We start from the raw sequence: 119,198 nt of genomic DNA, 5'->3' as shown, positions 1-119,198 counted from the left end.
TGAATAAATGAATGAACGATGCAGGCTTATGTCAATTTTATGCTGAAAGCTCTCCATCTTCCAGATTCTCCAGTGCTCTTTTCCCATGAGATCCAGGGCAGACACGTTGAGTAAGTATTTATTTGGGGTAAGTAGGAACATCCCAGATACAAGAACCCAGTAGTGTCACATCCTAGGTCATTGAAAGGATTCTGAAATGGGTTATTCCAGCACAGAATATTGGGAGCTTAGGAATGAGATGGCTGCAGGTGGTACTTGGTGGCCTGCCACCCTTCTAGTGGTGTGAGTGCCCACAGTGGCAGGGCACAGACATGCATTAGTGCTATACTCCAGGAATCCTACGGCTCTCCTCAGGACTGGGAATACCACCTAAGCGAGTCCCAGGTTCAGACCTCCCATATTACCAATACCAAGAATCTCAAGTTAGTTTTTAGGGGTCCTGAAAAGCCAGATGCTCAGCAGGCTTTCAAGAGAAGTATATAGATTGGTATAAATTGATCCTTTAGGGAAGTCTAATGGGTCCATGGAACGTAACTGAGGCCACAGAGTTTCTAGGCATCCACACTTGTCTTTGGGTATCTGGAGACTGTTTGCCTGATTTGAATGGCAAGAAGGTCCTTCACCATCCTCAACAGTATCTATCCATTATTTAGTAGCTAAATGCCTAAAGTCCTGTCACTAATATGTCACTCTTTGGAGTAAACACCACTCTACCTGGCTGCCCCTTTAAAAAAAAAAAAAAAGAATCCCTCCGCCACCAACTGTGCCATATTTGCATTCACTAACATCTTATTCTGAATGAGTTCGCCCATTTCCTCCAGGTGGGCTTGACCCTGCTTGGGTCAGAATGCAGGGAAGAGGGCAGAGGCATCTACAGGAGAAACAGGTCTTGAATATAAACCATGCCAACTTCATAGGTTTTCCGGGCTCGGGCCCATTGACCACAGGCCCCCCAGAAGCTTGGCCACACCATGAGTCATGCATTTTGGGATTTTTACTATTCTGTGGCAGAGAGGAAAGGGAAAACCAAATTGTGGCAGTTCTCTGGCTATGGAAGATAAGGAGAAGTAATAAAGGGCATTTCCTTTACCTTTGTTCCCTTTTCCCCATGGACCCATAAATGGTTAATGGGCCTACCCCTGTAGGAGAAACTTTCTGCCTCCTGTGAAGTTTGGTTCCTGGAGGCAGATCTTTTTTAAATGCAGCAAGTGTCAGATAATTGGAAGGGTGGAGTCACTGTAAACCCCGACACACCTTTGTCAGGACTTGTTAGGGAGCAAAGAATTGAAAGGAACAAGGGGTAGAGCAGGAGAAGTGAACATTTTTGAAAGATCACTCAGCTCTAACACACCTGAGCTGGGTCTGGATAAAAAAAGTGGGGCCTGCAAACATCTTGGAGAAAACACCAGGAGGAGAAAGAGAGAGAGGGGTTGATTCAAAGTTGTTTCCAGTTCCTTCCAAATCTCAAAGGAGGTAAGTAACAGGAGGCATCTGCCCTTTCTCCCTTCTTCTGGGACTTTGGTTTGACATTGGCTATTTAGAACTCAAGTATTTGTTGGGAGAAAATAAGAGTGAGTTGTTAAGGTTCAAGTGTTGTGCTTGAAGTGATTAATTGATCACAAATGGTTACTTTGGTTTCTGCGTTCTGCTCTGCTCGGGGCAGGTCTTTCAAAGGAACGAGAAGAAAGATTCATCAGCGGGAAGGAGAGAAAGGCCAATTTAGATAATTTGGACTCTAGTGGCCAGTTTGTTTTTCTTTTTTTGGTATTTTCAGTATTGCAAATGGCTTGTGTTGAGTTGTTTCATTTAGATTATGACACAGTTGGTAGTTCCTTCAATCTCAGCCTCTCACTCTCCTGCTACCTCTGTTTCCTTCTCTTCCCTCAACAGCAGACAACAGCTCAGAGGGGGAAGTTAAAGAGTCGGTAAGTGGGAGCTTCTCGAAGCAGCCCCTCAGCTCTGAGAGGTGAGGGGCTGCCAGGGGACCTCTGTGCTGGCAGGTTCCGATTAAACTCGAGAGTATGGATGGACATTGTTGTTTACCACACTTTCAAAATACTACTGCCGCTAATCTAAAGTAAAGTGTAATATCTGAAATGATATGATTAATCCAGGAATTTCCTGGTGTCAAACTTAGAACAAGAAAAAAAAGAGAGAGAGAAAATTTTGTCTGTGCACACACTTTTACTGGTTAATTTGTCCCCACCCCTAAATCATTTTGGTGTGAGAATTTACCAACTTCAGTATCTCACTGGACTGCACTAACTTCTCAAAGACAAATTGCCACTTTGCTTTCTGAAGGATAGGCAAAGCCTCTGGCACATCACTTTGTTTGAGTAGCAAATAGTTGAATTTGCTAATATCCATAAAATATAGTGCGATTTTTAAAAGATAGCCATTTGAAAAGCAAAATTGTTTATTCTCACCCCTATCTGCTCTCTCTTGGAGTTAAGTCACAGATCTAAGTCAGAACTAGACTAGAGAGGACATCCGGCCCCTGATGTATGCCCCTCAGAGAATCAGAGTGTCCAGCTGTACTCTGAGCCCCTTCAAACACCCACACAAATCCGATCAGAGTTTACATGGGGGGCAGTTAAAGAGTCTTGCTTCAATCTTGGATGGAAACTCCGATTCATGAAACTGATCCCACCTAAGAACTAACCCCATTCTTAGATTAGGTCTGGCCAAAAGGAGTCTATGTCTACGTGGTTTGGGGCTTTTCTGCTATCGTTAACGGCCTCCGGACTTAACGAAATGTGGCTGTAACCAAGAGGCATGATCACAAAGCTGGTGCCCCAAATCCCCCAACCTCAAGTGATAAAAATCAAGGATGCCAAATGTAGCAAAGGTGGCACACCCATTGCCAAGATGTTGCAGAGATAAAAACCTCTGAGACCATCAACCCTAGGACATTGGTTTTCCTGGCCGTCACGCTGCTCGCTCCTTCCGTGCTAACAGATCATAGCTAGTGGATGGTTTTCTCACATTTGGACCATTTTGTTGCTTTGTTTTAAAATTTGAAGTGTACAGAGAATGGAGTAATAGAAGCTGTAAAAATTACTTGCGATTCCTTAGCAGACTATAGAAAGATTAATTCCTAAAATAAGAACACTTAGCTTCTCCATTCCCTTCCTTACTAAAGACCAAGGGTCTCATGGGTCATTAGAATAAGGTCAGTGTGATAGTTTACTACCCCTGATAGCAGTTTGTCCTTGTGTGTGCGGGTCTTTCTCCACGTCATCCTGGGAATAGTTTTAGGTGAATTTGACATTTAAATGAAGTGGAAAGAAAAGAAAATTCAAAGAAGTAGAAAAAAGAAACATCTTCAAAAGATCATTAACTATGAAATAATCACAAAGCAGCCCCTTAGAACTATGGATGGAAATTAGCATAGTTTTGGAATTGAGAACCTAGTGATCTGCCCTTCCGTGATTCTAGTGAAATGGCCCAAACATCAAAGAAGTTAAAATTAAGGAGTTAAAAATTATGTGACTTGACAGTGCTTCCATTAAGTAGTGTTTTGGAGAAAAGCACAGTGGGTGAGCACGCCCAGAAGAGACAGCCTCCGCACATGCCCGGGCCTGCCAGTCTCCTTTCCCCAGTGTTGCACCTCTTAAAACTATCTGCACTGAAAATGTTTGAAAAGGAAGTCCTTTGGGAATGCTGTAGATCCCATGGGACCATCCCAGTCAAGGTTTGTGCCTCGACCCATTGCTTTCCATTTGATAAATCACTTAAAAAAATTTCATCTTAAGTTTTTGGTCTAAAGGAATCTGTCTCCTAGCACATCCCTGCCACTTGAGACTATCAGTCTGGGAGCCAGCTCAAAGTCTGTCTCAGATTTTGAGACAGTCATCAGAACTCCATCCTCTGTATTCCAGGCCTAAGAAATCATTCTGTATGGCCATGGGACACAGCCATCTGAGGGGCTTCAGGCCAAGAAGCAGGGGTCCATCCACCTGCACCCACCTTGGGCACATTCTTTCCCAGAGTACCTTCTAGTAAGGATCCCCCAGGCCCTGGAGGAGGGTATCTGATTTCTTAGCAGGTGATGTCCTTGTGCCTTTCGGGAGCTGAGGAACCCTTTACATTTTGCAGCACATCTCAAGGCTCCATGTTTGGAACTTAAGAACAAGATGAGTGTGCCTAGGAAAGTGGGTTATTTTCCTGGTTACAGAAAGAACAACAAAACACTCCTTGGGTTTGCTGCCTGGACACCGAGACCCTGATCACTTGGAGCTATCATCAGTCTGCCTTGATGGCTGCAAGTAAAATAAACCCAGCCAAACCCATATGTATAGCTGCTGACAGCAGCTTGCTTTAACAGATTAAAATAAGCAATAACTTGCAGGAAGTAAAAGCTTCCCTGGATTGTTATAAACACTTCCTTTCAGGATAACACTTCATACCAATTCAGGTGTCCCCCTCAGTGGCTCTCTACTGGCAGCCAGGTCCATTTGAATGTTTAATCTCCATAATGTCTCCTGGTCCACAGGTAATGACCAATCAAAAAAAGAAAAAAAAGGTGGAGCAGGCTTCAGAGGTACCAAAGGCAATTACTGCTTAAACAAAAGATTTCAAAGACAATGTATGGTTACATGTATGTTTGCATGACAATAGTCATATAAGTTATAGCCAGAAGGCAGACACAGACATAGGCCAGGTTTGGCCTTCTAATGACGCTGGTCTCCCTTGTGAAATTATTTATGGAGCCCCTCCTTTTTGGCTCTAGGAAACATACCTGCAAAGACTTTCTGTGGCTTCTCAGATCCAGCCAGGAATTTTTCCATGATGCCTCATTCTTTGCCTAGAGCTCTGTTTAAGAAACTCCAGTGAGCAAGAAGTTGGCACATTCACCCAGGCCCTGAGGCTACCTGTGCTGATCTTGGTTCATTCCACAGGATAGCTGAGCAGCTAGCTTGTCTCCTTCCTGTGGTCTTGGTTTTCAGTGGGGAAGTCACCCAGGCCTGCATGATGATGTTCATGGGTCCTAGATGCTTGTTCTTTGGTGGACCCCTTCATCCATTAAAAACAAAACAAAACAAAACATCTTAAAAGTTATATTTTATAACTGCATTGAAAGAATATGAACCAGGTTGGATTGTGTTCATTTCTCTTCTGATTTTTAAAAAGAAATTGAAACACTTTTGTAGGCGCCTAAAAGTATGATAGGATTGGGCACCGTGCCTTCTATGCCTAATGGATAAGTTGACCCTAGAATCACTGGGCAGGTAAAAAAGACTGAAAGGAGAAATCTTCAAGCAAGGGGAATCCTGGGCAGAGTGGCTTGCCCAGAATTCTAGAATCCAATTTGAACTGCATCCAAAAGAGGAAGGGAAGGTTAGGGGGAGGAGAGAGAACCACAGGAAAAGCCAGACTTCACGTCCTCCCAGAACATGGGACTGAGAAGCACAGCAACGAGAACCCAGGTGGGTGGGGAACCCTGTTGTGTCTCCTGTGTGTTTAAACCTGAACCCCCACCCAGCTTCTTGCTGTCAAGTGGCCTCAGCCCATCTATGTTTCAGGACACAGTGGACAAGATCTCAATGATTTTCCCTTCCAGAAGCAGTGAGTGAAGGGGCAACATAGATAACACACAGATATGTCTTTTCCTATGTACTTCTGTAGATTTTACACATTTTCTTCATATATTTTTCCTACTCATGTCTGCAAATAAGCATCATGGGCTAGCTTGTTACAAAGGGAAAATTTCATACTGTGAAAAGTACTAAGTTCCATACAAGTACCAACGACACAATGATTTTCCCCCTAATTTAAATCCTTCCAACATCATTCTCCCATCTAAACTGTGAATAATGAAGCATGAATGTCTTATAGTCATAGAATTCCAATAGAACACTGAAAATTATGGGATACATCAAAATGAGTTTGTTAAAAGCAGCAAGTGCCCTGACAGATATCCTTCAGCTGTTTGTTACTTTGGCAAAAAATGGAGGTTTTATAGTCAAAGGTCAGGACACCACATCTTCCATGTAATCCCTATAATGCTCATCAGGGGGCAGCCTGGTCAATGAGATCCTGAAAAATAAGCTTTCCACACAAAAGAATAGAATCCAAAGTGGAACTATTAAATTATTCCTTCTTAGAACTGAATCAAGAAGTGGAAATGACTTGTAAACAATATGTACATGAAAGAATTATGCCTTGAATTCTAGTGATCAAGTGTTTTTGGTTCTCAGCTTGCATAGTAGGGACCTATCCTTCCTAAGAGTGATGGTCAGAGTCATGGCTGATCGTGGTTTCTGGCTTTTCTGCAGGTGGCTATGGTATGGATGTAACCAAGAAAAACAAGCGCGATGGCACCGAAGTCACTGAAAGAAGTAAGAGAACAATATATTATCCTTATGAAAGTAATAAAAAAATTGGAAAGAGTAAATAATTCATTCCTAATTCCATCACAACTTCTATATCACTTCTAAATTATTTATTTTTAGTTTTCTTTGGGGTTTTTTTTGCTTTTTTTTTCAATGTATCATTTAAAATGTTTCCTAAGTAGACTTTATTCCTTCCCATAAGATGGCTTTTGTTGATTTTTATTTTAACCTACTTATAATCAAACCGTGTTCTGCTTTTTCTTCAAAAATGAAAATTACCATTTTGATGTACAGTTTTCATAATTAGCATTTTCCGTAGCTGTATAATATTCTGTTGAATGAATTTGTCATAAGTTGTTTAACCATTTCTTTATTTAGAATACAGGGCAGCAGGAATCCAAAAGAATAACATCCCAGTTACTGCAGGGACAGAGTAAGAGTAACACCAGTGTCACAGCTGCAGTCGACAGTGAAATTGAAAACAGACACATTTCTTTTGTGAAACTGCCCAAATGATAAATTCAGAGACATTTAAACTGTCCCCTAAACAGTTCTAACTCTTTCATTTATCCTGTGACTTTCATATATCTCTAATGAAAATATTCTGGCTTCACAGACTTGGAACTTTAGGTTAAGAAATAATTTATTTTTATGTGTCCAATAATCCCAAAGGTCCACACACTGAGAGGTCTAGTGAAAGCTCAAGGACTATTATTCAAATCAAGCTGCCATTTTAGTCTAAAAAACCATTTCCTGTTATGCATGGAATGTGGTTCCTGCTAGGACAAGAAATCAGTTAGGAAAATACAGTGTGAAGAAGGAAGGGGGTTGGGGCAGCAAAACTGGTGTGGGATGGAGCAGTAGCCAGCAGGAGAGCCTAAAGTGGCACAAAGGAAATTCCACCTTTTCCCCTTTCACCACCTCTTCCAACATGCACACACACATGTACACCATGCACACACACATATACCCGGGCATGTGCGCACACGTCACACACACACATGCACCCCAGAAGTGTGCTGTTAAAGACCCGTGATCTCAGCTATATCGGTACTCCTTTATATCCCACACAGAGGGAGGAGGCAGTGATGGTCACTGTCAGAGAACAACATTGGCCCCACTTTGGTTCTAGGAATCCACCCACCTCCCCATGTTGCTGCAGGGGAGAGAGAGATTCAGAAAGGCAACAGGTCTTCTAACTGGTGTTTAAGACATACTGGAAGGTGGGGCGCCTGGGTGGCTTGAGCATCTGACTCCTGGTTTCTGATGGGGTCATGGTCTCCTGAGTTCGGTGCTAGCTAGCTCTGTGCTGACACCATGGAGCCTGCTTGGGACTTTCTGTCTGCCTCTCTCCCTGCTCACTCTCTATCTCTTCTCTCAAAAAACAAAAAACAAACAAAAAGCATACTGGAAGCTTTTGTTACCTCCATAGACTCACCATGACTTGGAGTCTAGAGAAACTCAATTTGGGGAGGCAAAGGGACTGGTTCTTCAAGTCTGACTTTGATGTTCATCTATCCCCAATTTCACCCAGCACCAAGTGTGACTTACTGACCCCCGCCTTCCTACATACACCTCCTTACTCTCAGGAATGGCCCTGATGATTTGGGAATGAATTATGTCCTCGGGACACCCCCAGTTGATAAAGAAGTATAAAATAATTATCCACTTCACAGTGAAATCAGCCAGGATAATGTGTTGGCCCCAGCCGGATGGGGTGACCATATGGAAAAGGTAGTGCAGACAGAGTGTGACTTGGCACACTTCAGAGTGATTTGAGGCCCTGGTCCTCCTTCAAAGGTGAATCCAGGCCTGGACTGGATCTAATTGTTAAATGAGAGCCATAGACGTCAAGGTAAGTACGTCATCCCTCAAACCAGCAGGTAACTACTTTTGGTTCCAAAAGGATTTAACTTATTTTCCAGGTAAATTAAACCCCATTGTTATTGCACATATTTTCAAGGACAGTGGGTCAGATCACATACCTTAAAGCACAAGTATACAAAAATCTATGTTGAACCTAATTTAAGATGCTGAGCCTATGAGAGATGTTAGACCTCATACAGGGAATTCAGTGTGTTATATAAGATCTTATCTTTTTATTGTCTTTTTCTAGTTATTACGGAAACAGTAACTACAAGACTTACATCCTTACCACCAAGTAAGTGACTACCAAGAGCTTCCTTCTCAGTAAGGCATGTATGAAGGACTCCACATGTAACCTTTTCTCTATGTACTCTTCAGCTGAGCAAATCCAAAAGATCTGAAATCTCTTTTTTAACAGCTATATTGACATTAATTTACGAATCACCAAACACACCAGTTTGAAGTATATAATTCAATGGTTGTTAGTACTGTTAATGTTAAAAATAAAACTGCCAGTCATTTTACCAGCAAAGCAGGTTTATTTGGGAAATTGCAAACTGGAACAAACTAAGGCAGAACCACAAGCAAGTCCAACAAACAAAGGAAAGGAAGACTATTTTATGGAGAAGGAAGAAGCTGGGAGGTGTTGTTTTAAAGTAGTTGGAGAAAAGCAAGAGTTCAGGGTGATGGATGGCTTCTTATTGGCTGAGTTGCAGGCGTAGATTTCCTGCAGGCATGCAACCTATATCTTTTCCTGTTGGGGCCTGTAATTGAGGATACTTTCTCTCTGAGGATTCTTCAGCTGAATCTGCAATTGACAGGTGCTTCCTGAAATTGACATTAAGTGGCATGGCTTCCCCTTCAGCCTCCCCTTAGCATCAATTCACTTTAGTGACCTTTCCTTTTATTAATGTTCTCAGTATGTTTACAGAGTTGTGCGGGCATTGCAACAATCTAATTTTAAAAGATTCCATCACCCCAAAAGGAAACTTCATGACCATAAGCAGTCACTCCCCATTCTCCTGCCCCTCTCCCCTCTCCCCTGAGAACTACAAGTCTACTCTCCCTATAGATTGACCTGATCTGGACACTCCTGGCAGAAACCTTATCCAGCCTGAGCACAGGGTGGGAGGAGGGAACCACCAGTCAGGCCTCTGAATCCACTTTTTTTCCTGAGGAGGTCTTCAGGTTTAGTGGATTCTATAATGGAGACGCAGCCCTAAAGCTACCCCTGCTCCCCAGGGAGCCTCGCTCACAGAGGGTGGGAACAAGAGGTCAGAGCACCATGGGCTGCCACATGGAACACCAGCAACACAGAGCTGTCACTCACCCTTTCAGCAAGTCTAGTGGCTGGCATTTCTGTGGCACTGACCAGGCAATTTCAAAAACGCCAGCCCAACCCATGCCCTGGCCTCGCAGAACTTTTCCTCACTCAACTGCCTTTTCTAATATTTAAATTTTCCTAATGAGCAACTTGCTATGCTCTGCCCAGAAGACTTTGCTTTTAAATTGGGTGGAATATTTGTTCTCAATATTTCTATCAAAAATGAGAGTATGGCAACTTGCACTTGCAAAGGGACCAGAGGGTCATGGGCAATAAGCCAGGGGTGATCTCTGCAAGCAGAGGAGGAGGGGATCCCCTGGCCTGACTCCACCCATAAATTGTCACCTGCTTCTTGTTTCTGCAGAAGGGGGAACCAGCAATGGCTATGCTAAAACAGGCTCTCTTAGTGGAGGGAGCCGTCTGGAGAAACACAGCCTGACACATGGCAGCAGTGGCTACATAAACTCAAGTAAGTGCCTGGGGGTGAATGGGGTTGGGGGAGAACAGATGGACAGGGAGAGAGGGAGTCCTACAAGGAGAGGGAGGGTCACAACTGCTTGTCATCCATTCCAAATGCCCAAAATTACTATGTAACTGACACATGTCCCAGCCACTGTGACACTTTCAAATCGGCCACATTTGAAGCCTACTTACAGTGGGATCCATTTTCATTAAGTTCCCAGTATAAATAACGGTAATCGAGAATGCTTCATAGGGAGGTAGCTCTTTCCCCACTGAATCACTCTCTTTAAGCCATTTCTTTTAGGGAAGGGTGTGCACGCATGAGGGTTTATAATTTCAATTAACAACAACAACAAAAGAAATTTAGGACTGGATTACTCTGTTAGGGAATCTAGTGACATACAATCCCACACGGAGTTTCCACTGGGCAAGCATCCAACACAGGCCTATTGTTCCCAGTGAAAGACTCTTTCAGGGTAGCTTTCAAACTGAAACAAAACAAAGCAAGGCAAAACAAAACAAAGCAAGGCAAAACCAAACCAAATAAAACACAAGCACACATTAACCCCTGAAGCCATTTAAAAAGTCTTGGACTGACACTGAAAAAGAAGACCCAAAACACACAAAACACTGGGTTGACCAAGAGGAGTGGTCGCTGTTTGCTTTCAAGGAACACTCCCATGTCCAGTTATACTCTGGTCCATCCAGTAGTGAGCTACAATGAAGTGCCACGTCTCAAGAAAAATCCTGCCAAAGCCTCTCAGCTGCCATGTGTAACCACATCCACAGAGGGGCCCCCTGCCTTCCTGCCATGGTCAGCTGGGGAAGGGCAGCAGCCATGATTCCATCTCCCATTTCTGAGTGGCCATTGGAATGCCAAGGTGAACCCTTCCAGCGATGTTCTCCAGAAGTCCTCTTGGCCTTCCACGGGGCCCTTTTTTATTTTGAGTAGCCTGAGTGTACTTAGTGTGACCACATGCCGGTCTACTGGAGCCCTGGGAGACTTTACACTTTTCCCCACTTGCAGGTGGAAGCACACGGGGCAATGCCTCCACCTCCAGTTACAGGAGGGCTCACTCCCCCGCCTCCACTCTGCCCAACTCACCAGGCTCCACGTTTGAGAGGAAGACTCACATCACCCGCCACGGAACATATGAAGGTATTGGTCCCACAGATTTTACAAGAGCGCTGCTCTCTTCCCCAGATAACTTCGCTCATCTTTTTTTTTTTTTTTTAATTTTTTTTTTTAACGTTTATTTATTTTTGGGACAGAGAGAGACAGAGCATGAACGGGGGAGGGGCAGAGAGAGAGGGAGACACAGAATCGGAAGCAGGCTCCAGGCTCTGAGCCATCAGCCCAGAGCCCGACGCGGGGCTCGAACTCACGGACCGCAAGATCGTGACCTGAGCCGAAGTCGGACGCTTAACCGACTGAGCCACCCAGGCGCCCCATACTTCGCTCATCTTTTGATGATGAAATTATTGGCCACCCTTATTTACCTGTTTCTGCTGTGTCTTCACTCTTCTTTCGTTTCTTTCACAGACTCATGCTACTTAGAGATTTCATTGATTTACCCACCCCCTTAATTCATTCCTTCATTTAGCATTTTATCATGCATCTACCATGTATTTAACACCCTTTGGAATGTTTTAGTGGACGCTCTAGGGGCCAAGGGCAGGCTGCCCCCAAATGGGTCACTTTGGCATGAAAGGTATTTTGAGTTAAGAGCAATCAAAACCCAGCAGGTTCAGGAAAAGCTCTTTACCTCCCCCTCAGTTGCTTGCTCGTACCAAGAAGAGAGCTATTAATAGAAACTCCTCTACTTAGGAAACTTACTTACATAATAAGGCAACCTTTGTTTTCCAACCATCTCCTCTCACCTTCCTGCTAAGGGTCTTTCTCTCCTTTGTATTCTCAAGCCCCTACCCCTCTCCTCAGCTTATATGAGCATCATGTTGCCAGTCTCTGGAATTCCCATGTCTGTGTGGATTCAGAAGCTAAATTTGATTTTTCTCCTGTTAATCTGTCTCATGTCAATTTGCTTCTTGGTCCAGCTAGAAGGATCTTGAAAGGTAGAGGAAATTCTTCCTCCCTAATGATACTGAAATGAATTAGATGTGGATCTTGCTTCAAGTTGCCTGTAGTCTACTGGATAAGCTAAGATGATAAGTTAAAAACTATGATATAAAGTAGAAGGGGATTATTGTTTCCAGCTGAGTCTTCAGGGAAGACTCTTTGTGGAGGTAGCATTTGAGATGGGCCTTCATGTGTGATGTGTGACGCCCAGTGGAGAGGTGGGTCGCTCCAGCCTGCAGGGGCCACACACAGGCAGCAGTCAGGGCTCACTAGCAAGCAGGTGCTGACATGAAGAGAGCTGGAGGGGCTCAGATTCAGGGCTGGCCTATGATGTTTGGATTCTGTTCTGTCACAGTGAGAAGCCCCTGGGATTTTTGAATAAAAAGTCCATCATCTTTGAGGTCTAGGACTAGAACTCTGGAAGCCATATGCAGGAAGAATGGGGAGGAAAGAGGCAGAACGTGGTGACAAGTTAGAAGGTGCTCCATGGTCAAGGAAGGGAAAACTTGGCTGGGACTAGGGTGGCAGCATTTGGAGTGGAAAAGAGGAGCAGAGGTGAGATGTATTGCAGACAGAATTGATGTTTGACAACTGATTAAGTACTAAGGGAGAGCGGGGAGAAAGTCTGAGATTGAAGTGCAGGTGGTTGGGGCCATGGTGGTGCCCGTGATTGAAAGAGGGCAGCCAGGTGGAGGCCCCCATGCTGACGAGCTCGGGGATGTGCCCTGAAGCGGAGCTGCTGCACAGCTCCCGGTGGGGCTACCGAGCAGGGAGAGGGGTGCGCAGGACTTGAGCTCAGGGAGAAGTCGGGCAGGATACCCAGCTTGGCGGCATTTATGAAGAGATGTTAGTTAGTAGAAGATGGAAAACTCAGGAACTGGCCAAGGAAGGGAGCATGAGAGCAGAAAGGGGCAAAGAAAGAGAACATTGGGGATGAAAGGGAACGAAGAGTTAGAAGACAGAGGAGGAGGAAGAGTGTGAGCGGCTGGGGAGAGCAGGACCAGGCAGAGACATGGAAGTGAGGCAGGGAGGTGCTCAGGGTCAAGAAGCAGGAGGCGGGAGGAAGACGTTTGGGTCCTGCCCCTCAGGTCACTGCAGTGCCTGGTCATCTGCAGAAGCAGGTTTGGTGGGAAACAGACCAGCCAGGCAGCAAGTGGCTCTGATACTGAATGGAGACGGGTAGTGGTGGTGGAGAAGCAGGATTGAGGGTTTGAGTTCCCCAGTGAGTTAAGACCCAGAGCTGGCATATGGTGGGGGTGGGGAGCCAAAATCCAGGCCAGGCAGGGTGTCACCACAGCGCTTTCTGATGTTAGGCCTTCCTGGGGGCTGGCGCCTTCATTGTAACAGGGTCCACATTTGGGACTGGCTTCACAAGGTCAGTGACACTGCCGGTATTTGTATGACCAGGGACAGGTCACCTGCGCCAACACTGGCATAGGGCACACTCAAAATGAAAACGTCCTGTTTTCCTTTGTTCTAACCCTTCACCACGTGAAATAGATCAGTGGTCACAGCGAAATGCCCCGGCTGCGTCCTGGAGGTGTGTCCTATTTCCATAGCAAGCCTGCTGTAGAGCACTTGCCGTCCAGGGCGCTGGGCCGAGAGGTTCAGTAGGGGGTGCCCAGTGCACCTTCTCCCCTGGGCAGCTCTGGGAGGGCCGGCCATGTGCGTGCTGAGTGTTTTCTCTGGGAGGACTGGCTCTGTGTGCTGAGTGTTTTCTCCCTCTGCAGGGAGCTCCAGCGGCAACTCTTCTCCGGAGTACCCTCGGAAGGAATTTGGTATGTCCTTTCCTTACTTTCTGAAGAAATGGTCAAATGAGGCACTGGGGAAATGCCTGGAGTCAAATGGATTCTTCTAAAGGAGTTTGACCCCTCGCTTCCTTATCCTGAAGCATCTTAAGGCGACTGACCTCCACATTAACTTGCTGGCATTCACCATTGCTCCTGGTACTACTGAAGTGGCAAGTTATTCACACAGGGCTCAGGCTTGGACAGAGAAGCCCCTAAGGCCAAGCAACAATTACAGGATTTTTCCTTCCACAGGACACACAAAGACCTCCCAGCAAAGAGGAGCAGGGGGTTGAACGCACAAATGCCAAACATCTCATCACCTCCACCATGATTGGCTGCAAAGGGGCACACTTTATGCCAAGTGAAACCCAAGGATCTGTCTTCATTTGGCCTTAACCTTTTGGTCCATGTTCTTGGATTCTCACTGTGCGTCTGAATTGATATGATGATTGTACAGTGATTATAATTTTATTTACTTGTTTATGGCTGGAAGTCCAAGGCAGTCTCTAACAAAAAGCTAAAGAGATCTGGCTGTTTGTTTGTTTGTTTGTTTGTTTTAAATATATTTCATCTGTGTAGACAGCCAGCCCCAATGACCTTGCTTCCAAATGATTACCTTAGTTAACACTAAGTGTGAGCTAATCTAACATTCATTTAGCTAACACCCTAAATGCATTGGAGCCTTGCAAAACTTTCTCTGCCCTTTGGCTATGTGGCCATCATTTATTAAGCACCCACTGCAAACCCCAGGTGGTTGGGTTCACTGTGGGGCCAGTGATTGAAATAGGGGAGCCAGGTGGAGGCCTCCACATGGACTGATGTGTTCAGTCATTTCATCCTGAAGCAGAGCTGGTGGTTCAGCTTCCGGGTGGGGGCACCAAGTAGGAACTGGGATGCACAGGACTTGAGCTCAGGGAAGAAGGGCAGGACACTCAGTTTGCAAAGACTTTACAAAGACACATTAGTAGAAACAAAGAGAAAGGTGCCCATCTGGATATAAATGCACACTGAAAACCGTCTCTTCCCCACCCCCCACTCAAACAGACTTAGTTCCAGGTGAAAATTATTTAGCATGCCACCTCTTACATATGCCTAAGATTACTTGTCTTTGTTTCTCAGCATCTTCTTCAACCAGAGGAAGGAGCCAAACACGAGGTGAGCTCTGTTGCTGGGTTCATTTCAGTTCATTCACCAAGTTTTTTCTGAGCATCTAACACGGGTGCCCAGCCTTGAGCCAGAAAATATGAGAAGCAGAGAAGAATAAATAAGGCGTGGTTTCTGCATCCGAGGAGCTTACAGCTTCCTGGGAATCTTTTGCCGGCCCCATCAGGATGGGAGGGGTAGATTCTGGCGGTGACGTAGCATGCGAGTGGAAGCAAGGCTAAAATCACATGGTAGCCAGCTGGGGAGCAGCTTGTCCTGCTGCGGATTAGCTGATGATGCTGGCGCCACATCTGACTTCACTTGTAGTCTCCTGGCTGACTAACTAGAGCCGCTGTAATTACCGTGATGCATCGAGAAATGAACAAAAGCCCTTCTTTTTCAAATTATTCCAGGGCACAGAGGGCTGCGTGACAGTTTTGCACTGTCCACGTCTGCCTGTGGAGAAGGCTCTAGGAGGGAAATGTGGTCCTGGGGAAAGCGGCCCCAATGGATCTGGTGGGGGTGGGGAGGAACGGCGTGTCAGGGCCTTGCTGAAGGCAGGGCTCCTCATGGGCTAGGCTGCTGTAGCTCTCACTGATCAGTCTAGACTTCCCAGTGCCTTTTTGCATCAGTAACTTCAAAGTTAGGAACATACCAGCTACCAACTTTAGGCTAATAGTTGAAAGATGTCAATGGCCTACCTGAAGCTAACTAATAACGTGAAACCATCCATTTCCTGCCCAAAGGAGGCCCAAGTGGCTAAGTAAATGGTATGGGTTTTAGAAGGCTCTCTCTCTCATGACCCAGAGACCCAGGAGGCAAGACAGCAGCTTGGTTTGGGCAGTTGGGAGACAGGCACTGGGAAGGGGTTCGGTCAATGCTGATAGTGATGGAGCCTCCCGGCTCAGCCTGTGATTTCATCAGGGCATCCCCAGGCACTGGGATGTGTACAGTGGGCAGGTTGGGATGTGGGGAGAGGACCTCTCCTTTAAATAGCACTTGTTCTGGGCACTCTTAGGCCTCCTGTTCTTAGGACACAGCCCAGAATCTTTTCTGCTGCTCAGAGCTCAGTGTCAGGCACTGTGATCCAAGCTCTTTCATTCACACTTTCTCCATCTCTTCCCTGACAGAGAGCGAAATCCGAGTTCGACTACAGAGTGCATCCCCATCTACCCGATGTAAGTGGTCACTGTCTGTCTGAAAATAAAGGATCCAGGAGTCCAGGGTCACCAGTGTGTGTATGTGTGTGTGTGTATGTGTCTGTGTGTGTGGTCACTCAATCATAAAACGTCTTGCAGGGCCTTCTGTGAGAGGGACCCTTGGCGAGGTGCTGGGGATGAGGAGCTGAGTAAGTCACGTTCCTTGCTGCTAACAGGGAGATTGTAAACCAACCAACCATGACATCTCAGGGAGCTGAAGGAGCAGGGAGTCAAAGAACCCTTCTCGGGTCCATGTCCCTTGAAGGGGGACCGAAGGATGGGTCATTTAGGCTCTGTGGGATACGCTGGCATGACACATTTGAGGAACATATGCCCACACGTTGGAGGAATGTTCAGTGTGGCCAAAGGAAAAGGAGAAAGAGGGGACACGATAGAATACTTCAGATTGGAGAAGAGTCAGAAGCAAGTCGAGTGTGAGAATTTGAACTTTATTTCAAATGTTAGGGATTCCCTAGTCTGTCTGTTGACTTTGTTTCACTCCTATTGTTCTTGTTAGAAGTTATTTGACATTTTGAAAAGAGCCCAACCGATAGGGTGAGAAGCCAAGTATAAAGAGCAGGAGGAGAAAGAGGCCACTTGGCCCAGGAATCAGAGATTGGGGCTGGCGCAAAGAGCTCAGGGCCCTGCGCCATGGGGTCTGAGGCTATCTCACCAGAGTCCTTCCAGGCTTGGCAGGGCTGAGCCAAAGGATGGAGCTTTCAGGGAAGGGGGTGCCTGGGCAGTCTTCTAGGACACGTTGTCTGCAGACCTCTTATGTGCTACCTTCCTATGATGTCTCCTTCCTCTCCTCCTTGCCACGTTGGGAGGCACAGGGAGCTAACACCTCTAGGTGACCTAGCTACAAATAATAGTGGCCAAATGGACCCCAAACCCACATGAAAGCAGCATAATGTTTAGGAGTTATGAGCCACAAATTCCTTTTGACACTCCAGAGCATACAAGGTCAGGCACTTGACATTCAATGTGTCCTGGTGGGGGATGAGACCACTGTTGAATCATTTGTTTCAAGAGATCTGGTTCTTTCACTGCCCTGTGTGTAAATCTCCCAGCCCCCTGATCTAGGACAACCAGGTCTTCCAGCCATAGAATTATCCCTGTGCTGTCTGATGAGGTCTAATTAGGAAATACATACTGAGGACCTCCCTGTGGAGGCCCTGTATTTATGAGGCCATTAATATTACAAAGGGCCAGGTTGATAGATGCTATAAATTGACAAAATACAAAAATTACAAGGCTGACCAAAAATGTCCCAGCGTGTGAAGCAAATGTCATTCCCCCCACCCCCGCCTCATTCAGAATGCCATATATGTTTTTCCACTGCAGCTGGACTCAGGAAAGAATCCAGGGCCTATTGGAAAATTGGGGGTTTATTTTACAGGGACGGAATTAGATGATGTTAAGCGTTTGCTCAAGGGGAGTCGATCTGCAAGCGTGAGCCCCACCCGAAATTGCTCCAATACACTCCCCATCCCCAAGAAAGGCACGGTGGAGACCAAAATGGTGACGGCAAGCTCCCAGTCAGGTAAGCCCCGGGGCTCCAGCTTCCATGGAGGGAAGGGAATGAGGTGGCAGAGTTGTCCTGGCCCCGGAATTCAGCCGTGCCCTGACAGGCCTCCAAGGTTGTGTCAGAGACTTCACAGAGTACTTACCAAGAGTCTGCTCTTCATGCTGTGTGAGCATGTGGGCTGTACCCTGTCTGGTCCACCATCCCACGAGCGTGTAGTTGGGCTCTCAATCCTAGAGACTCTCTCCCAGGACATTCTTGACATCTTTTGGGAATGTGTTGACCAGGTTCCCCGAATGAAGAATAGTGGGGACAACTGTATTTTCATTCATTCATTCAGTGAATATTTATTATGTGCTTCCTCTGTGCCAAGTAGCAGGCACTGAGGAGAAGCAAGGAACAGGAGAGACATGGCCACTCATGGAGGTAAGGGCCTCTGGGGGCAGTCAAACAGATAACCAGGGGGTCATAGTCAAGTAGGATGGACATTGTTGAGCACTCCGGGATCACATGCCTACCAAGTGCAAGGTGGGTTCTGTGGGAGGCAGAAAGATGAATAAGCAGATCCTTGGACAGAAAGGAGGAGAGAAGCCAGTTCTGCTATGTTGTGAAGCTTTCTGTCCCTTACTCCTGAAAAAAACAAACAACAACAAAAAAAACAATAACAAAACACAACAACCCTTGAGATTGTGATATTTCTCTTATTTTTAAATATAAAACCAAACCTCAGGGCAGGTTTTATGACTTGTATGGCTAGTTCCCCCTTGTATAGTGAAGAGGCAGAATTGGCTTCAGATTTGAAGAAGCACCAAAGTCCCCTCTCTTGGGGGCGGGGCAGAGTGCCCCTTGGGTCTGGTTGGCACATAGGAAGGTTTAAGGAGCGTTTAACCAGAGAAGACTGCCCTCCGTGTGGGATGGTCTCGGACCAGGGGCTTTGCTATCTGCACCTGCCTCATGCCTGGAATTCTGTGTGGGATTTGTGGCCCCCTGGCACCAGTGGCGGAATCAGCAACGATGGATGTCCCAGTGGAGGGGACAGCACACCAGGAGGTGGGAAGGGGATCTTGGAGAAATGGGCAGACCCCAGAGCAAAACTGACCTACTTCAGATTTCACCAGGAGTCAGCAAGAATTTTTTTTTTCTCTTCAAATTTTTATTTAAATTTGAGTTAGTTAACATACAGTGCATATTGGTTTCAGGAGTAGATTTCAGTGATCCATAGCTTACATACAATACCCAGTGCTCATCACAAGTGCCCTCCTTAATTGCCATGCCTATCTAGCCCATCCGCCACCCACTTCCCTCCATGGACTCTTGGTTTGATCTCTATTGCTATGAATCTCTTATGGTTTGTTTCCCTTTCCCCCCAACCCCATATGTTCATCAATTTTGTTCCTTAAATTCCACATATGAGACGGTATTTGTCTTCCTCTGACTTATTTCACTTAGCAAAAATGTTGTTGCAAATGGCAAGATTTCATTCTTTTTTTATGGCTGAGTAATATTTTGTTGTATATATACACCACTTCTTTATCCAGTCATCAATTGATGGACACTTGGGCTGCTTCCATAATTTGGTTGTTGTAGATAATGGTGCTATAAACATCGAGGTGCAGGTATCCCTTTGAATTAGTATTTTTGTACTCCTTGGGTAAATACCTAGTAGTGCAATTGCTGGGTTGGAGGGCAGTTCTATTTTCAACTTTGTGAGGAATCTGCAAACTGTTTTCCAGGGTGGCTGCACCAGTTGGCATTCCCACCAACAGTGCAAGAGGGTTCCCTTTCTCCACATCCTTGCCGACACCTGTTGTTTCCTGTGTTGTTCATTTTAGCCATTCTGACAGGTGTGCGGTGTATCTCATCATAGTTTTGATTCGTATTTCCCTGATGATGAGTGATGTTGAGCATCTTTTCATGTGTCTGTTAGCCACAACAAGAATTTTTAATACAAGAGATCAAGTTTTCACCAGCTCCGAAGTTTCAGATGAAAGTGGACTGACCAACTTCCCTGGACTGAGGGAGGTCCCGGGACATGGGACCTTCAGGGCTAAACCCGAGAATGTGCCGGCACACCGATCTGACTGGGTGCTGCTTTTGTCTCTCACTGGGGTGTGGGTGTGCCTGTCTGTTTCCAGTGTCCGGCACCTATGATACAACCATCTTGGACGCCAACCTTCCCTCCCATATGTGGTCTTCCACCTTGCCGGCGGGGTCCTCCATGGGGACCTATCACAACAATGTGACCACCCAGAGCTCATCCCTCCTCAACACCAATGCCTATTCTGCAGGATCAGGTACGTGGTACAGTGCACTTCCCCTCCCACCCCTTAACCCTTTGCAATTTTACCTGGAGCTGAACGACCCCTCTGCTGTTTACCTTCCCCGGAGGCTTTCTCTAGGGGTCTTCTGTGGCCTAGCATCCCAAGATTTTCCCATTGATAACCCCAGCTCAATTCAGTCTCTAAGGTGTTTCTTTTGGTGGGTCCCCTATAAAAAGGACTATATAGCACAGTGTATCAGGAAAAAAAATGTAATGGGAAAGAACATGAAAATGTGTATAGGGAACCTAGTTTCATTCCACATGGATTAACTGTGACCTTGAGAAAGTTGGTTAACTTCTCTGGGCTTCAAATGCCTTTTCTGCAAAAGGGTGACCCAGGGTCCATGCGAGGCCTGACCACCTTATGACCATTCCTTGGCTATGACTCAAGGCACACCATGGACAATTTGGTCCTCGGCTGCAAGGCAAGAGCCCAAGATTTCCCTAAAACCAGAAATGTAACAAAATAGAAAAATTTAATCCTGGCACTTCTTCTGGTGCCTCTGTGGTTTCCCCTGCTCTGGGCTGGAGGTCCCGCTCACCAGCCTTCCTCCTCCTCCTCCTCCCCTGCAGTCTTTGGAGTCCCAAACAACATGGCGTCCTGCTCTCCCACACTGCATCCCGGGGTCAGCACCTGCTCCTCAGGTCAGTGCTTGCCAGCTTGCGTCGCCCTTTTTAGCACGTTTGCTTTACAAGTTAGTGATGCTCCCTACTGCTGAGGAAAACAGAGGGGTTTCCACAGAAGATGTTCTTTCTGCCCATGAGCGTGAAGACTTTCCTCATTGCACACGGGATGCAGAAACAGGGCCCAAGGGGTGCCTGCCCTCAGTCCTAGGTGGAGATCAGCCCCCAAGGACAAGGCCTGAGGGAGGGTGCTTGGGGTGTCCAGAACCTACTTGTTCTGTTCTGGTCTCTTTTCTGTGAGCGGTGGAGAAATGGAAGTAAAGGGGCAGAGTCGGCACTGTGGACGTTTTCAGGTGCAAAGTACTCTTATGTTAGAAGGATATTACTTTAGTTTTTTAATGTTTATTTTATTTTATCTTGAGAGAGAGGGAGAGAGAGCAAGGGAGGGGCAGAGAGAGAAAAGAGAAAGTATCCCTAGCAGGCTCCCCACTGTCAGCACAGAGCCCAACACGGGGCTCCATCCCACGACCCTCAGATCATGACCTGAGCTGAAATCAAGAGTTGGATGCCCAACAGACTGAGCCACCCAGGTGCTCCTGAAGGATCTTACTTTAGATCTTTTTATAAACACTGTAGTTCACTGGGGGCTCAGTGTCACTGCCTGGCTTTCAGTGCAAGCATATGACCATTTTCTTAATGTTTTATTTATTTTTGACAGGACGAACAGGGGAGGGGCAGAGAGAGAGAGAGAGAGGCAGAGAGAGAATCCCAAGTAGGCTCTGCCCTCTCAGCGCAGAGCCCAATGCTGAGCTAAAATCCGGAGTTGGATGCTTAACCAACCAGGCCACCCAGGCTCCCCACCCCTGGGATATTTTTAAATACAGTGGCATCTGTCAGACCCTGTGCAGATTACTGTTATTCAGCTATGTGATCCTAACTACCCAATATATGAAACTGCTGGTAGCTTTTGGCCAGTAGTGGGGGGTGGGGCCTGAAGAGCTCACCGTGTCACTGAGAATGTGAGAACTGAGAAATCTGGGGAATCTCTGGCCTGTGCCAAGATCTTTATCATGGAAGTGCTTTGGGGTGCTCCAGGGGCTGCCTCAAGCTAAGGGGCCCCCTCTCCACCTGCGCTCACCTGCCCTCCATTCCTCTCCCAGTGTTTGGCATGCAGAACAACCTGGCCCCCAGCTCGTCCACCCTGTCCCATGGTGCGGCCACCGCCTCCACAGGTCAGTAGCCAAGGTTTGGAGCTTAGGGTCTGGGAAGTAACGCCTTGTTGCAGCTGTAACTCACAATATCCCTTTCCAGTAACTGAATCAGAGGGACCAGATTTCCCTAAAAACCAACCTTTCCCAACAAAGAAACAGCCCCCCCACCTCCCAACCTAAAGATGTCAGCTTCGATCATTTGCTGGCTCGGATGTGAGGGAAACCACAGGGGAGCCCTTGCTGTGGAGTGTCATCTGTATACCCCTGTGTCTCACTGCCGTTCCTGATGGTCCCCCGTCACTGTACCTCGATCATCTAGCTGATTTTATGGTGTACCCCTGTGCAAACCCGGGGAGGTGGAACAGGAGAGGGGTGAACCTTAGCCTTTGCCCTCAGCTTGTTTATGGTTTACTTGGAGTAGAAAGTCTAATGCACGTGAAACAACCAGGTGTCCTATACGACAACATGAATCCTGTTGTGCAGAGCAGGTGTTAGGAGTTCTGAAGGGAGGGAGTCTTAGGAGAACTTCAGGGAGGAGGTGGAATTTTGGAACAATCCTAAAAGAATGAGGATTAGACCAAAGAAAGTGTCATCTAAACTCATTGCCGCCCCTGTGGCTGGAGACAGTTGCCTTTGTTGTTATAATTCATTTTATTTAGTCGCCACTAAGCTCTTCCTGTCACCTGGAGAGCCTGCCCCCTGCTGGGACTGCTCAGGCTATTCTAGGCTTTGTGGAGCCACTCTCCCACACTGGCCCTGCTGACTCAGTGGTTCCTTTCTTGTAGCATATGGTGTGAAGAAAAACCTGCCCCAGAGCCCTGCCACTGTGAGCGCAGGCGTGTCCACCTCTGCAGGTGAGTGCTACTGCCAGCTGCCGATGGCAACCACGTGTGGGGGACAAGTGCTCTGCAGTGACATGTGGCGTATGGGAGGGGGAGGTATAACCTATTGGTGGTCTGAGGTCTGCAAATACGACTCACCCCAAAGGACTCCTGGTTCCCATGACAGAGCAGAGATAAGTGTGCCCCTGGCCTTACCTTGGCCTTCAAGGGCCAAGGGCTGGGGCAGGGAGCTTAGGGTCAGGTATTCATACCCCAGTCCCCACTGTTGTCTGGAAGCCCCTGGCCTGCTCCTGTTATGTGTCACCCATTGCAAGAACCCAGGAGCCCCTCAGAAGCTGCCACCCCAACCACACACTCTTCCTTCCTTCCTTTCTTTCTTCCTTTGTCTTTCTTTCTTCCTTTGTCTTTCTTTCTTTCTTTCTTTCTTTCTTTCTTTCTTTCTTTCTTTCTTTCTTTCTTTCCTTCCTTCCTTCCTTCCTTTTCCTTTCTTTCTTGGCTCCATGCCCAGTGTGGGGCTCAAACTCATAACCCTGAGGTCAGTAGTCACATGCTCTGTCAGCTAAGCCAGCCAGGTGCCCCACACCATACACACTTTCAATAGGATCTTTATCAACTTGGGCTCTCCTCACCCAGTGGGTTATTTCTTCCATTGCTGTGATCCTGTTGTTCCCTTCCATTCAACAATTCTTTCATTCAGAAAAGATTTACTGAGGACCTGCTCTGTATGAGACAGATGCTGTTCTAAGTGCTCGGAGTATGAACGTGAACAGGACAGACTAGACTCCTGCCTTCACCAGGCTGACCATTGCAGCCGGAGAGGAGGCAGATGGACAAATAGACAAATGACAGGAAACGATGACAGAAAATCATACCTACTTAGAAGAAATAGATGAGGTAATAGAGATGGGGCAGGGGTTCATGTTAGACCAGCTGGTCAGGAAAAGTGCCTCCAGGATGGTAACACTTGAGACTGAGGGATAGCAATGAACCCACCACATCAGTTAAAAAAGGGCATGACTGACAAGGGGACTTTGACCCTTTGGCTAAAGATCCTGTAGTGTCCAGGTGAGGGGACAGTACCGTAGGCCAGCCACCTGGTGCTTCCCACATTGACCCACTCCTGGTGGCCAGGCTCAGCCAGGCAGGGGAGGGTGGCTTTGGTCCCCAGGATGCTTCTTAGTAAACACTGTCAGCGAGAGCAGGAGACCCTCAGATGCAGCTGCTGATCTCTCTCTTTCCCTCCTCCCCCCACCCCGCCTTTCTTCCTTTTTCTTGTTCTGGTCATTTCTTCCCTCTCCCTTGTCCTTCTCCTTGCCTGCTCCTTTCCTCCCCAGCCTCCACCACAAACGTCCAGAATGATGAACTCTTGCACAAGGACTGTAAATTCCTGATCCTGGAGAAAGACAACACACCAGCCAAGAAGGAGATGGAGCTGCTGATCATGACCAAGGACAGTGGGAAGGTCTTTACTGCCTCCCCGGCCACCATCGCCGCAAGTACGAGGGAGCCCACGCCATGCAGGTTTCAGGAGAGAGGCAGATGGTATAGGAGACAGAATGTCCTAGCAAGGTGGATTGAGACATTTTAATAAGAAAACCAGAGTTGCCCCATTCAAATGAAATTTACCTGCCTGAATAGGGTGCTCCAGGGTCTGCCTTGAATGTAGATAAACATTCAGGAACATTCTGGCAAAACACACCCAGAGAGGTCTTTGGGCAATGGCAAGTCTCCTAACCACAAGCACAGATCCGGGAGATTGACTCAGGGAAGCTGAGCTCTCTTCCTACTGGGGTATCCAAGCAGGAGAGTCTCTGGGGCAGAGAGGGGAGTGAGGATGGAGTATCCTGGGTGATCATAGGTTGTATGCACAGCTTCTTTTTCAGATGACACCCTGAAAAAAGAAAAGCAAGCTGCCTACACTGCTGACACCTGTCTGATATCAGACGCTAATGGTAAGAGGAAATCTGGTCACTGTTCCCTTGACTTTAGTCTATCTGCTTGTTATTTATTCATCTTCTGAGACCTGGCTACTCAAAGTTGGGTCTCTAGACCCGCAGTATCGGCCCCACCTGGGAGTGTGTTAGAAATGAAGGCTGCCAGGCCCTGGCCCAGACCTGCTGAGTCAGAGGCTGTGTTTTAACCAGCTCTGCAGCCGTCTCCTATGCATGTTAGTGCAGCAGAAGACTTCCCATGGCACGCCTGCTGTCTACAGTGGGTTTTTTTTCCCTCTGTTCCATAATTTCCAGAGGTACTAGAAAACGCTTTGCAAAGCACTTGCTACACTTATTTCTTTCCTTCCCAAATATTTGGATTCTCTCCCAGATAACTGCATTTCTTCACATGCTCAAGGTCCTGTGTACTCTTTCCAGATCACTGATTTCTCTTCCTTTACTGACCTCCCTGAAAAGTTGGGTCTTAGAACATCTTTTCAAAATGCAAATGAAATCCCTTATGATCTTCACCAGGCCCGACTCTGAGGAAGTACCTACTTTGAAGACTTACATTTTAGGGGTGGAGGTGGGGCTATGGAACCAAAAGACCCTTTACAAAATCTGATGAAAGGTGTAAACAGTTTTCTCAGAGAATTCCTTCTGTGCCCACAAACGCTCAGTGGTCAAATAGCATCAGGGACTGGTGAACTAGCCCTCTGCCCCTCCACCCCTGGTGAGGAACACAAAGTCCTTTAACCAAGAAATCGAGAGTCATTTCTCATAAACATATTTATTGTTGAGTGCAAATGTCACCCCTAACATGGAACTCCAAAAATGTCTTGGGCTTGAAAGGTTTAGGTCACAAGAGAGTTAAGATCCTGCTTTTTACCCACCATTAATTGCTGGCCCAGCCATGTCTTCATTGATATAACGGTTGCAAATATCACATTAGCGAGGACTGAGTCCATGAGCGTTCCCATACGGTGCTATTCCTCAAGGTGCTTGGATGGCACATGTACCTCAAGTTTTGCCCAAAGTCAACTCACAGGCTGTCCTGTGGTTCCGCAGCTTAAAAGCCCAGGTCAGGGGTGCCTGGGTGGCTTAGTTGGTTAAACGTCCGACTTCAGCTCAGGTCATGATCTCACGGTTCGTGAGTTCAAGCCCCGCATCAGGCTCTGTGCTGATAGCTCAGAGCCTGGAGCCTGCTTCGGATTCTGTGTCTCCTCCTCTCTCTACCCCTCCCCTGCTCGTGCTCTCTCTCTCTGTCTCTCAAAAAATGAGTAAATGTTAACAAAAATTTAAAAGCTCAGATCAAAACCTGTGTTCTTGGTGTTTGCCTTCCAGGGGACGTGAAGACTGTGTCCACAAAGGGCAAGGTCACCTCCGCAGGTAGGTAGCCACAGCAGATCCTGCAGTGACAGGAGCTGAGAGGGCTGGTTGTAATGAACAGAACAGATGACCACTCCCTCACCTGGAACCAGGGCACACATGAGCCCTGCACCTCTAAAGGGTTTCCCTGAAGGCCTGAGGAGGCAGGGTGGAGGGCAGTGGAGGGGGCTGGCAGGGGGCTGGGGCAGGGCTGCAGAAGGTTCCAGGGTCCAGGGTCTCCCAATACAGAGGAGCCACTGCTGCGTCTTCCAGAGCCCCCTGCCTGGACTTCAGGGTGCCTCTAAGACCACGCACATCTCTAGCCCTTTAGACTTTTTTCACTTGCTTACACAGTCTTGTGAGGGAAACAGACCAAGGGTTATCAGTCTGTTTTAGACACTAAAAATCCTTTTCACTAAAAAAAAGCAGCAGCAGCAGCTTCCCAGCCATCCCTTAAGTGCTGAGTATAATTTCGGGCACTGCAGGGATTACACAGGAGCTGAGGGCCCCAAGGGAATGCAGGTGTGGAGGGAGATGGGAACGCTTTGGGTTTGGCCATAACCAAATTCAGGAAGTTGTAGCAAAATCCATGCTCATCATCAAGATTTTTAAACTGAGTGCTTTGGGCTGCATCCTCTACTAATGCCCGTACCTGCCTTACCTCCTTTCATCAGCAAGCATTCTATGAAGTGGGGAATCTTTCAACTCCACTTTGTGAGAAAGGCAACAGGTGAAGGGACCTCCACTGGGTCATACGCCTCTAGCCCAGGCTTGTCCCATGTGTGCTCTTCCCCAGCTGTGGCCCTGTGTGTGTTCCAGGAGCCAGCCTTGCCCGCCTTGGAGCTGCCGGCCCCGACTAGCATTCACTCAGGCCCCCAGGAAGTCACCGAAAACCCCGGAATTTGGAGGGAAGAGGGCAGGAGCCTACTGCATTCCCCTTACCCCTCCTTTGTCTTCCACAGATGTTCACAGCTACAATCACCGCGGGGGCAGCGGTAGAGGCGGAGGTGGCGGCAAAGGTGGCGGCGGAGGGGGCCCATGGGGGGCGGCGCCAGCCTGGTGCCCCTGTGGCTCCTGCTGCAGCTGGTGGAAGTGGCTGCTGGGCCTGCTGCTCACCTGGCTGCTGCTCCTGGGGCTGCTGTTCGGCCTCATTGCTCTGGGTACGTGAGGACAGTGGCAGGACACCAGGCCTCGCTGCCCGTCTGGAGGGCAGGAGTCGGCAAGTGTCCCGCGTGTCAGAGATCCAGGGGCCAGAGGCAATTGGGGAGGACCCCTCATTACTGCAGGTGGGGAGCCAGGCTCCAGAGGTACTCGGTCCGGGTCCCATGGCCACTCAGTGGCAGGACTGGAGGCACTCGGTCCAGGTCCCACGGCCACTTGGTGGCAGAACTGGGGTTCTGGTGTGGCTCCCAGCCCAGGGCCCTCCGTCCCTGTCACAGCCTGCTACGCATTTGGCTGCCCGTAAGCATCAGGCCGTGCGTGCTCAGGGCCTTTTTGATTTTCACCTTTTCCAAGCACCCCTATGGGTCTCTGTCGGCTCTCGCAGCAGCCCCCAGGGAGGATGGGGGACTGCTCTGTGGCCTCCTCCTGTGAGAAGAGTCCCAGGCCCGGTTTCTTCAGGGCGTGGTTACCATTTTGAGCAGCTGCCCCCACTGGTGGTCACGACACGTGGTCTCTGTACAGATTCCGGCCAAAGGTCCCCAGAGCCCCACATCAGGCCCACCTCGGGGTGTGCTGCAGGCTGGGAGGGTGCCGCCGGCTGGGAGGCCCCGCCTAGCTGACCGGCCTCTGTCCGCCTGTCTCAGCGGAGGAGGTGAGGGCACTGAAGGCACGGGTGGCTGAGCTGGAGCAGAGCCGGAGCGGGGTGCTGCTCTACGACGAGAAGGTGGAGCGGAGCAACAAGGACCGGCTGCAGGGCGCTGCGCCCGGCGTCGGGGCCGACCTGGGGAAACTGGGGCTTGACGGCCACGGGCAGGAGGCGCTCTGGCTGTTCTTGAAGGGCAAGCTGATGGCGGAACAGGAGAGCGGTGAGTACGGCGCAGGGCAGGGCGAAGGCCTTCCGGGCTCCTGTGCTCCCTCCATCCTGTGCGGGATCCTGGGAGGGGGGACCAGCATTGTGATCCCATCTGACTGCTGGGAAAACTGAGTTCTGTGAAGGAGAATTGCCCAAGATCACACAACTACCACCCCTTGGAATCTGGTTCCTAGTCCCGGCTTCTGTGTCTTCCCCCAGACCGTGGTGCCCCCCCACCCCATCGTGTGTATGCACGTGTGTGTGTGTGTATGTGTGTGTGTGTGTGTGTGTGTGACACACACGTACAAGCTGTGCAGCTAACTCCATGTTACCTTCTCTCGTAGGAAATCTCCGAGGAAGCCCCGGCCCTAAAGGTACTGGGGTGGACTGAGCCCTCACGCTGCTCTCATTTCCTGCCTGTGGAACAGGTTTTCTGGGTGGAAATTTTCCAAATTGAAGGATGAGTTGTAGAAAGATCTTAAGGTGTCTGTTGGGAGGGTTGAGAATTGGCTTTACAGTCAGGATATCTTAGAACAAGAGGGGACCTTGGGCATCACTGAAGAGAGGCCCAGCCACGTGCCCCAGTGACATGGTCGGAGACTGAAGGGCACCAAGCTGCGTGCCTGCCCACACCGCAGTGACGTTTGTGGGTCCGAAAACACCAGGAGAGAGTGGCTCTTGGGTTCTCACCCCACCTCATAGTTTTCGTGTGTTTCTGATTTTAGGTGACATGGGAAGTCAAGGACCTAAAGGTAAATCAAATGTGGAGATTTTAACCTAAAGTATCAGTAAGGGCTGGTTTAAAATGAGCAGCCTGCATCTGATTCCCCCACACCCAGTCTTCCGGGCCAGCTCCCCTCCATGTAGGACTTGCAGACCCTTCGGCTTTTGAGGTCAGAGGGCTTAGTGACAGAGCAGGGCTCTATGTCTCTGGGGCAGCACTGTCCCTTGTCCCTTCTCAGGGTTCTAGGGACTTCCCGGATAAGGACAAGGGATCTGCATCAAGGATCTGCATCTCCCTCAGCAACAAAGGGCAGCCTGAGGACCTGCTACTATACACAATACTTGGGGGGATTTCTAGAAATACAGATTCCTGGGTCCTGCCAGGAATCAGATCCTCTGGGACTGGATCCTCCTCCCCCTAGGTTAATTCTGATGAGGCAGGTCAGGAACCACCATTGCAGCTGAGGAGCCTGCTCCCAGGGGTCTTAGGAGGGGGACTCCTGGGGGGCGGGGGGACTCCAGTTGAGGTAGTGCCACCTACCTGCAGGGGTGGGCAGTCTGGCAGGGAGACAGGACATATACACAGGAAAAAGTGCCCCACAGTGTTAGTTGAGGGACAACCGTGTGCTAACTTGTGTGACACTCATTGATATGCTCTAGGAAATTGATATCTTTCCTTAGAAAAGTGGTTTGACAGTCAGTGGGACAGGCCCACGGGTGGAAGAGGTTTCCAATCCCAATGACCACAGCAGCACCCCTTGTTCTAGCTGAGGGGGGTTCTCAAACTTCAGTGGGTAGGAGGGTTGCCAGAAGACTCTGGGCCCCACTCCCAGAGCCTCTGATTCGGCAGATGTGGGGCCTGGAGTCTAGGGTCTTGATCACCCCAGATGGTTCTGAGGCTGGTGGTGCAGAGTCCATGCTGAGAGCCACGGTTCAAGAGACAGAGTCGTCCCTCTATCCCCACCTTTACCTCCCTTCCCGAGAGATCTCAGTGCAGGAATTGGGGGTTCGTCTGCTTGATGGCCATCCACTTCTCTTGGGGATTCCCTGCCCCCCCACCCCAGCCTGGGTAACTACATCAGCCCCCTTCCCCAAGGCTCCAGCTTGCAGGCCACACACCCCTCCTGACCACGATGGTGAGGAGGACCATTGGTCCTGGAGTCCCTGACTATGTGGTTGCCATAAAATACAAGACGTTAAATTTGAATTGCAGATAAATAATTTTTCACTGTGTGTCCCAAATATCACATTAAGCATACTTACCTTAGAAATTTACTCAGTATTTATCTGCAATGCAAACTGAACTAAGCATCCCATATAATTACTAAATGTGGCAATCCTATGTTCTCCTGGTGGTTCCTTTAGGCAACAGGCACAAGTCCTCTGTCTGACTTCTTTTATCTCTGCCCCCACAGGAGATCGGGGGCTCCCGGGGACTCCAGGTGTGTAACCTCTGATGGCGTGCTGGTATTGCGGGCTGCTTGTCCCTGGCTCCCGGGTTCTAGGGGAAAACAGGGCTCAGGTGTTGTTGTGTGTCCACAGGCATCCCTGGGCTCTTGGGCCACCCAGGTCCAGAAGGACCAAAGGGACAAAAAGGCAGTGTGGGTAAGAGCCGCTTTTTCCATTCTCTTATTCCCTTATTCATTCAATAAACATTTCATTAAGTGCCTGCTCTGTGCCAGACCCTGTTTTAGGAGCCGGGGAGACATTGGTGAACAAAACAGAAATCGCTGCTTATCTTTGGGTTGGGGAGAAAGACATGATAAATTAGTGAAGTACAGAGCAGGGTAGGAGGTAGATCATCAAACGGGAAAGACAGAGCCACACACGGCACTGCGCACTGAGGGGGTAAATTTGAATAAGGCCTCACTGAGAAGGTGCCATTTGAACAGACTTGAAGATGGTGAGGGAGCCAGGCATGGGGAGATGTGGGGGGAATGCTCTAGGCAGAGGGAGCAGCCGTGGGCCCTGGAGCAAGGGTGTGCTGTGGCCGAGGAGCAGTGAGAAAGAGGCAGTGGGGGCCGGGCTAGAGCCCACTAGAAGCCCGAGTGTCCAGACGGAGGAGCAGAGGGCCTCTTGATCATGTGAGATGCTGCCAATGGAGCCCTTAGCCATGGGCACTGGCTCCTAACTCTGAGGTTCCTTTCTTCAGGAGAGCCTGGCATGGAGGGTCCCATGGGCCAGAGAGGACGAGAGGGCCCCATGGGACCTCGTGGTGAAGCAGGGCCTCCTGGGTTTGGAGAGAAAGGGGACAGAGGTAAGAGGCTCTTCCTTTACCAGGAGGGTTAGCTATATCCATGCTTCCTTCTCACATCTTTCTCCCTCCTTCTTTCAATGGCCTTTACTGAGCAGCTACCTCGAGCCAGGCTCTGTGCCAGGCCCTGTGAAGACCACACTCTAATGGGGGTGTGGGCTGGGCTGTGGGTTTGGGTCTGAATCTAAGAACCCTGCAGTGTTCGGAATCCACGAAGAAGGTGGTCACAAGGAGAAAGGGTCGTCCCACGTAGGCAGTGCAGAGTCAGGTCTGAGGTAAGAGGCTCAGGGCAGAGCCTGACCAAAGGTGGAGAAGGGTGGTAGGCCCTCAAACCTTCATGGCTGGAAATAGGCAGGGAAGGAGAAATAGAAAGACCTAGACACAGGCCCAGCCCTGGAGGAGGCTGGGAAGATTTTACAACTAGATTCTTAACCAGGAGTCAGCTTTCATCAGGTGAAACCAAGCACAGACGCCAGAAATTCTTACAATGCCAAAAGAGCACGAGCAAGAGCTTTATTTTTAGCTCCTCTTTGTCTTAAAAATATTGTTCAACCAGGCAACAAATATTTATTGAGTGGCTCCTGTGGGCCAGACCTCATGGGCTATAAAGGCTCTGGGGGTAGAAACTGAAGGTGTTTTGCAGCTTTGTGGCCTCAAGGAGGTATCTGATGGATCAGAGACCACCAGCAGTTGGGAAGTATTGCCCACAAATGACACTGCCAGGCTGGGTGGGCGAGCAAACTGAGCATCCTCTGCTTTCTCCCCAGGGGCTGCTGGTGAACCCGGTGTTCAGGGCCCACCTGGTGTCCCAGGTTCTGTGGGTCCCAAAGGTAAGTCAAGTGCCAGGATGGCACGGATCACAGAGGTCCAGGAAGTGGATCCTGACAGCCCTAACCTGCTGCAGGGACAATGGGCCCAGAGAGCCCCCCCCACAAAGGAGTGCCTGGGGGGTCAGGGCTGGAACTGACCCCAGGGCTGGAATTTTTGGGACCATGCTTCTGTCTCTCTTCAGTGGCCCTGTTATGTGGCCCCTAAGTGTGTGGATGGGTCAGGAAGTCCCCAAGTCAGATGAGTTCCTCACCCGACAGCTGCCCAATTGCACTCCTTCAAAAGCATTATGTCTGGACGGCTCAGGGAGAACGGGGCCTTCTCAGTTTGATGCCCATCTCCCCTCCCTGCTGCTGCCCGGGCCCACATGTTCTACTCTGACCGGGAAGGAGCAGGGGTCTCTCGATCCCACCAGCTGTAGTGTCCTCCCTCAGGAGAACTTTGCACTGGGGTCCCTCTCAGACCCACTGACTTGGGGTCTGGGCACGAACCCACACTGTGTGGGCAATGCTCACACACACACAGCCCTCACTTGGAAGTGAGCCCCTACCTGCCCCTCACTGTGGGGTCACGTGTCCCTGGCCTGTGGCTCGCCCCTGATGATTGTGGTCTTGTCTTTCTTCTCAGGTTCCAGTGGTTCTCCAGGCCCACGGGGTCCCCCAGGTCAGTGTGCTGCTTATAAAAATAGATGCTGTTTCTGGGGAAAAGAAAGGGATGCTAAAAAGAAACACTTTTTTTTTTTTAATTTTTTTTTTTTTAACGTTTATTTATTTTTGAGACAGAGACAGAGCATGAACGGGGGAGGGTCAGAGAGAGAGGGAGACACAGAATCTGAAGCTCAGGCTCCAGGCTCTGAGCAGTCAGCACAGAGCCTGACGCAGGGCTCGAACTCACGGACCGTGAGATCGTGACCTGAGCCGAAGTCGTACGCTTAACCGACTGAGCCACCCAGGCGCCCCAAGAAACACATTTTTAAAGCAAAAGAAGCAATTATATGGAGCCTTCCAGAGGTCCAAAACTCCCGTCCATACATGTGTCCCCTGAAGCTGAGGTCAGGTTCCCAGTGGTTTCGGGGAGATCCGTGCTGACCTGGCTCAGGGTGCATGGCCCTCCGGCAGCCTCAGCAGCAGGCACTTACTGTCCTGCTTGCACCTGAGCAAAGTCCCTGTGGCCACCTCCTCCCTGTGGGCCAGAGCCCTTCTGCTGTCTTGGGAATCTTGAGCTGTAGCCCACACTGTAATGCGGACCAGTGTTTCTGCCACGGCCCCATGAGGTGTCCTTACATCAGGGCCTGTGACACTAGGGCAAGGAACTGGGCTGGGATGATGTAGCAGGGTTGTGGGGAGGAGTCTGTGGAGAGCAGCCCTTGACTTTACCCCAGGCTGTGCGTGCACCTGTGTGTGTGTGTGCGTGTGCATGTCTGTGCCTGTGTCCATGTCCATCGGTCCATCAGGCCACTCACCTAGCTGCATGGTTGCCTTTGCTTGCAGGCTCTGTAGGTCCCCAAGGGCTCCGAGGTGAAGTTGGACTCCCTGGTGTCAAAGGTGAGCTTGGGGAAGGGGATGCCACCCTGTAGATGCCACTCACTCAAGAAGGAGGTCTGGGCGGTGGGGCAGCTATACGGGCTGGCAGGTACGTAAGCAGAGGGCAGGTCAGGATGGCAGAGAGCCTGTCTGCACACAGACACCGCCCTTTTTTGGTCATCCCCTCTGGGGCTCCTTACACAGAGTTGTCCCTTACCTTTTCAGGTGACAAAGGTCCCATGGGATCACCGGGACCCAAAGGTACGTTGCCACTGCTCAGACATCCCCATAGTCCGCCTGACTCCTGGGAGCCCCGATGGGAACCTGTCTCAGAGTCCAGGATTGGACCTGAGAGCTCATTCTAGCCCAGCCTCTCAGATAGGGAAACAAAGGCAGGAAGAGGGGAAACCGAGCACCTATGTCACAAGCACTGTGGTCGGGTGGCCCGCAGGGTGGTCAGGATGCGGTGTTGAGGCACGTCCTCTCTCCTCTGGCTCTCCTTGCACTCATGGCACTCACTGTGCAACAGCAGGGGCTGGGGTAGTTTGGGGGGGATGGTGCTGACCCTGGGGGAGAGGGAGCTCCTTGGCCTCAGCAGTGCCTGGGTCTCACTGACATTCTGCTGGCAGCAACTCAAGGGCACAGTGAGAACTGTTTGTAGCCAGGGTCCCTCTCACTGAGTGAGGGTGTTTTCCTTGCTCCGACTGCTGCTTCCTGCCACCCCACCCTGCCCCATGTCTGTTTCAGGTGACCAGGGGGAGAAAGGACCCCGAGGCCTCACAGGTCAGTCTTGCACAGGAATCTGATTTCATCCACTAAAGACTTCTTGTAAACCCAGCGGGCACTGGAGGTGGAAAGAAATACACAAATATGAGGCAGAAGCTCTGGCTAAAAACCTTCGGAAAACTTGTAATCTAGGGAAAAATCACAAGACAGGATAAAATAAAAAACAGTGAATGGAGTAGGAACCAGCATCAAAATGTACGTATAGTCCAGACGGTAAATGTTTGGAACAGGAAAGGGAGTTTATGATCGTCTTGGGTTATTTCGGGGGGATCCAGTTGGGGGAATTAGGCTCTTCCCAGAGCAGCAGAGAGTTGACACTACTTGCAAGCCTCTCATCTGCTTAACCTTCTGCCAGCTCGAATGCCTAAAAAAGAAATCCGTAGAAACGGTGCTTTGGCTACAGGGGCAGCTCTGTGCTGCCAGGGAAATGATTCATCTGCACATCCCTTCAGACCGGACGTGGCTCCGGACCTGCCTGTGTCTGCTGCCCGGGGACCCTGACCATAGAATCTAAGCAGGGGCTGTGTCCGCAGCCCCTGTTTGTTACCTCCAGCTCCTCTGGTTGGGGAGGTGGCAGTCTTGGGGGTGGGGAACACGCGTATCGTGGAAGTCCCAGTCAGCAAGCCTGTTTCCTTTGCAGGTGAGCCCGGCTTGAGAGGTTTGCCTGGCGCCGTGGGTGAGCCTGGAGCTAAAGGGGCAATGGGTGAGTGTCCCAAAGGAACGGATGCAGTGGGTTTGCCCCTTCCAGTCGAGGTCAGAGAGCCGAGAGCCTGCTTCTAGAGCTGCGTGTCCTGTTCTCCAGTTTGTCTGAGGGCCCGTGTGCAGGCTGTTTCTGTCTCTGGGTTTGTCACTGCTGGAGGTTGGTGGCCCATCCAGCCTGGTCCCTGCCTCGAGGCCACTTGGGCCCCTGGGGAGGACAGATAAGCATTGAGGTCCCTTAGAACCCACACTGTTCACGGCATAACCCTGGTACTCCAGAGCTGGTGTCACAGCCAGATCCAGGGTTTAACCATTTTGCTGACCCTTAGCAAGGTGCTTGTCAGCCAGGACTTGGAAGCTGACCAACAACCCTCAGAGGGCGGAGCGTTTAGCACCAAGTCCCAAAAGGGTTTAAGCTCCACCAGTGGGGATGTGGTATGTTCAGTTTCCCATTCATGTAACACAACGAGGAGGCTCTGACTGTAGGCAGGATGCCATGTGGGACAAGTAAAATGCTTTACCTCCCACAAGGGGAGATAAAGCTTGTAGAAGGGACAGGTGCCCTGAAAGGCACGGAGTGCTATGAGGGTATGGCAGAGAGAGATTCCTTCCTACTAGAAATGAAGGAGGAGGCATTTCACGTGGCCTTACAAAGCAAGGAAGATTTCGCCATGGTCATTTTGGAAAAGTCTCTGCAGAGACAACACAAGTGAGGAGAGACAAAGGGGTGGGAGAGAGCAAGATACGGTCCCAGAAGGACGCCACTTTGGACAAAGGTTAGCATAACACTCAGAGCAGAGGAGAGAACTTGGAGGACCTTGACTTCCAGGACCTTGAATAAACGAGGCAGACGTTTATTGAGTATCTGGTGCATGCTGAGTCTGCAGTAGGCCCTGGGGATGCAGTGGGGAGTTGCTGACCCGTTAGTTCTCTGCAGGAAAATACACAATCCCTGGTTTAGGGGAAGAGGCCAGGGAGAAAGTGGCATCCGTGGTCGGCAGCTGTGGGAAGGGCTGCACGGGCTCCCGCCTGGGAGACAACTGGCTAAAGCCTGTGGGGCCATCGAGGAAGGGAGGCCCAAAAGTAGCTCTTGGGGTAACTGGTGATATGTGGTTCTGCTTTCCTAGGACCCGCTGGCCCTGATGGACACCAAGGCCCAAGAGGTGGGTTGCAGATCTGCTCTCCTCGTGCTCACTGCCTGGCCCTGCCCTGCCCACATCCCAGCATGCAGTCCCCAGTCCCCTTAATCATACGGCAGCAGGACCCCCATGAGGCCCAGGTCTTACTCCCCTTCTCCTTTCCACCTGCCAGCAAATTAGTAAAACCCCAGAAACCATAGGCTCAGATGTGCTGGCCGGCTCAGCTTTCCTAAAAGGAAAACCCTTCTTTATCTCATGCTCTCTCTAGGTGAACAGGGTCTGACAGGGATGCCTGGAACCCGTGGCCCACCAGGGCCTTCTGGAGACCCAGGAAAGCCAGGTAACAGAGTGGCAAAGGGGAGCTACGGCCTGTGTGTGTGTGTACACGTGAATGTGTGTGCCTTAGCCCATTTTCCTCCAGCATTTCAGCAGGGAGCGGCCACACCAGCTGGCTGGTACTATGTTCAGTGACTGGGTTCTGACACCACTGGGTCACCAACTCTGGCAACTTGGAAGAGAGAGGTTCACAGTTAATTAGCAGAAATTAACAGAAAGCTGGGAGTTCTAGAAAGGAGCAAGGAATCTCTTAAAAATTGCAGTTTAAGGCCATTTCCATGCCTTGCTCCTCTGAGCCCGTCCCCTCCACCCACCTCCTCTCTGGCCATACCTGGACACTCACCAACACCAGTCTGAGTAGAGAGCCCACTGTTAGGGTTTCCACCTGAAGGCCCAGCAGGAGCCAGAGCCGCAGGGCTACGGGAGGGTCAGACCAAAGCAAGCCAGAGAGCTGTGAGGCAAGGCAGCATTCGACAAGGGGGCTGCTAGAACAGGGGTGCCTCCTGGCTCCTTTGGTGGGTACACAGATGGGGAGCACCAAGGGAGGGGATTTGGGGGGCAGCATTGGGGATCCATGACTGTATGAGCTTTCTGGGTTCATCGCTCTCAGATGCCAGAGAGTCTAGGACTCCAAGCAGGCTAAGAACCATTGCCTGATGGAGCAGTGGTCACTTCCTTGCAAAGCCCAAAGAACAGCTCTTTGTCCAGTGTGGGGAGCATCCTGAGTTTGTCCTCCTGCAGCCGAGGGTGTGGCTCCTCAGCCCTTCATATCTCTCTCTCAATCTCTCTCATGTGTTCTCTTTTCCGCAGGTCTCACAGGACCTCAGGGACCTCAGGGTGAGTCATCAGGCCCTTCCCACCTCCAGATGCCACCTGCCCAGCCTCCTGCTTCCAGCTTTCCGCAAATGCCTTTCCAGTCACCTTAGAGTTTCCTCTCCTCCCTGCACTCCCCTGGAAAAAACTAGTTCAGGTTCTTTCACTGTGAGTCATAAGAAACATATTAGGAAGGAAAAATACGCAGAGAACAATCTAGAAAGCCATTCTGGAGAAACCAGGCCAAATCATGTGCCGATTCTGTCTGCCCAGTCACTGGTGCAGGACCCCGGGAGAGGAGGCTTCAGGCACAGGAGCCCTGCTGGGCTCCCAGAGGCCTGGTCTCCGCAATGGTGGGGCAGGAGAGGGGAGCGCACCTCATGTGAGGCCCAGTATCTCTGGGACAGCTTCGGTGTCAGAGTCTGTCCTATGATTGCACTGGTGTTGACATTTGGGTTTGAGAGATTGTCACCATGCCCAGCCCCAACTCCTAAAAGAAATTAGGCAAAGATGTAAAATGACACCAAGCAACGGATCTCCCCACAAAAGCTGAGTGCACAGGGACCTCCTTCACGCGCTCCTGGTAGAGCTTGGCACACCACCAGCCGCAGAGGGAGGGGACCATGGCTGAGTGGCAGGCTATAAGGGGCTCATAATCCAGACTCCCTGGGATCCCCCAAAGCTGAGCCCATGTCCTCAAGCCCAGAGGTCACTCCATTTCCCAGAGAGGGGGAAGGGCTCAGAGCAAGGGGCTCCTCCGAGGGGCTCCCAGGCTAAAGCAGAAGGCAGAGCCATGTTTCAGCAGCGCTTAAGGCTGTGCCCAGTGACAGAGCGCAGTTACTACCAGAGGGGTCTGGAATCTCCTGGCCTTAATCACCTGGACTGACTTGTTTTTAATCACATCAGGACTTCCTGGAACCCCCGGCCGACCAGGAGCTAAAGGTAAGTGATTTTCCAAAGCAGATATTCTTTCTTTTCAAAACTAGCCATTTTTTTGCAGGAGGGGAGAGGCTGGCAGGAGGGAGCCCCTCTCTGGCCAGAGCCTGGATCAACAGTGGCATCTAGTGGCTTTAGCAGAAAGCCGAGAAGCTAGGGAACCAGGGATTTGTTTGGATCACTGGTCCTGAATCCTCACACCCTCCCTCCAACCTGCCCCCCCCTCCCACACCTCCTGACCCCAGAGTCCTGAGCCCTCCCTGGTACCAGATGTCTCCAGGCCATTGTTGGAGGAGGATCTGGAAGCATGCAGCCCCTCAAAGCCTTTCCATCTCCTCTAAAATGTCCGCATCTGTTCTCTGTTCTCCCTGGCTCAGGATTGGTCCCCCACCCCCACACCTAGCATGACCCTTCCCTGGAATAGGGACCACCTTCATCCTTTCCATTCACTGGGGCCTCAGTGTGGCTGGGGCCCCACGTCCTTTTCTCAGGAGGCTTTGATGCAGGCAGGGAGGAGTACCTCAGATGGCCCTTAGAGGGCAAAGCCTGAGTCCTAAGAGGGAAAGTCTTCTTCAGGGGAGGGGTCTGCCCAGGGCCAGCGTGCTAACCCTACATGCAGGGAGATGCTCTCCTCCTGTTCTCCTCTGCCATTGTCCAGTTCTGTAACCATTAGATACCAACCCTGAGCCAGTCCAGGGGTAAACAGTCTTTCTCCACCCGTCCCTGTGACTCCACATTCCCAAGTCCTGACATCCTGCGGAGCTGTGCTGTCTTGAGCAGTCACTATCATCTTGGGGAGACCCTAGGAATAAAATTACTACTTTCTAGAAACTATTTCCAGTGACTAACTGGGCCAGGGAGTTCTTCTGGGATAAATAAATGTAATTCCAAAATAATCACAACTGAGTTCCTACCTCCCTGGCAGACATACCTCTGGGTCCATAGATCTGCTCATGGATTGACTGCACCTTTAGTAAGAGACCACTAGGTTTGGGGAAACCAGACACCCTGAGGAAACCAGACACCCTGTCTTTCCCAAGGGCCTGTGCCTTCTTGTCCAAGAGGGATTGTAGACCCTCCCTGGGCAGTGTGCACAAGAGGTGGACATTTCACCCAACACTGGATTGTGGTGGAACACAGGCCAAACACCAGTGCTTTCTCCTCTTGGCCTCGACCCCAGGGACTGGCCCATAGCAAGCAGAGACCACCCTCTACTTCCTCCAAGGAGGTTCGTGCTCTCCCTCAGTGTGTGAGTGATGGAATTGCCCACAGACCATGGGAAATTATGGAAGAGGCCCCCGAGGAATCCCCGGGGGAGGGCTTTTCTGTCCTCCACTCTGCTCACTCAGTTCCCCAGAGTCTGTGCATTTACAGTCCCAAGAGATGCTTCATGGAGGCAGCATCCAGTGGTCTGTAAAGTTTGGGGAAGTGTGAGCCTGAAATCCCCTTGTTGGAAGTCCTCCACCCACGTTTGCATTTTCGACCCTCTCAGACTCAGGCAGAAGAGAAACCTGTCAAACTTTGTGTAACTCACACCCTCCCTCGACTCTGCACAACCCCCATTACAGTCCTGGAACTGGCATCCTGAGGGGCACTCTGGAGACCAGGCTCTACCCCTCAGACTTACTGCCTCTGTCCTTTGACCTCTTGGGAGTTTTCCATCTAAGGCAAATCCCAGCAAGAGCCCGAGAGGCCCAGTGTGGGAGCGTGGCTGACTGTAGGTCAGCCTCCTTCTGGCCTTGCGGAGAGGCAGATTCCCACATCCTGCAAGGACGGTCCTCTGCAGAGTCCTGGCTTTTCCTAAAGCTAATGTGGACCAGGAAGCCTGATGTGGCCTCAGGGTCTCTGGCAGAGAGACTGGTGCCTAATGCATCCTGTGTGCTCCCCTTCAGCTCATTAAAATGCCTTTAGCCCCAGGTTGGAGCCACAGGAGTGGCTCTCAAACTCCATCAGTAGCCTTGGAAGTGATTTATGGAGCCACCAGCTGAACCTGGGAATGACTGTTTTCCTTTTCCTCCCCTCCCAGGTGAACCTGGATCTCCAGGCAGAATTGTGACCTCAGGTAGGCAGGCCCAGGAGGGGTCTTCTTCCTGTGACTTTCTCCCATGTCCTGGACATCCTCCCTGGCTCTGCCTTAGCGCCCTCCAAGCAGCTCTCGTCTGGGCTTTGGAGGGCAGGCAGGGAAGGGCTCTCTGGTCAGAGGTAATGACAGCAGGAGGCGCTAGCCTGACCTGCCCACAGTATGGCCTGGGTCCCAGCACCTCTAAGCAAGAAGAGTGAGGGTCCCTGTTCCATGTGTCTTCTGTTTCCAGAGGGGTCATCGACGATCACTGTCCCAGGGCCCCCGGGCCCTCCTGGAGCCATGGGACCACCAGGACCTCCGGGTGCCCCAGGTCAGTTGCTTTCCTGCTTTGCCGTTTGGTTGCATTTAAGTACAGCAGTGTTTGCTCAAATCCTGAACCCCAGGGAGGAACCCCAGGAAGAGTAAGGAGCCCCCTCCACCCAGCCTAGCAAGCCCTCATCCCACCCCAGCGAGCAACCAAGCACCCTGCAGGCACCCTTCACCAAGCCCCACGGCACCCTTGGAGGTTCAGCAGGTAAATGACTCGCCTAAGGCCACCGGGCGAAGAAGTAGCAGAATCAGGATTGGGCCCAGGTGGTTCTGCCTCTGGAGCCTGGGTGTGACTTCGGTTGATTTCCCTTTGGAAAACAATTGAGTAAAATGCATCAAGGGCAACAAAATTACTAGGAATCTGTTTGGAGAAACTATCTCCACATTGTCCAACCACAGTGACATCCCTACAAATCACAAAGACTTAGAGCCTAGAAGATCATCCTGGTTTGTTTGTTTTTTTAAACGTTTTTTTTAAATTTTATTTTTGGGACAGAGAGAGACAGAGCATGAACGGGGGAGGGGCAGAGAGAGAGGGAGACACAGAATCGGAAGCAGGCTCCAGGCTCCGAGCCATCAGCCCAGAGCCCGACGCGGGGCTCGAACTCACGAACTGCGAGATCGTGACCTGAGCCGAAGTCGGACGCTCAACCGACTGAGCCACCCAGGCGCCCCTCATCTTGGTTTTTAAAAGTACAGGATACTCGGTAGTGTGGCTCTGAGGTTGCAACTGTACTTTTACAAGATGAAAATAAAAGATGCTGGAGGCGCCTGGGTGGCTTAGTCCATTAAGTGTCTGACTTTGGTTCAGGTCATGATCTCACGGTTTGTGGGCTCGAGCCCTGCATTGGGCTCTGTGCTGACAGCTCAGAGCCTGGAGCCTGCTTTGGATTCTGTGTCTCCTCTTTCTCAGCCCCTCCCTTGCTCTCACTCTCTCTCTCAAGAATAAACATTTAAAAAAAAAAAAAAGAAAGAAAGAAAGAAAGAAAACATGCTGTAAGGAAATGAGATGTTTACAGGCTAAAGGATTATAGGTGATACTTTTTTATATTTTTCCAAAATACCTGTGATTTTGTTATATCTATTTTTTTTAATTTTTTAATTTAATCTTGACACCCAATGTAAGGCTTGAACTCACGACCCTGAGACATCGAGAGTCTCATGCTCTTCTCTGAGCCAGCCACATGCCCTTATGTGTGTGTGTGTGTGTGTTTTTTAATTTAAAACATAATATGTGTAAACGAAGTAGGTGACTTAACACAACCAACACAAGTACGGATCAGCCTTCCCTTCGGCTAAGCTCCAGTAAGAGGGAGAATACAGGGGCGCTGAGAAGTTTCTTAAACACTGGGAACAGAGAGGGCAGCTCTGTCTGTCCCAGAGCCCGGGTTTTGGCAGAGGAATTCTCATGATTCTCATGGGATGGACCACAGGTCTGGTCTCAAATTGCTTATTGCTCCCAAGTAAGCAAGCTAGGTGTGTTTGGACATGCCCTGTTTTCAGTTCCTTCTAGAACTGTGACCCTAGAGATGTGGTAAAGCCTTTTCTTCCCAACTCCATCTCTAGGTCCCGTGGGCCCAGCTGGTCTCCCTGGACAGCAAGGTATGTCAGTCCTGAAGCACAGGACTCTGGGCTCAGGGGGGTAAGGCTTCCTTTCCCAGCCGGACTTGGGACCCTGCCTTTAAGTGGGAGACCTGCATTTTGGGAAGAGAGGTCACGGGGTGACCTGGTGCTTCACCAAGGGCCTTGCAGGGCCCTTCTTCTTGGGTTTCTGAGAAGATAGGGGTCCTCTGGACAGGGGTTTGGGGCTCTGTGGTATGCTGGTCAGGGTCAAGCTTGGCTATTTCATAGGCATCGAGGCTCTTGTGCCCAGATCCTGATAATTGTGCTACTTTCCAGTGATTTATCCAAACACCAGAAAAGAGCCTTACGAAAAAATGGTCCAGTTTCCCCTGGGCTGTTGGGCCTGCAAACAGGAATGTTCACTCCTGATGCTCCAGACCCTGCCCACTCCTGGCGGTCCGCCCCACCCCGCCCCGCCCACCAGGACCCTCCCAGGCCCTATAGAAGAAAGCATGGGGGAGGAAGAGGGGTTGCTGCAGGTGGAGCCCCCCTGAACTCGTGTCTTTTACATAGGCCCCCGCGGGGAGCGAGGACTTGCCGGTGAATCGTTCATGGGCAGCAGCAGCTCCATCTCTGAGGTCCTCTCTGCCCGTGAGTGCCCCCATGTTCTCTGGGGCGAGGTGACACTGGGGTGGGAGCGGGACAGATGGCAGCACATTTGGGGCCTGTAGCAGCTGGACCAGTGAGTCATCCTGAGCCCTCATGTGAGCAAGGGTGACTGGTTCCTCTGAAAGGCCATGCCAGCCTCCAAGGAACAGCAGGCCTTTTGTTGGCCCTGGGGGGGTGAGTCACAGGGATGGGGCAGCTGTTGGAGAGGTTCTTGGGATTCTCGGAGGACCGGGGTCAAGTGGGGCCTCTGAAGGGAGCTGGGCGCTGGGAGAATGACTGGCAAGAGAACTGCCTCCCCCACGGGGAGCAATGACGAGGGTCCACGGGTTCTCAGCTACAGCCCCGGCCTGGGAGGGTGACTTCTGGTTTTTTCTGTTTCCAGAGTCCTTTAAGGAGCCCAAGCAGACATGCCGCTGGGTCTCCCACTTAGACACCTGACGGCAAAGACAGCAGTCAGCCGTGGCCCAGCAGCTGCCGTGTGCTAGACATTCTGTCCTGGGACCTCTCTGGGACTTCACAGTGCTCCTGGGACATAGGTCTTAGACTTGCAGTTTAGAGTAGAGTGAGCTGAGGCCGAAAGAAGTCAAGAGCTTGCCCGGTCACCAGCCAGAAGTAGCAGAGCAGGATTGTGAACTCGGGCTGACACAAAGCCACATACTTGGCCATCAGGGCATTTGATGGCAGCTCTGTCCTGCCTCGCCTGTGAGTGAGGAGCACCCCTAGCAGAGGGGGTCCCAGAGGGCCCTGTGCCGTGACGCAGAGCTGGCCTCTGGGGTGTGGGTGTAGCCCGGGCGCCTGGCGCTGATGAGCCTAATGAGGGCTGGTGGTGAACAGCTTCATGAGAGCTTTTGCTCATTTCTGGTTTTTTTCTCTCCACAGAAGGTCTTGATTTACGGGGTCCCCCCGGCCCACCTGGCCCACCTGGGCCTCCAGGTGAGCATCTCAGGGATCACTGGAAGGTGGGGAATCGTGGGGGACAGGGCACTTAGTGAGGAAGCCGGGGTCCTCATCACAGGGGCAGGATCAGCTCCCTGAGTTCAGCATGGCCTCTCGCTCACTCTTTTCTGCAGGCCCTTCCATTCCAGGCCCACCAGGACCCCGAGGCCCAGCAGGTGAGAGCTGAGCTCCCTGGTGAGAGATACGAGACCGTGGTGCCCACGGCCTCTTCTGGGCTGGCTCTCAGGAAAAGGCTGCCTGGCCACTTCTCCTGGGCAGAGGGTTCATGGCCCATAGCTTGGCTTTACTAAGTCTTGGTGGTTCTCCTATTAGGGGAAGGCCTGCCAGGCCCACCAGGCCCACCAGGATCTTTCCTGACCAACTCAGGTAATGTTACAGAGTCCAGTCCCCTCGCTCTCCACCCCAGCCCTAGCTCCGGGACACGCTGTGGTCACAGGCTTGCGGTCTTCCTGACGGACTCACCATGTTCCTCCTTCAGCCCTGCCGCCAGGGTGTGTTTGCATAGACTCCGTAGAACGGGAAACTTGTCCCTTGTGGAAGATCCACCCACCCACCCATCTATTTATCCATCCACCATTTGTTATTTCCTTTATCCTTCGGTCCAACCTTCCCACCATCCACCCATCCATCGATCCACCCATCTGCCACATACCAATTGAGCACCCGCAGGATGCCAGGCTCCATGCTAGCAGCTGCTCCCTTACAAATACCACTGTGCTCACACTCAGAAGTCCTTCTCTCCTCTGCAGAGACCTTCTTCTCTGGCCCCCCAGGCCCCCCTGGGCCCCCGGGCCCCAAGGGAGACCAAGGTGAGTAGCGTCTTGGGGCACAGAAGCCCGTGTGCCCCTGCTTGCTCGGGGTGCCCAGGAGAGTCTGGACGAGGTTGGGTCACCCGGGGCATCTGTGCATCCTCCTGCCATACCCCGGGGGGAACCTGGCGGTCTGGAGCATGGCGGGAGGCACTGTGGCTAGAACCTCCAGAAAGACTCCCCACCGCTGTGCTGGCCTGCTGGCACCCCAGGCCGTGGGTCGACCCCACACTCCGGCAGGAGCCCCATCTCTTCCCTTACGGGCCCCTTGCAGCCACAACACCTGGTAGGTATGCATCTCACAACTGTGTCTGCCTCCTTCCATCAGGCCCCCCAGGCCCTCGAGGACACCAAGGTCAGTAGAGCTGACATCAAACAAAATGTGGGGTGGGGTGAGGTGGCCAAGGCTGACCTCCCAAGCCTTGAGCTTCCCATGAATGAGTTTGATACAAATGAATGAGGGTGGATCCGAGTGGGTGTCTCTGGGAAGGGTTGGGAATGTGTGCGTGTGTAAGGGCTGGGGAGGCTCGGGAGGGAGGTGGCGTTGGGCTGGGCCTAGGGAGGAGCGCGCCACTGACTGTCCCCCCTTGGGTGTGTCCCTCAGGCGAGCAAGGCCTCCCAGGGTTCTCAGCCTCAGGTAAGTGCTGAGCCCCCACCCCCGCCGCTGGCTCTGTCCAGAGCCCCTCAGCCCTGGGTGACTGTACTGTGTTGTTGGTTCCCAGGCTCCAGCTCTCTTGGACTCAACCTGCAGGGACCGCCTGGCCCTCGGGGACCCAAGGGTGACAAAGGTCAGTGAGGGGAGCAGCCAAGAAGGCAGGGGGCGTGAGAGCAAGGATGGCCCGCAGAGTCTGAATAGAAGGCAGCGAATACTCACTGGTGTTAAAGGCTTGGGAGGAAGGAGAGGCTGGAGGGAGAGAGGGATGAGGACGTGAGTCCAGTCTCTGCCTGAAGGGGGCTTGTGGTAGCGTTGCAGAAATAAGACTGAGAGACCTGGGACAGTTGTTGAGTCACATGCTGATAAACTTGGTTGGGCCCAACCAGGGAAGGCTTCCTAGAGGAGGTGATACAAACAGGTCTTCTTGTGTTGGATTCTAGGCGATCCTGGTATCCCAGGGGCTCCTGGCATTCCTGGTGGTCTCTCTCAAGGTAAGAACCAAAGGTCTTCTCCCCTTCCTCAAGCAAGGACGCTGATTCATTCACCTGTCCACCTCCCACACCCATGATTCGGTGTTGATCAGGTCGCGTCTCCATGTGCTAGGGCCTCTGCACTGCCTTTAAGGAGGTTACAAGTTGGTGGAGATGGGAGGGAAGGACAGTACAGTGAAGGTGGCTGGCGATGCCGAATGATGAACAGGACCGACCTGGGAGCTAGGGGCGTTTGGAGTTGAGGAGGCCTCTGAGGCTGAGTTGCTGAAGTGGGGTGCTGAAGGGAGGGTCCGGTCCAGCGAAATCCCAACTCTGTGCCCTTTCCAGACAGTGGCTGCTTATAGGCACTCCCCTCCTCCTTTCCTTCTCTTTGCCACCATCTATTTCTCCCTCCTTGTGCTGTGGAAGCTGTGTCTGGGCCCTTCTTTGATCCTAAGGTGGGCTTTTCCTGGCAGACTCAGAAGGCTTTCTCTCCTACAGGGGGATCGTCGTCGGGCACCATGTTCGTGCCGGGTCCGCCAGGCCCGCCAGGCCCGCCGGGGCCTCCAGGCTCTATCAGCAGCTCGGGCCGGGAGGTCCAGCAGTACATCGCTGAGTACATGCAGAGTGAGTCCCGGGATCTGAGTGAGTTTGTGTGGGTGCGTGTGCCGACGTGTCTGCTCGGCCGGGCATCTCCGGTGCTCTGTGGAGCCTGGCTATTTCGGGAAGCCTCCGGTCTCCTCCCCCCCAGGTGAATAGACATGACAGATCCCATTGCCCGTACCAGTGTGGCAAGGCGGGGGAGGCTCTGGGAGTGGGTGGGAGCCAGGAGGCTACCAAAGAGGTGTGCTTGTGTGTGCACACGCGTGTGTGCTTGCCTGTGTGCATGCGCGTGTGTGTGCACGCACGGCGGGATACAGCAGCCTGTGGGCCAGGCCTAGGTCAGAAACCCACCCCTGGAGCCAGGACCACATGTCCGTGGACTCCCTCAACACCCACCTTCTCATGGCAGCCCACACAGGTGCGTCCTCACCCACACACTCATCCATAGGAACACAGCCACACACACACTTTCACACAAGTGTGCACCCCCATCCCATACTCCCGCTGCACGTCTGGGTGTGATTTCTAAGAATGTGCGTACAGACTTTGTCAAATGGTGGCCGACTGGAGCCTCGTCGGTCCTCAGTCTTCAAGTAGCATCTGATCCAGCACAGGCCTTGGCCTCAACTTTTCTCTGTAACTAAGAGTCTAGGCTCCCTGCTGGCCCCACCTTGGGCCATGGATGGGGTGAGGTGCTTCCGGCCATCTCTGGGGGGGGAAGTCATGCCCTCTTGGGGACAGGCACGACTTTGCTTTCTTTGTTGGCAGGCGACAGCATTAGGTCTTACCTGTCTGGAGTTCAGGGTCCCCCAGGCCCACCTGGTCCCCCAGGACCTGTCACCACCATTGCCGGGGAGACTTTCGACTACTCGGAGCTGGCAAGCCGTGTCGGGAGCTACTTACAGAGTAAGCCCGTCCCCACCCCCACAAGGACCCCCTCCCTCCCGTGGTCACTTTGCTCCAGAGCCTCCTTGCTTACTTTGCTGTTTGCTTCGCCCTTCGGGATGTGAAGCTCAGTTCGGAACTCGGGGCTCTCGCCCACCGGGATCCGGCTTCGAGAACAGAGGCCACCTGCACAGCCACGTGTATGTAGCAAGACTTCTTGCGGTTGACAGAAGTGTCCTGAGTATGTGAAGAGGGATCGAGACTGGCAGGATCTGGGAGGAGTGAGGCTAAAGCCTACTCTGGAAAACAAACGGCATTTCTTACCGAACGAACACAAACACAGCCCCACTGTTGACTTTCGCGTGCATTCACAACAGCCTCCTAATGCTGCCGTTCGTTCATTTTCCCCAAACGGAACAGCTAGCTGGCCGGGTCTTCGGGGTTCTGGAGCAACGAGGGTGTTGCTTCGGTTTTGCTAGGAAGCAGGTAACCTGAGGTTTCCTTCCCGACAGCCTCGGGGGCCGGCATCAGCTCCTCGGCCTCCATCTCCTCTGCGGACATCCTGGCGGCCCTGCAGCGTGAGTGGCCGCCCCGGGCAGGAGGGCGGGAGCTCTGCAGGCCCAGCTCACCCCCACCTGAGTGCTGAGAGAGCTGCGGGCGGGGTGCTGCTCCTCCTCGCTCCCAGACTCTGAGCCTCCGTGGGTCAGCACTGACTGGGGAGGGGGCGGAAGTCTCAGGGTCCCCAGTGCCGGGTAACCACGTGGGTGCCTTGTTGGGGACCTGCAGGCTTGCCGCTTCCCGGGGGACTGAGAACCCACAGCTCGGGGCCAGCCTGTGGGTGTGCAGGAGCCCGGGGTGGGGCCCACGCCAGCGCAGCCTGTCCTTCCAGGGGAGGACGTGAGACAGTCCCTGCGGCAGTACCTGACGGATTGGTCCCTGCAGTCTCTGGACTACACCGAGCTGAGCACTCGTATCCTCAGCTACATGTCCAGTGAGTGCCCACCCTTCCGGCTTGTCCGCTGTGGCAGGCGGTCAGTGGGGTGGTCCAGGGAGGAGGTGGGCGCTGAGCTGTGTCCAGAGTCCAGAGACCAAGTCCAGAGGGCCTGGTCTGTGGGAAAGAGCAGGCCCCGAGCCTGGCCCGGGAAGCCAGGAGTGTCTGGGATGCCGTGCCACAGGCAGTTTGCACACACCCCACTTGTGCCCATGCAAACCTCCGACACACCCCTGCACGCTGACCTGCACTTGTCCCAGGACCTACAGCCCTAGCTCCTCAGTGTCGATGGCAACCGTAGTCTGAGTTCCTCTTTCGGCCTGTTTCTTCCTGCTGCCCCTCTTCCCCTGCTGGGATCCCACTTCTGTCCAAATCACTCCTGTGCCTGGCTTCCTCTCTGACAAGGCATTTCCCTCTGCTTTGCCCTGTCTGATCAGAATCCATCACAGCTTGGGCTTTTGTTCCTCAGGCTCTGGAATCAGCATTGGGCTTCCTGGCCCCCCGGGGCCTCCCGGCTTGCCAGGAACATCCTATGAGGAACTCCTCTCCTTGCTCCAAGGTAAGGCTGGACAGGGGCCACTGGTCCACGTGGCCTGCGGTAGAAGGCACAGGCCTTGGCCCAGGCCCCTCCACTGACTCCGTGCTCCTTTGCTGTCTCAGGGTCTGAATACAGAGGCATCGTTGGGCCCCCAGGTCCCCCTGGGCCTCCAGGGATCCCAGGCAATGCGTGGTCCAGCATCAGCGTGGAGGACCTCTCCTCTTACCTGCACAGTAAGGCTCAGGGAGGAGAGCAGGGGACCAGAGCCTGGCCTCCGGGGCCCCCATGGTTTAGCAAGGGCAGCCATGGAGAGTTAAATGCAGTCCTCCCGATGCACACACCGGGCTGAGCCTGGAGAGGAACATGCTTGCTTTTGAGGTGCTTTCAGCCGTGACAGGGGGACTGGTGGGAGAGACGGTGATCCCAAGTGCAGCCCTTAGAGAAGTTCACAAGCAGTGCATGATCATGTGGCAGGAGGGCGCAGGGGAAGGGACAGGATTTGGACCGAGTGAGGGCAGGCAGAGCAGTGGCTCTGGAGTGATGGCAGGAGCTGGGCTCCCAGTATCCCCTATTCCCCTACCCCCCTCCTTCCCAGGAACCACACCCCTGAGCGCAGGCTGGGAATTCAGTGCGCCAGCAGGGCAATCCCTGACCTCTCTCTGGCTTCCCCTCCAGCTGCCGGCCTGTCATCCATCCCTGGCCCTCCAGGCCCTCCTGGTCCCCCAGGCCCTCGAGGGCCCCCAGGTGTCTCCGGAGCCCTGGCAACTTATGCTGCCGAAAACAGCGACAGCTTCCGGAGCGAACTGATCAGCTACCTCACCAGTAGGTGCCCCTTTTCCAGACCTTGCTCCTCCCTGTGAGAGGGCAGCTGGTGCTTGGAAGGCACCGGGAGGCCAAATGTGTGAGCTCCAGCGAGGAGAGCCCAGCTTCTTCCCAGCCGGCACGCCTGCTCCCGTGCAAGTGCCTTGACATTTGCGTTCTGTTTTGGGGCCGTGAGACCCTGGGAGAGGCTTCAAAACTCCCTTTCTCTCACCCCCAAACCTGAGCTCCACCTAACGTGGCCTCCTCCCCACAGGCCCGGATGTACGCAGCTTCATCGTGGGCCCACCGGGACCTCCAGGGCCACAAGGGCCACCGGGAGACAGCCGCCTGGTGTCCATGGACGGCTCCTACAGTCGGAGCAGCGGCTCCTCCTCTCACAGCTCGTCAGTCAGTCGGGGCACCTCCTACAGCTCTTCCATGGGCGTAGGAGGAGCCAGCGGAGGCTCCCTGGGCGAAGGGGGGGCCTTTGGTATGGACATGGGCCTGGGCCGAGGCTACGGGGCAGAAGGTGGCATGTATGGTGGCGAAGGTGGACCATTCGGGGCTGGCTTTGCCGGAAGTCTGGACTACAACGAGCTGGCTGTTCGGGTGTCTGAGAGCTTGCAGCGTAAGTCATGACCCTTAGCGCAGCCGGGAGGTTGGGTGGGAGCCCTTGTGCAGCTTGAATTTCAAGCTCCAGAAACTCCCCCTCTCATTTACGGAGCACCCAGGCTACGGGGACGGCACTTCGGGCATCAGATGGCGGTGGGGGGACGGAAGGCAGGTGGTCCAGGGCGAGTTCTCTCAGCCAGCTTAGTTCAGAAGCCCCAGTCAGAACAGGATCAGTGCGGCCGGGAACAGGGCGTGTTGGTCTTTGGACTTTCGCTACTCCTGCTACCTGGTCTTGTGAGAAGTTTTGATGATGATGATGGTTACTGGTCGTGGGGGAGGGGAGGTTGGTTAAGAAGTCCTTTCTCCCAGTAGCTACCAGCACAGCTCTGCCGCCAGAAAGCCTCTGAGGAAAGGCCACGGCAGCACAGGCCTGGGCCAGTCCGCAGGGAGGGACACAGGAAGCCAGCAGGGTTTCTCCCTTGCTGCTGCCTCATCTAGGTTAACGGCACGGGAGTTCAGCAACCCGAGGGCTCTTGTCCTGCAAAGAGGGGCCGAGAGACCCTGCTTCCTGTGCCCACAATCTGGTGCTTCACAGGTCAGGGTCTGCTGCAGGGGATGGCCTACACCATCCAGGGCCCACCAGGCCGGCCAGGGCCGCAGGGTCCCCCCGGCATCAGCAAGGTCTTCTCTGCCTACAGCAATGTGACCGAGGACCTCATGGACTTTTTCCGAAGTAAGGGCAGCCCGTGATCGCTTTCCCAACACTTACCTTGCAGCCTGGTCTCAAGTGGGAGAAAGTCTCCTGAAAAACTTCAGTTATTAACACTTGAAAGGCTGACAGTCTGATAAATTCTGAACTCTGTTTTCTTCTTGTGGGTCCCAGCTGTACCTCTCCCTTCTGTGCTTCTCTGAACAAAGCCCTTTACCTCCCAAACTCCAGGGTGACCTCTTGTCTGAGACCACTCTTGTCTCCCTGCAGCTTATGGAACCATTCCAGGTCCCCCAGGGCAGAAAGGAGAGGTGGGCACCCCAGGACCCAAAGGTAAGTGGTGGCAGGGAGACAGCTACCGGGATCCCGTTGTGACTACCCACTCTGGCTGGGAAGCCACCCCTTGACAATGCTATCCAGGGACCCGTGTGGCTCCTCCGGGTCCTGCGCTTCCACTTGACTGAGCATACCCCACTCTGTCCTCCCAGGTGAGAGGGGCCCTGCAGGACCACCAGGTCGGCCTGGGCCACCCGGCCCTCAAGGGCACAAGGGAGAGAAAGGAGACCCAGGTAAGCCGTGGCTGCCAGTTCAGGCAGGGCTGGGAGGCTGGCTGATGCTCAGAGAAGTAGGGGATTTGTTCCGGGGCAACCCTGAAAACTGAAGGCGAATGCCAATTACTGAAGGCAGATGCTGCCCCAACCACCGTTGGCATGGCAGTGCAATGAGCCGCTAGGGAGAAAGACTGCCCATGTGTGGAGAACAAGAGGACCGCTCTGATGAAATAGGGTAAACCATGTCAAGAAACTGAGTCTTACAAGCGAGTTTATTTCACAAGCCCATTCTGCAGTTGTAACAGTCGCTATAATTGGCTGACCTAAAGGCCCACAGGCCACCGGAGGTTTAACTTCCTCCTCTAACTTCTAGGTGACCAAGTCTATGGCAGGCGGAGAAAGAGAAGCATCGCCATCAAGCCGTGAGCTCCCCTTGGCGAAACAGCCCCTGGCACCAGTTCATGCGATGGCTTATGACGCTCCTGTCAAACTCTCTCCAGAGGGCAGAAGCGGGAGGCTCACTTCCTACCGAGCCAGCACAGCCAAATAGAACCCCTGTTTTAGTCTGGAACAGTCTCTATATAGATCTACATCTCTCTATATAGATATAGTATCCAAAGGCCCCCAACCTGAACCTGCTCCGCTGGCGAGCGAGACTGGCTACTGGCTCAACCTGAGCTCCTTGGTTTCCTTAGCTCTTAGATCTAGCTGCAACCCAGGAAAGCCAGGTGCATACTTGCGGGCTCGGGAGTCCTTGAGCTTTGCCTGAGAATGACCAGAAAAGGGAAGACGGGAATGGGGAGTGTTCTGGTTCTGTCACTGCAAGCCTGCACCGTCTGCTCCTTCCTCCGTTCATTTCACATTCTCTAGTCATAGAAAAGACTTGGCTAAGAAGCAACTCTTGTAACTGAAAAAATTAAGAAACTCACTTCCGCTGAAGATGGTGACGGGGTTTCTAATAGTCCTTTCTGGCCACAGACCTCGTTCCCACTTGCTTAGATCGTCTGATTGATTGTAGCTGTGGTTTCCGCGGCACCATGATGGCCTTTAGAGATGGGTTCTACTGAACTTGATCACAGTAAGGGGGAGGAGAAGGGCAACGGGGAAGGAGGGAAAATAGGAAACTCGATGCTAGCAGAGATGTCACTCTGTTCTGCACATGGGAAATGGCATGGGGCACTGGGCATGGTTGGTTTTTAAGCACTTTTCAGTACCTAAAATATGTATGTGGTCTGTTAGATGAAAAGTCATTTCAGATACAAAATTTCCAATTAAAGAGTTTTTCTAAATATTATGTTTACTGTGATCCATCTAATCAAAGTGAGAGAAAGCGACAGAATGAAAAAGAGAAGGGAAGAGGGAAGGTGGTGATACGGGGTTGGGGAGAGAGACAAAGCAGGGAAGGGAAATGGGGAGAGAAAAACTGGGGGCCAGGTGGGGAGACAAAGAGGGAAACAGACAAGAAAGAACAGGAAAGAAAAAGAGGGAATAAAAATGAAAAAGGGAAAGAGGAAAGAGACAAAGCAAGAGAGAGAGGGAAGAGAGATAAAAAGAGGAAGAGAAAAACAGATGTGAAGAGAGGGAGAGGGAGAAAGAGATGCAAAGAAATAGAATGAAAAAGTAGGGGAGAGAGATGAAAAGAGAAAAGGGGAGAGAAAGGTAAAAAAAAAAAAAAACGTCTGTGTGAGCCCTATGCTAATAACACTACTATAAACACAAGAAAACAAAACTAGGTGTACTTGGAACACAGACTCTGGCATTTTGTTTAATCATGAAGATTTTTATAGGCAGACCTCGATCTACAACTATTAATGTGGACAGGTTACAAAGCATCTAAAGGTTTTCCCTGAACATAAATTATTTGAAATGAACACCTACGCAACAGATGAGCGACAAGATTATCTGCAATTAATGCAATAATTCATCCCAGCACAAAGGAGTTATGATTGTATGGCACACACAAGATGCAGAAGCCCGAAACTAACAGGAAAACTGCACAAATATCAAATGTCCCACAGAAATGCACAGCAAAATCACTCAACTTCAGAAGAGGCTACACTTGGCCAACTTGTGAAATGTTACAAGCCATGACTCTCAATTGCTAGATTAAAAATGGGATTACAATAAATCTACTTCTCTACCTCCACCTTCTAAAAAAGTCTGGATAGTTTACTTTCTATGTGGTCTCTTCTGAGTACCTCACATACTGTCCTGGGAAGACGGACCCTTTAGTTCTGTATTGAACAACTAGCAGCAACACACAGTGAGGCCACATTCTACGTGGTCTGCCAGCCTCCTTTATCCCAATCTGACAGCTACCTGCTAGGAATCATCATAGGAATTCCAAAAAATGAGTTCATAAGGCCCTCGGAATTTCAAACTTTTTGCTATGTAACGACAACTGTTTAATGAATGACCACATCACACCTTTTCAATAGCTTAAGGCTTAAAGGCTGAATCAACAGGCTCAAGTGTTACACCCCCTTTGATCGTTCTTACCTTTATTAATCAGATTTGATTAGAGTGTTTCCTTACTCGATTTACCTTTCCAAGCTATCCAGAATCTTCATAGAGTCCTATGCTCAAGCGAAACAGGATAAAGGTCCAAACCTGCTACTTTCTCTGGACAGAACCAGAAAGGGAAGGACAGATAACGAGATAAATCTTCGGCTGGATGGCAATGGATCTGAGCCTGTTTTCACTTAAAAAACAACAACAACAAAAAAGAATGAGCTCAAAAATGTGTGATGCTCCTGGATTAGAAAATGACATGCTATGCCTCCCTCCAGCCAAGCTAAAAACCTCCGTTTCCAAGTTAGCAGTAAAAACTACATTCTTGTGTGTGGTGATGAGTTGGGTGGGAACACTAGCAAGTCTGGAAGGGTCCAGCTGCTTGGAGGACTGTGAGGGTTTAAGATGTAACTAGGACCAAAAAATGCTGCCAAACGTTTTCAGGCAGGACAACCCAGTATCAAAGATTCTTAATAAAAGACCACTTGCCAGAGTAGATTAAGAAATAACTTTATTTTTCAGTTGTCAATCCCATGATTGAAAAGACATGTTGCTCCCAAATAGACAAGAGGCATAATCAGAAACAAAATTCATTTTGAAAACAGCTTATGAGGTTATTACACTGTAAAAAATCAGCAAAGGATCACCAAAAGCTGCAGCCAACATTTAAAACTGGTGTAACATTCTACTCAAGCTTAGCAGAAATTTTAAAGCCATGTCAAAACCATGTCAGCCACAGACTAGCAACAATAGAGACATTAACTGTTGAGCCTTCAAGAAAAGCATTTAAAATATCCCATTTCCTATAAAAGATCGTCTCCTTGAAAAGAAGTGATGTATTTCATCAGAAGATTCTCAGAACTGGAGCTAAAGTAACTCCTCTTCCACGCCAGTTCTAAGCCCTCCTGTAATCAATATCTATAGCTAATCTCGGACAGAATTTGGCTTCTCAGAAGAGTCTTTGTCATTTAAGCACAGTGTGGAATGGGAGAAAGCGTGTAGTCACCAGGGAACTAACAGAGTACAAAAGACAGTCACTTCTGAACTCGCTGATGCTCAAGAAATCAGAGACCCTCCGTTACAGCGGGTCTCATATGCCTGAGAGCTTTGTGCTTGAGGAAACACTACTTAGAGGTAGCTCTGGTTCGGTTTATATTTAATTACAATTTGCCATGTCCTGTCACAGGAAAGTTCTAATATTTTCAACAAAGTATAAGCACTCTCAATTTCCTCTTTACTTACCCCCCGCTCCCCACAGACTGCCCACTGGAAAGGGTAAGAAAAGCTTAATCGTGACTCCATAAAGAACAGCAGCTAACTCAGCAGTTCACACTCAACTACAGACGGACAGGACTAGGAAAGGCAACCTGGTGCAACTGGCTCTGGAGCCAGGCCTGCAGAAGTGTGGCGTGCGGTGTGTTCAGAGCACGCAGGGAGAAGAGGGAGGCTGGCATCGGGGCACACACAGACTCTCTGATGTGTTTCACAGCACATCCTGCCAGAGCAACACCACCAAAAACGGAATGGATCTGACTGTACCCTTTGACTTCAAAGAAGTCTGTGCCCGTCCCCAGTTCTCCACCTACACTTCATGCAAGAACAAATGACCACTATTATCTATTTGAATATAGGGCTTAATAAGAAGTGAGCGGGGACGGGTAAAAACAGCATATTCTGTAACAAAATGCTTTTTGCAAAGATTTATGTAACTTAAGCGTCAAAATGAATTGTTCATCTCTACGTATGTATCATTTTGCAGTCCTGCACCCACATGAGTATGGTTATATATGAAAGAGAACTCCAGCAAGGACACTGAATCCAAAGGGCAGTTTTAAGGGTTTTACAAGATTTGCTAATAAATTTACCAGAGTGTCAACCATTCTACTCTGAGCCTCTTTTCTTTATTCAATACTCTCAAGACAAGTTGAAAAGAATAAAAAGAATCAAATATTCAGACTAAATTGATTATGTGCCACAAGCTATTTAGCACACAGGATATCCTTTAAAAGATACTGAAAAAATGTCCACTACCTGAATTCTTTTTATAAAGCCAATAAACTGAAAATTTCAAAGGAGAGAGTAGTAAGAACCTTCCTCCTCTCTCCCTCTGCAAATAAATCATTAAATACATTGGGTAACATTATAATGTCATTTATATCATAATATAAACAATTTCCATCATCATCCTGAATATTACTTTATAAAGATATATACTTTAAAAGGCTTTCAAAACATTTTTCAACCCAGCATTTGAGAATAAAGCATTAAAAGAGTTTTGTATACAGCAACACATTCAATGTGATAAGTGTATGAATTTACAACCATACATAATATATATATATATATATGTATATATATATATGTATATATACTTATATAAAAAACAAACTCGGCCAGAAGTTAAGGCTACCTACAAAGTTGTCCAAGAAATTATGCTTGTCAAAACAATTACAAAATTAAAATCACACATGCATTTTTAAATCATCTAAACCACTGACAAAATAAGGTTCAGCATTCAAAGTTTTCAAATTAACTGCAAGAAAGTGCTACTACACATATTTACATTTTCTTAACATGAATCAGTGTTCCCACAAAATTACACTTGAATTTTTCACCAGCCTCAAACGTAACGTAACTAAAAAATGAAACTTCCACAACTTGGTACCTGGTACTCTTCGAAGAGAACAGGCTGGAAGTGGCAAGCAGCAAGCATGATTTACAAATGTGCCGTCTCACCGACCCAAGTACATTTCATAATATTGCTTGACCTGACGCGGGCTTGGAATTCTAAGCCACAAGAGGGACCAAGAGTGAACATTTCATTAATAATTACACATATCAGCAACCAGATGGTAAAGGTGTCAGGCTTTTCCCATTCAAATCAAATAATTTAAACATGGAACTAAATAAAACCAAAATACAAATGACTTTCTCTCAACAACACAGTCATTTCTGACGTTGCCTAAGTATTTTATTTAAATGCTTTCTGAAAAAGTATTCTGAACAAATGCCTCTTTTAAGATTAATTTCAGAAAGTACATTTAACGCAGAGCCTGCAGAGTCTTCAACGGACGAAGTGTGCTAGGATGGAAGAGGTCCCTTGCCCAGCTCACAGACTATTTTAGGAAATGAGCTGGAATGCTAAGTCTATACTTTTAATTTGGTGAGTGTTACGTGCCGAATTTCAGTATCTAAAAGCTACTTTTTTTACATCTTTCCAACCTTGCAAAACATAGATTTTAGGATGGAAATTTCATCAAATGGTAACAGGAGCAAGACTTAAAATACAATAATGTTTAATGCTAAGGATGTTTGTCCCTGTTGAATCAAGAGAAAATCCTACTTTAGACTCCAATGAAATTTAGTGTTTTAGGCACTATTTTAATAAAACTAGCACCCTTAATTTTTAGCTCATGACTGAAAGTATTTTATTTTATTTTATTATTATTTTTTTTAATTTATTTTTGGACAGAGAGAGACAGAGCATGAACGGGGGAGGGGCAGAGAGAGAGGGAGACACAGAATCGGAAACAGGCTCCAGGCTCCAAGCCATCAGCCCAGAGCCTGACGCGGGGCTCGAACTCATGGACCGCGAGATCGTGACCTGGCTGAAGTCGGACGCTTAACCGACTGCGCCACCCAGGCGCCCTGAAAGTAAGTATTTTAGACAAACTATTGAAATAATGTTTCTTTTTAAAAAGTTTGTTGCTATTTAAAGATAAAATAGATTTACTCAACCAATATGGTATTTTGAGCAACTCATAGCTTTTTCATGAGAGCAGATTCACCAAAATAAAATTATTCCAACTCTCTACAGCAGAGTTGCAACTACAGAATTTAGGCATCACTGAGAAGTTAGGTCAGGTAAAAAGATATTCACTAATACTCAGTGACCTAACAGCTTTAAAAAAAAAAAAAAAAAACACCTCAAACATTTTATTTCTAAAGTATTTCACCTAACAGTGTCTAAAGAACACAATTTTTAAGATTAATATACAAAATCACCTTAGGGAATTACTGCAAGATGCCACTTCGCCAACATGGCCTAGCATCTGTCACGGTTCCTTTCCCTTCATCTTTGCTAAACAAACAAACAAATAAACAAAAAACACCTAGAAGGTGAGGCAGGTGATTGTCTTCATAAGCTCTCTGATATAGATTGTGGCAGAAGATGAAGAGAACAGAATGACATATTTAAAAAGCCAAACCGAACCACAGACTGCTTCCTATTGTTACGACCCTGTGGAATGCAAGCTAGGGATAGGATAAAACTTGGAAATCCGGCTCTGTGCTGATGGGTTAAGGCATTCAGACTCCCCAGTCATTTTAAAGAACACCTCCTGTTCCTGCAGTTTCCTGGCAAACTCTTCTTCCAGTGTCTTAAAAAGGAAGGGAAAAAGAAATTATGTGCTGGTATTACAAATAGAATTTACTCTGACAGCCAAGAATAAAACTATTTGCTCAAAACACTCTCTCTGTATGCTATCTTAAGGAAGACCAGAGTGCTCAACATTTAGAGTAGGCTATGAACAGCCCTAGACTCAAGCCTCTGGCTCACCCATGTGAATGTATATAACTTGGGTCAATTACTTACCTTCTCCCTATTACAGATGCATTTTATTCTTCTGTTGTAAAATAGGGACTATATCACTATTATCACCTACCTCAATGGGTTGCTATGTGAGGATTAAATGTGAAACATACTAGGCACTCAAAAGTTGGCATCTATTATTAACTATTACCTGTCTCTTCCACATGGTACTTTCCGTTTTCTGTTTTTTATTTTGATTTTTGGTGTGCAGGTCTTTTCTTCCACACTAGACAATAAGCTATTTGAAGGTAAGCCCTAAAGCGGATTCATCTTTACACAATACAGAGCAAATGTAGTAAGTACTTGATAAATACTCTAGGTATCGATGACTTTGTGGACAAATGACTCAGGGATAAGTGCTGCTGTAGAGGCACAAAGTTTAGGAGAAAATGGAAAGAAACAGGAAGGTTTTTCAGAGGTGAAACAGGAGCTCAGCCTTGAAGGAAAGATAAAAATTTGATAGACAGGATGTGGAAGGCATGCCAGACAGAGGGGACTGAAACAACGCACACAGACAGGAAACCACAGACTTGGTGTGAGTAATGGTGATTAGACTCATTACCAGAATATGAACAGGCAGAAAGTGGCCTGTGGAAGATGCAGTTAGAAAGTCTGACTGTGGCCGCGGCACCTGGATGATTCAGTTGGTAGAGCGTCTGACTTCGGCTCAGGTCATGAGCTCACAGTTCATGGATTTGGGCCCCGCATCTGGCTCTGTGCTGACAGCTCAGAGCCTGGAGCCTGCTTCAAATTCTGTGTCTCCCTCTCTCTCTGTCCCTCCCTCACTCACACTCTGTCTCTCTCTCTCAAAAATAAACATTAAAAAAAGAAAAAAAAATTGACTGCGGCCAATGTATGGCACTATGACAGCTTCAAAGTCAAAATTAAGCATTTCTATTTTATTCTGATGGAACTGTAGATTTATCAATACCACAATGCCAGTGTCAGAGACATTCTTGAATATACTCTGGTGATAGAGGGCAAGTAGGAAGAAACGAAAAGGAACTCGAGATCAGAAGGCCAATTTTAAGCAAGCAGAATGATAGCAATGGGAAAGAGAAATATTATAAAGAGAGAGCCAAAGTTATTTGTCATCTCATTGAAATGGGATGTGATGGAAATGAAAGATAATTCACATTGCTAGACTAGATGTAATTAAGAAGACGGGGTATCGGAAAGAACACTATTGGTGGGTGGGACTGAACGTGGGAAAAGTGAGGTGGAGATGAAGGAGAAAGGCTGCTGAGTTCAGTTTGATCTTCTCTGAGTTTACAATCTTCAGTAAACACTCAACAGGTATGTATTAATCATTACAATTTTCCAGGAACTGTGCTAGAAGCAGATATGTATCAGTGAACAAAGAGATAATGTCCCTGCTTTCAAGGAGCATACATTCTTGTGGGAGAAGACAAACAATAAACAAATGTGTCTGTCTGCTGGTGAAGAATGTTATGAAGGAAAACAAAGATGAGGGGACAGGGAATGTCTGAGGGGAGCATGGGGGCTATTTTATATATGGTCATCAGAAAGAGAAACCTTCGACGAGATGTTGGAACAGAGGCCTGAATGATATAAGAAGGAATGGAACATCCAGGTGGAAAATGGGTGCTTAGGACATGAACCAATAATAAGACAATAAACAATAGCGATAGCAGGGACACTTGGGTGGCTCAGTCAGTCAGGCGTCCGACTCCTGATTTTGTCTCAGGTCTTGACCTCACAGTTCATGAGATTGAGCCCTGCATCAGGCTCCAAGCTGATAGCACAGAGCGTGCTTCAGATTCTCTCTCTGCCCCTAACCCACATATGTGCGCACACTCTCTCTCTCAAAATAAATTAAATAATAGCAACAGCAGACATTCACTGAACCCTAACTACAGCTCAGGTACTAGGAAGTGTTGTCTCTGAAAGAACATCACTTCTTTCAACTGTCTTAACAACCCCAATTAGGTATGTAATGTCATCTTTGTTTTACTAATGAGTAAAACAAAGGAATGTTAAGTGACAGAATTAATCATGACAGCACTAAGCCTTGAACCCAGATCTGCAGGACTTTAGAACCCCTCCAAGTTCTGGAATCATCCTTATTTTTTTTTAACATTTATTTTATTTTTGAGAGAGAGAGACAGAATGCGAGTAGGGGAGGGCAGAGAGAGAGGGAGACAAGAGAATCCAAAGCAGGCTCCAGGCTCTGAGCTGTCAGCATACAGCCTGATGAGGGCTTGAACTCATAACCAGTAAGATCATGACCTGAGCCAGTCAGACACTTAACTGACTGAGCCACCCAGGTGCCCCAGGAATTGTCCTTAAATACGCAATAGATGAAGCCATGACTAGGCACAGGATCATCAAGGGTGTAAAGATGGGAGATGTCTATGTTTCAGATAACTAGAAGACAGAGAAAAAGTGATAAAGAGCACAGAGAAAGAAGAGAGTCACAAAAGTCAGAAGAGAAGAGAATTTTAAGAAAGAAGATTTTTAACAACAGTTCAATAACACCGTAGGATTTGGCTGTTAGCAACTCACTTATGACCACAGTCAATGAGTTCAACTGGGGAGTCTGAGGTGAAAGCTAGACTGCAAAGAGTTAAAGAAACTGGAGAAAGGTCCTTCCCTACTTTTAGAATTTCAATCCACATGAATGTATTACCTATTCAAAAATTTAACAATAAATAAAGTTTAAGTTAAAAAGCCATACTGATTATCTGGGGCACCTAGGTGGCTCAGTTGGTTGTGTGTCCAACTGTTGATTTTGGCTCAGGTCATGATCCCAGGGTCATGGGATGGAGCCCCATGTCAGCTCAGCGTGGAGCCTGCTTGAGACACTCCCTCACTCTCTCTTTCTCTCTCTCCCCTTCTCTGCCCCTCTCCTCCACTTGTGCTCTCTCTACAAAAAAATTTAAATATTAAAAAAAAAAAAAAAGCCATACTATTAACTGACTTGGTCATTTCACTTTTTCTAGAAACATTTAGCACATAGTAGGTGCTACTTACATATATTTAATCGACTAACTGGATAAATGGAAGAAAGGAATGGTCAAAAGGTGTAGCAGGCAGGAAGCCCAAGAGAAAATAAAGGTTTGAGAGTTAGCAAAGGGAGAGGATCACATAGTGACAGAAAAAAAAAAATGAGTTGAAATGGTTGACCAATTGGACCAGGCCAGCAGGGAATCAAAAAGCAAGTACAAAAAAGGAAGATGGCTGAGAGCTAGATGGCAGGAGGGAACCCTTCCCTATTTTACTAGATTGTCAATTTACTGTCATACGAGGGCCTTGTAATCTGGCTCCAGCCAACTTGTCCAGATTGAGTTTTCATCACTTCCTTCTTTCTCTCCCTCCTTAATGCCGACACAAAGGCACACTCCCCCAGCGCCCCAATGACAGGGAGCTACTTACGATTCCTGTACACACCATTTTCACCCATTCTCATCGTTGTACTTAGACTGCCCATCACACCCCAACCTGTTTGTATGCCTAGCAAGATCTTACTCATCCTGAGTCTCACTTGGCTTACAATGCATCTTCTCTGTAAAGCCTCCCCAACTTCCCAGACTGAAGCACTCTTCCTCTTTGGCCTGAACACTGTGCTGCCGTCCCATCTCCTATACTTACCTCCTTCAGAGCAATGATCCTATTCATCTGTAATCGCGTGTCACTACATTCTGAACATTTGAGGGACAGGGGCTTTGTCTCTTCATCTCTGTATCTCCTGTCCCTGACACTGTACCTGATATATATTATGTAAACAGCCAATAACTGGGTGGATGAATGGATGAACATAAACATATTTTAACTAAAGCTTTTAAAATTACCTTTTTCCTAGGTCTCAATTTCTCTCTCCATTCCTTTAATTCTTGGCTGTGTTCCTCATCTAATTCCTTGAGTTTCTGAGTTTCATGCTCTACCAATAGGTGGCATTTTTCATTCTGAAAATAAAGTTTGGGTTAAAAAATTTCCAATCAACTAAGCAAATTTTCACAAATATAATTACCTTTCAAAATAATAAAGTACTCATCAAACATCAAACTATTACTGAGGTTCAGATTCTCCTCTAAAAACCCAGGGCCAAGAACTATGAAATGAGTCATAGCTTCATTTTTGCAAGTTTAGAAGTTAGATCTGTTACTTACCATATGAAATGAACTAAAATAGAATTAGTTTGATCCTACTTTTCCTTTCTAAGAAGGTTTGCTCATAAAACTGACACTTCAAAGGGCATCTTCTTATGCATTTACCATTGGTGCCAGAATGTGGGATCAGGACTATTCTACTTTAGTAAATTAAGAGAATATGAAGAGTATCCATAAAGTACACACTATTCTGAAATCTTAAACATTTTAGACTACATAGTGGGTGGGCTGCACACTCCAGGTAAGGTCTCAAAACAGTCCCCCTAGGGTAACCTTTAAATGTCTTGAGAAAAATTCTCATATATTTAGTCCATCGCTTTTTTCAAAAACCTATTAGAAAATGAGTTATTTCCCCCTAAATGAAATTTTGAATGCAGAATCTGCCAACAAAACCACCTACCTCATTTTGAAAACTTTGTCATCTTCTTTGCAAAAGAGACTACAAATAACTCAATACTGCTTTTGAAAGACTCAGCTTCTTAGGTTTCCAATTTCGCTTCATGTTTATATTAATCATGGTTATATAAACTCTCAACAAGTGCCTATGATACTAACCTGATCTTTACTCGAGTCTATACAGAAAACAAATCTCCCAATCCCAGCATTTCCATGAGTACAGTACAGTTTATCCCAGTTAGCTACTGTTTTCTCCAAACCACCACTTGTGCTGCCCTGCTCCCACCAGCTCAGTTCTCATGCTTCTCTATCTGACCTGCAGCTGATGCAGCTCTCGGACGTTGGCTTCACACTGCAACTGAAGATCCCGCATTTGATTTTCATGTTTCTGATGCTGAGCCATTCTCTCATTTTTCTGCCTCTTTTCTTCTTGAGCAGCAAACTATAAATAAGAAAAAGATAATACTGTTAACAAGCAATATAATTTCTGCATCTTCTAAAGGAATAATTAAGGAACTTAAATCTTAAAATACAATAAACTAAAGCTGCAAGCACGAATAACGTACTGTGACTCAAGCTGGAGTCGACATTACGGCTTTGGACGGGGGGTGGACTTCTGGTACCTTGTTCCTCCTGCCTGATCAGTGACCACAGTTCATTTATGTGGGGTACCTGAGACTGCAGAAGCACAGTGAGGCCCCTACATTTTAACTTCAAAAGCTGTGCAAGTCACCTAATTCCCAAGGTTGGTTTTAGGGCCCAAGAGCTGGTGTGGGGCCTGGGGCCCTCTGTGGCCACCACCCTAGGAATACTAAGGTGGTATATGCCACATAACCAGCCCCAGTCCACAGAGCCAAAGAAAATACCAACAAGCCCAAAGGGGCTCGAAATGTTTACGACATAATTATGTGACACTTCTAAAGGACATTCCAGTTTTTTAAACTTAAAAAAGAAGAGAATAATTGGCTTATTTACCTGCTTAATTTTGTCACGGTCCTGATCTGGTGTGGCCGTTGAGTTAATTCTCAAGCTTTTCTTAAACATGGCCATTCGAGTCTTGGCTTCACTGCGCTGAATCTTAGGCAGTCTTGCTCTTTCTTGAGTCTGTCTGTTTTTCAATTCCTCAATAAGTCGTTGATTATAACGCTGCATTTGTTCTGTTTCCTAAGAAAGTATCAAACACAATCTTGTGATGTAGATATAATTTAAAATTTTAATTATTTATTTTTTTATTTTAGAGAGAGAGAGAGAGACAGAGTGCATGCGAGGGAGAGGCAGAGAGAGAGGGAGACACAGAATCCAAAGCAGGCTCCAGGCTCTGAGCTATCAGCACAGAGCCCAATGTGAGGCTTGAACCCACAAACCATGAAATTATGACCTGAACCATAGCTGGACGTTCAGCTGACTGAACCATGCAGGTGCCCCTAAATATAATTTAATACTCAGTACCCACATGTACGCTCAAACATGTTCTTGTGTTGTTTCCCAAAATCACTCCCTCCCTTGTTGTATTATCAACCAGCAAACTTTTAGTCAAAATATAATTTATAACAAAAATAAAGCTATTAGTAAGCTTTATATAAGAGTCTTATATTGAAATTCTCATTACTAAGTCAGAAAGTCCACATTTTTTAAGGTATCTGAACCATAAATGGGGCCACAATAGCTACCTTTGAGACAGCATGAAGATTATAACGTAGAAGAGGACTTAAGCATTGAAATCAGTCACCTTCCATGAAACTCATAGAAAAGAAGTTTGCAATCATGATCAAGATACAATTAATTACTCCAAACTTCACCAAAGAAATTTTAGGATTAAAAAAATAGAAAGGAAATCTAAAATTCATTCTCTACGAAATAGAAGTTTCAAAAATGAATAACTCTGCAAACTTCAAGTGAACAAAAAGTAAACCAATTTTCCTTTCATTAACCTTCTCATGGCGCTTAAGTAGCTGATGTCTTTGCATGAAATACTGATCTTTAAGTTGCTGTTTGAGCAGCTGGTGTTTTTCTTGTAAGTGTCGTTCTTCAAGCTCCCAAATTGCAGCTTCTCGAGCTAGAAGAAAGCAATTTTCAAAATGTCACTTTGTTCTTTTTACTAATGTACTTTGGAGTTCATTTTAATATTTACATAAATGTGTTCTATATACAGTAACTTATATGCACACTGACATTGTGAACTATAAATGAAATATTACCAATGGACAGATAATATCTATCACTATTTACCATTCTGTTCTGATGCTCTATAAACAGAAAATGCCCCACCCACAATACCAAAATTCCTTTTAATCATCTTAATGAAAAATTAAAAAATCTAAGCTTTTTGTTAAAATCCCATTCTGTCATGATGCCATTAAGTATACCAACAATTGTAAGGCATAATGAGTATACAAAACTATTCAGGTAAGGCTTTAGCATCATCTGCACAATAGAGATGTTTTAAGGATTGTATGTTTATGTTCACTTCTGTCACGAAGGCATTCATTCTGTCTTACAATATTTAACTTTATAAAGAATTTTAAAAATTTAAATGCTTGAAATTTTACATAAACCTTTTCCTCTTATTAACTTCATCTTTCTACCACTTTAGCAAAGGAAAGCATTCACATAATTTCCAATTATTCGATATTATGGATACTAGATATATACATGTATCTTAGCAATGGTCTTCAGATACCATTTTATATATACACATATGCTGTGTAATTTCACATACCTCTCATGAGCTGCTGTTTGTTATTCAGGCACTCTCTTTCAATATTGGCCAGTTCTGCCTTCTGCTGTTGGATGATCTTTTTCAGAGAGCCATCTAATTCTTGTTGTTGCTTCTGAACAAATTCCTGTTCCTATTAGACAGTTAACCATGAGTTAATAAGCATCTACTGAGTGAAACATCCATTTATCTATATGACCATATACATTAGTAGCTATCAAGATTTCTAAACCAAGTTTCTAAAGTTAACTGGATTTAAAAATCACCAATTATATAGCAATATATAAATGTATTAGTCACTCAATTCAAGCCCAGAAAAAAGTACTAGAATACATAATACTCTAAACTCAGTATTAAAAATAATACACATGAAAGAAGTCACCCACTCAGAATGTCCTATGATATGAACATCTTTAGGAAAATAATAAATTTAGAGCTTCTAAAAGTGATCATTCATTACACTATGGTGTGGATAAAACAAGAAAAAACAAAATGCCTTTTATGAAAAAGAGAATAAAGAGCAAATAAGTAAAACACATATCAGAATATTTAATATCTCTATTTTTCCAAGAAATAAAGACTTAGGAAGTAATACCATGGCAACACTAACAGAGAAATAGTTTCTGTATCTCTAGCATGTGCCTAAAAAGAACAACAGTTTATGGACTTAATGAGAAATAGCGCATTGCTAGAGAAATGTGATCTAGGACTCATAAAGTGAGTTACATTTAATAAATAAATAAATAAATACACACACACACACACACACACACACACACACACACACACACACTCCTGATAGTCAAAAACTTCTGCCAACATGTTTGGGATTCACTCATTCATTCAACAAGTATTTACTGAGTACATACTATTTGCCCAAATGCAAAAATTTATGCTTTAAAAAAAATCCTTCGACAACTGTGTAAGAAAAGGAAATATTAAAGTGACTTATGGTCTTTATGCTAGATTGCACATTCACAGAAGAAAAGGAACAATATCCAAATTGAAGAAATGTAAATTTTGCCAGTAAATGTTCGGCTCTCCATCCCTCTTTTGGCAGTTACAGCAGTCTATATATGATTAGCCCAAGGGATATTCTGATCAATTTGAGTGTGGATTTAGAAATTTAAGATTGAAGTGGCACTCCACCTATAATCCCTCCTCTTGCACATCCAAGAGAAGATAAAACCTCAAGGTCCATTTTGGATCTACTCTTTGTGCCTTTGACAGAGTCTGACAGGATCTGGATCACTACCAGCCTGGTCTTCAATGCACTGAGAGTGAGTGTAGCCGTGTTCCTTAAGGTGCATGCCTTACTATGTGTCTGGAGGTGAGAATTAGGTCTTACCATTCGTGACGCCCTGTTAAAGTAATCCGGAGTTATAGATACTGCTGTCTCATCTGTCATAATTTGTACTTCAGCATAAATACAATTACACACTAGCAGAAAGACTAATGAATTGCCTCTGTAAAATAACAATTGTGAGCTTCACCACAGCCAAGTTTTTATCACAGAAAAAAAGCCACAATGAATATTTAATTTCAACTATCTAGAATAAGGCCTTTTGAGTTTTATTTAAAGAGATACGAAATCTCCATGCCTATTTTTTAGGCAATTATAACAAAGAAAGTTGTTCAAGCTGGTCATTTTCCTACAGTAAATATCACATAATAAAAACTAAATTGTTTCTCTAATTTCATAGTAAAATTTCTATGTACAAACTTGTACAATACTTAATATATAATCTATAACTTAATATAACCTGCAGATATAGCAAAAGGTTTTCACATCTGTACCATTAACTTGTATGAAGGACTTTTAAAAAATATCTCTGTAGACAGAAACAATGGGCCCAAATTAACTACCATAAATATAAATACTACATTTAGACTCAAATAAATGCAAAAGTACAAGATGAGGGTGAATAAATATTTATGTGAAAATTAAGAAGAGTAAATACATGCCAGTGCCACTAAAAAAGTAAATGGAATTTCTTGTGAGTTCAATTCTTGGTCATATTACTATATTTGTCTAGATAAGCAAGATGACAGTCCAGTTCAAAGAAAATCTTTATTAAGTACTTACTAATGCTAGGCACTGTACCACTAAAGGGGCTACTAAAATTAAGAAAAGACAGTACTGCCTTTAAGGACCTTCCATTCTAGTGATCCCAAATTGGTTCTGTATGCCCACATAAAGAATAGTGGGTCTCTTCCCTTAGTATCACATTTTCAGAAGTTCAAAAGTAAACCACAGAAAACAGGAAGCTGTGAATACAGGGTCTAGAAACCATGCCACACAATGAATAATGGAAAGAATTACAGAAGCCTGTCCTGAAGCAGCTAATCCATCAGGGGAAAATAAGAGCTAAGACTGCTATACAGAAGGAGGCAGAACTACCATTGTGCTGCTCCAGAAAGTAAAATAAGAGTTGACAGGTAAGAGTCAAGGTAGGCTATGTATGCAAGTGCCTTCAACAATGAGAATTAGCAAAGACACCAGTTGTCTTACAGAGTCAAGGACTTAAATAATTAAGCAAAGTCTGGATAATTACATAGTCAAGAATACTATGCAAACAATTTTCTTCTTTTCTTCCTTCCTTCATTTATTTTAATCTCTATATTTATTTTTATTTATTTATTTATCCCTATCCCAAAATGGGGCTGGAACTCACAACCGCAACATCAAGAGTCATAGGCTCTCCCAACTGAGCAAGCCAGGCACCTCAAATAATCTTCTATATTAAAGGTAAAAATTACCTGAAAGGTCCAGGTCCCTCACATACTAATTCGTATATTTTGTTACTTCAAAAGAAATAAAATTTTGTATTAGTGAGCTTTCTTTAAATTTCCTAACTACAAAAGCCAAGTATAACACATTCACATTGGAATTTGTAATTGGAAATTATTCTTAAGATCTAAAAGAAAAGTGATCTTACATTCCAAAAAGACTGAACAAATTTACCCAAAAAAAAAAAGATGGATTTGATCAATAAAAGTAACAAATAATTTAAATCAACACAGAAACTATAAAATGCACCCTTTAAAAGTGTAAGTTTAAATGCTGATAAGGAATTTTGTCATATTAATCAGACAACTATAAATATTAAAAACACAACTTCGGATTCTAGAAAACTATAAGAAAGGGTTATGTTATATTGGGCTATTTGTACAGAATTTATTTCTAATTCAAAGGATAAAAATGGTAATGATCAGAAAAGTGATCTTAATTCATAATTTCTCCCTCTCATTAAAAAAAAAATTGTTTTGCTTACTCTTTAGAAAACTACAGAGTCCAACAGCTGCCAATAATAATAAAAAAAGTAAGTCTAATTTCAGGAGAGGGGAAAGGAATGGGTGAAATCAAGCTGTATTCTATCTACTCCAGTTGTGTATATCAAACATCAAAAACAAAAATTATAGCATTAAGTCAGCTAGTCACTTCCCCACAGAAACTGTGAGAAAGAATACAGCCTGGAATTCCAGACTTAATTTAAAACTACAGCAAGGGGAAGAACAACTCACTATTCCTTATACAATTTGAATAGTGAAAACTAAAGTTAAATGGAACTATAATCACATTTAATATGCCTTTTCTGACCATATCCATAATTAAAACATATATATAACATATATAAAATCAAAATGTCACTTCACACAAAGATAAAAATCTAATCACAGCATTCAATTTCTCACATGTGCAAAGTTTATAAAATACTCCTGGGAAGCTACTTCTTGGAAATGAAAATCTCAAAATTTGTGGTGAGGTAGAAAAAAAGAACACTGTTCGGAGTGTTCTAATCCCAGTTCTACCATTAATATGGTTTGTGACTTCAAGTGGACCGCTTAGTCTTCTGTGCTGCGATTTCCTTATCTATAAAATGGATACACTCCATCCCTATATTAGGGTGGAGGCACTAAGAATCAAATGTGAAAACGCTTTGAAGAATACTATACTATCAAGTTCATTTCAGATTACTACTGTCATTACTGACATTATCATCTATCAATCTTCTAGGCTTTAACAAATAAAGCGAACAATGAAAAGGCACATGTGAGCTGAAGAAAAGGCAGATAAAACAGGAGAAGGCATCCTCCCACAGATGCGTGGGACTTACATCCTGCAGCTGGGCACTGGAGACTGCACAAGAGGACAACTGAAAAGACTGGATCATGGCCTGAGCAACACCCTGCGGGTCAGAGTACAGTGCACCTCCCAGGTGAGAATACAGCTGATGACTTTTTGTAAATGGAAAGAATAATTACACAAATGTTGAGTTTCAGGAGGTCTCGAACAAGTTACCTAACAGAGAGGCCTCTTTCTCATCTGTAAAAAGGTTTTGAATGAGATCAGTGGATTCCAAACTCTAGTTTATGCTGTTGTTTTTTAAACCAGTCAAACCCTCTTTCAAAAAATTTACCACAAAATGTACGAAACAGATGAAAAGCAGTGCTGCTTTAAAGTCTAAGCAGGGACCCAGAACCCCCAGTCCTCTCTTTTTGAAGGATCCCTGAGGTGCTTCTTCCAGACTCCACAGCTCTTGGGAGAACAGTTTAAAAACCACTGGACTAGACAATCAAATACTTCTGGCTCCATGACTATATAACTATTATTCACAAATTCTCAGAATGTTTAAAACAGATGCGGTACCAAGTTATCATTTTAGCGCCTTCATGTAAAGCAGTAGCTAAAGAGAAATACTTTTAAATTTGTTAGATTACTAAATTTTCATTAAATTTACAGAAAGAAATTTACTGTTGCTTTCAGCTTTAGTTGAAAATACAGGCTAGCCCCCAAAATTTTACGAAAATAAACCAACAAAATTTTATTAAAGCATGGGCTCACTTAACTCCTTCAACACTAAATTCTCAATGTCAACTCTAGCATCTGAAATATGTATTACCTTTTAGAATCTAAAAGGCCTACATTCCTGTACAAGGAAAAACCATATTGGTCTTATCTTGTTTGAAATCCAAATTATCCACAATTAGATGTGTGAAGCAAGGACTTCCTCTTCACCTATTAACAACATGACCAATAACCACTGGACTAAGCTGATAAGAGTTCAGATTAAGCACAGAAATAACGGTTTAAACATGAGAGGCAGTACGCTGTGGTAGTTCAGAGGAGCTTTCATTTCCTCTCCTGTAGAATAGAGGTAATAAGAGTAACTACCTCACATGTTGTGAGTTTAAATGAGTTCATGCAGGAGAAACATTTAGAACAGCACTTGACACAGTAAATGCTGTGTCTGCTTTAACACTTTAGTAATCCCCACACTAGGCCAAGACAAAATTTTTCACTGCCTCAAACCAAACCCCCCCCCCAAAACATGAAATTTATTCAGATAGGCTAGTTTTGTTAAATTTTAAATTCCAAAATACTTCCCTTATTTTTCATGGTGTTAAGATATTCTTTCCTTTAAATTTTTAAACAGTAGTTTAAAATATCCTTCTGGACAAAAATAAAAAAATTTTAAATGTCATTCCATTTGTCGGTCCCCAGTGGTTTTGTTTCTTCCATGTTTTCACATGGGTCTGTAAAAGTTTGGGAACCACTTTTTACATCACATAAAACCACATTAAATTGGTAATTTAAAGCAACCGTTAACATATAATCCATGTCTCTTCTTCCTTTAATTGACATATATAACTACAAACTGAGCTCACCTCTCTGCTTCCAAATTGAATGCAAACTTAATTAAAAGAAAAATGATTCCTAGTAAAAAGACCTCATACAGTCATGAGATAATGCTAAAAAAAAATCTGTTTGAAGTACTAGCTTGTCTAGTTTTGTAAAGAATTCACCCATCTTAATTGGCTCATCCTTATCATAACCTAGAATCAAGTTTATACAGGCAATATTTTTTTAAACTGCTGGATTCTGAATCAAAACGAAAAACAATGTAGTTAGTATTTAAAATCTGATTTTAAGTTGCTTATGTTGAGTTTAATAGTAAAATAAATGTTTGATCTACCATTTAACATTACCGTTTATGGTTTTTCTTTTAACTCCCAACTTTATAAAAACAATGGCCTTATTTTTTTTTTTAAGTTTATTTATTTTGAGAGAGAGAGCGAGCAAGCATGAGCCAAGGAGGGGGAGGCAAAGAGGGAGAGAGAGACTACCAAGCAGGCTCCACGCTGAGAGCGTTGAGTCTGACACGGGCCTCAAACCCACGAACCGAGAGATCATGACCTGAGCTGAAATCAAGAGTTGGGTGCTTAACCAACTGAGCCACCCAGGTGCCCCAACAATGGTCTTTTAAATAGTCATTCTTTTCATGTGTACAAAGCCTACACACTCAACCTCTATATTTTGTCATAAAAGTCTTCTATCAAACAGTGACATTACTACTTAAGTATATAAGTTTCCCTCATGATTATAATAAGAATACAGTGAATTATACATCAACATCCTTGTTTATTTCATCCGGAGTCAGCTTTCCAAACATTCCACTTAATTTCATATTTGCAACTGAAATGTCACCATCTCATGTGAATTTAGTTCTACATAAAGAATGCCCTGGGAACCTTTGTATTAGGAGAATTCAACATCATATAATAACTACAGTAGGAGTTTACCCTTTCCACCATGGTTTATTAAGCTGCGAGAATAATGCTGCTTTCTGTTTTTAGTAGCATTAAGCTGCTGCTGTTACCTGAGCATGCTGGCTTTGTGCAAGCTCCTCTTTCCTGCGTTTCATGAGCTCTTTTCTCAGCTCTTTGGGTGCTTTCTCCACTTCATTTATAACCTACAGTGTATAAGCATGCAGGAGGTGGGGAAATAATACTTTCTCCACAGCAAGCATTTATGTAGCAGACAAGCTACAAGTCAAAGATTAAAGCTGATACAAAGTTCCTTTCAACATGCAATAGTATAGGTGTTAGTTTGGTGAAAAAGAATGAAAGGATAGAACATGCTGAATCTCGGTGCAGAAAGGGACATCACACCATATAAAGGTTAATCAGATGCCTAATTATCCCTACATATTATTCTCTCTTAAAGATCCAAAGATAATCAGTAAAGGATTACTAGCAGCACTGAACACATCTACTGACATTGTTTGAAATGCTGAAAATAAGGAAAGTCAATGCCATTTATAAAAGTACAAAATTTCGTAACTGGCTTGATAAAACCAAAGCAATAAGTCTAAATTAAGTTCATTTAATGAGACCAAAAGAAAACAAAAGGAGAAATAAATGGATACTATGTTTTCTTTTTTCATCCAACACACCATTTTATATACGGTGTGATAAAAACAAACATGTCTGATGATTTTGTGTTGCATTAGAATAACATTCTACTTTGCTGACAATGTAAGCCAAACTTGTCAACTTTAAAATCAATATTATAAAGTACTCATAAAGTAACAGTGTAGTATGCTATGATTTATTATACCAAATAAAGTATATTATAAAATGAAGTATAATTTGGAGCTCCTTCTTTTAATTATTTCAAAATCCTAGATACGTATTCCACCTAACAATAGATCTGTAATCCAACTATGAAAAACAATCATGTGTTCACAAGTAGAAGCACCAAAAGCAATCAGATTCCAAATCACCACATGCTATTGACCGTCTGTGAAAGAGACTGATTTTGATTGAAGAGAGTGTATTTAAAATTCCCCATCGGTAATCCCTCATGAAACCAAATCACCATTAAAAGGAAGAGACTCCCCAAATGCAAGAAATTTAGCAATAAGGAAAAAAAAAAACATAATATAGTTATTTAAAATATGCATATTGCGATCTCAAATATGTCTACTAGCTAAAACTCTCCAAGCTCAAAAACCGTAAAAATAACTACAAACTTTTATATATTTAAGATTAAATCATATATTTATCTGTAAATTTTTTAAAATTTAACCTGGTATTAAAAAATAAGCTCTCAATAAAAACTTCCCCTAGTTTCAAGAAAACTGATATGGAGCCTCAGTAACATCATATATCATGGTAAACAGAGCAACACTATGTGAAATATTAAACAGTAACAGAACTAATTTTTAGAAATGGTAGTCACATCAAATAAAATTATAGACCATTTCATTATTTACTTAAAGAAATTATAGAATGTACTATATTAATGTTCGATTCTATGCTTTTTAAAGTAGATCCTCAAGTTCAGCAATATGATGTTCAGTTTTATACACAATTTAAATGCTAAAGCCAATTAACTTGGGTGCTTCAGATGTATAACTAAAGTGAAAATGCATTTACTAGTTTGGTTGAGATTTTTATTCTAATCCTAATAGAACTAATCATAATGATTATCCCTGGGGTCTTTCATATCATGAAAAAGTAAATTCTCCCCCTACACTAAAAGTACAGAATAAATCATAAAACCACTTCTGCTAATATGTAAAACTCTTTTGTTTTAATTTGGGGGCGAATAAGACACTATTACAATATATAAATCCTCTTTCTGAATCAATGACAATCTTTCATAGTAAGTAATAGCACAGATCCTATAACAATATGGAACAGTTTTAGGAAAAATTTAAAAATTCATTGTAATAAAATGACTTTACACAGGTATTTTTCACACGTGATTCTTCAAAGTAGCTCTCAACTTGTTGAACTTACAGATATTATTTCCAATTTCAGGGTACTGAGCTTTTGTTTTAATACAACATTCATGAAAGGCAATCAAGCTAACCAAGAAAAAAAATTTTAAGCATGAATTAAATATTACAAATAAATAGATGAATTATTGTTGCCGCCTACAAACACAACATGGTGAGCCTTCGTGAAAGAAGAAATTTCTACAGAGGCTTTAACTGTTGCTAATAAAGGAAAATGATAGATTGGAAGGAAAATGGATTAGACTTAATTTGAAAACTTGGTTCAAGGCTTAGCTGGACATTTAATGATAGTCTGTAAACTTGAAGGGACCATTAAAAAGCTCTTCTATTACAGTCTTCTTGGTAGTAAAATGAGATTAACACCTGACCTTACTACTACCCTACATGACTGTTGGGAAGACCACAAAAAAAGAATAAATTGGTGCTATGTAACTCTCAAGTATTATTCCTAATTCTTTAGTCTTAAGTGTACATTAAAAAAAAACAACCTTTAATAATTAAAAGTAGTAGTTACACTTACCTCCTTCTTTCGGTTCTTTAACATATTCTGAAATTTGGACAACTCTTTCTCTTGTTCTGCTTTAATGCGTTTGGCTTCATCTCGCAAGCGATTTGTGTGTTCTTGTTCTAGACGTTCAATAGTCTGTTTCTGCTGTTTTTCTAGATTCTCAATCTCTTGATCATATTGACGCTTTTTGCTCTGTAAAATAATGTGGCTCAGGATCATTTAACTTGTCTATCACTCACGTATTGAAGAGTACTAACCAGCATTTAAATGTAGTGATATGACATACAACCTTTGTAGTACTGCACAAGTGGAATGCTATAAACACATTATGGAATTTTTCAAAAATATGAGCATTTCATTTTTTTCTACACAAAAAATAGTTTTTTCTATTATAGAATGTTCAAAAATTTTAAACCATCCAGAAGAATATCCAGTTGCTAAAGTACTAAAGTACTAAAGGAAAGTGTTAAAAGTGCTAAAGTACTAAAGAAAAACTTCAGTATTTATCCAATAAACTTTTGATAAATCAAAAGTGTTATCCAAAGTCTACTTTAATAATGTACAATTGCTTGTGATATTCAGATTTACTCTTCCTCATTAAGATTCTTAAACATCCTTTTATTGAAACAAATCTTTTGAAATTATAAATCTTTCAACAAAAGATTCCTGCTTACATAATACTTGAGTATAATATAATTTTGGATATAGGTGGAGTTAAATATTTGTAAAAGGTATTTTAAAAAATAAAAAGCAAAACACTTTGGAAAATATTTTTTGGGGAAAGAGATGCAGTTTCATAAGGTTCTTTAAAATAGAATGCTCAATACTATAAAAATACTCAGTGAGAACAAAAATTCATTATTTTCCTAAGAATTTTCTGTTACAATCCAACAAATGTAATCAACAATACCACACTTCACAGAAAATAATTCTTACCACTTACAAGAAAAGCAAAAGAACTATTTTCAAAACGTGAATATAGTAACATTTGAAATAATCAGTTTTCTAACTTACACTAAGCTAGATGTTTAAATAAATTACTGGAACTTTCTATCACATTACTGATTCCTTTTCCAACTCTGCACACAAGGTAAAAATTAAAAGACTCAGTGACAATTACCCTTGACTAATCAGCACCAACTTCTCTAGCAGCTGTGAATAGGGATGTGGAAGCTTACCTGTAGGAGCTAGAGAAGTGTGTTTTGAAAAAGCCCCAAGTATTTCTAATACTCAGCCAGGTTTGAAGACAACTATTCTAGACTGCCTTTAAAATCTTGGATTCTAGGGGTGCCTGGGTAGCTCAGTCAGGTGAGCATCCGACTTCAGCTCAGGTCAAGATCTCGCAGTATGTGAGTTCGAGCCCTCGCATCAGGCTCTGTGCTAACAGCTCGGACCTGGAGCCTACTTCAGATTCTGTGTCTCCCTCTCTCTCTCTGCCCCTCCCCTACTTGTGCTCTCTCTGTCTCAAAAATAAATAAACGTTAAAAAAAAAAAAAAACTTAAAAAAATTAATCTTGGATTCTAGGGGTGCTTGGGTGGCTCAGCCAATTAAGCTTCCAACTTCGGCTTAAGTCATGATCTCCCGGTTCATGAGTTCGAGCCCCACATCAGGCTCTCTGCTGTCAGCATGGAGCCTGCTTCAGGTCCTCTGTCTCCCTCTCTCTCTGCCCCACCCCTGCTCATGTGCACTCTCTCAAAAATAAAATAAACATTTGGAAAAAAATTCTTGGATTCTAAATCTGAGAGGTCAAATTATAACACTAAAAAAGTATCCAGAAATAGGCCCACCTAAGAACTTTGTAAACCATCTACCAGTTTCATGATTCCAGGTTTTCACAACAAATTTTAACCAAAGGAAAATGGAAGACACCTATCACACTATAAGTCAGTGACAGGAAGCCTAAGATAGAAAATCCTTTCAGGCAAAAGGGAGGAAAAAAAGAGCATCTAGAACACTGAAGAAATAAAGGCCAGAAATACTGACAAAGCCAGAGAAAATCTAATAATCAAAGAACAAGTTCTAAAACATGCTAGTGGAATTTTTTTAAAGCATCAAATTTCAGTGTTAATAAAAGGATACAAAATCTAAAACTTTACCATCATTTCTTGCTCAAAGCGCCGGAAAATTTGTTCTCGTTGTTGTTGCAGTTTGCTATTGAGCTGCTGTTGGGCTCTTTGCTCTTCTTTTTGAAGGAATCTTAACTCCCGAAGTTCCTGACGTCTGATAAAATTTAATATCAATAACAGGGAAAAACAGCAAAAAATTACACCTTTGAACTAATACTTTTTTAAAAACTTAAAAAATACTATTTTCAAATGGAAAAGTAGTAAGAATAATCAGCCAAGACTTTACTCTTGCTTCTATTCTTACACTTTGCAAAAACTGAAAAGAAGTCACAAAAACGATTTTAATTATGTTCTCTACTCACCTAAGAAACCTCAACTCTTCAGTTTTGGAATCACTATCTGTAACTATCTTTGACGTGGTTACACTCACTTCTACGCCATCAACAACAAATTTGCGGGTCTTCTTCAATGTTTTCTTTTGTCTTCTTGTTTCCTGAGTGAGATTTTATTTTAGTTAGGCTTTATATGGAAAATACTGGAGACAGAAAACATTTTCTTCTTAAAAAAAAAAAAAAAAAGAACAAAACACAGAACTGTACACATATAATTTTTATACCACATCATAATTAGGCACAAATCATAAAGAACAATTCATATAAATGACTAATTAGTATAACTTTTACATGTTCATCATTTTTCTTCTTATTTTGATCTTGTAACTTCTCAGATACCTCTGGCTTTTCAGTTTTAGAACCACTAACAAAACACTTAAAGGAATGCCTGGGGCTCATCCCTAAAAGAATCTAAATCAATAGGTCTGAGGGTGGCTGAGAATTTCCATTTTGAAAAGGCTCCCCAGGTAATTTTTAAACACTGCCTGGACTGGGAATCAAAATCCATTTTATCAGCAACAATATTATCAACAGCCCTCCTCCATCTCAGGAACAGAGATGAATGTGTGATTCTTGAGTTACTAGAAAGATAAAATGTCTACTGCCTGATAGCTATTGCCTACAATTCTTTATCAAGACCAAATTCCATTCCTCATCCAAATGCTTTTCAAATCCACATAGAAATAACAGAAGTATGACACTCCAAAAAACACAGTTTGGCAAACATGTAAGTATTGACAGCAGATAATTACTTGGTTTTGATATAGGAGAAGGGGTTTAAAAGCAGAGGGAGCAAAAGTGGAATGCGAAAATACTAAATTCAAAATGCATTAGATTTTAGTTTGTCTCTGGCACTTTCCAAGCATGGTTCTGCAACCTCTTATTATTCGACTCTCCAGGCTGCTAGTAACCTCACGCTTCTCTTCCTAAGCCCTGGACTATGATACCCTATCCAGGCTTCCCCTAAAATCTAAAGTGGGCATGCTCCCAAAATATTATCTACCACACTGAAAATCTAAACTTTCTATTTCTTCAGTTCTTAGTAAAGTATCCACAATATCACCTTAATTCTCAAAAAAGTATTCGGATTTTTTTAAAAGGCTATTAAGTCAGTGAATAAATTTCAGATTAATGGAATTCCAGTCAGTGAAACAAAATAAACTGAAAACTGAAGACAATCTATGCAATATGTGTAGTAATTTGCTGCAATTATGCCCTGGAGTCCTGTTCCTAAGGTCAGTTTCCTAAGTTGTTCTACTCTTTTCTCCTGTCAACCCAGAGTCTCTAAGTAATACATGACTCACTTGTATCAGAAATCCATGGAATCTTATGTTACAAATACTGATTCTTGGGTTCCACCCTAGACCTCTACATAGCTCCCTCTAAAACTCTGTTTTTAAATAATTTATTCATGTTGAGGTATACTTGATATATAATAGTATGTTAGTTTCAAGTACAGAACATAATGATTCAATATTTGCATATATTGCTGAATGATCACCATAAGTCTAGTCAACATCCCTAATCATACATACCCCTGGTAACTCTTAAACACATTAAGATTTGAGAATGGCTCTAAAAGCTCCAAGTGTTTTTGCATTTTAGTTTTTGATTTTTTTGTTTTTTTGCTTTCCCACATCGGTTCTCATGGCAGCTGTGAGGACTATGACCAAGATGGCAAAATCCTACGGACCACTGGTAAATCGAGGGCTGTTTACATCCTAAAAGTGCTTAAAGAGATCATTCTTTCAATTTCTCAATTTTTTCATAGATTATGGCTTCTTGCTAAAATATATTTAAATACGTGCAATAAAAAAATCCAACCACACCAAGTAACTTACACCGTTTACATCAAGTTGGCAAAAACAGGTAGATATTACCAAAAAATTTATGATTACATCCAGTATCTATCTCTCTCCTTGGCTTTTTAGTTGATTGCCTTCATAGGCCTTACAAATCTTATAGGGTCAGTACTACACTGATTTAGTGCGGTTTTATTTTCAAAACATACTTCACATAAACTGCAAATTGCCAAAATGACAAAGAAGGGCCCACGTACACTTACTTGTAAAGATATTGATCCGCTGTCTTTAGTTTTGCTTAGGAAGCTAGAGATGGATAAATTTAAGTCAATGCTGCTATTATCAGCGGTGGAACCAGTGCCTGAATCAGTATCGTTTTCCTTTTGATTCTCAGATTCTGGAAGCAACATGGTTTCAGTTTTTGATAAAGCACCTATTTCCCCTTTATTTTCTGCATCTTCAGAGTTGATATTAATACTGGGTATTGGAACAGGCTGAGGTTCACTAGGCTGTGAAGAGGAAGTCACGGGAGGTTCTCTTTCAATTGGCACTTCACATGGAATTGCTTTTTGCTCTGTATCTATCTGAGCAGTAGCTTCATGAGCATCTGGAGTTTCATTTCCTAAAGCCTCTTGGTCAGTATAAATTACTGCATGTCTGACCTCTATTTCTTCAGTGCTACTGGACTCAGTAATTTCCTCACCTTCATTTGTGCCAGATTCCTCACTGGTTTTCACTATGTTCTCTAAACTGCTGAGTGACTGTTCTTCATCTTTATCTTCCAAAGACTTCTGATCGATCTCCTTAGTTTCCACTATGTCTTTAAAAGGAACTTCCTCAGAACCACCAGCCTCAGGACCCTCTGTGGGCTTACTTACTAATTTCTGGTCTACTTCAGCCACTTCATTCCCATCATTACTCTGAGCATCCTCAGCATTGTCTTCAACTGCCTTCTGGGCAACATCTCCTGCCTCATTTGTTCCTATGACATCGCTTATATGGCTGATCACTTCTTCTGGAGTTTCGTCATTCTTTCCCAATTTCTCTTGGGTGTCTTCCTTTGTAAGTGCAACTTCATTTTCAACTGCCTGAATGTCTGCCTCTTTTTCTCCAGTCTCTTGAGAAACTAAGTCCATTGTTTGAATAGCAGTATCTTTAATTTCTTCAGATTTTATAATCTTATTTTCAAATATCTGTTGCTTTTCTTGATCCCTTTCTTCCTCGGGTTTCAGACTCTGTTCAATATCTGTTTCTAAAGTTATTATATTATTCTCTTTTCCTTCATTGACTGAATTAATGTCCATTGTTTCTTGGTCTTCTGTATCAGGAAGACTTTCAAGCTTGGGTCTCTTCTCCTCTCTGCCATTTTCCTTGATTACTATTGTCCTATTATCAAGTTCAGCCATAGCTTCTAAGTGAGCATCATTAATATGTTCGTTAATATCCTCTGCAGCTTTTTCAGGTTCATCTGTGGTAAGTTTTTCATTAAGAACTTTGCTGTTAAATTTATCTTCAGAAGTATTACGTTCTGTTTTTTCAGAGACAGATTCCAAAATACAAGCATTTTGTGAAAGTTTATCTTCTTCAGAGCTGGCAATACTAAGGTCAGAAGAGGCACGCTTACTTGCAGGTATTGGCTGAAAAAGATTTTGTACATTTTTAATGTTAAAACGTAAGTTCAAGATAGTGACCAAAACTATATTTTGTATATAAATAAATATTGAAAACATACATACATGATTTAGTATCTCAATTAAAATTTGATGAAGTTATAAAAATAAAGAACTGACAAATCTTCACATAATAAATAGGACAAAAATGGTGAGCAAGGAGCAAACTTGTTAATCTTCGCCCCTAAAATTAACACTTTTGTACTGCTATCGATTACAATTAATCCTTACATACAGGTGCAATCACACCTCAAAACCCAACTCTCAATATTACGTAAATGACATTTCCCTTCTAAATACTGACCAAAGAATTTTCTGTTTCCTCATCATCATCTTCCTCTTTGCCATCTTCAACTTCTTCTGTTACTTCAGCCTTTGCCTCTGCAATCAGCTCTCGAATTGGTTTGTTGGAATCAACCGTAACAAAAGGATGCTGTTTGATCATTAAGAAGAACACACTTACTAACAGCTGAAATGCTGGCTTATAAAATTTCAAACACAAAAAATACACATTATTATGCGGTAAAAATATGAACACATGAGTAAGAAAAATATAAAAAACTTCAGATGATGTTACATCTGGGCAAGGAAGAAGAAGGGGATTGAGCAGGAATAGGGACGGCCTACAACTATACATCTTTTTTAAAGAATCTGAAGGAAATAGGTCAAAAATGGTACCACATATCTGGGTAATAGGTGCATGTACTTTTCTGTATGTTTGAAATTTTAAATTAAATTAAATTTAAATTAAATTTTAAAAGTTTCAAACTGGTACATTTTTAGTTCTTTAAAAGTAACAACAGTATGTTTAAATCCTGTATAATCCTTAATAAAATGTTTACAAAAAGCCTTAGAGTTTTGTTTAGAGTCTTGCAAATAATTGCTTTCTTGGACATGGTTCTAACACTCTTAAGAGTAAGAAAAAATTTTATCCACCTTTGTATACTCAGCAGCATTTAACAGTGTCTGTCACAGACTAAGACCTTCTAAAGTGAGGGTAATAAAATAATAAGAGAAAGTGTGTTCTAGGGATGTACTGTTGCACAGAAGAAGGCAATTTCTTCTGCTTTTTTCCCCTGAGATAAACAGATCAACTTAATACACTGTAATGCAGGAATTATACAGTAACTCAACCTAACAGTAATTGCCTCAAGATTTGTCATTTTGTTTGTGCACCTATATTATGTAACAAATTCCTATTTCAAATATTACAAATAGGTCCTGCTATAAAACAAAATTATCTAATCGCTTTAACACTTTTTTTTTAAAAAGTCAGCAATATTTACTGAACATTATCCTCACTGTAAGAAATATTAAAAAAATCAATTAGCTCATGACCTCTGCGCCCAAGGGGCTTGCTTTCTAGTAACTGGAGAGAAAAACTGCAAGTAACTAACAAAGTGGAATAACTAACAAAATAAAAAGAACACAACTGAATCAAAAAAGCACAAAAGGAATGACTTATAAGCTAAATGCCTTTTAGTAAAGGCAGCATATATGTTTATAAAGCAAATGATTACTTGTATTCAAGTATGTTGTACACATTGTATGCGTACAACATATTTTACAATGTATTCTGAGTTTCCATAGGGAAACTCCAGTGAAAAGAGAATATATTGAATCTGAAATTGTACTCTTCTCAATGAGATATTAAAATAATTACACAGTTTGCTGTTGTCATATTACTCTGATCTTACCTGCAGTAGCTGAGATGTATTCCACCTGGAATCCACATTCTTTTCCAAGCATTTCTTTAGAAAGTCCTTAAAATTTGAAGACCTTCAAAATGAAATTTTAACAATGACATTCTATTTTACTTTGTTATTAAAATCAAACAAAATTCTGATAAGTTATGCTTGTATTTTATGTATGTAATTGTATTAATTCAACATAAGTAGTTAATGAGAATACCAAGATTTCAAAATAATATTAAGATAAATACTAGAGTATCATCTGTAAATACAAAATTAAATATAAGTAGAGTCATAGTTTTAGCCACTGTGATATAGTCATATATGCCAAAAATCACAAACTCTTCTATTATATTAAATTCCACAAATATAAATCAACCACATATATGCCTCACTTTCTCATAGTAAATACTATACTACATACAGTTGTTTTGTGTAGAACTCAAATCACTGATTTCAAATTTGTAAGAGTTAGTTATAAGAGTTTGTATGGTTCTTAACTCTTTTTTTTTTAAATGATTATTTATTTATTTTGAGAGAGAGAGTACATGCACATGAGTGGGGTAGGGGCAGAGGGAGAGGGAGAGAGAATTCCAAGCAGGCTCCATGCTTAGCAAGGCTCAATCCCATGATCGTGAGACCATGACCTGAGCTGAAATCAAGAGTTGGATGCTCAACCAACTGAGCCACCCAGGCACAACTATGGTCCTTAACTCTTAAAAAAAAAAAATACCAAAAATCAAGTTTTCTACTCATACAGTCTTTGTACCATGTAACTAAATCTACCCTTGAAAAGGTCGAAGAATAAAACATCAAGTTTTGCTTTGTATAAGGTTTTGTTTAGAATATTTTACCATTTTGATGGCTGTGCTAATGTAGGGGGCTCAGATTTTGCTATTTTTAGCAGCACTCGCATTGGATTTAATTCATGATGAGGTGGTTCTATCTCAGCCATTTCTATTAGAGTGATACCCAGGGACCAAACATCAGCTTTGTAGTCATAGGGTCTGTCCTTAGATGTTTCACACATGACTACTTCAGGAGCCATCCTGTACAGACAGAGAATTGGAAGTTAAGATGTTTAGCTTAAGAATATTGATTGCAAGCCACATAAAAGACAGTATAATCAATTATGTAGATAAGTTAATGAGTGATAATAGCTTCTAACATAATTAATACAGTAGTACATCCATAAAGATGAATACATACCAATATGGTGTGCCGATAAAGGAATCTCTTCTTTGAATTGTCCTTGTGTTTTTAGCTGATACTCCAAAATCCGCTTGAAATAAGCAATGATACAAAAGTATTAATGACAGTTTTTTAGCAAAGCTCACTGTATTTAACACAGGGAAAAGCATTTCAAGTCTTTAACAAGGCCACTCTTATTAAAGGGTAAACAAAACAGAAAGAGTAGTGACTTCTCTACCATCCTAATTTTGACAAACCCCCTCCAAAATAACTGTCAAATAAAATATCCCATCATTAATATACTAACTACTACCTCCTTTATACATCTTCAGATCATGAATACTTCAGAACTGATCAAAAAAAAAGTAACTTTAAAATAAACCAGTCTACCCACTTCAAAACAACTAGTACTACATACTACAATTAACAGACATAAACATTTTTCCTGCAGTGTGAAAAGCATAAATATTATAAGAGCATATTTAGAGAAAAGTATAGTCAAATTATTAGTCCTTGAAGAAAAAAATTCTTTGGCATCTAGGCAAAAAGAGCACATAACTTGAAAAAGACATAAAATCAGATTATCATCAGACTTTCCAACAACACTTAGAACAGAAAAATAAGAGTAAGATATTTCAGATTCAAGGAACAAAATGTAAGCCAAGGATTTTCTATCCAGCAAAACCGACCTTCAAAGTATAAATATGGGTGGAACCGTTATTATATAAGAACTTGGAGAGCCCTTCCAGAGTTATCTACCAGAGAATGAACTTCAAACAAGCAACATGATCACAGAGAATACTAACATTAAGGACCAGTGATGAGCATTAAACGTATGAAAACAGGACTAAAATGAGTAATTATGGGATATTATAAATCTATCATCACTGTCCTTAAGAACCAGGACTCTGAGGATAGAAGGAGATATACATGTAATACAGAAGTGGTTAGGTTAAAAAGAAAATAAAACACATCTTATCCTAAATTTGATCAGAAAATATGTAGGAACGCATATGACAGCCTAGCTTTGTCCTCTAGAAAGGCCCAGAATGATGACCAATCCATAAACTGTTAAGTACCTCTAACATTCAGAGGCAGTCTTTTTTTTCTTTTAATGTTTATTTTTGAGAGAGAAACAGAGTGTGAGCAGAAGAGGGAGGGAGGGAGGAAGGGGGAGAGAGAGGGAGAGAGATAGAGAGAGAGAGAGAGGGGGGGGGGAGGGAGGGAGACACAGAACTGGAAGCAGGGTCCAGGCTCCGAGCTATCAGCAAAGAGCCTGATTCAGGGCTCGAACTCAGGAGCTGTGAGATCATGACCTGAGCCAAAGTCGGATGCTTAACTGACTGAGCCACCCAAGTACCCCAGATATAATCTTGAAATACCATATCCTACTAAAAAAAACCAGGACTTCTTAAAGAAATGGCTAATTACAGGTTGGAGGCAAGAAATATAGAAGACAAGCCTGAAACATCTCAACCTAACAGGTTAGACTGTTACACAATATTGATAACGAAGCTATCAAAGGCTACTAAAGTCATATCAAAAAGATTAATATACCAACATGAAGAGGCTCCCATTGACCAAAGATGGTACAATGTTAAGCTTCAATAAGGATAAAAACTATAGATCTGGGGGCACCCAACTCTTGTTATCAGCTCAGGTAATGATCTCATGATGGCAAGATCGAGCCCCAAGTCAGGCTATGTGCTAAGCATGAAGCCTGCTTGGAATTTTCTCCCTCTCTCCCTCCCTCCCTCCCTCCCTCCCTTCCCAATTTACACGCACACATGTATGCTCTCTCTCTAATAAATAAACATTAAAAAAATTATAGATTTGAAATCTATAAATTAAATTCATGAATTAATATTTTTTAAAATACTGGTCACTAATTGAGGATGAGAGAGAACCAATTCATGGTCTTCCAAGTTACATAAATAAAAAGAAGGAATCAAGCATTTTTCCTGTCTTGTCCATATGAACTACACTCCTGAATAACCAAACAGTTGAAGGGAAGTGTCATTTCATATAATTATTCCTAATTTTATAATAAGGATAAATAAAAATAATGAAATAATTGGTGAATAACTCTATCAAAATTATTATCAAAAAATAAACGAAAACAGGGGCGCCTGGGTGGCTCAGTCGGTTAAGCGTCCGACTTCAGCTCAGGTCACGATCTCGCAGTCTGCGAGTTCGAGCCCTGCGTCGGGCTCTGGGCTGATGGCTCAGAGCCTGGAGCTTGCTTCCGATTCTGTGTCTCCCTCTCTCTCTGCCCCTCCCCTGTTCATGCTGTGTCTCTCTCTGTCTCAAAAATAAATAAACGTTAAAAAAAAAAATTTTTTTTAAATAAAATAAAATAAACGAAAACAAAGTGACAATTCATTTTTCAACTCAAAGAACAGATCTAGGCATTATGCATCAAGAGCTGCAAATAAAATAAAATAAATAAAATAATAATAAAATAAAATAAAATAAAAGCAAAACATATGTGCCGCCCAATGAAAGGACACAAAACCACCTATATATAGTCTTGCCAAACAATCAAACTTGAAACTGATGAGGCCTTATTTATCTGCAAATCTGAAGGAAATACACAGAGGAACTTACTACAAATGATCATGAATATGCAATTAGCAAAATGCAGGTTGAGGGAAACTCTACAGGTCCAACACTCAGGTCTCATATATCAGTGTTTCTCAACCTTTTTTTCATCACCATGCTCCTAAGGAGCCTTTTTAGACATTTTTTTCCTAATTCTCTTATCCCCCACGGAATTTTAACACCACAGATATACTGTTTGTGTAGCGTGGGCCTTTGCAGAGTTACTAAGCATTGTAATATCTAAGATCTTTTTTGCCCCCAAAGAACCAATTTTGGCACTCATGGGAATGCACATCATAAATAAAATGTACAGGAAAGAAAGAGATGGCCGGTAGGGGAGACCTATAAATTAAGAGACTTAAAAAGAAAATCAGATTTCAAATATGAGCACATCTAAACTTGAGAGATGAGCACTAGGTGATAGAGCCATAGAGAAAGGCAAGGAAGTAATTACTATAGAAGTCAGGATAAAGGTTACCTGTGGAGAAGACAGGGACAGTGATTCAGATGGGACACATGGAAGAGCTGCTGGGGTGCCTGACAAAGTTTTATTTCTTGACCTAGGTGGTGGTTACAAAGCTATCATCTACAATGCTACAGAATCACTAAGCTACACAATTTCTTGTGGTTTTCTGTATCTTTATTTCATAATAAAAAGATTAAAATTTAGTATATCAAATTATACCTGTTTGATGTCATGAAAAAAATGAAGTGAAATGACTATGATCACTGGTATCAAGATGGCTTTTAAATATATTCTGTCCTTTCCATGTTCTTCCAAATTACACAAATTTAGACTTCATCACTAGATTTTTACTTATCTTTTTTAAGTTTTTTAATTTATTTTTAAAGAGAGCAAACAAGTGAGCATGAGCAAGGGAGGGGCAAAAAGAGAGGGAGGACAGAATGGAGAGAGAGAATTCCAAGCAGGCTCTGCACTGTCAGCACACAGCCAGACACGGGGCTTGAACTCACAAACTATGAAATCATAACCTGAGCTGAGATCCAGAGTCAGATGCTCAACCAACTGAGCCACCCAGGCGCCCCTTCAGCACTAGATATATATATTTTTTAATTTGCATCTACAAGGTGCCTGGGTGGCTCAGTTGGTTAAGTACCCAACTTCGGCTCAGGTCATGATCTCATGGTTTGTGAGTTCGAGCCCTGTGTTGGGCTCTGTACTGACAGCTCAGAGCCTGGAGACTGCTTTGTGCTCTGTATCTCCCTCTCTCACTGCCCCTCGCCTGCTGTGCTCTGTCTCTCTCCCTCTCAAAATAATAAACATTAAAAACATTTTAAAAAGTCTTATCTTGGGGGCACTTAAAGAGGGCTGTATCTTCCATTTGTATGTGTGTACATACGAAATTAATCCGTTTTCCATCTAAAATCTACATCTATTTCTTATGAAGTTATTTCCTCAGTGTAAAAAACAAAATTAAAAATTCTAGTCCTCAATACTTATTTTAGGCATCCATTTCAGATCTACTTTGTTAGCTTAGCTAAGATTCCATATTTATAAAATAGAGTATAAAACTAAACATGGGAAAAGAAACCCACTAGAGTTTTGGAAATGAAGATAAAACTAAGTTAGCAGTCTGACATATCTGCTCATATTCTAAATGTATTACATTTATAAGTATTAAGTCTACATACAAAAATTTACGGTAAAAAATAATTAACCAGTCTTTTTATTTTTTTTTAATTAATTTATTTTTTGAGAGAGAGACAAAGAGCGAGATTGAGTGGGGGAGAGGCAGAGAAAGAGAGAGAGAGAGAATCCCAAGCAGGCTCCACACTGTCAGCCTGGAGCCTGACGCAGGGCTAGATCCTACGAAAGGTAAGGTCAAGACCTGAGCCAAAATCAAGAGCTGGATGCTTAACCAACTGAGCCACCCAGGCACCCCAACCAGTCTTTTTAAAGCTTGTCTTTTTGAGGGGCGCCTGGGTGGCTCAGTCGGTTAAGCGGCCAACTTCAGCTCAGGTCATGATCTCGCGGTCCGTGAGTTCGAGCCCCACGTCGGGCTCTGTGCTGACAGCTCAGAGCCTGGAGCCTGTTTCAGATTCTGTGTCTCCTTCTCTCTGACCCTCCCCCGTTCATGCTCTGTCTCAAAAATAAACGTTAAAAAAAAAAAAAAATTTAAAGCTTGTCTTTTTGAAAATGAAATCCATCCTTTCTTTTTGAAGCATCTTTACATTAGTTGTCTATATTATGGGAGTTAATGAATAATTATTTATCCACTATTTATTTATATTTAAATATTTAAAAAATTAACATGGAGTAATTCTCCATGTTTTACATATTTAAGCCATAACTGAACAGTATTAAGTCACATACATATAGAGCAAAGTCTCAGCACAAATTCAAATGTTTTATTTAAGGGAAGAAACTTACCCAACTTAATATCTCCATCTAAGGTAAAAAGAATGTTGCCAGCCTTCAGATCTCTGTGGATGATTTTATTATCATGTAAGTAGTTCAAAGCCTCTAGAGTCTGTTTACAAACTACTTGTATTTGGGACTCAGTTAATGGTCTCTCAAGTTCTGTAAGGAAAGGGTAAACAAATCTGCATTGTTATCTAGTGAAAACACATCAGCAATATATATATCTTTACCATCACTGTCAAAGATTGCACATAGTGAATTTATTTTTTTTACAATGAATTCATTTTAGAAGAACTAAATATCTGCAAAGATTACTTTTCCTCATATATTTAACATTTCATTTTAGAAATTTTGTAACGATTATTTAAAAGTATAAAATGTAATTAAGCTGATTTCTTAATTTATTGAACTTCACTCAATAAGATATATATGTATAAATGTTTTAAATCCTTTAAGAATAACTTAAAATATAAAATAAACAAAATAAAGAACAAAAAGATGTTTACCAAGCATCACAGCGTCCACTGCTCCACCTGCACAAAATTCAATGAGGATCTGCAGGCAAACAAAAAAAGCATGTGTCTAACATGACAGTGAGTATTTTTCCTTCAATTTAGCAAAAAGATAAATAACTAGGTTATGGAAACAATATTACACTGACCATAAAGGGTTTTTTTTGTTTAAAGAGTTAAGAGTCTTAATGATATACATTTTGAGAAAGCACAAAGAGAACACATTGTAGACATATGTGCATTTTTAAATCACCATTTTTAGTGTCCCTGCTTCTCTAAAATTACTAGGTACACAATTTTTATTCAGGACAGTATTATACATCCATCTCATTACCACCGACAGATTTTATTATACTCATTTTTAATGTAACTACTGTGTTTTAAGTGATCAAATCTATTTTTTAACTTTACTAATAGGAATAAATCCTAAAAATACTTGAGACTTCTTTTAGTTAAAATACACACAGACACACGTACATACACAAACACACAGACATACACAAAGCTTCAGATCATAGTTCAATGATTACATCCTGAGGGAGGCCTTCCCAGATCTCCCTGGTATATACCACCATGTACATTTCTCTCTTATCCCATCACAGTTGTAATTTTATATATATCATAATTCATTGATTAATTATAGATAATTAATATCAATCTCTCCCACTAGACTATATCTCACAGTTGTCCAACTTTTTATTTTGCAACAATCTCAAGTAAAGATCTTATCTCGTTATTATCTAGGAATTCATTTTCATTAGAATCTCCGGGAACATTCTGCTAGAGCCCTGAACAACTATATTAGAGGACACCACACTGATGATAATTATAAGATAGTTTTTTTTAATTACTTAGCTTGTCAAATTGTGTAGCTTCCTGCTTTTTCCCCTTTGTATAATAATACTCTTATTTTTTTACAGGTGTTTGCCAGTTACAGATGGTTTTCAAATTCATTATATCATTTGAAAAATAGGTCATTACTCATCTTATAGATGAGTAAATACACTCAAAGGTTAACTGACTTATTCAACATAGCAACACCAGGATCAAAAAATATAGGGCTTTTGATTTCCAATCAGATATTACTTCTACTACATACTCCTAGCATTTCTCTCATAACACTTTCCTTCAAGGAGAAAAGAAACTCCATTTCAGAAAGCCATCTTGATTAAATGAGTGTCAGTTTGGAGCAAATGGTTGACCAGCTATTATAATAAATATTTTATTTCTATATGCACTTGTGCCTAATGTTTTCTAAAAATGAACAAAATTTATATATTCAGCCTTAGCTACTACTATTCAAAGGTGAGTCTGGTGAATGGAAAATAAATATTTAATATTTCTAATAAGTATTCTGTAATTTATTACATGATTTACAAAAAGTTTAGGATAAGAAATTTAAAACAATTTCTAAGAAAACAAATTTCCAAAAAATTTAAATGCCTAAATTTATTTATTTATTTTTTAACGTCTTATTTATTTTTGAGACAGAGAGAGACAGAGCATGAACAGGGCAGGAGCAGAGAGAAAGGGAGACACAGAATCGGAAGCAGGCTCCAGGCTCTGAGCCATCAGCCCAGAGCCCGACGCGGGGCTCGAACTCACGGCCTGCGAGATCGCGACCTGAGCGGAAGTCGGACGCTTAACCGACTGAGCCACCCAGGTGCCCCTAAATGCCTAAATTTAAATTACAAACAAGAGAACTCATTTAATTTCATAATTTAGAAAATTTAATATTCTTAACCAAGTTTCTCCGTTTGGGTCCAATGTCAAACAATCATGAAATACTGTACAATTTGAAATATTCATTTGAGGGGCGCCTGGGTGGTTCAGCTGGTTAAGCGTCCAACTTCGGCTCAGGTCATGATCTCACAGTTCGTGGGTTCCAGCCCCACGTCAGGCTCTGTGCTGATAGCTCAGAGCCTGGAGCCTGCTTAGGATTCTGTGTCTCCCTTTCTCCTGCCCCTCCCCTGATCGTGCTCTGTCTCTCTGTCTCTCTCAGAAATAAATAAACATTTCAAATATTCATCTGAACATCCGCTGAAGCTAGGATAATTATGTTGTTAATGACCCTCTCATCAGATCAACTCCCATTCAAGTTAACATAAGTAATAATACAGAAGAGATAATACATAAAATAGACTACCACAACTTAGAAATCTCTTTCAGACAATTAACTCATTTTGGCTCTTATAATAATATCAATAGAAAATAGTTACCCAAAGATTGTTCTCATAATAGAAGGCATCTAGAAGTTTGACTATATTTGGATGATCACAAGATGCTAATATATCAATCTCAACCATGTAATCTTCAAGTTCTTCTTCAGATTTCGTGTCAATCACCTTTGCAGCAGCTAACACATTGGTCTCTTTATTCTGAGCCTAAAAATGAAAGCATCACAAGTGTCACACTTATAATGTACACTTGACTTTTTAAATTTTATTTTCTTTTTAAAATAAACTTTATCTTTTTAGAGTAGTTTCGGGTTCACAGCAAAGTTGGAGTGTTCTCATGTAGTCCCAGCCCCTACAAATGCACAGCCTCTCCCATTATCAACATCCTGCCCCACAGTAGTACATTTGTTACAACTGATGAACCTTCATTGACACATCATCCCCAAAGACCACGTTTACATTAGGATTCACTCTTAGTGTATACTCTATGGGTTTTGACAAATGTATGATATGTATCTACCATTATATCATACAGAATGGTTTCACTGCTCTAAATAACCTCTATGCTCAGGTTATTCATCCCTCCCTTTTTCCTAACCACTATCAACCAGTGATCATTTCACTGCATCCACAGTTTAGCTTTTCTAGAATTATCACATAACTGGAATCATAAAGTATGTAGCCTTTTCAGATTGGGTTCCTTCACTTAGTAACATGCATTTAAATTTCCTTCATGTCTTATCATGGTTTAATAGTTCATTTCTTTTTAGGACTAAATAGTCCATTACATATAGATGTGCCAGTTTGTTTATCCATTCATCCACTGAAAGCATCTTGGATATTTCCAAGTGTTAGCAATTATGAATAAAGCTGCTATAAACATCCATGTGCAGGTTTTTGTGTGGACCTAAGTTTTCAACTTCTTTGGGTAAACACCAAGGAACACAATTTCTAGATCATATGGTAAGACTCTGTTTAGTTTTATAAGAAATTGCCAAACTGTACCATTTTGCATTCCCACCAGCAATGAACAAGAGTTCCTGTTGCTCCACACATGCTCGTCTGCACTTGGTGTTGTCGGTATGAATTTTTTGTTCTAAAGGTATGCAGTGGTTTCTCCTTTTTTAATTTGCAATTTCCTAATATATAATAATATAAGCATCCTTTCATATGCTTACTGGCCACCTTCTCTAGTGAGGTGTCTGTCCAGATACTTGGCTCATTTTTAAAAAATATTTTTTTTAATATTTATTTTTGAGAGAGAGAGAGAGAGAGAGAGCGCGCACGCGAAAGGAGGGACAGAGAGACAGGAAGACACAGAATCCGAAGCAGGCTCCAGGTGTTAGCTGTCAGCACGTAGCATGATGCGGGGCTCAAACTCATGAACTATGAGATCATGACCTGAGCCAAAGTCGGACACTTAACCGACTGAGCCACCCAGGGACCCCATATTTGGCTCAGTTTTTAATGAAACTGTTGGTTTTCTAATTGCTCAGTTTTAAGAGTTATTTATATATTTTGAGTAATAATCCTTTATCAGATATGTTTTTGCAAATATTTTCTCCCAGTCAGTGGCTTGTCTTCTCATTCTCTTGACATGCTTATTTTTAAAAGATAGCCTCAACATGTATATTAACTCACATATGCTATGCACTGTGCTAAGTGTTTTGTATACACATAGAATAGTGTTTTACACTGCAGGCTCTACTGGTCAGACAAAGTTCAAATTCTGATTCTGCCACTTACTATGTTGCCTGAGGCAACTTAAAAAATCTCTCTGTTTTAGTTTCCTTATCAGTAAAACATATTAACATCGCACAAGTTTGTGAAAATTAAGATAAGTATTAGCCAAGTGAAAAAATACATATAAACATTTAATAAAATGCCTGCCACAGATAGTTAGAATTCAATAATGTTAGCTATAATTATTCCTATTATTTAATCCTCACACCAACTATGTGATATGTTATTATCCTTAGAGGGGGACATACAAACTTGGAGAAATCAAAAAGCTTCCCCAAGGTCATGCAGTAAGAGGCAAAATCAGGGGGCGCCTGGGTGGCGCAGTCGGTTAAGCGTCCGACTTCAGCCAGGTCACGATCTCGCGGTCCGTGAGTTCGAGCCCCGCGTCAGGCTCTGGGCTGATGGCTCGGAGCCTGGAGCCTGTTTCCAATTCTGTGTCTCCCTCTCTCTCTGCCCCTCCCCCGTTCATGCTCTGTCTCTCTCTGTCCCAAAAATAAATAAAAAACGTTGAAAAAAAAATTTAAAAAAAAAAAAAAAAAAAAAGAGGCAAAATCAGGATTCAAATCTAGGTCTGTTTCCAAAGCCCTTTCTTTATCTGAATCATTCTATTACCCTTTCCAGTTTTTCTATCTTTCCATCAGTTTATTTTTCTTTATACTTAGTACGTTAACTTTTCCATTTTTTTTCTTTCTTTCTTTCTTTCTTTCTTTCTTTCTTTCTTTCTTTCCATTTTCTATATTTTTCTTTGTACTTAGTACTTTAACTCTTCCATTTTCTTTCTTTGGTTGAGTAACTTTTCACTTCCATTTATTATAAATGAAAGGTTTCCAAGTATGCTACAGGAGCCAAGATCATTTGTTTAAAAATTAGGAATCAGATCTTAAAATACTAAGTAGGTTTTTAAAAGACATTTCAATATTATATATTATCACTGCTTCAGCAAAACTGCATCTATTACCCTTTAAAAAAATACCAAACTTTTAAAAGCTACTAATAAAAATTTCAATATATAATGTCCAAATCCTACTTTTAAGAATTTATCATAAGGAGATAATTTTATAAAATGAAAAATATGCATACACAAAAATATTCATCAACACACTATTTAAAGAAAACTGAATGACCATAAATGTCCATTAACAGGAACCTGCTTAAATAATTCAGCACAGTTCTACAATGGAAAATTATGCAGCCATTAAAATCAATAACTAATCAATTAATATTTCAGATGTAACAATAGCTGTAATATAACACTGAATGGAACAAAGGCAACTTGCTAAACATGAGAGGTAAGCAATTTTACAGAAAGTATACATCCACTTTCACATACAAATAGCTGCACAAGAAGTATCTGGAGAGACATCATCAGTGAGAATGGTGGAGTTTCAAGTATTTTTTACTTTTTTTGTATTTTTCATACTGTTTGAATTTTTTAAATGAATGGATTATTTTTACAGATGCAATAAAGTACCAAAAATTGTATCAGTATATGGGAGATTTCTTAGGGATCTATTATCTAACCTTGGAAATGATGATGAAAAGATAAAGCAGGTATCAGCCTGTATATGGTAATTTTCCTAAGTAGATTGTTGCTATGTTTTACTTAAGAAAAAAACAAAAGTAAAAAGTAATACTAATTACTACTTAAGTAATTAAATAACCCTAAGGCTCAGGGTTCAGAAAATATGTTTTGGATAAAAAGAGAACTTTATACTGGTCATCACTACCACTCTAGAAGAACAGTCTGATCTACCACATTTTGTCAAATCTAGGATGCCTTTTAAGATGCACCACTATCTTATGTTCCACTAAGGAAGAAAACCTGCCAGTTAAACTATGACAAGATTTTATCATTTTGAATTCTTATACCTTTTTAAAGAGCTCTTTTGGACACATTCAAAGATGGTTAATATGTATCCATTCTCCTTGTGCATACGTAAGAAATTAAACGCCTTTTGGTATTTAAGTTGAACACTTCTGAAACACTTTGTCACTCAGTTATCTAATGTCTGTGTTTTTCCACAGGACATCATTCTCTGGCCATTAAAAGCTTTGGTGATGCAGCATTTCTTAAAAGAGTGCTCCCCTACTACTGTCACCAAAATTTTCTTTGAAACCATAGACTCCTGTTTTCCAATTATAATACTGATACTGTCTCGATCTTAACACAGGTGCTACAAGATTTTTAGATAACAATCAGTCCTCACATTCTTTCTTCCAAAGGCACTTAAATAGTTTACTGATTGAAACATCAAGGGGCTGCAACTACATGACACTAGGGATACAACTAAGTTCACAATGCACAGGCAATGACAAAGAGAGCACGACTTCCACCTTGGCCAACAAAAATACGAAGGCATCTTTGGATAAAAGACATATCCCTTCCAAAGATGTCAAAAAGTAAAAAAGTCTGTCATAACTAGCGAAACATGGTATCAAGTCTGTCTCTCAAAGAAAGAGACTACACTGGAGCCAATGATAATTAGAATTCATCATCTTCTGAGCCAGAGGAAACAAGCCAGTGAGAGGTAAGCCGTTCTCTCACTATTTTACTGTAATACTTTGGGAGGAAAAAGACCAGAGGAGCTGTCCTTGAACAGCAACACTATAGTATATGAGCCCTTAGGAGACCATGTGGGGTTAAAAGTCATCCTGCTTCTGCACGCTTCTACTGATGTCCTTTAAGATTTTAAAGATGTGCCTTGTAAGTGGAATGGAAAAAATAATTAACACTAGATAACCTTTAAAGTTATTTTAAGAAATAACATTTTTTAAAGTTTTAAGTAACCTCTATACCTAACGTGGGGCTTGAAATCACAATCCTAAGATCAAGGGTCACATGTTCTTCCAATTGAGCCAGCCAGGAGCCTCTCTAAACTTCTTTATAGTAACAAATTTCATTATTCCATTCCTGTGGATAAAATTAAGCCAACAATGGTACCACTTGGTTTACTATAAGTAATAAATAAAAGTAACATTAGAAAATAAAGCGTGTCAGGGTGCCTGCGGTGGCTCAGTCAGTTAAGAGTTTGACTTCAGCTCGGGTCATGATCTCATGGTTCCTGAGTTTGAGCCCCACAGTGGGGCACTGTCAGTGCCGAGCCTGCTTGGGGTTCTCTCTCCCTCTCTCCCTGCCCCTCCCCCACCCTCAAAATAAATAAACTTAAGAAAATATAGTGTCTCTTACATTATTGCTTGGAAATAACTTGATTACTCATCAGGATCTGATTCTAGAGAACTCGGAAAATCAAAATTGAAATAAATACTGGTAAATGTGTGAAACTATACTTTGAACAAATAAAATGTTAAAAAAAGAAACAGCTTCACCTAACTAAAAGCACAAAAATTCTTCATATAAAGATTTAATGTAATAACTAAACAAATGTTAATAATGGAATAATGAATACCCAGATATTAATTTAAAGAAGATATAACTGGGGTGCCTGGGTGGCTTGGTCAGTTAAGTGTCCAACTCTTGATTTCAGCTCAGGTCATGATCTCACAGTTCGTGGGTTCGAGCCCCACATCCTCCTTGAGATTCTTTCTCCTTCTCTCTGTGCCCCTCCCTGGCTCTCTCTCTCTCTCTCTCTCTCTCTCTCTCTCCCTCTCCCTCTCCCCTCTCTCATAAACAGATAAATAAGATATAACTTCTGATAAAAAGTTTTCAAAGATCAGTCATGATCACTTAAAAATCAGTATGTTTTTATTTTTATGGATCATGAATAAAGCCTGGCTACATTATATAAACAAGTAAGTGACTACAGGGAAAACAATGAGTTTCCTGAACTGGTTGCATGTTCTAAAAGAAGCAGGGTAAAAACTATATCCTCTTATATTACACTTGTTTTAACAGTGGTTATTTCCTGGGTGGTAAGAATATAAGTGATTTTTAAACCTTCATTTATTTTCTTTCTATATTCCTACATTTTCTAAAGCTCTTTCATACTTATATAATGAGAAATATATTTCAATACAATTCTCAGCTGGCAACTGAAACACCAGCACAGAAAATATAGATGACTTTTTTAGTAACACAGAAGTGTTAGTCAATCAAAAGGGGAAGACCAAAAAATAAAAATGAACAAATTAATTAAAAAGAATCTAAAAGACAAAAAATAAAAAGAGAGAGAAATTAATTCAATCACTTCAATAATCACTGAGAGTGATTTACTGATTTAGATGATTTATCTAAAGGCTGAGAGTTCAAAGGTATTTATTCCTCCTCCTACCAAGAGGTAAGACCCTAACTGTCCAGTGTATAAAGATACACAACCACAACAAAATACAAAAACCAAACAATCAAAATTATAGTTCATAAACATCAACTACATACAAGACACTAGTCAGAGCTGTAGAAACACAAACACTCCACAAACATCGGTTGTAGGAAAGAAACACAGTATAAAGATCTACTGAAAGTGTACTCAAGAGTTGATCTGCTAAAATCAATTCATTCTTTCAATAAATACTTATTGAATGCCTTCTATGTGTCAGGTACTGTTCCAGATACGGACAATATAAAGAATATACAAAAATCTCTCTGCCCTCATGATACTTATAACTGTGGGGAGAGGATAGTCAATAGGTAAATAAAGAATATATTAGTAATTATACTATGGAAAAAATAAGGTAATAAGAAAGATGAGGAGATGGCTGAGTGGGCAGGTACACAGGGAAGAAGTTACAATTTAAATAGGGTAGTTAAGTTAGACCTCACAAGAAGATGACAAGCATATCAAGATTAATAAATTCAATGATTATGTTTTTTGAGCTATGTAGTTAAACTGGAAATTTTAGTGTTTTGCAAAGAAACAGGTTATAAAAATCTCAAATTCTTCCAAGTATGATAGTCTATATAATAATATCCATTAAGTTTTAGATGATATTATTCCCTGAGTAGTTACCTTGCACCAAACATTGCTCTCTGCACTCTCCACTTATTAACTTATTTAATCTTTGTATCAGAAAAGGCCCCACCACAGGAAGAAATCAATATATTTTAATAGAGACAATGTCATTATTAATTATGTTGATATGTAGACAACTAAAAAGATAAAGAATGAGAAAAATGAGGGATGTAACAACTACAGGGGAAAGCTACCACCCACAGGACTAGAGAGTCAAGGTAAGAGACTGGAATTATTAAAACCCAGAGGCTTGCAGGGAAGGTTCTAAACAGCTGAAACTCAGATCCCTGAGGAGAGTGCTGCTCAGCTGGTGTCAACCTCTCTGATTTTGGAAGAGGGGTCCTATGGGACTGGGGTACCTTTTGAGGAAGGGGGGCTAGCCAACTGCAGCTGGTGTTATGAAGGGTTATGATGAGGCCAGCTCTTGAGTACCGGAAAAACTATTAACTGGATTCAACTGCTGCTATCTAGAGAAACTGCTGTTGCTAGGATGAAGAAGTCCACCAGAATGGTGGTCACACTAACAGAAAAGCAGACAGGGAGCCCTCAAGAAACAGAGAGAAAGGCGTGAGTCCCTTCTTCCTCCTCCACCTTGCAGCCTCCCCCTAGCACCCTGTACTTGTGAAACCTAAAAGTGAGCATCTGGCAAGGTAGAAATGAGTTCTGCAGAATCTCACAATAGTATTACAAAGCAGGGCAGAGAAGGGTGTGTTTGGAGCTGAAAAACAATAATTTAATAGTTGGCATAATCCTTCTAAAATCATCAGGGTGACAGACGAGAGAATGAAGGAACAGAGTAGTATGAAGTATCTATGTAATAAATATCTAGAGTTCCAAAGAACTGTTAAGTGAGAAGAGATGAAACAGCACTGAAGAAATCATACGGTTTGACTCTTGATACTACTGCTGTTTCCTACCTGTTTCCGATTATATGCTACTTCTAGTGATCTCTTCAGAGTCCTGGTAAGATTTTGATAGGAACAAGGGTCAAATAAGTAAAATTATTCAACATCACTTAGTAAAGACATCCAGCTGATTTCCATTATTTGTGGTAGTTATGTTCTCTAAAGTCGCTATAGACTTAAAGTAGTTATGGGTATGAACACTGTTAGCAAATATTGACCCATTGCTTCTAGGAGAAATATGTACACAAACAAACATATCCTATATAGATTATAACCTTATATCCTAAAAATAATTCATCCTGGGAGATTCCATCCTCTTTATTTTACAAAGGAGAAAACAAGATTCAGAAGTGCCTTGCTTGAGGCAGCCCCAAAATAGGTGTACAGTTACAATTCAAATCCCATCCAAATGGGACCAAAGCCAGACTTCTTACACTACACTGCACTGCCCTCTACTGTCTCTCATCTTCCGGTCAAAGATGTGTGAGAGCGGAAACAAGAAGGTAGAGTGTCACTCTGTTACATCTCAGCTGGGAATGTGCACGCTCACTCTCTGCAGCTCTGCACATACATGCAAATGACTGAAAGCACTGAGTACAGACTTTGGGGCTACAAATATATTTTAATAACAGACAAATTCACAAGTAGAGAATCTGCAAATAATGAGTACTGACTGTACATGCGCTTTCCATAATTTCTGTAAAATATTACAGAAATCCTTTCTCAAAAAACCATTTTAATGTCATTTTCTCAATTCTGCAAAAGTGAAAGGAATATACCTTATATTCTCTTTATATTCCAAAACACCATTTTATTTATATTGTTCTGGTTATTTTTGTTTAAAGTTAATTTATTTATTTTGAGAGAGAGCAAGCAAATGCATGCAAGCAGGAGAGGGGCAGAGAGAAAGGGAGAGAGATACCAAGGATACTCCACAGTGTCAGCACAGAGCCCCATGTGGGGCTCCAACTCACAAACTTTGAGATCATGACCTGAGCTGAAATCAAGAATCAGATGCTTAACCGACTGAGCCACTTAAGCATCCCATGTTCTGGTTATTTATTCAAAACTTAGTCATTGATCGGTCAAGATAACCACCAACAAAATGATGTCAATAATAAGATAACATTGGCTAAACCTGCACTTTCCAAAATGTTTCACCACTTCTCAGATCACACAGTCTTCTCACTTATTTCAAGAAAAATAAAGGTTTTTATATATTAGGGATGATAATTTCCACACAAATATTCTGAAATCTAAAATTATAAAGGACTAAAATGCATGGTGTTAAGGTAAGGAACTCACCATGAATTTTACAAGGAAAGAAAAAAGAAAAGCCAGCATGTTAAAGTTATTTTTACAATCCTAAGTCTCAGTTACCTCTTTAAAACATAAATGTCTATGTGCTAGGAATTTAGACTTCATGTGGTATTGAGTAGAAAGCATAATATTTAATAAATGCCAAATAACTTTAACAGCATGATATAAAAATAATTACTTGACTGAAAGGAGACTTTCTTTCTCCTTTCATAGAAAAAGAGAGAGAAAAAATGAATATATGGAGGGAGAAAAAAATGTGAAAAGGGAAACTGTTAAGTGAAATAAAGTAATGGTGCAGAAGAGTATTTAAAAGTATGACCCAGGTTATGTGGGTCCATTTGTAACAACATGGTTGGAACTTGAAGGCATTATGCTAAGTGAAAAAAGTCAGATAGATAAAGACAAATACCATATGATCTCACTGATATGTGGAATCTAAAAACACAAACAAAAAACCAAGCTCACAGATACAGACAACAGACAGGTGGTTGCCAGAGGCAGGGGGTAAGGGTAGGAGAAATGGGGGAAGGAGGTCAAAAGTACCAAATTACCAGTTATAAAATAATAAGTTACATGGATATAATGTACAGCATGGTGACTAGAATTAACAATGCTGTATTGTAAGTTTACTTATTTATTTTCAGAGAGACAGAAAGAGTGAACATTCAGTGGGGAAGGGGGAGAGAGAGGGAGAGAGGGAGGGAGGGAGGGAGGGAGGGAGGGAGGGAGGGAGGGAGGGAGGGGGAGAGAGAGAGAGAGAGAGAGAGAGAGAGAGAGAGAGAGAGAGAGAATCCCAAGCAGGCTTGTGCTGTCAACAAAGAGAAGGCACGGGGATCAAACTCATAAACCATGACGTCGTGACACGAGCCGAAACCAAGAGTTGGGATGCTCAACAAACTGAGCCACCCAGGCACCCCTGTGATGACTACTTTTAAGATCTAGTCTCTTAGCAACTTTTAACATTTTTATTAAATTTTTTTGAAGGGAAGGGGGGGGAGAGAGAGAAAGAGAGAGAGAGAGAGAGAGAGGCAGAGAGAGAGAGAGGGAGACACACAATGTGAAGCAGGTTTCAGGCTCTGAGCTGTCAGCACAGAACAACTTTTAAACATGTAATACACCATTGGGGCACCTGGGTGGCTCAGCTGGTTGAACGTCTCACTCTTGATTTCAGCTTGGGTCATGATCTCATGGTTTGTGGATTTGAGCCCTGCATTGGCTCCTCACTGACAGCACAAGCCTGGTTGGGATTCTCTCTCTTTGCCCGCCCTCCCTCCCTTTCTCTCTCTAAAAAAGTAAACATGACAAAAATATTTTTAAAGTTCTCATCACAAGAAATTTTTTTTGTAACTCTGTAAGGTGACAAATCTTAACTAGACTTACTGTGATTACTTTCAACATATACACATATAGAGTGATTGTGTTGTACACCTGAAACTAATATAATGTTGTATGTCAATTAAAAATTTTTAAACGATAAAATATGACCTCTCACTTTATTTTAAAAAATTCAAACCTACAGAGAAAATGAATGAACTGAACAGTAAACATTCATATACCTATACACCTCACCAAGAGTCACCAATTGTTAACATTTTGTCACATTTGGTACTCTCATTCTCACACAAAGCATACATACACATACATTTTACATATAGATATGTACACACAAGCACACACATACAGGCATTCCTTTTTTACTTACACCATCTGGAAGTAAGCTACATTCCACTTCCCAAAACTTCAGCATGTGTCCACCAAGAACATAGACGTTTTCCAACATAACTACAATTATCATGCCAAAAGAATTTAATAGATATACCTAATATATACTCCATATTTAAATTTCCTCAAATGTCTTTGAAAAATCTTTCATTGCTTACATTTAAAAAACCCAAACCATTTATTTGTAGAGTGTCCCACTATCTGGATTTGTCTGATTATTCTTCATATTAGATTCAAGTTAACTATTTTTGACAAGAATACTGCATTAGGTGATTATATATTTCTCATCAAATTACATTAGAAGACACGTAATGACACTTTGTCCTATTACTGGTGATTAACCTTAGATGTGATCACTTAAGACAGTATCCATCACATCTCTCTACTGTAAAAAGTACCTTTGGGGCGCCTGGGTGGCGCAGTCGGTTAAGCGTCCGACTTCAGCCAGGTCACGATCTCGCGGTCCGTGAGTTCGAGCCCCGCGTCAGGCTCTGGGCTGATGGCTCGGAGCCTGGAGCCTGTTTCTGATTCTGTGTCTCCCTCTCTCTCTGCCCCTCCCCCGTTCATGCTCTGTCTCTCTCTGTCCCAAAAATAAATAAAAAACGTTGAAAAAAAAAAAATGAATACATTAAAAAAAGTACCTTTAAAGGGTGATAATTTCAAACCATGTATATAAATCCTGCTCTCCAAAACTTTTCACACAATGATCTTAGCATCTGTCAATAATCTTTGCCTAAATTATTATAGTGTGGTTGCAAAATAGTGGTTTTTCCAATCTTATCAATCTTTATATATTAACTACCATTATTCTATTAAGTTGTTATTTTATCATTGATAGATTTGTTCAAACTACCCTGAACATTTGGCATGTCTCCGTTAATTTTTGAGCATGTCCATGCTTTCTGGTATAAGATATTCCAGGCTCCTTTGGGAAAAAAGGACTAGTGGGAAAGCTTTCACTTTTCAATTATTTCTGTACTTCCCTACCCCAGACCTGGATTAGTCATTTCAATGAGCCCTGGTTCTTTTTACTGTGGAATGGTATTTAGAAGCCAAGAGCTGGGAATGCTAGTTATAATATAATTATTTCTAGGCCATTTCAGGGAAAACAGGAATGTGTGTGTGTGTGTGTGTGTACTATCTCAAGTTCAAACTGAAACTTCCAATTCAAAAATCAATATCACAGGGTTCTTTCTTATCTTTTCTCCTTTCCAAGTTTCTAACTCCTTTTTCGCAGAATTTCAACCCTAATTTCTAAAACATCAATATACTGGGGCACGTGGGTGATTTGATCAGTTAAGCATCTGACTTCAGCTCAGGTCATGATCTCACGATTCATGAGTTCAAGCCCCCCATGCACTAACAGCTCAGAGCCTGCTTCAGAGCTCAGGGCCTGAAGCCTGCCTCAGATTCTCTGCCCCTCTGTTTCTCTCTGCTCCTCCCCTGCTTGCACTCTCTCTTTCAAAAATAAATAAATATTTTCAAAACAATCAACATAACTCATTTGCTCTATCCTATAATATTCCTATGATATATACAAAAGTAGTTCCAGAATTATGATATGAATATAACTACCAGTAACAAACCCATTTGATAATTCTTTCGCATTTGGGAAAAAGAACTGGTGGGAAGTCTTTTATTGTTCAATTTTATCATTTTTTATAGTGCTCAAAAATCTAACCATATTAATGCCCTCTTGAGTTTTTAAAAAATCGCTAACAAAAGTTATCTGGATGGTAGAATTATTTTTATGTATTTTTTATACTTTGCTATATTTTCAAAATAATAGCATTTAAATTTCTGGAAATGATTACATTATTAGTTTTTTGGGTAGAAAGAGAGCCTCATATCAATCCACATAGAAAATTAATTTCAGATAAACAAAAAGTAAAATTCCTTATAACTGAACTATCAAGAAGTCTAGAAGAATATATAGATAAACATTTATCTAATTTCTGGGTAGGGAAGGTTTTTCTAAGCATGAAAGCAAAAAGAAAAAAAAGTATCATATTGACAGGTTTTGTAGAATAAGGAAAAGAATACGTCTTTATATCAAAAAGGGGTGCCTGGGTGGATCAGTTGGTTTAGCATCCGACTTTGGCTCAGGTCATAATCTCATGATTCGTGAGTTTGAGCCCTGCATGGGGTGCTGCTCTGACAGCTCAGAGCTTGGAGCCTGCTTGAGTCTGTCTGTCTCTCTGTGTCCTTTCCCCACTCGCGCACTCTCAAAAATAAATAAATATAAAAAAATTTTTTAAAAGTACCATAAACTAAGGTAACTATACACTGCAGCATCTATGATAAAGTGTTCATTTCCATAGTACATAAAAAATATTTACAAATCAACAAACTCTATTAGAATATGGACAGATTTAAAAAATGTGTAAAATCAAAAAAAATTGGAAAATGAAATAAACTGATACTCTTTTGCCTACTGAAAAAGTAAATACTTTTTTTTTAAAGGATAAGGGCTAACAATGAATTCAAGTTAAGGAACAAAGGCACAGAAAAAGACCAACTGTTGGGTTGTCTAAGTAGGTAGAACCTATGTACATATACATAAGTACATAAAAAAATATGGAAACATGTACATGAAACAGATAATAATAGGTACAACTAGGGAGATAATAGAAGGAACAATAATTGGAGTAATGGTCAAAGAAAACTAACTTTATTTCTAATAAGTTAATTTTTACAATAGAAATTCTTTGTGTGATTAAAAATTAATTGAAAAATAAATTTGCACAACCTTTCTAGGATAATTTCACAGTAACCATTGATAAATGATCATTTATTTTTCCCTAGCAATTCTTCTATGAATTTGTCCTAAAGAAATAATAAACATCATGGAAATACATACTATGTATATATGAACATTTGATATATGATGCAGGCACCACAAAGCAGTAATGAAAGGATGGTCTTTTCAGTAAATGGTGCTGGTACAAATGGGTACCTATACAAAAAAAAAAAAAATGAAACTGTGGAGCAAAAGAAGCCAGACACAAGAGAACACATATATGATTACATATATATGAAGCCTGAAACAAACCAATAACTTGCAAAAGTCTAGGTAGTGGCAGTTTTGACTAGTATTATGACAGTGAAGAAAGGAGACAGATTCAAGAAATATTTTAAAATATTTTTTTCAGTTTATTTAGAGAGAGAGAGAGCACGTGCCAGCTAGGGTACAGAGAGAGGGGGAGAACTCCAAGCAGTTCCATGCTAGGCACTAGCCTGACATGGGGCTCAATCTCATAACCATGAAATCATGACCTAAGCAAACATCAAGAGTCAGACACAAGAGTCAGTCACATCAAGTGACTGAGCCACCCAGGCGCCCCAAGAAATATTTAATAGATAGAATTAACAAGCCTTGGTGATTAATTGGGTTTGGTAGGTAAGGAAGAAGGAGGTGTTAAGAATGACCTCAGGTCTCTGGTCTGTGCAACTGGTAGACAGAGATGCCAATTACTGAATGGAAAACATAAAAGAAGCAAATACAGAGCTGACATCACGAGTTCAATTAGTTCATGTTTTGGACTTGTTGTTTAAGACAACTATGAGATATCTAAGCGGAAATCTCTAACAGATACTTGGCTGCATGGGTCAGGAGTTCAAAAGGGAGGCCTTGGGGTAGAGACATAAATTACATTTAGATGGTAATTGAAGCCATAGGAGAAGATGGATTCTCATAGGAAAAGAAAAAGAGAAGGGGACCTACACCCAAGTCCTGTGAAATCCCAACACTTAAAAGTCAGAAAGAGAAAGAAGAGCCAGCAAAAGCGTCTGAGGAGTAGAGACACAAGTGGGAAAAATATCAAGAATGTGGTGATCTAAAAACCAAAAGTTGAGGTTTTTAAAGAATTGGTCAGCCTGTTTCCGATTCTGTGTCTCCCTCTCTCTCTCTGCCCCTCCCCCGTTCATGCTCTGTCTCTCTCTGTCCCAAAAATAAATAAAAAACGTTGAAAAAAAAATTAAAAAAAAAAAAAAGGGGCGCCTGGGTGGCGCAGTCGGTTAAGCGTCCGACTTCAGCCAGGTCACGATCTCGCGGTCCGTGAGTTCGAGCCCCGCGTCAGGCTCTGGGCTGACGGCTCGGAGCCTGGAGCCTGTTTCTGATTCTGTGTCTCCCTCTCTCTCTCTGCCCCTCCCCCATTCATGCTCTGTCTCTCTCTGTCCCAAAAATAAATTTAAAAAAACGTTGAAAAAAAAAAAATTAAAAAAAAAAAGAAAAAAAAAAAAGAATTGGTCAAGTGTCTCAAATGCCCCTGAGAATACAAGTATGATATAAGTACCTACTGAATTTAGAAACAACGGAAATCCTGAGACCATAGCAAGAACCACTACCTAGAGGGGTGGTTCAAATAAATTACACATAAAAATGTCACAGGACTCAGGGCGCTTGGGTGGCTCAGTCATTAAGCCTCTGACTTCAGCTCAAGTCATGATCTCACAGTCCATGAGTTCAAGCTCCATGTTCGGCTCTGTGCTGACAGCTTGGAGCCTGGAGCCTGCTTTGGATTCTGTGTCTCCCTCTCTCTCTGCCCCTCCCCCATTTGTGTTCTGTCTGTCTGTCTCTCTCTCTCTCTCTCAAAAATAAACATTAAAAAAAAAGTCACAGGATCAAAGAATACAGGTTTTTGGATTGAAAGAACTAACCAAGAGGCCAGCAAGATGAAAGGGGGAAGAGAACCTATATGAAAGTACATCACCATAAACAGAATAAAAAGAGAATCTTAAAAACGATGAAAAGAAAAAGATCGCAAAGAATCACTAAACAAAATGGTATGGGACTTTTAACATCAGCGCTTGAAGATAAACGGGAATGAATGGAAAAAGTCCTTAAAATTCTAAAAAACCCTTATTTTTGAACTAGAATTCTATAACCAAACTATACATCAAGTATGACATTATAATAAAGATATTTTCAAACATCCAACATTTTAAAAAATGTACCTTTTGTGGATCCTTTCTCAGAAGACTTACTGATGATTGTATACAACCAAATCAAGGAGGAAACTCCAATAGGAAAAATAAAACATTTAAGACACTCTTGAAGTAGTTTGAGCTCCCAAGACTTCTAGGGAGAAAATTTATAACCTATTATTGAGAGATACTGAAGAAGACCTAGAGAGAAAACATATGCACAGATAGGAAGCCTCAATATCATAGAGATGTTCATTTTTTCAAAATTGATTTCAAAACCATCCCTCAAAAAAAAAAAACCAAAAAAAAACCCACAGTAGAATTTTGTGGAACTTAAGCTAAGTCTACAATATCCATACAAGCACCAAGAGCCAAGAATATACTAGACACTGTTGATGAAGAACATGAGGAAGCTGTACTCTAGCATAAATTTATTTTAATGCTTTCCTACTTAAGATGGTGAGATATTGGTATGGGAACAGAAACACATCAATGAAGACAATCAAGATCATAGAGACAGATACATTATATAATAGACAGGACCCTGTAGAGCAGTAAGAAGATAGTTTACCCCCAATAATGGGTTGTGGGATAACTAGGTATTCAGATGAGGAAAAAAATGAAATTGGACCCCTACCTCAAACCATTTACAAAAACCTATTCTAGGTGGGTTGTATACCTAACTGTCAAAGGCAAAACTACAAACCTTTTAGAAGATAATACAAGTGGTTATCTTCATGATCTCAGGTTAGGAAATATTTTCTTAAACATAATACAAAAAGTATTAACTGAAAAGAAAAAAATTGACAAATTACACCACACTAAAATCAAGAACTTCCTGTTCATAAAAAGATACCATAAAGAAACTGAAAAGACAAGCCAGAGAATAAGAATGTATCTGCCATAACCATATCAGCAAATGGTTAAAATCCAGAATATACTACAAATAAACAATAAAAGGATATCCGATAGGAACATGAAAAAACTTGAACACAAAAGAAGAAATCCAAATTACCAATAAACCTATGAAAAGAATTACTTATTAATAGTCAGTGAAAGATGAATTAAAACAATGAAAAACATAACATTGGATTGTCAAAAATTAAAAATTCTGACAACACCAACTGTAGGCAAAAATACAAAGAAAGAAACTTCTTATACGTTCCTAGTGAGAACGTAAATTGATATAGTTTGGTATCACTAGTGAAATTAAAGATATGCTACTCTATAACCCAATTCTACTTCTATTTCTGAGAATGGAAATAAACTACAGGTCTAAGCGATAAACATGAACAGCACATATGTGTTTCACTATTTTTTTAAAAAGGCACTTGCCCATCAGAGCCATAAAAAGAATCACTCATCCAGCACACGGTCAGGAATTCAGCTTCCATTTAATACGTAACTTTATGTCATTTTTTTTTCTGTTAAAAGCAACAAAAATCCAAACATAAAAAATTGTGATATTATATAACTTTGTTTATATGTCAATACCACATTAAAAAGCGAAAATAAGTTTAAAATAGTGACGATTTTTCAGACAAGAAAGTAACTGCTACAGAGTTATATAGTGCTGAACTGAATGGAAGGAATACAACTATATGATAGAAAAAAATGTTTCAAATAAACTATATACACAAGATGATTACCTATTTACCATTTAATCTTGGTGACAGTTACTAATTTTTACAAGCAAATGATAGTTTGAATCAATTTTTGAAAGTTTTCTACCGCATACTACTGTACGTATGATATAAAGCTTTGATAGCTTATTCCTCCACACAGAGGAAATATACAGATTTAGAATTTCTAGAGATCTTGGAAAACAAAAGTTTTTAGGAAAAAGTTGCACAACAGGCCAGTAAGTTTAAATTTTAAATTTTCTTTTAAAATAAAATCTCAGAGCTCATTCCTCAGAAGCATAGAATTGTGAAATGAAAAAGTAAAATGCAAAGAACTCACGTTCTTCCAATGTCACACTAAAATAGTCATCAAGCCCACAAATATTACCTTTGACACAATTTTACAGTGTTCAACTATATAGAGTAAGTTGCTTATTTTTCAGAAATTTTTCAATTGATGTTTCATTATAGGAAGATGTGTTGCATTTTGCAGAAAGTGTCATTAAAGAATTAAATCACTGAGCATTATGAGTATGTCCCCACAATCTGTCTGTGCCCTGGGAAAACAAGAAAATGGTTTAGTATCTTCATAGGCCTCTTTTCCTGTCCCAAACCGTATCTTGCTTCTGAGTCCTAAACATAATAGTAATTCCTACCACTTGCTGAGCCCTTCCCATATGCCTTACATATAGTCCTTTAATTCTCAGCAGACTGAGGAGCAAGTCTTAGGAGAAAAGTGAGACATGGAACGGTTGAGTAACTTGTCCAAGGTCACAGGCTGCTACTGAGAGAGCCCAGATACAGTCCAACTCCACAGCCAGGGTCTTAATACTACACTGTTTCTATTTGATAAAACATTTATACCATGAATACTGTTCATAATCACCTACCACCTTCTAACTACTGCATTCCAGGTGCCTTGAGGATTTATTTTTGCCTTAGGTAACTGCATACTCACAGTAATGTTAACGAAGTGAAGGAAGCTAAACAAACATCTAGGGATACCCATGATTCTCGAGCTAAGAAAAGGAAGGTGCAAGACCACAAAGCTGGTTTGTGGCAGCCAGCACTACAACCCAATTCCTGACTCCCAAGAGTGATCTTCCCACAGCACTAAAAGCTCTTACACTGTACTCTAAGTATCTTACACTGTGCTGTAAGCTCTTGCTGCAGCCCGTATTCTACCCTCCACACAAACCCGGACGTTTATTTCGCCAAGTTTCCCAGAGTATGATAGCTTCCACAGAACTCACATGCAGGTAACATACATTCTTTCAATTCAACAAATTAATACAGAGAGATGCACTATGAGCTATGGCAACAGATGAACCCAACTGTATATCACCATCTTGGGCCTGTTCTTATCATTAACTATAATATTTAACAAATGCTACAGCAGCCATGTGACAATGTGTTTTGAAAGCACAGAGAGAGGAGTGGCTATTTCAGCCTGAGTGGAAAATGGGAAGGATTGGGAGCTGTGAGATGCGTTTGAGGCAGGGCAAAGGCAAAAGTATGATGGTGCTTACAAAGGAGAAAAATACTATCATTTCTACCAGTGGACATTAAAGTGAGAAACAGCAGTAAACACAGGGCCAGAATTTGGAGTTCAAATCTAGACTGACTGGGGTGACTTAGAAACATTTCTGAGTTTCAGTGTCCGCATCTGTGAAATGTAGATACATACCACTGACCTGCCTACCTCACAGGCCTTTGGCGGGGGCGAATTATGAGAAAGTGCCTTGAAAACTACAAAGTCCTGTGTAAACGTCAGTTATTTATGGCTTCACTTCTAGGCAACCCTGTGGGTCCTTCCTCCTGAACTGTGTCTCAGAAAAACCTCACCCTTCAGGATGAAAATATTCCAGTGACATCATTCATATACTGCTTATGAAATAACAGTTAACATCAATGCCTTCACGTTGAAACATCAAAACTCTTTCTACTGAAATAAATATATATATATAATAAATATATTTTTATTATATATTTATATATAAATATTTATATATAATTTATATATAAATTTATTATATAAAAATATATATATATTAAAAGATGGGTGTGTACGTATTTTTTAAATTTTTTAAGCGCTGGTAGTGACTTCTCCACGCTTGCTGTAATTATGTTTAGAAACCAGTACCAGATGCAGGTTTCCTTCTGGAAAATTCAGAAATTCCATTCCATTTTATAGCATGTTGTCAAGCAACCAACTGAAGACTAGCCTGCAAGGAGCACTTTGCTCTCATCTCAGAAGATGGGTTACGTACTAGCGACAGATAAAACCAGATACAAGCCCTGGATCCTAAAGAGGGAACTGCTTCGGCACAAGCATACCTAAACGAACGCAAACAGCTCGTAAACAAACATAAATCCACTGAAAAGCACACTGAGCGTCTGATTTTAAAATACTTGAGGGCTATCAGCAGACCCCTCCTTGAAATTAAAGAACACCTCACTTCCTTTAAAGTTTGACAGAGTAGCCTCTGCAACCCGGCCTCCCTTTAGCAATCTCTCTTTGAGCTACGTGCAGGCCCCATTTTGTTCAACCTTACGCTCCACTGTCTTAGCTGCTCCTTGGATGATAAACCCAAATAAAGTTCTAACGCACCTTGACGAAGGCAAAAAGAAGGGGCAAGAGGCAGGAAAGGGACAAGGGGAGCGAGAACTCCTCGTGCCACTCCGCACCGGTGGCTGTTTTGTCTTACAAGTAAGTGCAACTTCCCGTTTTCTCCCTCTTACCTTGTACACTTTCCCAAAGGCTCCGTCGCCCAGTTCTCCTATAATTTCCCAAAACTCCTCGGGGTTCAGGTCCCTCTTCACATGTTCGTACTGCTTCTTCTTCTTCTCGCTCCCCAACTTGAAGATCTTACGGAAATTGAAGAAGGACATTTTTCCTCCCGGCAGAGTTCCTCGCACTTAAGCACGAAAAGCAACAATAAAAAGCAAAGTTTCTCCTCCCTCCTCGCCGCGCGAGCCCGGCGGGCGGCGCCGGGCGCGGGCTTTCCCGGCTCCCGCCGCTCCGGCCGGGCCGTGCCCGGGGAGGGCGGGGCGCGCTACTCGGGCTCCGGCCCACGGGCAGGAGGGGGTGGGGGCGGGGGGTGCTGCGCGGGCGGCCCCTCTGCCGAGCGCGGCCCGCGGGCCGCGCGGGAAGGCGCCGCGCGCCCGGCCGGCCCTCAGGGGGCGGCACCTGCCCGGACGCTCGCCCCGACCCGACCCGGTCCGAGAGGTCCGGACGTCCGCGGCCGCCGCGGCTTAGGCCCGTGTCACGGCGAGTCTCCCGGGGCGGCGGCCACTCCGGGCGAGGGACGCGGCCGGCGGCCCCTGAAGCGGGCAGTCGACAGGCCGAGCTCTCTCGCCTCCGGACGCGAGCCCAAGGTCTCCTCCACAGCCGTCTGCTCCCGCGGCGCGAGGCCCGCGCGTCCCTTCGGTTCTGAGGCGCCGCCGCCGCCTGGCTCCCTCCCCAGCCCACACAGCCTCGGCCTGGAGCGCGCGTACACGCCGACGCCGCAGCGCGCCCGCGCTCCCGCCGCGCGCCCCGCTCACTGCGCGCTCGCGCGGGGGCGTCCCCTCTGGCCCCGCGCACGCGCGTTGAGCTCAGTGTGCTGGCGGCCGGCAGGGGCTAGCTGGCGCCGGGAGTGGGGTGTGTTGCGGGAGCCCGTGCTCGTCACTCCTTGACGGTTGCTCTAGGTTTGCCCGGCAAGCCCCCAAATCCTTGTCAGCCCACCGCTCTGATGGAGTTCCCCGGTGGGCACGACCCTTTTGGTTGTGCTAGCGGATGTTGCCCCCATTCTGGATCTGGAAAATTTGTAGAGTGAAAGCCGAGCTGCCGCTTGGGGCCCGAAAGTGGATCTTTTCTCTCTCTAACGGGTCCCAAAGTACTGTGAGAGGGCACTATGTGTTGTGGTTGGGTACTCTGAAGCCAGAGCTTACCAGCTCTGTGACCTTGGGGAGGTAACCTCTCGGAGCCTTAGTTTCTTCATGGTGAGATGTAGACCCTAATAGTCTCTACCTGGAGGACTTGTGGCGAGGAATAAATGAGGCAGTAGATGTAGGCCCTTGGCATGCTGCATGAACAGGCAAGGGCTCACTTTTAGTTCTTGCTGTTGGTACAAGTGTACAGGTAAGAGAGGCATAGATACGTAAAAATTGCTTAAACCCGCTTCTCAAGTTATGCCACGGACACTCCCTTCTGGCCACTTCCACAGTCGTAACCACCCTGGTGCCACCCTTCGTGACTCCATCTGAGCTAAGAACTTCACTTCCTGACCTGGTTCCGGCCCCCTTGGACAACAGTAGTGACAGACTGCCTAGTGTGGCGATGTGGGCGTTAGCTGGAATCCGCCCTTGATGACCTACCTTCCCCTCCTCCTGCAGAAGAGAGCTGTTTCGGGACAGTGATTTGTTGCTCGTTTTGGTATCCAAGAACCTAGCAACATTCCTGGCGTATAATGAGAAGGCAGATCCCTTGAAGGAAGGAAGGAAGGAAGGTTATCTGGAGGAAAGTTGTGTTACTATCTATAAAATAATCACATACCCCTCCCTAACCGTTTGGGCCTCTAGCCCCAAAATGGCATACCAAAATCCCTCTTCCAGTAAGAAGGTTATGATGATTTTTTTTCTCAAGATCCCCTTGTTTTTCTAATAGTTGTATGGAGGTATAATTGGTATACAATAAGTTGTACATATTTTTAAATCAACAGTTTTATGTGTTTTGACAAATGTATACACCTGTGAAAATACCATAACCCATTCATTTATGTAGGTGGCACTAGATGTAAAGGTAACATACTCATTATGGAAAATGAAGAAATGCACAAAGAATAAAAAGTACTATAATTCCACCATCCAGAGACAACCATTGGTTAGATTTTACATACAGTATTTCTAAACAGGATTTTTTTGGCTGTGCATTAACTTCTTTTTTTACAGGGATAAAATTATACTGCCTATAAAGGTTTACATCCTGTACTTTTCATATTCCAGTATGATTAGTAATTATTTTCTTCCATCGTGAGATATTTAGATTACTTACAACTTTTCTCTGTTTTAGATAAAACACTGAAAAATACCTTTGTTTACAAATCCTTTTCCACATGTTTGATTATTTCCATGGAATAAATTACCAGAAGTAGAGTTGGGTCAAAGGATATAAATCTGTTTCCTTTTCTTTTTTTTTTTTTTTTTGACTCTTTTCAAAATAGAAAAACCTTACTGTTTTCTCAAATTAAGTGACAGTATATCCTTATTGCAAATTAATTCAAATAATACAAAAATAATAAACAAGGAAGCTGTCATTCTCTCCTCTTGCTTTCCCCCTTCCCAGCTTTACCCCCACCCTATACACTGTGAAATGTTAAGCCTATGAGCATGAGGAAACATTTGGGGGAGATAACAAAAAAAATTCTAAAGCTGGATTATGGTGATGATTGCACAACTGAAAATATACATTTACTGAAAATCACTGGATTGTACACTTACAATGGGAAATTTTATGGTATATAAATTAAACCACAGTAAAGCTGCTTTTTAGAAGTTAGACCCATAAAGATATATAACCATATTTTTTCTATGCATATACTTTTTAAATATAAAAATGGTATCCAATATGGACCATGGACATATTTCTATGACAGCACAAATAGATCTAATCCTTTTTAGTGGGTGCATAGAGTCCCAGTGTACAGCTCTACCATAGTTTATTAAGCATTTCTTTATTGGTAGGCATTTAGGTAGTTTCTAATTTTTTGTCATCATAAACAACACTACAGTGACCATGCATATACAAGCATCTTTGTATTTTTCTGATTACATTTCCTTATGACGAAATTCAAGTAGAATTGCTGAGTCAAAGACTATATTAATATTAAAATTTTTGTTTACTAAATTGGCCTCTAGAAAGGTTGTGCCAATGTGTACTCCTGCCAACAATGTATGAGAGTGCCAATTTCACCACACCTTCAATAGCACCAAGGTATTGTCCCATATTAAAAGTATAATAATTTGATAGCCCAACATAACCTCTAATTTACAATTATCTGATTACTAGTGGTGTAACACCTTTCCATATGTATATTAGCCACTTTTATTTCTTACTCATCATATCAGTGAATAATATCAAATGATATTATTAGCATCGTATCAATGAAGTGATGAAGCCTCACATATTTTGATGAGATGATCATGGGGTTAATTATAGCTTATGCATTTTTTACATGAGGTTATAGCCACAGAAATTATTTAATAATACCAGAGGAGATGTCATTTTGACAGATTCACATTTTCCCAGTATGACCATGATATCTAGATGTCTGTGTTATTCACAAATTGTAATATGGGTTCCTTGAGTTTTTCAACCATTAAAAGTGAAGTTTAACCAGTGGCCATGTATGTATTCACTTAGTACATTCATTCATTCATTTTGGACTCCACTCACCTTAAAAATAATTTAAGACAGGGGTACCTGGGTGGTTCAGTTGGTCAAGCAACTGACTCTTGATTTCAGCTCGGGTCATCATCTCAGGGTCTTCAGATCAAGCCCCAAGTCAGGCTCTGCACTGAGCATGGAGCCTGTTTAAGATTCTCTCTCCCTCTTCCTCTTTGGCTACCCAGCTTGATATCTCTCTCTCTTGTACTAAAAAAAAAAAAAAGTTGGTGAGGGGATAATTGTCCTCACAATTTATGAGATAACTAACCTTCACTGAAAACAATAAGGATATCATTAAAAATTGAATATGTATTGAGTGCTTCCTACATGCCAGGCATATTAACACAGTGGTTTATATGCATCATCTCATTTAAACCTCACATCAACCCTACAAGGTGGGCGCTGTAGTAACCCTGATGTAAAAGCAAGGAAAGCTGAGACAGTTAAATAGCATGGTCATGGCCTCAGAGATAAAAATGGCAGATTTGAACTTAAATCCAGACCTTGGTAAACCAAACTCCTTAGCATTTAGCAACTCCCCTGTCTCCTTAGCCTTACTGAGCTATCTCACGGGATTGTTGCCACTGAGATTTCTTTCTCCTGCCCTTCTTAACTTGAAATCATACTCCACTCATTGTCTCCACTTTGTTAGCTCTGAAACGTGTATGTATGTGAGTGTGTATATGTGTATATGTGTATATGTCTAATGTTTATATGTGAATATATATGTGTGTGTGTATATTTGTGTATGATCATGTGTGTATATATTGTGTGAATGTGTGTGTATATGTATGTAAATATGTGTGTATATGGGTATGTGTGGGTATGTTTATATGTGAAAATGTGTATATGTGGGATGTATATGAGGATATGTGTATGTTTCTTTCTCCAGACTAGGGCAATTTGAGGACAGGGACTGGTTCTTGCCCATCCTTACATCCCCTGATCAAACCTGATGCCTTCCAATTCCATAATTTTTGTTGAATAATGAATGAAACCGAAAAAACTTTATACCTACTGAAAGTAAATCACATGTCAATTTCTTTCCCCTTCCTTATTTCTAATTTAGGCAGCAAATTTACTAGTACATTCTTTAAATGCTACTGTGTAGGTTACATGCAAATAGCAAATTCCTTTGGTGTACAAGTACTCTGTGGCATAAATACATTTTTCTCTCCTTGTGGAGTTCTATTTTCAGGAAGCATTTTTTCAGGTATTTTTAAGAAAGTAACCTGCAATTATAGCAATTATTCTCCTAAAATAGGATTGTGTGTCATTCAGAAATTCCAAATCCGATTTTTGGTTATTTTTTTCCTACTTTAAAAGTAAACAAATAACCTGATTTAAGCTGTTTTTGTCTCAAAAGGGGACTCTAAAAATATCCTCCTTTCTACCTCATCTCCCTTTTTGCGTCATACAGAATCGTTACACTCACACTCCCACCCTCTCTTCATTCCTAGCTACTTCTGCTGAAATGAATCATAAGCATTTGGCAGTGTAATGATAAGTCTTAATATGTTCAAATCCTGAGAAAATAAAAAATGAAAACTGTACAGATAGACACTAACATCTTTTGAACTTTAAGGACTTGGATGGTCAATATTGAATTTATTTCACTTAGACATTAACTAGCTACAGCACCAGGCAATGAACCCCCTGTGATTGGTAAAAGCCTTTGTGCTATTCTATTGCTTCATACTGTTATGTATTATATTTCTTCTGTCTTTGTTTCATAAGACATATGCTGGATGTGACACTTCTGAGCACTGGCTCAAAATTATTTGTCCTGTCATTAACTGACTCCATGGGCAAGTCACTCCTCAATACTTTGTGGCTTATGCACGAGTTTCAGTTTTAACAGAGGTGGCTTCAGGGAAATGAAACCATTCAGAATCACCAAGAAAATAGGATAACTGCTCAGATTGTAGTAATTTGCCTCTTTAAAATGATCTTATGATCTCTAAGAGCCCTTGTAACTATAAAATTCTGTTTTCATTGTGCCCCTAACTTTAGTTGTGTTATATATTAGTAATTGTGTCCATTTTTAGGATATAATTGTGACTGAAGAGTAAATAAATGCAGCTGGAATTTTAAAAAGAAGGGCATGTCTATCAAAAAATCACTGAGAATCCTGTTTGCACTGCAAATTATTCTTGAAATAACCCTTAAGAAATTTACCAAGTGAGAAAGGAAAGCCCACTATATGCATTGTGAGGGGAGGGAGGGATATTTTCGGAGTAAAGTCAATGCCTGTCTTCCAGAAGAAATGTTCAGGTTTTTGCTCTTAAGAAATAACGTCCCAACTCCTTACCACTGTCTCCTACTCTTCCTCATTTCCTCTTCTAATCTTCCAGAACCTGGCACCTCACCCAGGTCTTTAATGAAAACTTTGTTACTACGCATTCCTGTTTCACAAAGCTGTCACAGCAATTACAAACCCCAATTTGTGGCTTATTGCAGTATATTATTAACACAATCATGAGACACTGCCATTTGTCTGGAAAACAAAATCTTTTCTATTTCTGTGGCTCGTTTTCCATGTTGCTACAGGAGGAAATTAACCAATATAGACTCCTATTAGAAGTATATTTATTCTCAAGTTTTTATCCATGTGAACTTCATAAAACAGCCATTTCTAACAAAAACAGACCAATTATTTGTGATTAAGTGTTCAGCTGAATACAACATATGTATTCCAAAGTTGACTCTTCAAATAACTATTTAGAATTGCCACCTTTTATCCATTCCCTCCCTCAACAAACAGTGTCAATTTTCTGCTATATGCCAGGCAGTATCCTAGCGACTGGGGAATCAGAATCAAAACAGATTAAAAAAAAAAAAAAAACTAACAAAAATCTGTACCTCTTGGAATTTATATTGTAGATGGGTAATAATAAGAGATATTATCTTCTAGTCCAGTGCTCAACTAGGGGTGATTTTATCTGTCCCCCCAGAAATTTGGCAATTTCTGAGGGCAGTTTTGCTTGTCACAACTGGGGAGAAGGGGTGCTGCTGACATCTGGTGAGTAGAGGCCAGCAATGCTGCTAAACATCCTACATAGGTAGTATGGGACAGCCCTCCATCCCACCCCCAATAAAAAACTATCCAGCTGAGATTGAGAAACCTGGGACTAATCTTTAATGTTAGAAGTCAGAATGTTGGATACCCTTAAGAGAGTAGTAGCTGGAAGAGGGCCTAAGGTGGGGGAGGCTTCTGGATGCTGATTACATGGAGTGGATTTATTATGCAAAAATCCGCTAAACTCTGTTCTTATGATTTGTGTGTTTTTCTATAGGTATAATTTAGCATGTATAGCCACTACATTCTTTGAAACTCTTTCCAACAAGAGTGAGGGGTCTATGTCCCCTGCCCTGTAACCTTATATCTGTGACTGCTTAACCAATGTAATATAGCAGGGTCTGTGCCAGCTTCCAGATCCAGACCTTAGGGAATTGACAGTTTCTACTTCCTGTCACTTGGGATGCTTACTCTTGGGTACCAACCACCATGCTCCTCAGAAGCCCAAACAATCCATGGAGAGGCCCCTGTGGAGATACCCCCAGGCCCTCAAAACTGATTGACCTTCAACCTGACAGCCAGCATCAACTTGCCAGCAATGTGAGTAAACCATCCTGAACTTGGTCTTCCAGCCTCTACTCAAACTACCTCAGCTGACATCAAGTGGAGAAACCTAAGCCTCCCCCACTGAGCCTTGCCCAAATTGCAGATTCATGAACTAAATAAGTAATGGCTGTTAATTTAAGCCATTAAGTTTTAGGGAAGTTTGTTAAGCAACAATCTGTAACTGGAACAATGTTAAGTAAATCAAATTTTACTTTAGAAAGGAGAACTATAGCCACATAGCTTTGGGAAATTCTTGGTTAAATACAGTTTTAAAGTCTTTCTTACTGTAGGGGCACCTAGGTGGCTCAGTCGGTTGAGCATCTGACTCTTGATTTCCTTCAGGTTATGATCCCAGAGTCGTGGAATCAAGCCCCATGCTTGGGATTCTCTCTCCCTCTGCCCCACCCTTGCATGTGTGTATGCCTAAACTGTCTCTCTCAAATAAATAAAGTCTGTCTTACTGTAGAACTTTTAATGGGCTAATGTGTTTTGTGTTTCTGTACAAGAGTAGCCAGTGTTTCTCAAACATTTTTAACCCCAGAATCTATATTTTCAGGCATCATCTTGCAGGATTGGTGCTCAATGGATCAGACTTTAAGAAAATTACGCTAACGTAATTTTAAGAAAATTACGCTACGTAAGTCAGAGTTAATATCAGCATAGGTTTAACTGGAAAATTCATCTGTAATGCAGTTAATTCTGATAATAAGGTGAAATAATCTTAAATTTGCCTAATGAAAAATTACCTAATTATTTGAAAAGTTGTAATGGTAGTTTAAAAGATTAGATGACATGCCAATAG

At 43.3% G+C, this 119,198-nt stretch overlaps 2 protein-coding genes and 1 long non-coding RNA gene across 5 annotated transcripts; 1 reads left to right on the top strand and 2 right to left on the bottom strand.

The window, feature by feature from the left end:
• The first annotated feature begins 1,240 nt into the window (after positions 1 to 1,240).
• Positions 1,241 to 52,562, top strand: COL17A1 (collagen type XVII alpha 1 chain). Of its 2 annotated transcripts, XM_058697689.1 has the most exons (58): positions 1,241 to 1,473; positions 1,891 to 1,925; positions 6,279 to 6,341; positions 8,452 to 8,496; positions 9,890 to 9,994; positions 11,015 to 11,146; positions 13,795 to 13,842; positions 14,974 to 15,009; positions 16,128 to 16,175; positions 17,596 to 17,739; positions 19,857 to 20,015; positions 20,615 to 20,686; positions 21,826 to 21,897; positions 22,662 to 22,730; positions 24,053 to 24,214; positions 24,590 to 24,670; positions 25,994 to 26,038; positions 26,980 to 27,177; positions 27,823 to 28,044; positions 28,376 to 28,405; positions 28,757 to 28,783; positions 30,170 to 30,196; positions 30,297 to 30,359; positions 30,907 to 31,011; positions 31,776 to 31,838; positions 32,464 to 32,499; positions 33,327 to 33,380; positions 33,585 to 33,620; positions 34,107 to 34,142; positions 34,786 to 34,848; positions 35,972 to 36,007; positions 36,252 to 36,323; positions 37,130 to 37,156; positions 38,039 to 38,074; positions 40,095 to 40,130; positions 40,381 to 40,461; positions 42,027 to 42,062; positions 42,597 to 42,674; positions 43,572 to 43,625; positions 43,763 to 43,804; positions 43,962 to 44,015; positions 44,399 to 44,458; positions 44,787 to 44,813; positions 45,063 to 45,095; positions 45,181 to 45,246; positions 45,554 to 45,604; positions 46,085 to 46,210; positions 46,955 to 47,092; positions 47,584 to 47,649; positions 47,961 to 48,062; positions 48,532 to 48,621; positions 48,723 to 48,833; positions 49,276 to 49,422; positions 49,676 to 50,029; positions 50,609 to 50,746; positions 50,993 to 51,055; positions 51,211 to 51,291; positions 51,647 to 52,562. In XM_058697689.1, the coding sequence occupies exons 3-58, from the start codon at positions 6,290 to 6,292 to the stop codon at positions 51,697 to 51,699; spliced, it is 4,488 nt and encodes a 1,495-aa protein (XP_058553672.1). In that variant the 5' UTR covers positions 1,241 to 1,473; positions 1,891 to 1,925; positions 6,279 to 6,289; the 3' UTR covers positions 51,700 to 52,562. The 2 variants fall into 2 exon arrangements, with proteins under 2 accessions (XP_058553672.1, XP_058553671.1); XM_058697688.1 differs by lacking the exon at positions 1,891 to 1,925.
• Positions 52,563 to 57,512: 4,950 nt separating this feature from the next.
• SLK (STE20 like kinase) lies at positions 57,513 to 111,863 on the bottom strand. 2 transcript variants are annotated; one of them, XM_058697686.1, is made up of 19 exons: positions 111,087 to 111,863; positions 91,242 to 91,406; positions 89,017 to 89,065; positions 88,520 to 88,669; positions 83,545 to 83,617; positions 83,190 to 83,384; positions 82,342 to 82,423; positions 80,949 to 81,077; positions 79,238 to 80,611; positions 77,143 to 77,273; positions 76,811 to 76,934; positions 74,726 to 74,905; positions 72,280 to 72,372; positions 65,621 to 65,750; positions 64,833 to 64,957; positions 63,877 to 64,065; positions 63,218 to 63,343; positions 62,188 to 62,301; positions 57,513 to 58,163 (listed from the first exon to the last, which is right to left on the bottom strand). In XM_058697686.1, exons 1-19 carry the CDS (start codon positions 111,234 to 111,236, stop codon positions 58,017 to 58,019), a joined length of 3,726 nt encoding a protein of 1,241 aa, XP_058553669.1. In that variant the 5' UTR covers positions 111,237 to 111,863; the 3' UTR covers positions 57,513 to 58,016. The 2 variants fall into 2 exon arrangements, with proteins under 2 accessions (XP_058553669.1, XP_058553670.1); XM_058697687.1 differs by lacking the exon at positions 72,280 to 72,372 and having other exon boundaries at positions 111,087 to 111,862.
• LOC131493327 (uncharacterized) lies at positions 101,336 to 102,926 on the bottom strand. The gene is made up of 2 exons (XR_009252567.1): positions 102,438 to 102,926; positions 101,336 to 102,194 (listed from the first exon to the last, which is right to left on the bottom strand). It is a non-coding gene; the product is annotated as an uncharacterized LOC131493327 (long non-coding RNA).
• Positions 111,864 to 119,198: the final 7,335 nt, after the last annotated feature.

Source organism: Neofelis nebulosa, chromosome 13 (genome assembly GCF_028018385.1).
Source record: "Neofelis nebulosa isolate mNeoNeb1 chromosome 13, mNeoNeb1.pri, whole genome shotgun sequence".
Lineage (NCBI taxonomy): Eukaryota > Metazoa > Chordata > Mammalia > Carnivora > Felidae > Neofelis > Neofelis nebulosa.
This window is presented reverse-complemented; position numbering and strand designations above follow the sequence as displayed.

What these genes read in the sequence shown, in the direction of transcription:
- COL17A1 (XM_058697688.1), top strand. Translation starts at nt 6,290, where the DNA reads ATGGATGTAACCAAGAAAAACAAGCGCGATGGCACCGAAGTCACTGAA. An exon ending in CGGCCGACCAGGAGCTAAAG is followed by an intron (nt 38,075 to 40,094) that starts GTAAGTGATTTT and finishes CTCCCCTCCCAG; the next exon opens with GTGAACCTGGATCTCCAGGC. An exon ending in CCTCTCCTCTTACCTGCACA is followed by an intron (nt 48,834 to 49,275) that starts GTAAGGCTCAGG and finishes CTTCCCCTCCAG; the next exon opens with CTGCCGGCCTGTCATCCATC.
- SLK (XM_058697686.1), bottom strand. Translation starts at nt 111,236, where the DNA reads ATGTCCTTCTTCAATTTCCGTAAGATCTTCAAGTTGGGGAGCGAGAAG. An exon ending in AGTGGACGCTGTGATGCTTG is followed by an intron (nt 88,670 to 89,016) that starts GTAAACATCTTT and finishes CTTTCCTTACAG; the next exon opens with AACTTGAGAGACCATTAACT. An exon ending in TTTATCGGCACACCATATTG is followed by an intron (nt 83,385 to 83,544) that starts GTATGTATTCAT and finishes CTGTCTGTACAG; the next exon opens with GATGGCTCCTGAAGTAGTCA.